Below are 144,179 nucleotides of genomic sequence, written 5' to 3'. Positions count from 1 at the left end.
TTAGTGCAGTAAAGAGAGGTAGGACACAGAAACTCCAGGCTATAACCTTTACACGTATATTACCACAGTCAGACACAGGACAAAAAACAGCAGATATTACAACACAATATGTGGCAGAAAATGAAACCTTAACTAGGATATTAATATCTCCCAGGATACTGGCTTAACAGATACTGATGCCAACACTATAATTTTAGTGCACAGGTGACCAGGGAATACAGGATTGCGGTGCGCGTGGGAGTGCGGAAGTGAGTCTCACACAGGGGGGGGGGAACGAGGGGTGACGCGCGGAGGGTCAGAACAGAGTTATAGTAATATTGGGAGGGAGGAAGTATTATTAATTCGAACTTAGTATTTTCTGATACCAAAGGGGTTTTGACAATTGATTCTATTCCTCGTCCAGGTTCTTACATACACACTAACTGCTGGGAGGAGATTCTTAAAGGGAGGGTGGAGGACACTGGGAATTCACTGTGTTTATTGTAATACAAGCAGGAGAATATTATTAACACTTTTTCTCTACTGTTTCCTGATAGCAAAGGACAATTGTATATTTTACTATAGAGAGTCTCTCGGGGTTGCAGTCTCACTGATTTTCTACAAGGGCGTCACTATTTTGTCTGATTCACCAGAACTTAGTTTCTGCACTCGTCCTTATTCATCCGCCCGTGATTCACTTGCCCCGATATTCAACATACACTAAGTCACTGTATCACTGTTACACTAATTCTGGGGCAACGTCACACTTAGCATAAGTCACTTAACTAATTCTGGGGCAACACCACACTTAACATAATTCATTCATATAGTGGGGGCGGCGGGGAGACATGCCGGCGACAACTCTGCCGGAATAGGGGCACCGCCAAGAGAGGGCGTGCCGAGAGGGCATGGGACGACTCGCAGGGGCGTCCTCTCTCGTCCAGGGCTGCAGGTGGCGAAGGGGCCTGTAGTCTCTGGGTTAGGTACAGGAGTATGGCCCTCAGGACTGGGGCCAAACAGGTCCAGGAATCTCTGGCTCAAGTCTCGGCTGGAGGTGGAGGTCTTTCGCCATCTCTGGGGCGTGGAGAGATCACGCCCGGGCGTCCTGGGGAGGGCCTGGAGTAACCGAGGGCTGCAGCCCCCAGAGTCAAGGGGCGCCATCAGGGAGGGGCTGCGGCACCGACCTGAACTAGGGTCCATCAGGTGGGTCTTCTCCAGGGCCAGGCGTAGGGAGCAGAGGCCAGGGGAAGCTATAGGGCCTCTCTGGGGTCGTTCGGTGTTGGAGGTCCGGGCTCTCGTCTCACACTGGGGCGATGACTCTTCTGACACCTCTCTCTGGCCGTGGGGCCCGGCTATCGGCCGTAGCTGCCCAAGGGCGCAACTATAGGCCACCAAGGCCCGGCTATTGGCCATGTCCTGAGTGGGGGACTTAGCGCGCCTCAGTACACCTTTGGAGCGGCAATCAGCTGTATGGCGAAGGCAGGAGCGGCTATCGGCCATCTCCTTCTGCCAGAGGAGGGAGCGGCTATCAGCTTTCTCTAGGGCAGCACCTTCGGAGCGACTATCGGCCATCTGGCTAAGGTGGGAGCGGCTATCAGCTTTCTCTAGGGCAGCACCTTCAGAGCGACTATCGGCCATCTGGCTAAGGGGGGAGCGGCTATCAGCCGTCTCCTTCTGCCGGAGGAGGGAGTGGCTATCGGCCATCTCTAGGGCAGCACCTTCGGAGTGGCTATCAGCTGTCTGACGAAGGCGGGAGCGGCGATCAGCCGTCTCCTTCTGCCAGAGGAGTGAGCGGCTATCGGCCGTTGAACACCTTCGGAGCGGCTATTGGGCATCTGCTGCAGGAGGGGGTGTTGGGCGGCTATCGGCCGTCCCAGGAAGGACACCTGCTGACGAAGGCGGGAGCGGCTATTAGCCGTCTCCTTGTTACCCTCAGGCCGGTGAGACACCGGTTCCCTTACGAGATGCGGGTGGCTATCGGACGTCCCTAAAGAGAAGGTACTTTCCTGTAGAAGGCGGGAGTGAGTATCGGCCGTCTCCTGAGGGGCGCTAGTTGGAGCTGGACAGACAGCTCCACCCTGAGCTGATCTGGCGGTCCCACTCCCTGAAGGTAGTGTCATCTTCCTGCTAGGGCTACGGTGCGGCAGCTGGGTGTTATAGGGGCTCATGGCCCGGGCTGACTTATGCCGTTGTCGCACGGCATCCCGTGGGGTCTGGATGGGGGTGTCAGTGAGTTTCTGGGGGCACTATGCTGGAAATCACGCATTTCGTTTCTGGGGGCACTATGCTGTAAATCACGCATTTCAACCACAAAATTGCCTCCTTTCATCACCTCCTACCTCCACAATGCCTCCACCTAAAAGACTGAGTATACTAGCACTGGGGAGATGAAGGACTGGAGAGTATCCTGAATTTTAATTGAAGGGGGGGAGGAATTCATTTGAGTAGGACTTGGCTAGTTAGACCTCGAGCTTTAGAGGTTAAGGAAAGGCCATTTTCAAATAATATACAGTTGTTGTAGCGAAAACTTTAGAACTTTAGAGTCCATTTGCATCAGGGTTCTCAAGCCTACTCTTAATAAAATTTATCTGGCATTCACTTTATAATTAGCAAGGGGAGTGTATAGAGCCTTTCCTTGTACTGAATTTACTTTTTTTTTAGGGGGGGTTGCAATTATGTAACATATTATGGAATTCTTTTCTTTTAGGTTTGAACCACTGTAGATGACATAAAATGTATGTCAAAACGTTTGGCAGAACGAAATTTAAACATGCGATTCATAACCTTGTTAGTTTTATTCATACTGAAGTTGAGATTCCCCAAGAACCATCTTTTTTGAAGTTATTGTTGGTATTTCAATTTAAGTATTCTCTCCATTGACAGTATCCAGGTTCTAATTCTCTTTATTAGTTCATGCTTGTCTCTTCTCACCACATGGCCGGACCATAAAATTCTCACTGTTCTGATCTGCTCTCTGATACACATCACAGCTGCTCTCTGCCTCACTTCCTCATTCCAAGTATTAAAACTTCCCCACCTGTTTAACCTCTTTCCCACTGTGTTTTTAATGTAGAAAACAAGGAACCAAAGGCGAGAAGCCCATAATATTCTTCTCTTCAGGATAAAATAAAGAATAAAATTCAAGAACAGTTCATTTCAAGATCCCTGCACGTATTGCATTTCGAAGACTGGAGGCCATAGGTAGAGGGATAAAGGAACATAGTCCCAGAATTAGCCTATAGCATACAAAAGTGACTGACAAAATCAGATTTGGACTTACAAGGAGTGAGGGTGCAATACGAGAAGAGTGCTACGTGCCTGCCATAATGGAGGGGAGATACAAGCAGACAGCTCAGAACAGCAGTGACCATTGAATGCGCAATAATAAAGAGATAAATGCAACAGTGCAGCAAAGTGAGAGACTGAAGGGAGTCATTATGAGCAGGAAAGTTGATGAGACGAAAAACCTTCGACTCCACACCATTTAGAAGAACTGTATGTGGAGAGCCCCCCCCCCCCTCAAATGCACGTGAGAGTTGTACTCAATACAGGGGTTAAAAATATTCATGTACAATGTCAGCATCCGTGTGAGGATAAAGAAATGAGTCTGCTAAGTACGCTTAATCACTTGGAGGTATATTCTGCGAGTGAGATAATGTGATAATGTGATCTTTCTTGGGAGAATGAAAATTACAAGAAACTTTGAGATGATGCAGGATTAAACTTTGCATTCTTGAATATTAACCGGTGAAGTGTGCCTTGACTCATCTGACATCTCTCCAGGGGGTTGTGGCTTAACGCATGAGTGGGAGTTTCAACGGTGCAGCATGTAGTCTCCTGTAGGAACAGTGTCAGACAGTTTTTATGAGATATTAAGGTAGCTACATCCTCTCATCTACATTGCTTAGGTTGAGCCCAGAAACAAAGGAATAGTAGCTACTATGAACAAAATTTATGCACTTTCTGATCCATTTGCCATAGCGTTAGCACCAGAAGATGGCTCAAACCTGTCTTGGAAAACCGGTTCTCGATGCTAAAGTGGAAGTTGAGGATAACAGTTGCTAAAGGAAGAAAAGAAAGATTAATCATCGAAATCAGCATGTTACAGTCAAATTATAGGTTATTGAGCTGGTACGTCACTCAGACTTTAACAGGAGGGAGGCCCACTTCAGTAGTTGCCAGTTTCCTGACAGCTGGGAAATTTTTGACCACACTATCTCCCGTTACTATTGTGAGCCGAGTAAAAATATTATATGGGTAGGTGTGCAATATCATTTTCATGATGATGACGTATGCACATTTGAAGTATTTTGTAATGGTCGTTAAATTGGTCATCTTGTCACACCACAGAGCCTGTTTTGCAACCTTTTTGCTGTAGCCCAAGGTTAAAAGGACATGTAGCTGCCGGCGAGTATGGCGGGTCAATAGATGTACAATCTGAGTTTTTGATGCATTAAAAATAACACTTCATTTACCTCAATCAGAGATATTAGCCAAGACAGAAATTAGGTATACCATAGCCTCATCCCATGAATATTCAAGCAAGTTCTGTGATGGGCAGTGTGAAAAATGAAAGGAGAGGTGAATGTTGAAGTCATCATCGTATGAGTGGATAGGGTTAGATGTACATTTCAGGTCACTGACGAAAAGGAGGAAGGAAACTGATGAAAAGATAGAGCCTTGAGCAACAACACTACTGATAACACTAGGAGAAGAATAGAGGCTGTCTACAGTAGCAGACACACAACGTCCTGAAAGGAAGGAAGAGATGAAGGCACAGACGGAAGTACAGAAGCCATAAGAGGACAATTTGGATATTCAGTTATTCGATGGATTTCGCCAAAATCCCAAGACGTGGATGAGCGGGAGTCTGAAAGGAAGATGAGATGGACACCAGTGAAGCCTACCTCGTAGAACCCATACTGACAGTCGGTAGGGTCACACGAGGAATAGATTATTTCTATTTTAAGAATTGACTAAAAAACTTTAGAAATACAGGATGATAACGCAATTGGGCGTTAGTTAGACGGATGGAAACGGTCCCCCTTCTTTTGGATAGGCTGGATGAGAGCAAACCTCCAGCAAGAACGAAAGGTACTACTCAAGTGGCAAACGCGAAAGAGTTTACCTACTCAGGGTGTCAGTGCAGAAAAACAGCTCTTAAGAAAAAAGAGGAGGGACATCATCAGGTCTGTATGACTTATGAATATCAGTCGAGAAAATCTCAGTGGCAGTCATGACGAAGTCAGATGGAGGAGAAGATGGAGAAACCGAACCGAAATCGTCCAAAACAGAATTGGAGAAGAAAGCCTGGATGATAAATTCTGCCTTTGCAGTAAAAAAAAAAAAAAAAAATGCAGAACCATCACAGTGAAGAAGAGGAGGTAAAGTTGTCAGAAAGGCTTTTGGTAAGGGGCCAAGAGGAGTATCGTGAACTTGAGGCATAGATTTCAAAGTACACAGTAGAATGAATATATTCCAGACCGAAGCATGAAAGAAGCGAGATTCAAGGGTGGATGGCTGCCGATTTGTAGGTCTCCTCCTTGTTGTGGACATTATCAGAACAAGCGCGATAAAACCTGAGCTTTCATACATTAGTCAGAAAGTAAGAGAGAGAAAAAAAAAAGCATGCTTCCATACACAAGAAAATAACCTCCATAATGCATGAAGCACACTCAGATGGCTTATTGCCATCGAAACAGTAATCATTCCATGGAAAATCAAGGAAGTACTGCCAGAGGGCCTCCCCATCTTTAGCTCCAAAGTGTCACAATGACTGCTTCCGAAGAGGAACCCTATACCCCACTGGAGCAATAGGACAAGCTTAAACAATAAGATTACGATTGTAGGAAGTTAACTGAGAGTAAAAAGAATATCCCAGTCAGCAGAAGGATTACGTCTAAGAAAAGGTCGACTGTGTCGGACCTCCCTACATTGGTATCAGGGATTGGGCTAGGGTTATGGTGTTCCATGCCATTAAGGATAGAAAAGGAATGGGTTTGTTCACCAGATAGTTCAGTGAATGTATTCCACATAACCCTTAAGTTTTGGGATATTCACCTTTAAGCTCCCCCACTTCAGTATTTCCTGCCACAGCAACTCTCTTTCATCTCTTCCCCTGATCCTACAGTTTTTACAGAAACATAATGAAACATCATCTCCCTCCGTTTCCATCACTGATGCTTTCACTTAAGACATCCATCACAGTGATAAGCAAATATACTGTAGACTAAGTGTCGATCATTGGTGCAATATGACCTCCACTTCAAATTGCTCTGTATCTCCAGTATTTGTCTTCACTTCTATAATGACTTCCCGATACAGCACTTCCACTGTCACATTCTCTAATACCCTCTTCTTCAGACACCGTCTTGAGTCTAAATGGCCAAGCGTCAGCGAGCGCCCTCTGGTCGACAGGACCACAGAATGCACTTCAGTTTTCTGCTCGTCGATTAAAGAGACCTAAAACTAGAAGTGCATCGGCCGCCTTGCTCCCATGTGTGGAAACAATGAAGATGCCACCAACTTCAACCACTTACTTGAAGTGCGCCAACTACGGGCTTTTTCTTTCCTGTGAGGAGGCAAAACTTCACCAAAGTCAAGATGGAAAGTAATTAATCAATACAGAATATGCATTAATAATATACATCGTACATATTTAGTCATTATACGTTAGAACTTGCGCCTCCACGTAATTTTGGACCCTACTCGGACTTTTTGGTCGTGCTTCTCCCACTTCACCCTATCTCTCACACTGGCTTTCTGTCTGCAGAAGAATCCACGACTACTGATAATGCATCATCCAAGATTTCCTTAGTGCATGCCCAGCAGCCAAGAGCCATTTTAAATGTTTTATTTGATTTCCGATCAGTTGATTAAACGTCAAACTGGCGAAGCAATTTATCGTCTGTTCTGCAGCATGTGATATTCCCCAAGTAGACGCCAAGCAATAAACCATTTATTTTGGGATTCAGTCACTGACGCTTTCCAATTCAGAAAACGGACCTCACATTTCCTCATTACCATCTAATCTTCTGCAATTGTCAGGTGATAAAAATGGTGTGGACATGTATTTTATTCCTTTCCCATAACGCTAATAATCAAGGCCTCCATGACTGCCACACATATTTTTCCCCCTGTACAAATGATGTACAATTCCTTCCTTATAGTCTATTGGCACTTTACCATTCTCTCAGGATAATCTGCACATTCTCCAGATCAGTTTGGTAACTATCACTCTCCGATATTTCAGTTTCCAGTGTTTTCATTATTTTGGCTTTCTTCATTGTCTCACTCTTCTGTCCTGCTGACCAATTCTTCCCTCTTGCTTCTTCTCTTTCAGCCATTCACCAACCAGTTATACTAACACTACTTTCGTTTTCTTCATTCAGGAACTCATTAAAAAGTTCCCTTCAAATGTGCAGTAGCTCGTTAGTTTCTCCTAGCTCTCTACAATATGTATATTCCAACCGTTTGCCTTTTTCCCGTGTCAGCCTCATACTTTACTGGTATATTTCAAAACACTTTCATACATTTCTTCGAGTGTAAACTCACATTTCATCCAAACACTTTATTGACCCATTTAACTTAAGTTCTAGTTTCTTCACTCATCTGTTCTTCTGTACAGCAACCTCTTTCTTTCATCTCTGCACACTCTTCTTTTATTTTAAATTCATTATTTTTCGCCCAGTACATTATACAGCGACACTACTCTTGCATTTCGTTTCTCTGGATCTTGCTGCAATATACAATTTTTTCTGCTGAAATTATTCCCAGACCCCTGTGTTAATATCTTACTGATTATATAGTTTAAAATATTAAGCTGGTGATGGAAGTCCATCCTCCCTCTCCCACCCATTGTATTTGGTCTCCACAGCAACGGGTGGAGAGCTACTCTATTTCCTCAGTTTCTCCTTTCTCCCAGTTTCATTTTAAACTTGGCACCATTCCCATATTTCTTCACCAGTTTCTTTCAGATCTGGCACATTTTTTCATTGGGCCAATTACTCTATACACATCTTTATTATCCCTTTTTTGTTCTTATTTAGCCCTGAAATGGAGTTCAGGGGTCAGAGGTTAAAGTATATAAAAAACTTTTTTGAGACCCTTTATTCTTGCAAGTTCATTAATAATAACGATAGTTTGCACACAAGCATGTCAGTGTACTGTACTTGTGTGGAGACCATCTTCCATTCCTTTGGCAATGTGATAATCTTGTATTAGTTTTTACTGCTCTGAAAATGATGGCCAACCGCAATGACACGTAATCAATTAGGTACGGTGTTGTAGACAATGTTTGGCTTTTATGAAGTTACTGTAAGATAGTTTTGTGTGATAGTGGTATATTTTAGGAAAAGATCGAGGGTATCGAGACAGCTTGAAATTGTTTTATGTTCCTTTTTCAATACCTATGTGTTTCTATCAGCGTTTGCAATGGGACAGCGAAATTTTTTTTTTGATCAGTGTGTGTGTGTGTGTGTGTGTGTGTGTGTGTGTGTGTGTGTGTGTGTGTGTGTGTGTGTGTGTGTGTGTGTGTGTGTGTGTGTGTGACTAGTAAATTTAAAAATTTTCATCCGGTATTTACCAAACTTGGTGGGAGGGTTGAGGGTTACCCATGGGGATGGACTATTAATTTTTAGAACAATAAGGTATGACCAAAGTCACAGGATAAGGTCGAAGTTGGGCTCTAGCAAAAGACACTCAAACAGTCTTTATCTGAATCTGATCAAACTTAATACAAGGGTTGAGGTTAAGGTAAGAACAATGTGAATCAGTTCTTAGAATAATTTGTCAAAGGTCAAGGTTACAGGTCAAGGTCATAGCTCAACCCATGCGATTATGTTTCAACAAAATTTCAAGATTTCTTGATTCGATCTGGACGAAACTTGTCCAAGGGTTGAAGGTTGGTCCAAAGGCTTACCTATAATTTATAAGAAAGTTAGGTCAAAGTTCAAGATAACATAAGATCAGCTTTAAGAGTTTTTATCTCAGTTAGTCAAACTTTGTGTTAGGGTTCAGGAAAAAAATGAAAAAGAAGATGAAATTCAGTTATAGAAGCATTTGGCTGAAACTGAAGGCCATAGCGCTAAGTCAAATGTTTAGCCCTTCAATCAATTGATTGACACTCGGATATTGCACTTCTTGAGAACTCCATCTTGTCTTCCACTATGTTGCCCATTTTCTATCTGTCTATCTATTGCCAGACGCCTTAATCCCGTAAGGGGTGGCCACAAACAAATCGCCTCCATTCGCCCTGTCCCCTCGCCATTTCATTGTCCTGCTCCCAGCTCACACACCCCTCTCTCATATACCTCTCCACTCCATCCTTCCATCTCATCCTTGGGCTCCTCCTCCCTCTCCTCCCCTCCACCTCACTCATATACAGTCTCCTCGTCAATCTCTCACTCTCCATCCTCTCCAAATGGCCAAACCACCTTAACGTGTTTCCTCAAACGCTTCCTATCACATCCACATCCACACCACAACACACCATCACTTCCTCATTTGTCAGTCTCTTCATGTGATTCCACGTACTTCTCTCAAAAAACTCATTTCCACTGCTGTCACTCTTGACTTCTGTCACTCCAACAAGGTCCAAGCTTCATTTCCATACGTTAGACTTGGTATCACAATACCATCATGTAGTAACTTTTTTATTTCCAATCTTACTTCTCTGTTTCTTATCATTGCCTTCAAGGAATCAGCAACCTTTCTTCCCTGTTGTACCCTTTCAAGCACTTCACCCTCTAAACTGCCATCCTTACTCATCACAGCACCTAAGTACTTAAAAGCATTCACGTTTTCCATTTCCTCCTCATCCAACCTCACTGTACATTCACTGACTTCACTTCTCTCGAAGACCATAACTTTACTCTTCCCTACATTCACCTTTAGATTCCGTTTCTTCCACTCTTCTCAAACTCATCCACCAAGCCTTGCAGCTCCCCTTCATCTCCACTTAACAACACAGTATCATCTGCACACAACAGTACAGGTAGTTTCCAAACACTGTCCTCACTCACTATGGCCGCTCCAACATCCAGTGCCCTACTTTGTATCTCTTTTATAACCCCATCCATATACAGATTGAACAGCCATGGAGACATGACATCCTTGTTTCAATCCAACCTTCAAATAGAAAAATTCACTCACTTCACTATTCACACACATTGTAGCCTTAGCAACCTCATACATACTCTTCACGGCATTCAGCAACTTCCCATGTACTCCATATATTCTTAATACTTTCCACAATCCTTGTCAATCCACCCTGCCATATGCTTTCTCCAAATTCATGAAGGCTGCATACAACTTCTTTTCCTTCTCTAGAAATTTATCCACTAAAGATCCAACAATTAATATCTGATCTACACAACCTCATCCCTTCCTAAAACATACCTGTTCTTCTCCAGCTAATTTCTCTGTTATTTCCCTACCTCTGTCAATAAGTATCCTCCTGTACACCAAGAAGGCAAATGCCCCTATGATTACCACACACTTCTTTTTCCGTTTTTCCTTTATACAGGGGAATAATTATACCTGACTTCCAATTCTCCGGAACTCAACCTTCCTCCCAGGCCAATCTGCACATCTTTCACATCCATTCTTTTACTATCTCTCCCCCATGTTTGAGCTTTTCACCACACACTCATCAATACCTGGGGCTTTCACTAATTTGACTTTCTTTATTGCTTCCACAACTTCTCTCCTACTGATTTCTTCCTATCTTCTCATCTCCCTCCTTCCCCCAGCCATTCCCCAGCCACTTATACTTGCAGTAATTTCATTCTATATTTTAACAAGTTCTTGACGTGTTCTCTCCATCTGCTCACTTTTTCTCCCTTCTCCACTAGTAATCTGCCATTATTATCTTTCACTCCCCAACTAACTTCTTTGGCACCCTGCCTAACTCTCTTTACATCTTTCCAGAACATTTTCTTACATTCCATCCTCTTTACACTCAGATTCCTTCCAAATTCCTCATCCACTCTCCTCTTACTCTGTCTTACTAATCTCTTCACCTCTCTCTTCCTCTCTCCTTATAACTCTCTCTGCCGTCTCTCAGCTTCTTAGACTCCCCTGTTTCTCATCAACTCACTATATGCTTTCTGCTTTTGCGCCACAGCCTCTCTCACCTCATCAGTCCACCATGCTGTTCCCTGCATCCCCTTTCGTCTTCTCTTCATCTCACACACCACCTCACATGCTGCACAGATTTCATCTGTGAATATGTTGCACACACCTTCCATTTCCCCCATGTGCTCCAATCTATATTTATCCAATCGCTCCTCCACTTCCCTCATATATTCTGCCTTTCTTCCATTCTCTAGTGACTTTACCACCCTCCTTGTAAGAACTACTTCCTCCTGTCCTTCCCTTCTTCTATTTCTCCATTTCGTTTGGACTTTGATTCTGACCACCACCAAATGGTGCTCCGAGAGTCCACTCCCACAACCTCTATATACTCTTGCATCCATTACACACCTTCTCATCCTATCATCCACACACACATAATCAATCATTGCCTTCCGTTCATCCAGTTCATCACCCACCCTTCTCATCACTCTCCTCGTATACCGATGGATCATTTTGTGGCTGACAAGGGTATTAGCTATCACCAACCCCCTCCCGGCACAAATGCCCACTAAAGCACTGCCATTCTCATCCATCTCTGCAGGCACACCCCACTCACCAAATGCTCCATCCACCTTCACATTCCCTTCTTTTCCATTCATATCTCCAATCAAAAACTCTCTCTCATTCCTTTCAAACATTTCCATGCACTCTTCCACATTTGTCCAGAAATCATCTCTGACTCTGCTTACACGATCTTGCGTTGGCGCATACACGCACACAATCGCCCACATTTGTAGGCCAACTTTCAGTCTTACCCACACAGTCCTAGAGCCAACTGATCCATACTCACTTATATTCTCCTTCCACCTGTCACTCACAACAATACACACTCCTTTTGCCCTCTCATTTTCACCTATTCCCGCGCATATACCCCATCCATACTCCAAGTGTAGCAGTCTTTATAACGGCTTTGTTGACTGCATCTCCATGGATATTACTATAGTTAGTCCAATAAGCTGTCGTTTGTCGCGTATCATTTATCTCTAAGCAAGAAAAGCTTATTTAAAAGGAAGGTACCATTGAGTGTCGTTCGCGGTCTTTTTTTTTTTTTTTTTTTATGTATCCAACTCTGGACTTAGGCTTCACAGTCTGCTCTAAAGTCCCAGTAGTCCTCCTACATATCATACACCTCTCTACATGTCACCACTTCGGCGCTAACACCCACCGTCCATAATGAATACATGATAGGGCTGTCTCATATACGACTGGTGTGTTGGTATTAGATCTGACTGACAAAGGCTGTATATAGAACAGAAGATATATCGATACTAATAATAATAGAGTGACAGTAGACAGATGGAATGACAGGAGAACAAGAGCGAGATATGGGTTTCGCAGATAAGCTGGAGTTGGATGGAATAGGCCAACAACCAATAGATCAAAGCAGAAAATGATGACACCGGACTTCAGCCAGCAATGGTGTGTCTCGGACTGATAATGATGATACATTTTTTGCAGATGGATATGTTTAATGAAAGGATGGGAAAATACATACTGCTTATCATCTATACGCCATGTTTGATTACAGTGTTGATAAACAATGAAATATTCATGGTTGCATGATTCTCCTTGGATTCGACACAAGAGTTAATAAATTTCTTAAAAATGAAAGTGGATTACATGTTCCTTACCATGAGGTATCTTAAATAAAAAACAATGCATAATGGAAAACTTTATTGCTCATTTCAGCCATGGACTAGAATTACAAATTGCGGATGAAACGGTAAGTCTGCTTTTGAAGTATCTGATATGTAATCACTACTTTGGTGATCCAGTTTGTCTAAAACCGCTAACTTATTTTAGTCTATCTATCTATCTATAGCCCGACGCCCTAATCCCGCAAAGGGTGGCCGCAGACAAAACGCCTCCAAGTCACTCTGTCACCCACCATTTGACTCCCCTCCCCCCAACTCACCCCCCCCCTCCCTCATATACCTCTCAACTCCATCCCTCCACCTCATCCTCGGTCTACCCCTCCCTCTCCCTCCCTCCACCTCACCTACATACACCCTCTTAGTCAGTCTTTCATTCTCCATCCTCTCCACATGTCCAAACCACCTCAGTGTATTTCTCCTAATCTTTTCAACCACATCCACATCTACCCCACAACGTTCCTTCACTTCTTCATTCGTCAACCTGTCCCTCCATGTCACTCCACATGCTCCTCTCAAGTAACTCATTTCCACTGCTCCCACTCTTGACTTGTTCCCCTCTTGCAAGGTCCACGCCTCGCTTCCATACGTCAGGGTAGGGATCAAAATACCATCATGCAGTGACTTCTTAACTTCCATACTCACCTCCCTATTTCTCATCACTGCTTTCAGTGTGCCAACAACCTTCCTTCCCTGCTGTACCCTTTCACGTACTTCATCCCCAAAGTTCCATCCTTACTCATCACACTACCCAAGTACTTGAATGCACTCACATTCTCCATATCCTCACCATCCAACCTCACTGCACACTCTGTGACTTCATTCCTCTCAAACACCATAACTTTACTTTTGTTTACATTAACTTTCAGCTTCCTCCTCCTACACACTGTCCCAAATTCATTCACCAAACCTTGCAACTCCCATTCATCTTCACTCAACAATACTGTATCATCAGCAAACAGCAACACCGGAAGCTTCCAAATCTCACCCTCATTCATTAAGGCCACCCCCACATCCACTGCCCTACCTTGTACCTCCTTTACGACCCCATCCATATATATATTAAACAGCCAAGGAGACATTACACACCCCTGTTTCAGTCCCACATTGAGATCAAAGAACTCACTCAGCTCACCATCCACTCGCACCGTAGCCCTAGCTCCCTCGTACATACTCTTCACAGCACTCAACAATTTCCCCTCCACTCCATATATTCTTAATACCTTCCACATACCTTTCCTATCTATTCTGTCATAAGCTTTCTCCAAGTCCATGAAGGCAGCGTACACTTTCCTTCCCTTCTCTAGATACTTCTCCACTAAACATCTTAGAACAAATATCTGATCTACACACCCTTTTCCCTTCCTAAATCCCCCTTGTTCTTCTCCAACTAGCTCCTCTGTCATATGCCTAACCCTATCAATGAGTATTCTACCATATATTTTACCAGTCACACTAAGAAGGCAAATACCCCTATGGTTACCACATACTTCTCTCTCCCTTTTCCTTTGTACAGAGGAACAATTATACCTGATTTCCAGTCCTCTGGAACCCTTCCCTCTTCCCAAGCCAATCTACACAACTTCCATATCCACTCCACAACAATCTCACCCCCATACCTAAGCATTTCACCACACACTCCATCAATTCCTGGGGCCTTTCCCAGCTTAATCTTCTTCATCGCTTCCACTACTTCCGACCTACTGATCTCTTCCTCCCTCCTCTCATCTCTTCTTCTCCCAGCCATTCCCCAACCACTTATACTCACACTGCTCTCACTCTCTACATTCAACAAATCCTCAAAGTGCTCCTTCCATCTCCTCAATTTCTCTCTCTTCTCCACCAACAATCTATTATTCCTATCTTTCACTCCCCTACTATTTCCCCTTTCACACTGCCTTACTTTCTTTACCTCCTTCCAAAACAATTTCTTACTCTCCACTCCATTTCACACTCAGATTCCTCCCAAACTCTTCATCCACTTTCTTCTTACTCTCCTTCACCAGTCTCTTAACCTCCCTTCTCCTGCTCATATATACCTCTCTCTTCTCTCTCTCATCTTCTCCCCTACCTCTACTCGCCAACCATTCACCATATGCCTTCTTCTTTTGTTCCACAGCTCGTTTCACCTCATCATTCCACCATGCTGTCCCTTGCACACCCTTGCATCTCCTCCTCACTCCACAAACCGCCTCACACGCTGTGCTTATCTCTTCCGTGAATATCTTACATACGTCTTCCACCCCTTCCATCTGCTCTAGCTCATACCTTCCCAATCTTTCTTCCACTATGCTCTTATACTCTGTCCTCTTCTCACTATCTTGCAATTTCTCCACTCTTCTCACAGGAGCTGCTTCCTCCTGTCTTCCCCTTCGCCTCCTCAACCACTTTCTTTGCAGCTCTACCTTGGCCATCACTAAGTGATGGTCCAGACTCCATTCCCCCACCCTCTCCACACCCTTGCATCCAACACTTGTCTTCTCATTCGCTCATCCACACACACGTAATCTATCATTGCCTTTCGTTCAACAAGTTCACCATCCATCCTCCTCATTACTCTCCATGTATACCGGTGGATCATCTTATGACGGAAAGTAGGTGTTGGCCTATTGCCAACTTGCCTTACCAGCACAGATGTCCACCAAAGCACTACCATTCCCATCTACTTCCGCTGGCACACCCCACTGACCAACCACTCCATCCACTCGTACATTCCCGACTTTGCCATTCATGTCTCCAATCAACAGCACTCTCTCGCTCCTCTCAAACTTGTCCATACATGCTTCTACTCTCGCCCAAAACTCATCTTTCACTCTTGCCACTCGATCCTCTGTTGGAGCATATACACATACAATCGCCCATGCTTGTATACCTACTTTCATCCTCACCCATACAATCCTTGCACCCACTGTTCCATACTCTCTTATATTCTCCTTCCACTTCTTGCTTATCATCAGACATACTCCCTCTCTTGCCCTCTCATTCTCACTGACTCCCGCACATATACCTACACCGTATTCCCATTCTCTCATCCTTTCACCTTTCCATTTAGTTTCAGTCAATCCACATATATCCACTTTTGCATCCTCAAGCACCTGGACAATCTCTCTCTCTTTCACTTCATCATTCACTCCTCTCACATTCCACGTTCCTACTCTCAGAATGTCCTTTGTCCGTTCCTTAGTCGTCAACGTATGGTCCGTCCGGGTCCGAGGCGCTTTATTTGCTTTTTTAGTTAGTTCTTTTTACGGGGTGGGGCACTAACCCACCACCAACCCTTTTAGTCGCCTCGTACGACAAGCAGGGATACTGGGGGAGTATTCTTGAAACCCCCCTACCCCCAGGGTATTTTTTGCGTTTTATCTTATTTTTACCACAAAAATATTCAGCCTAGTACAGGCCCCTGATAATATATGGGTCACTGAGAACCGTATGTAACACCATCTCCTTTCGAAAAGTCTAAGTTCAGTTGTATAATCATCAGATAGTAGAACTTAAATACAGATGACATTCTGGGGATGAAGAGGTTAATAATTATATGACGTAATAAATAAGCTACTCTATCATTAGCCGATATTGGTGAGGTCTGGGTTAACTGGTCGTTGTGATAGAATTTTAACTGTTATAGAGGATATTGGCATGCAAGAAATCCTTCCGAAGCTATAAAATGTCTATCCGGTAGTGAGAAAAATAAAATATAAATGCCATCAGCTCATATGGGTTTACTGCATGTATATCCTCACTTCATTTACCAAAAACGGTATTGATGATTAACAGATGAAATTATGCGTCTTATATTAAAATCAGTGCTTTTACTGTATGAAACTATTAGCCGAACAATATTTGCGGGGTTACTAAAGAGATGAAAATATCATCATACTTTCATTGTACAGTATTTCAGTCCCTGAATTGCAGAAGTAGTTAATATTATATGTTAATACTAGCATCAGTGTCATATGAAGATCAGTTATGATTATTAAATGGATGACAATAGCTTTCAGCAGTGGAAATGAAACGCCACTGGAAATTTGCCGTGTCTTGTGACAATAACCAATATGGATGTGGCTGCCAGTACTTTGACCAAAGATCACACACTCTCCCAGCATCCTGTGCAGGAGTAAGGGTTTCATTAGAGGGCCTTCCAAGACGAGGTCGATTGTTGACATTGCCGTCTTTCTTCCACCTCTTTATCCACCTGCTGACAGTGGATGCACTAACACCCGTCTCTCTGGCGATGGCTCGTGACGACTTTCCAATCACCCACAGTGACACAAACTTGGCACGCTCAGGCAGAGCTGTTGGTTGGAACGGTCGACGCTTTTCCATAATTCTGTGCAAGAACAGGAACAGCAACGTCATAAGCCCTATCAGGTAGTAAACATAATGCTTAAAATGTTCCTTCTATGATCGGCATGTTAAGCAAGCGTATTATTCGTCAACAAGTCATTAACAGAGCTCGCCTAACAAAATTTTTGAATAATCTCATGCACTGATTTGTAGCTAAGTTTGCTAAATCCATTACCAATCTTACTCAAGAAAAATTCCGTTCAACTCTCCCCTCCCCGTAAAAAAAAAAAAAAAAAAAAAATCTGAAACATTAGGAAGCCCTTCTACCCTTCCATTCTTGTCTTTGACTCATAGCCTAGTAAGGTAGTTACAGCCTATCCTATAATAAACGCTTCTAAAGGGTAGACATGTAACCTGCTGTTTGCTCTTCTTTCTTTTATACACAGAAACATCAACAGATGAAAAAAGAACAGGGAGCTAAAGCCAAGAAGTAATAAAAATCATTTTGAAGAATAATGAAGTTATAAAAATATTGCAGCATGATAAAAACGTGCAGCACATGGTGTGTGGAGTAAAGAAACGACGTAAGGGGGTGCAAGGACCAGCATGGTGGAATGAAGAGGTGAGACAAGCTGTAGCGAAAAGAAGAAAGCATGCGGGGAGCGGATGGGAAGCAGAGGCATGGCCGAAGGTAAGAGATGGAAAAGATAGTTATATGATGTGAGGAAGAGACGGGTAAAAAGAATAGTAAGAGAGAGCTAGAAAAGAATGGATGAGGAAGTTGGAAGGAATTTGAGTGTAAAGTGAAAGGAATGTAAGAAAATATCTTGGAAGGAGGTAAAGAGAGTTATACAGGGTTATACAAAAATTGGTATGGAAGTGACAGATGAAAATGGTAGATTGGTAGTGGACAAAGGAGAAAAAGTCTGTAAATGGAGAGAACACTTTAAGGAACTGTGAAACACAGAGAATGAAAGTAATGCAAGTATAAGTGGCTAGGGAATGACTGGGAGAAGGAGGGAAGCGAGAGTGGAGGAAGAGATCTGTAGGGTGGAAGCAATGAAGAAAGTCAAAATGGGGAAAGTTTCAGAAATTGATGGAATGTGTGGTGAAATGCTGAAGCATGGGGGAGAGATAGTAGTAGAATGGATATGGAAGGTGTGAAGATTGGCCTGGAAGGAAGGTAGAGTCCCAGAGGACTGGGAGTCAGGTATAATTATTAACCTGGACAAAGGAAACAAAGGAAAAAGTGTACGGTAATCATAAGGGCATTTGTCTTCTTATTGTTACTGGAAAAGTATATGGTAGGATTTGCTGACAAAGTCAGAGAAATAACAGAGGAATTAGTTGGAGTAGAAAAGGGAGGCTTTAGGATAGGAAGAGGTTGTGTAGATTAGATATTCATCCTGAGGCCATTAGTGGAAAAGTTTCTAGAGAAGGGAAAGAAGTCGTACGCGGCCTTCACGGATTTGGAGAACGCATGTAACAGAGTGGATAGACAAGGAATGTCGAAAATATTATACTTATATGGAGTATATAGGAAGATGTTTAATGCAGTGAAGAGTATGTATTAGGGTGGTACGACTGCAGTGCGTTTTGATAGTAAACTAAGTGAATTTTTCTATCTGAATCTTGGATAGAAACAGGGATATGTCATGTCTCCATGGTTGTTCAATCTGTATATGGACTGTTTTCTAAAAGAGATACAAGGCAGGGCAATGGATGTTGGAGAGTCCCTAATGAGAGAAGGCAGTGTTTGGAAATTTCCTATGCTGTTGTTTGCAGATGATACTGTACTGTTAAGTGAAGATGAAGGCGAAGTGCAAGCCATAGTGAATGAGTTCGGGAGAATGTGTAAGAAGTGGAATCTGAAGGTGAGTTTAGGTAAAAGTAAAGTTATGGTCTTCGAGAGAAATGAAGTCATTGAAAGTACAGTGAGGTTGGATGGTGAGGAAATGGTAAATGTGAATGCATTTAAATACTTGGATAGTGTGATGAGTAAGGATGGAAGTTTGGAGGATGAAGTGCTTGAAAGGGTGTAACAAGCAAGAAAGGTTGCTGGTCTTTGAAAGCAGTGATAAGAAATAGGGAAGTGAACATGGAAGTAAAAAAATTGCAGCATGATAGTTTTGTGATACCAGCTCTAACGTATGGAAGTGAAGCTTGGACCTTGTTGGAAGGACTCAAATCAAGAGTGAGAGCAATGGAAATGAGTTATCTGAGAGAAGAATGCGGAGTTACCTGGAGAGACAGACTGACAAATGAGGCAGTAAAGGAGCATTGTGGTGTGGATGTGGATGTGATAGAAAGCGGTAGGAGAAATACAGAGAGGTGGTTTGGCCATGTGGAGAGGATGGAGAGCGAGTGTATGTGAGTGAAGTGGAGGAGGGGAGGGGGGGGGGCGAGGATGAGATGGAGGGAAGAAGCGCAGATGTACATGAGAGTGGAGGGGTGAGCTGGGGGATAGGCAGGGAAATGACGGGGCACAAGGCGACAGGAGAGATTTGTTTGTGTCCACCTCTTACGGGATTGAGGCGTCTGGAAATAGATAGACAGATAGATCTCTTTTGGTGAAGGACGTTTGCTATATATGGGAGATTTATTTATTTATTTTTTATTTTTTGTACAAGTGGTGTTTCAGTGCTGAATCTATATGATGGGAAAATGTATTAATAAAAGATGCATAGAGACTGAAGATATGAATGAACTACTGAAGAGCTCATTTAAACAAATGAAGTGTCTCTCCGGATACACATGACGACGGTTTATGGAATGATATCCTTCCCACACTCACTGCAAAGCATACTATATTTTGTATGGTTTGCTTACCAGTGAGGTGGTGGAGCAAAAAATTTTCAAGCATTTGAATGAGGAAAAGAGTTATTCGTAAGGAAAAGCAGAGAGGCGCAAAGACTAGTAGGAGAAAGTAAAAAAAAAAAAGATTGGATTAGGAGTTTGGAAGAAATCTGCATGTAAAGTGCAGATACTTATTCTGAAGGAAGAAGGTATGACAGGCTGATAAGTGAAGCAGTTATGAAGCGAAAAATAAAATATGGCAGATTATTGGTGGAGACGGGAGAAAAAGTTTATAGATGGAGAGAACGCTTTAAAGAAGTGCTGAATACAGAAAATGAAAGTAGCACAAGTACAGGTTGTTGGGGAATGGCTATGGGAAGAGGAGAGGTTAGTAGGGAGGATGAGATCAGCAGAACGGAAGTAACCGAAGCAATGAGAAAAAGTCTCTAGATAAGGGAAAGAAGTTGTAAACTGCTTTCATGGATCTGGAGAAAGGATATAAGAGTCGATCGACAGGAAATGTAGAAGGTATTAGAAATATAAGGAGCAGATGGGAAGTTGTTGAATGCTGTGAAGAGTATATAATTATGAGGGCGCTAAGGCTTCCGTGTGTGTGGATAGTGAATTATGTGATATATTTGATTTGAATGTTGGTTTTAAAAGGGGGAGAGGGGTTGTCATGTTTCCGTGGTTGTTCAGTTTGTATTATGGATAGAGTAATACAAGAGATACTAGGTACGAAGATGGGTGCTTGGGTGTCTAACGAGAGAAGGTAGGGTGTAGAACCTTCTCCTGCTGTTTTTTGCTGATGAAACTGTATTTCAAGTGAGAATGAATGTCAGCTGCAAGGCTTGGTGAATGAGTTTGGGAGTGTGTGTTCTAAATGGAATCTAAAAGTTAATGTAGATAACAATAAAGTTATGGTCTTTGAAAGCAATTGAAGTCAAAGTATGCAAAATAAGACTAGATGGTGAGGAAATGGAGAATGTGAGTGCATTAAAGGTAGTTTGATGCGTAAGGCTGAATTTTTGTAGGAGGAAGTGCTTGAGAGGCACAGCAGGGTAGAAAGGTTGGCGGTTCATTGAAAGGACTGGTAAGGAATCGGGAAGTGAGAATGGATGTAAAAAATCTCTGCATGACAGTACTGTAATCCTCACTCATACGTATGGACCGGAAGCTTGGACACTGTTGTAAGGATGCATGTCGTGCAAAAGCGGTGGAAATGAGTTATCTGGGGGGAGCTTATTGAGTTGTGTGGAGAGAGACAGACATTAAGGAGGTAAAGAAGCGTTATGGTGTTGATAAGGATACGATTGAAAGTGTTACGAGAAATATTCTGAGCTAGTTTGGCCATGTGGAGGGGAAGGAAAATGAGAGACTAAGTTATTTGAATAGAGTGGAGAGGGCGAGGAGGATGGGAAGGCCAAGGATGAGGTGCAGGGACGGAGATATGTATGAGGGAGGGTGTGTATGATCTGGGCTAAATGACAGACCGACTCAGAGGAGATTTGACTGTGGTCACCCTTTATGAGAATATGGTGTCTGACAGACTGAAATACAGATACAGAAAAAAGCATGACTCATTTCACTGAGTACTTTTTTCATTATCATACTTTGCATCTTCATTTCCCTTTATCTTTTATTATCTTGACCATCAATAACTGAGAAATAGGATGATGATAATGATGATGATTTTAGAATATTTCCACAGATTCCTTTTCAAGAAGAATACTATCCACATTATGTATCACCAGAATCCTACCTCATAACGAGAATGGGTCTGTGTAAGTTCCATATGATTTGGACTAAAGTCTCATGCAATTATACTTCTTGTTAACGTGGCGGCATATTTCACATAGCTCAGTGGCATAATAAAAAAAAATAATACAGTTCTACATCCCTTCCGTAGGAAATCTTTGTGATCAGTATAATATTCCAGTGTTAATCTGTCGTTACAACTCAGTAATCATGATGGAAAGAAGGCAGTTTTAGGCCAAGTTAGAGTAAAAGGGGTATAGGTCCACATTACAGTATACATATGTTTAGCCTTAACACTTTACGCTAAATATAGCAACAACATGACTAACCTACAGTGACTTGAGTTTCCTTTAGGGACAAACTATTATTACTCCAAATTGGTATCCGCCTAAGATCTAATAAGTTCATAATTCTGAGCCCTAGAGTTATAAAAATAAAACTATTATGTTTTATAATGAAATACGAAAGTTATTCATTAGCTGGTGGGAATTCTCTTTATCCAAAGTGTTAATGAAAGGTAAACTGTGCCAAATTTTTCAGGAAAATGTTTAAGAGATCCACAGATCGTGTTATGGGAAAAGCAACACAACTATCCACTTGGAGCATGATGTGAAGGATGCTGCTCTAAGCCCACATTCATGTACTGTCTGAGCTTTCTCTGCTGATGCCGTCGTGTTAGTCTTTCTTTACCTATGTAATATTAAGGGAAGTATCTGCGTGAAATACAAAAAATGGTCGGAGAGGAATGAATAATTTACCATAAATATTACCTTTCAAGAGATATATTATGGACATGTTTTCAATTTTCTGGAATATTTTGGAGGGAAAGAAATGTTATTTGGTGATTTTTTTGGTGATTTTTGTCGATTTTCGAGAATTTTCAAAATCTATTTCTAAAATTTTCCCTCAGTTTGACTGAAATTACAGTAACATAGATTATCCCTGCACAGAACTTGACAGAAATCATCCCAGATTATCAACACACGTTTCAGTATTTACAGAAATTAAATAAACAAGTATTTTTTCAGCAGTTTGAACGTTTCCCATACCCCTTAAAATGCGATAATATAAAAAAATTGCCTTCATGTAGACAGACTAATGTTGAAGAAGCTGAAAACAAAAAAATAATGATCTTAGGTTTAATGATAAGGAAGTAGATAGCTGCTGAATGTGAAAACTTTTAATTTTTCAAAACTCGTGTCTAAAGTTACATGAACTGTAGTGCTGTTGTTATGATCTTTTTGTGGTATGTATATAGATTTTTACCTTAACAGACTCTGGTACCTTGTCCCCTGAGGATATACATACCGTATACCTTAAAGGCAATAAAGCAACAGTTATTACCTCTAAGGTATAAACTAATTTAAAATTTTAAAACCAAGATGCGGAAGTAAAGATGAAGCCTAACCACAGTTGTGGTTCAGGATTGTCCTCTTACATGCAAACCTTGTTCTTTTACCCCTCTACATCGTAATAATCATAGAAAATCAGAAAATAAAAATCGCGGCTTTTGTTTGGAAAAAATACTAATAACATACATGGTGCGCTTAACCGGTGTTCATACGCCGTGCTCCTGGGTTAATCATACAAAAATACCCATAACTCCCTCCCAAATCGACGAATTGTCGTGATGCTTGGCACAATTGCTCAGAAAGCCTATCTGAACGTACTTTTTTTTTTTTTCGATAATTTTCACATACTTCACCCACACACTCCCCTTAATTTTTAACAGCAATATTTGACAAAAATTATTGTAATTTTCACAGGTAAATCACGATCCTTTGAATTACACTGCCTTTGCAGCAAAGAATTACATTTTAAGATGTTTGTGTTATGACTGGATAAATGACCGGATGTGCCCACAAGACATGCTATAAAACAAAAGGTAGCATTCAGACTGCACCATTGGTGGTACTGAATATTGTACTTTGTCCTGCGACCTTGACCATCGATCGTTTTGAGAACCAACTTGCATCATTTTTTCATGACCCTGAACCCCTCCACCCAGTTTGGTATCAATCATAACAACGCTGAGTTGGCATTGATTGTGATCTTGATATACTCTTCTAAAGTACTACTGTCAGCCCTTTGACTAGTGCCTAGAGCGTAACATGAAACTTTCTTTTTTTGTGATATTTTTTGAACTATGGTCATGCAGTCCGTATATTTCCAGGCAGCTCAGTTACGCTGCCTTTCTACAACTTATTCAGCATTCTTTACACAAGAACTTGAATTTTACTGAAACACCTTACTGTGATAGTCTGTGTGCACATAGCTAAATCTGTTAATATATTCTGGGGAATGTTAGATTAATTTTTCAGCTAGTTTGGACCCTCGTGCCAAGGGGAGTAAAATTTCACTTACTTATTATAAGAATTAATATCTTTGTCAAGTAGAGTTTTCAGTAATTCTACAACACTGAATGTATTTCATCAGTCTCATGCCCACTTTATATTTTCCGTTACAAAATATATTAGGGTAAAACTGTGCAGATTAACAGACTTGGTAAAAACTCTACACATCATAATGCTCCTGAAGGATTAAGTCTGATCACATAAGATCAATTGCGTGTTCTACCAGTTCCAGTATCACATTTTCAGGGTCAGAGAAAACTAGTGTACGCTCCGTATAAACGACCAATTGGAGGGGGACCGAGACTAATATAGTAAGTACTCTACGACCCCCCCTGGAGTGTTAATTGATATATCAGCGTTTAGACATGTATATTAAGAGTCATGCGCAACCATGTAAGTCGGACATTACGAAGGGTAAAAGAAAAACTCTTCAATGCTAAACGGCATTACAGTAATTTTCTTACTAATGAATTACCAAGTATAGGATATGTGAATATTGGCAGGTAATAATTTTAATGTCTATGTTAAAACTAATAGCTTGAAAGAGAGAATACAGATAAACTGAGATGATTCTATCATTATATTCTTATTCCGGAAAGAATTGTTTTCTTTTCATTTTCTTCTTTCTTTCTTTCTCTCATTTATTACCGACAAGATGCATTTGGTAAGGAACATTGTCTTTTTTTGCTCTCGCAAATGAAACATTTTCGTAAAAAAGTCAGAGCCAATATTTTATTACAATTAATCTATATGAAAAGTGTTCTTTACCACAGGAATAATTTGGTTATTTACTCAAAGAGGCATTGTGCTGTTTGCGGTGAAATATTTTCTTTTCGCATGAGCCATGCATGTGAGCATAATTATAAATATGGACTGCACATCGAGTTTTGTTCTGAACATTTTACAAAAGTAAGAGTTGCATACAGGTAGTGGTAACCTCCCGCCACTCACTTGAATACTGTTGCTTATTGTATCCTATTGTGTCTGTACAGTGAGTGACAAGCCTGATGCTTTCCTGTAACACAGGAAAACCATTTGTAGGGCTGGGTAGTAACCATATAACCAAATAACGGGGTGAGGTGGAGTCTACTATGGTACCCCTGTTAACTGTGTGGAGACGCAAATGAAACGTATATGCAGGAACAGAACCTTCACAATCTACCCTGCGCCTCGATTTGGTAAGGCACTGCCCACCGTAAGGGAACATCGGTTTACTGCACGGGATGACTCTGCAAAGGCGATTGCTTGCCTGCGGTTGATGGGTTTGTTCGACCAGGCAGAATGGAGTTGCTCTACTACTACTACTACTACTACTACTACTACTACTACTATTACTACTACTACTACTACAAAAATATGTAAAAAAAAAAAAAAAAACGTATTCTACGGGTACCTCACTTCAAATGATTACACCGTATCCTGCCTTTCAGATCAAGACATTATCAGAGCTTCTGCACTGTATGAGGAGTCAGTATCGAATTTTTCTAGCTGTTTCATCAACCTCATTCAAGGTCAACATAGAAGATGAAATAATGTGACGATATCACTTTCAGTGGATCCTTCACTGTCAATCTTTCTACCACAGGCTACTGTATTAAGCTTAACAAACGCTGTCTGGTACTGGGTAGGCTAATGAAGTCCCTTAAGTAACCCTCTCCACTTCAGAAAGTCTCTCAGAAACTGAATAATACCGTGTGGAGATGGAACAAAGAAACAGACATAATAGCGATGAATGATTTAACAACGTATTTTGTGAGGTGAGATTCTACATCGTACATATAATTATTTCATTGATTTTACGACAAGGAAAATAGACCCCTAATATTTGACTAATCGTTATGGATATGTGTGTATTAGATTTGATCAGCTGAAATATCACATTACAGAGTACAGTTAGCAAAGTTACTGGGTAGTCAGAATTTTTCTAACTTTGCAACATGCTTCAGATTTCATTGTAAAAATTGCACACTTACCTTCCTCTTTGCGATTCATGGCTTAACCTTATGACTGCCTGGATTTCCTTCCCCAGAATATAATCATGTTCTTAGCATTAACAGAACTCCTAAGTATACCAGTCGCAGGCAAACAGTAATGCGAGATAGCTTTTAAGCCTTTGAATAAGTGTATTTCTCTGATCTAACTCTTCCAATGTCTGCAGCGAAATGATTTTACATACGGAACGTAGAGTCTTACCTTGATCCACGGTTACGAAGGACTGAAGTAACTCGATGCCAGTGAGGTAGTGACAAGTCCACTGGTTCGTTCCATGGCTATATATAAGCGTACCAGCTGCGCTGACTGTCACACGCAACCTTTTTCAGTCATTATTTTTCTACGCCTCCCTCCTCTGTTTTGTGGCTTGGATGCGCGCACAGTTATTGATCCGGCCTATGTTCTGCTACACGATGTTACAGTTACTGGTAGGCTACGCAACCCTTAACTCCTGAGAATTTGTTTATGTTATTTTGTCCTGCCTGTCTCCTGTTCTGTTATTTGCATAACAAATGAATACTTTCCAAAACCCTAAGACACACTGCACCTAAATTATCATTATACTCTGTTTTAGGCGTAAAATTGCCTTTCCTACATCTTGAACGTGGTACTGTAACATGAAATTAGTGCTAGAATATAGTGCTAGTTAAGAAGGTGTGCTTGGAAAGGATGTAGTCATAGTACTGACGTATTCTGATCCTGCCGGTTTGTCTGTACGTCACGGGCAGTCAAACATACTATGAATTTAACGAATCATTTTGCTGATAATTATTAAGTGTTAATCTCTGGACCCCAGTGGATGGGAAAAAAAAAAAGATACACTTACTGTATCACACTCAAAGCACTTTTACGGATATGGGCAGGTCACGCCCTTCGTAGAACAGATAATAAGATGACAACCAGGGTAGCTTTAGAGGTAAATCAGAGAGGAAGTGAGAGGATTAGGAAGGCAGTGGGAAGATGGAAAGATCGAGAGATTTTCATGGTTTGCAAGGAGCTGTTTAAAAGCCAATATGTGAGGGCAGAGAATTATCGGCGACTCTTTATCCTGCAGTGGACTGATATAGGATGATGATGATGAATGGAAAAGAGGGGCTACTGTTACTCACTTGCCTAGTTTCTGTTCATGTAGTTCATGCATTACCAGAACCGTGGGCGAGTAATGTATTGATTTAGATGAAGAATTGTACCCGTATACGGAAAGATATCATACATATGGGTGTAGCTTTTCCATCTGAATTAATCACGGCACTGTAAAAGCAGAAGACAATTGATGATATTAAATTTAACTTCGAGATAAGTGTGTTCATTTAAACTAAGCTAAATATGTCAGAAATATGAGTCAATGTGTGCTGGTACGATTATTTGGCTTAGAAATATGAAAAAATTGAATTGCAGGTGAGTAACTGGTCCGGTTTCCTTGTGAGTTATGGAGTGCTACTGTCACGATGCTCCAGGGGTTTACATAAACATTTCTTAATTATAATAGGAAAAATTATGTGAAAAATGTTATGCTATATTTCACAACAGTTATGGTGTTCCATTATTAACCACATTAATGTGCTGACGGATGTGGTTTATTTTTCTCAAAATCCAAATTACTGTAGTCACATGAAACTGAATATTGTTGTCTGAAGTTGCCAAGAATTATACATATATTAAAAAAAAAAAAAAGGTCAGTGGATTTAAGAAGATAATGGAACCTTTCAACTTAAAAGTGATAAAACGACAAGCCCTTTCTTCAGATGTTTCACTGCAACGAAAATATCAATCTCTTCATTAGGATGGCAGCTATTTAATTTATTCTTTCGCCTCACATTTCTGTTCCAAACGGGAGAGACATTTCGAATTGGCGCCGTTAAATGAGAGCCTTCATTAACGTCTTGATTACTAAGGGACTGTTCGAAGCTGAATTGAATTGTCTGATACTTGCAAGACTAAATAAAGGTGACGTTTACGGGCTGATCTGCAAACAATAGTACAGGGAGTTTCCAAACACTGCCCTTTCTCATTAGGCCACTCCAACATCCACTGACCTACCTTGTACCTCATTTATAACCCCATCCATGTACAAATTGAACAACCATGGAGAGATGACACATCCCTGTTTCCACCCAACCTGCAAATAGAAAAATTCACCCAGTTCACTAAGCACACGACCTGCCGCCTTAGCACCCTCATACATACTCTACACAGCATTCAGCAACTTCCCGTCTACTCCATATATTCCTAATACTTTCCACAATCCTTGTCTATCCACCCTGTAATATGCTTTCTCCAAATTCATGAAGGCCGCATACAATTTCTTTCCCTTCTCTAGAAACTTTTTCACTAAAGATCTAAGAATGAATATCTGATCTACACAGCCTCTTCCTTTCCTAAAACCTCCCTTTTCCTCACCAACCAGTTCCTCTGTTATTTCTCTAACTCTGTCAGTAAGTATCTTACCACACACTTTTCCTATTACGCTAAAAAGACTAATGCCCTTATGAGTACCACACTCTTCTTTTTCCCCTTTTCCTTTGTACAAGGGAATTATTATACTTTACTTCCAATCCTCCGGGACCCTACCTTCCTCCCAGGCCAATCTGCACATCTTCCATATCCATTCTACTACTATCTGTCCCCCATGCTTCAGCATTTCACCACACACTCCATCAATTCCTGGGGCTTTCCCCATTTTGACTTTCTTCATTTCTTCCACAACTTCCATCCTACTGATTTCTTCCTGTCTTCTCACCTCCCTCCTTCTCCCAGCCATTCCCCAGCCACTTATACTCGCATTACTTTCATTCTTTATGTTCAACAATTCCTTAAAGTGTTCTCTCCATCTGCTCACGTTTTCTCCCTTCTTCACTAGTAATCTACCATTTTTATCATTCACTCCCCTACTAACTTCATTGCCACCTTATCTAACTCTCTTTACCTCTTTCCAGAACATTTTTTAACAGTCCCTCCACTTAACACTCAAATTCCTTCCAAATTCATCAACCACTCTCTTCGTACTCTCTCTTACTAATCTTTTCACCTCTCTCATCCTTTCTACATATAACTCTCTTTTCTGCCTCTCAACTTCTTCCACACCCCTATTTCTCGTCCATTCATTATATGTTTTCTTCTTTTGTGCCACAACCTGCCTCACCTCTTCATTCCACTGTGCTGTTCCTTGCAACGTCTTTCGTTTTCTCTTCACCCCACACACCACCTCCCATGCTGCACGTATTTCTTCTGTGAATATCTTGCATACACCTTCCACGTCCCCCATCTGCTCTAATTCATAATTACCCAATCGTTCCTCCACTTCTCTCTTATACTCTGCCTTTTTCTCATCCTCTTGTAACCTTTCCACTCTCCTTGCATCTGCTCCTTTCTTCCGTCCTTCCCTTCTATTTTTCCATTTTACTTGGACCTTGATTCTGACCACCACCAAGTGATGATCAGAAAGTCCACTCCCCCAACCTCTATATGCTCTTGCATCCATTACACATCTTCGCATCCTTTCATGCACACACACACATAATCAATCATTGCCTTCCTTTCATTCAGTTCACCACCCACCCTTCTTATCACTCGCCATGAAAACCTATGGATCGTTTTGTACTTGAAGAGGATATTGGCTATCACCAACCCCCTCCCGGCACAAATGTCCACTGAAGCACTGCCATTCTCATCTATCTCACCAGGTACACCCCACTCACCAACTTCTCCATCTACCTTCACATTCCCTACTTTACCATTCATATCACCAAATACACTCTCTCATTCCTTTTAAACTTTTCCATGCACACATCCACATTTGTCCAGAACTCTTCTCTCACTCTGCTTGTACGATCTTGCACTGACACATACATGCACGCAATCACCCACATTTGTAGTCCAACTTTCAATCTTAACCACACAATCCTTGAGCCAACTGATCCATACTCTCATATATTCTCCTTCCATCTGTTACTCACAACAACACACACCCTTCTTTTGCCCTCTCATTCTCACATACTCCCACGCATATACCCTATCCATACTCCAACTCTCACACTCTCACCTCATCATTTAGTTTTAGTTAATTCACATACATCCACTTTCGCACCCTGAAGCACCTGGACAATCTCTGTTTCACCTCATCACTTGCACCCCTTACATTCCACATTGCCATCAGTATCATGTCCTTTGTTCGGTCCATAGTTGTCATCTTTTGGTCAGTCCTGGTCCGAGGCTTCTTGTTCGTATTTTTAGTTAGTTGTTTTCCGGGGAGGGGCATTAACCCTCCACCAACCTACTTGATGTCACGCAGGGAACACATGTCGGTTGGTTATATGATTACCACCCAGCATTGTAAATGCTTTCCTGGTTTATCGGAGATCATTTGGCTTGCCACTCGATGTAGAGCTACCCTAAAACAGAGTACCACTACACTAAGTGGGTGGATGATGGGCGCCCCCACCTACCGCTAATTACGACCCACATAGGAGTATATATATATATATATATATATATATATATATATATATATATATATATATATATAGTATTCAGAAAGGACAATCGAGCTTATGAAAAAAAGAAATGAAATGAAAGTGAAAACAAAGAAAGATGAAATAGAACGAGCGAAATTAAATAAGCTTGTAAACAAAAGGGATAGAGAAGAAAAAAGAAAGAGAAGCATGGATCAAATCAAAGAAACCATCCAAAAAGGAAAAAGTCTGAAACAGGTCCGAAGTAAAATGGCACTCGGAATGCAACAAAGTGCATCACCAAAAGACAGAAACGGTGAAGTCATTAAATGCAGAGATTAGATGTTGCAGAGAATTGAAGAATTTTACAAAGAACTGTATGCCTCAAAGACAGTAGTTCCAATAGCAAACTTTTCAGCTGACACAAGTGAAATACCTGCGATAACACCAGACGAAGTAAATAATTCTGTCAAAAATATGAAAAGAGGGAAGGCTCCGGGAGAAGATGGAATAGTAACAGATTTACTGTTGGATGCAGGAGCAGAAGTACAGAATAGGCTTGCTCACTTATTTACTCAATATAGAAAAAAGAGGAAGATTCCCAAAACATGGTGTAATGCAATAGTTATTTTACTTTACAAAAAAGGTGACTCAAAAGACATTAGTAACTATAGACCATTAGCTTGCTATCAGTCATTTACAAACTCTTTACTAAAGTCCTTACAAACAGAATAGCTACAAATCTGGAGGAAAACCAACCTCATGAACAGGCAGGATTCCGAAGCGGGTACTCGACTACCGATCATCTGCACACAATAAATCAGCTAATTGAGAAAACTACAGAATATAATAAACCACTGAGCTTAGGTTTTGTTGATTATGAAAAGGCTTTCGACTCAGTGGAGTACATAGCAATTATAAGTTCATTGCGAGAACACGGAGTGGATGAGAACATTGTAAAAATGCTCGAAAACATATATAAAGAAGGAACTGCTACAGTTTAATTACATAAGGACTCAGAGAAAATTAAGAATGAGAAGGGCGTGCGTCAGGGAGATACAATTTCACCAAAGTTATTTACAGCATGCCTAGAAAGTATTTTCAGATGGCTAGACTGGGAAAACAAAGGAGTGACCATAGATGGAGAAAAGGTAAACCATTTAAGATTTGGAGATGACATTGTCCTAATCTCAGAAACAGCAGAGACATTGCAAGAAATGTTAAATGACCTGAACAGAGAAAGTCTCACAGTAGGACTAAAGATGAACCGGAGTAAAACTAATGTTTAATCCTCAAACACCAAAGAGCGTCATCAGAATACGTGGAGAAATTCTTGAAGAAGTTGAAGAGTACAGCTACATCGGACAAGTACTAAAATTAACGAAAGATAATGATAGCGAAATGAAAAGACGCATTATAATTGGATGGAAAGCTTTCGGTAAACAAAGGGACATTATGAAAAGTAGCTTGCCAGTTTGTATGAAATGAAAAGTATATAATGAATGTATAATTCCAGCTATGAAGTATGGTTGTGAGACCTGTAAACTGACAAAATCGATGGAAAATAAACTAATTCGTTCTCAGAGAGCAATGGAAAGGTTAATGTTGGGAATATCTTTAAGAGACAGGAAAAGGTCAACTTGGGTGCGAGAGCAGACTAAAGTCAAAGATATTAGAGAAGTTATAAAAGAACAGAAATGGAGGTGGGCAGGCCACGTAGCAAGAATAAGGGATAATCGATGGAGCAAGAGGTTGACTGATTGGACAGCAAGAGACTAAGCGTAGCAAAAAACGCCAGACAGGAGGTGGAAAGATGAGATAGAGAAATTTGCGGGGAAAACGTGGGAAAGATTGGCTTAGTCAAGGAATTCGTGGAGAAGGTTGGGGGAGGCCTTTGTTCAGCAGTGGACTTGTAATGGCTGATGATGATGATGATGATATATAATAGTATATTAAGTTAACAAAGCTTCAGTTTAATATTCTGATGAAACATATTTTTGGATTTATAAGTTTGCTGTCTTTAACTCCTTTACTCGATGACGTCTTTTTTTTTTTTTCTCCTGTGAACACAGGTATAACCAGATTCAGTATGTGTCCAAGACTTTGTCGCTCACTGAGTCAGTGTACCTTTTTAAAGGATGAGGTCAAGCAAGTTGCAAATGCAGAGTTTTATCAGCGTGACTTCACTCAGTGATGGCCACACCAGCAGCGTGTCTGATGTCTATCTGAGGAGTGTTTTTAAAGACAAAGGGCACCTTTTGTCATGCGTTGCAGTGGATGATAAAGGTGATGAGGGTGCGTATATCTGAAGTAGCTTTTGTCTGGCTGGAGTTAATGAATGCTACCTCAGCGATTTTCTTCAGTTGGGGAAAGACTTTCCGAAAAATGGGGGTTAGAAAACGTCTCAAATTATATGAAAATCGTCTGAAAGTAGCAAAAATAAACTTGCTGTTTGCGAGACTGAAGCTTATTTTACAACCTATGGGAATGAATAGCCAAACATAAAGGTTAATGACTGAATAAAGAGGGTCCCATCCACTTGCAGGAGATTTATTTGACATACTAATTAATTTATTTGACATTTATTAAATATTTGACATACTTATAATTTAATGAACATATTATATTTTGAGCATCATGTTAGTCCTAATGGAGAAGGTAACACATTGCAGACTGTGTGTGTTGAACTTGTAAGTAATAATATTATGCTGTAGGTATTAATTACCATATTATTGTCTAGTCACTTCACCCAGAGAACGTCTTTTTTTTTTCTTCTTCCTTTTCTTGTTTGATTTCTTCTAGCACCAAATAACTTTATCAAACTTAGGACTATGATAGTGGTGGTAGATACACACATGTTATATCTCATCATTTTTAGTTAGCTCTTTCACACAGCTGACTTTATTATATTTCCCATTTCATTTTCATTTCTCTCTTTTTTTTTTTGTCTTTTCTTTTCTTTTTTTTTTTTTTTGTTACCACCAGACGATTATTTCAACTTAGGAAGAATAAATATTAGCGCTGGAGGTGATGTAAGATTATATCCAGTCTCTGCGAGAAGGGCATTCTATCCAAAACTTAACCCTTTCAGACCAGTGACTCGATTCTCATTACCTATAGGGTAAGCACACCCACACCCACACCCACACACACACACACACCCAAACACACACACACACACACACACACACATATATATATATATATATATATATATAGATATATTTATATATATATATATATATATTTGTGTGTGTGTGTGTGTGTGTGTGTGTGTGTGTGTGTGTGTGCGTTTGTTTGTTTGTTTCGTACTCTATATTTAAGTTTAGGAGAAATTTGTCGAACTGTAGGGGAGATAGCTTTCCTAATGAATGTCGAATAAAAACACTCGCAGGTAGTAAGAAAAAAAATGTGTCTAAGCTAGTAGTAGTAGTAGTAGTAGTAGTAGTAGTAGTAGTAGTAGTAGTAGTAGTAGTAGTAGTAGTGGTGGTGGTGGTAGTTGCAGTTGTAGCAGTGATGGTGGTAGCAGAAGCAGAAGAACAAAAACATGAACGTCATCGAATACAAGACATTAACTCTTTTAGCCCAACGGCAAAGTTTACAGTATAAACCTGTTAGATCAAGACTATTTAACTGAGCTCATGGGAGACTTTCGAACTTGAAGGGTAAATATACTCTTAACCCCTTCACTACAATAGGCTCTTCCTAGCGGGATAACTGCCTCGCGTTAAGTCTAGGAAAACACGCAAACACACACAAAAAAGGTCATCATGAGTCTTATTACAAGTGGCTTATGAAGATTTTGCAACACTTTCTCCTAGGTGATTTTCTCCGCACATTTCATTATAGTATCCCCTTGTACTTTAATAACGTAATTTGAGTTGATATCAAGACTTTATAAATAACATACAAGAGAATATTGGAACGTATTGGGCGTAATAAATCGGTAAGATAAAGGAGCTATGAAACCCACAATGAAACCAACAATACAGGACTAGATGGCTTGATATATATATATATATATATATATATATAAAGCTAAGCAATGGAATCCTTGGGTTGAGAGTTGGCAGTCAGCAGCTCCATCAAGAAGGCAATGCCAGCGATGACGTGACCACAAAGCAGCACCAAAAGCATTCCCTGTAACACAACAAAGTTACAACATAAAATATTGGTTTATGACACGAATTCTAATTGGCACTGGAGGTTTATCAGCAATTTTTTCGTGGTGGTTTATGCGGTATATTGCCCCTTTATACTCAGTTATCCTTGTTTTAGCTTATCGACTGAATTTACTTCAGTCACTTACAGAAGGATGAAAAAGGTGCTAGACGAAGTAAACCGCTATGGAAGAAGCATCGCGAAATCCCCGGAGTAATTAATATACAACGCTCATACATTCAGAACTTAATCCCCTCCAGTCCGGTGGCTTATTTTTTTAGTTTACTTTTGGTACTTTCAAGTTACTTTATTTAAACTTGGAGAAGCTTCGTGAATTGCAATGGTTTAGAAATATTCTTTATACATGTCTTTGCAATTAGATACCTTCCCAATGTTAAGTAATTGTAGTCTGGTGATAGGAATAGTAACAACTAGTAAACGGAAATTGCCATTAGCAATAATTTCAGTAACTAGCCACATGACACGGTCATCCACATTTTTCTTCAGTTCGATTACAGGGGCAGATTTATTACCCAATACCCATCGCGTGACTGGGTGATTGCAATGGGCTTCAAATAGTGTTCCATAAAAAAAATATGCACATTTTGAACTTTGATCTTGGGTCATACTTGGTAGTCATGCATAGCATATGAAGTTCTGTGAGAGTACCAAGTTTGGTGATCGTAACTTTATATATATATATATATATATATATATATATATATATATATATATATATATATATATATATATAAAGTTACGATCACCAAACTTGGTACTCTCACAGAACTTCATATGCTATGCATGACTACCAAGTATGACCCAAGGTCAAAGTTCAAAATGTGCATATTTTTTTATGGAACACTATGTGAAGCCCATTGCAATCATCCAGTCACGCGATGGGGTATTGAGTAATATATCTGCCCCTGTAATCGAACTGAAGAAAAATGTGGATGACCGTGTCATGTGGCTAGTTATATATATATATATATATATATATATATATATATATATATATATATATATATATATATATATATATATATATATATATCATCAGCAGCCGTTGAGGTCCACTGCAGGACCGGCCTATCCCTACCGAAACAGGGACGATACAGCCAGTGTATCTCTAGCCAGTGGCTTAGGCTGTCTGGTAGAGACTGTATGTAGGGTGAGAAATGCTTGTGAGTGTGATTGTAGTGGCTTTGCATGTGTGTGTAGTATGTGAACCAAGTGTAATCGGCCCGCCTTAAGCCGATTGGGTTCAAGCATACTAGTATGCGACACTGGTTCAACCACAGCACCCCCTTGTGTCCGCCAAAGTAGCAAGTGGCTTGGTGAATGCTCCCAAAGTTTTTACAACTCTGGCGTGAGGCGAACCCACGCTCACTAGCGTGTGAAACGCACAGTCTACCATATATATATATATATATATATATATATATATATATATATATATATATATATATATATATATATATATATATATATATATATATATATATATATATATATATATATTTGCACTTAATGACCCAAAACTACATTCCATTGACCCCTGGATGATCTCAGAAACTACTGGCCCAAAGGGGCCCGTGGTCATTTCAGATCTGCTCTCCGACCACTGTCTCTAAAAAACTTCATGTCTGTACCTTTAACGCTTTGTGAGAATCCGCGAATAGACTATTTTTTTTTTTTTTTTTTTTTTTTAGGTTCTTGGCTGTAACTGGAAAACCAGTACTGGGAACTGGATGATACTGGGTCACGTGAAGCCGACAGCTGGGAGACATAGATGGCCAAGTATGATGGCTGTAGCACTGTAAATGAGCGAATATGAGCAATTTACTAAGTAATAAGTAATAATATTGCCAAGAACAATGTAACTCACCACTGGTGTGGTGAGTTTTAATAATAATAATAATAATAATAATAATAATAATAAGCGGGGCTGCAAGTGGTTAGCAATAGAAGCTATTAATCAAAAATTTATTTTCCTGAAAATATCCAGGAAATTTTAAGTATATATATATATATATATATATATATATATATATATATATATATATATATATATATATATATATATATATTGGGTCATAGTTCTCTTAACTGTTAACCATTCGCCTGGCAATCTACCTGACATGCCATTTCCTCAACAATACTTGTTCAGCTATCCTGAAAAAAACTAAACACACAGCCCACTTTAACTCCTAGTATTGCGAGTGAAAAACAAAAATAAAATCTCACATATAGAAATGATGGAAGAAACGGTAAGACTGCAGCTTAATTTTATTTGACAAAACATATAAGGAAATGACGGTACTGTCACTGGCTAATATCAAGTCAGGTTCTCTTTGTTTTCATTCCATAAAATTAAGCAGCGTCAGGGTGACGATACATGTTATGCTAAGCTGAGAAATGAGCGGCCTGACACGACAGGACCAGACCGCGATAGTTTTCAGAGGCTAATAACGTTTCTACAATGTGAAATAGAGAAGAGATTCTTTCAGCATGTAGTAGATACATTCAATATTATTTTGTTTTTAGATATACATTTATTCATGAGACCAAAGAAACTCCTTGGAATCCCAGCTTTTGAAGAGGCTTTACCGAGGGCTTCAGTTGACATGCTTCATTATGAAATCGTTCTAAAGCACTATGAAAGTGACACATGGCAGGTATGAGTTGTCTTTCGAGCGCACGCGCGCGTTCGTGTGTGTGTGTGTGTGTGTGTGTGTGTGTGTGTGTGTGTGTGTGTGTGAGAGAGAGAGAGAGAGAGAGAGAGAGAGAGAGAGAGAGAGAGAAAGTAAATATTTTTGCTCGGTTATTCTTCTGCTATTGTCCAGCTGCCTCACCAAAAATGTTGGAAATTTACACCATAATGAAAATGATAGGCGCAGGTACAGTCGCCAAACTTTCCACCTGGGCCACTTAGCCGCGAGAGGTGGGTAACGGATGCTGGCAACAGTGTATCTGTTTGTTCGTGTGTACATGCTCGACGAAAGTTCGAGTCATCAACTCTCTTCGTCCGTCGTGAAGCTCCGTCAGAGTCAGAGGTCATCCTATAAATTGCTGGGTACGGAGTTGGGTGGGGAGAAAAATGTCTCAGGAGTAAGGCGGCTCTCCCATCGGCTCAGCCAGTTGCATGAAACTGGTCGCACGGAAAATTGTTGTGTGCTACAGGTCGCGCTGACCAAGGTGAAATAAATACGACTATATTAATTTTATAATAAGGTAATATATATAAGGTGATATAAATATATTCTATTATATATATTATACTAAACTCATTTGGCCTTGGTCCGTGCAACCCGTGGCAGGCAACAATTCCATGCCACCGGTTCCAGGCAACTGGTCGAGCCGGTGGGAGAGCTGTTTAAGGGGGGAGCTTGGCATAGTGAAGGCCAGGGCAGGCGCCGGACGAGGGGGGGGAGAGGTTACGTTATTCATACCGCCAGTGATAATAATTGCCGAACTATGGTCAGACTCAAATATGAAGTCCGTTTGGGTGGGGCCCGCATGGGGATTTCCCTCTCTACAGCTCTGCCAAACCTCCTCACTCTCTCTCTCTTTCTTAGTTGATAGAGAAAGTTTTTATATATTTATAAGTTTTATTTCTATATTGTTTCGACCTTTTTTCCACACCACCACTGAGGTAAAAGTCTTGGCGCATTTTTTTTATAGAGGTTTCCCCAGTAGACATAAGTCCTCTCTCTGACCTTTCTTCTAAAAAATACTTGTTCACATTGTAAATAAGTTCTTTCTCCCGACTGTGGAGCACACGAGAGCGAGTCGGAGTAGCTGCCATCGTGGGTGGGGATCAGGGAGGAAGTGACCGGTCACCTGTAGTCTGAGGTGGGTGTCCTTGACCTCTGGCAACGTCGGAAAGCGACGTTGTCACGTGGTGTGGAATTTATACAAATCATTGCTATTATCCTAAAAAGCGACACATTCATAGCACTATATAGCCTTATTTAATATATTTAATAAGTACAGAATATTTAATATACAATTTCAAATAGTAAATAGCTGACATATGACAGAGAGAGAGAAAGATAGGTACTGGGGTTGATGCGGCAGAGCTGTAGAGAGGGAAATCCCCTCTCGGGGCCCCACCCAAACGGACTTCATATTTGAGTCTGACCATAGTTTTTGAGATCCATTAGCATTGTACTATTTGCATTCATAACAATACTTAACATTTTATTTTCTATGTTGTTTTTACATTATTACCATAACATGTTAATGCACTATATTCTGGAATCGCCCCAAGCCTTTCTCTCTCTCCCCCCCCCCTCTCTCCTTATATCAGTAATTCCATTTCATAGGGTTATCACTTGATACCATTATCAGTATAGGTCGAAGAGGAATGCATTTACCTAACATCTACGTCCAGTTACAAGTAAGATTACCTGCCACTTTCACATTATGAATGACACTGGCCAATAAACATTAGGATGATGTTCTGACACTGTTAACGGTTGCTTATTTCCTCGTTGGTATTACTTCAAGTAAGTGTTTTTATATGTTCTGTGGTGCACCACGAAGAGGTAGGAGTTTAAAATACTGTCACCTCAACAGTCAAAGAGTTATTGCATATGTTGTCGAATGTGGCTATTATATGCAGCTATGATAATGACTTACCGTAAAGTATTTCATATGACTGGGGTCATTACAGCACACTTTTATAATCCATTCATCTAAAGAATGATTAACGCTTTTCAAGGAAAATTGATCGTGAGCGGTGCCGCTTATGTGTGAGGTCACACATTTACGCGCTCAAAGGTTATTCACCGAACAACATTATCTCACATTTTATAGCAAAATGAAGACACCACCTCTGCATTACAGTATGCTAAAGTTTCCAGTCATTTTAAGCACAATTGCTATTGATTCATGAATTGCAGGGACATACTACAATTGTCTGTGATATTATTTATGTGACTGGTAAATGCAACATAACGTTTATCAATATGTACTATATGTAAAGATGCGGTCTTTTAGATTATTTTAATTATTTTCGATACTAGCATTACCCAAGACTTTCAAGAAGTTCCTTTGATATTCTGTCGGCTAAAAATCGTCGAATGAATATTGGGATGAACTCTGACTGGGGTTCACTACGGACGAAGAGAGTTAATGATTCGAACCTTCGTCGAACATGTACACACGAACAAACAGACACACTGTTGCCAACACCCGTTCCCCACCTCTCGTGGCTGGGTGGCCCAGGTGGAAAGTTTGGCGACTGTACAAATGCTCGTTCGCTCGTCACGTGCTCACAAAGCCCCTTTGCTGGTATTTCATTGCGTAAGGCGCCATTGCAAAATATAACCATTCACTTCGATAAGGTTTTGGTATTTAACTGCTGCTATATCTGTACGATATCTTTTAGCGTTAGATTAGACTTTTCAGTTTGGCGAGGTCAGCTGCGGCCAAAGTAAATGTCCAAGAAAATCTAGTGGTGATACGATAAAAATGGGAACTGGGCCATCGAACTGAAGAGAAGAGGACTGAACTTGAAGTAAAAACAATTCGTTATGGATTACTGTAAGTGGCGTAGCAATATATATATATATATATATATATATATATATATATATATATATATATATATATATATATATATCGTCGGCACACAAGTGACGATTGCCAAGGAAAACTGGTTTAGTATTAGCTTCTAGTTTTTTTTTTTTTAAGTTTGTTCGATAATGGGGTGAAATTGTACAAATCAAAATAATTATGTAAGTCACAGATAGTTGCTGGGTGGCAGAAAAAAAAAAGAAAAAGAAAAAAAAAAAGGTCTCTTACCCAAAAGCTGGCCAAAGACAGCGTTGTATTTACTAACACTTTCTTTGGTGGGTTGCTGCACTGAGTTGAATTGGGTACGTTCCTCTCCCAGTAAGTGAAGAGCCCAAACTCAACTAGCCCACTCACTCTGTGGAAGAAAGTTTTAGCCATAGCTCTAATGAAATCTAATAAGGTGGTGAGGGTTCAAAGTATGTTTATGATAACTGAAGATTCAATAAAAATAAATTGTAAAAAATCACAAGTACATTATTCATTAGTAACAAGTTCCAGTACCCCATCGTTAGCTAAACCAGTAAAGTGCTCATGTTCAAATGATAAACATAAAGCAATATGGCAGTGCCGACCAGTGATGCCAAAAACAATCCAATGGGGAGTCTCATTCTGCCTAAACCTTGGACCTGGTAGAAGTCCAGCATTCTACAAAATTTCGTGTTCCAAGGTAAACTATAGCGTTGCCACTTCACCTCCTCGTGGGCCGCTTTTCTACTGGGGTGGGGATGAGCCACTCTGTCTAATTCTTGCTTGGACTGAAGATCTACCACTGTGCAAAATACTGTATTACTTTCCTATGTAAATGTGAAATATGGCCATGAATATTGGAATTATCATGGACCGTCACAGTTGCCGCCCCTATATCAGTAGCCCTCACGACTGCTTCTGCCCCTTACCTTTTATTAAATCCATGACTAAGAGGCTTGGACGTCTGGCTTAGGATTGCAAGGGTATAAGGAAGGAATTTTTCTCTCGACAGATAATAGCTGCACTCGCCTGAAACATTACATTGAGAGAGAGAGAGAGAGAGAGAGAGAGAGAGAGAGAGAGAGAGAGAGAGAGAGAGAGAGAGAGAGAGTTTATAATTATTCAAAATGTACCACTAATAATGCTGAAATGACAAAAATACGATATATGATTCATTCACAGCAATAATCGATTGGTGATATGGGAATTGAAAATACCTGTTTGGTAACAGAGAATTTTTCCACAATATAAGTGTTTCACCTCAACTGGGTATCTATTCAGTCATTACCGAAGTGTAAAAAAGGTTTATTCCCTTCCTCAGTAAATGTTGACACCGCTCACGTTATGCAGAATAGCTTAAATTTTTAGTATTTGTTTTCACTGATTATGTACGTAAATTGTGAATAATTCCAAAAGCCTTGCAGTCATATTGATTTCAGTAGCTTATTCTATGCACCAGGAGAGGAAAAAATCTTTAGTGTTTCATCTATCTCTCTATACTATATACCTAGGCTACTTCCCTCAAGGCAAGAGGGGGTAACCGAGACAGGACACCACACTCCCAATTTACTCATCCACACACACACACACATTTACTGGTATCTTAGCCCCAGTGGGAGAAGGGACAGATCCTCACCACACCACACCACATGAGGGTCAACTGCACACTGCAGTCTGTGACATCAGCAGCATGGCCCGAAAACAGAGCTGGTTTATCCCCGTCAAAATGGACCCATCCTCTTACCCGCACCTTGCCTGATCAGCTGTTCAGACCAAATGTGGAAGCATATCCCCTTGAGGTCGCGTCACCATTCATTCATTCACAGTTTCCATCCAGTCATCGCTATCAAACATAGCCTTCCTTGCTCTACAGACATCCTTCTCACATCTAACGCTCTCTTCACGCTGTTCATCCATCCTATTTGTGGTCTTCCTCTCAGCCTTACACCTCTCACATCAGATCCAATTATCGTTTCCGCCAAACACTCTTCATCCATTATCTCCATATGCCCAAACCATCACAACACTTCTGAACTCGATCAGCCATCTCCCTCAAAACTCCAGTTCTCCTTCGCACTTCATGAAATCTCACTTGATCCATACGTGTCACTCCACACGTACTCCTCAGACACCTACTCTCCATTCCGTTCAAATGCTTCCTCCCTGCTACACCCATAATCCATGTTTCAACCCCATATAATGCAGTCAGTGCCGCTGCACCCTCGTACAGCCTTCTCTTTACATCCATTCTAAGTGAACGATATCTAAGCATTTTTTTTTTCATTCCTCCCAGCACCTTGTCTACTTCATTCATTCTAAACTTCACCTCTACACTTATTCTTCCATCCAGAAAAACATGTCACCGAAATACTTAAAACATTGTACCTCTTCTAGATGAGATGTCAGAGGAGTATGTGTGGAGTGACTCGTATGGATCGAGTGCGAAATGATGAAGTGCGAAGGAGAACTGGAGTTGTTCGGGAGATGGCTGGTAGAGCTGAGCAGAGGGTGTTGCAATGGTTTGGGCATATGGAGAGAATGGATAATGAGCGATTGGTGAAAAAGATAACTAGATCTGATGTGAGAGGTGTAAGGCTGAGAGGAAGACCACGAATAGGATGGATGGACAGTGTGAAGAGAGCGCTGGATGCGAGAGGGATGTCTGTTGAGCAAGGAAGAGTGGCTGTGCGTGACAGAAATAAATGGAGAGAAATTGTGAATGAATAAGTGATGACGCAGCCCTGAGGGGATATTCTCCCGCATTTGGTCTGATCAGCTAGTCAGGTCAGGTGCAGGTAAGGGGATGGGTCTGTTATGATGTGTGGCAGGGGTAAACCAGTTCTGCTGTCGGGCCCTGCTGCGGATGTCACTGGTTGCATTGTGCAGTTGACCCTTGTGCGGTGTGATGCGGTGAGGATCTGTCCGTTCTCCCCTTTGGGATGAGTAAATGGAGAGTGTGTCGTCCTGTCTCGGCTACCTCCCTTTCCTTGGGGGAAGCAGCCTAGGTATATAGATAGATAGACCTCTTCTAGGAACTCACCATTCAAACCTACATTAATCTTCCTACCTGCTACCAACCTTGTACACTTCATCACCTTACTCTTATTGTCATTTACTCTCAATTTCTTCCTTTCATACACCATTCCAAACTCGTCTACCAATTGTCTCCATCTTTCCTGCGAATCAGCCATCAAAGCAATATCATTTGCAAACAGCAGCTGATTCCACTCTCTACCATCAGCATTCACCAGACTCAAACCTCCACCTAACACTCTCACATTTGCCTCCCTTACATCATCCATATAAGTATCAAAGAACCTAGGTGACATCACACATCCCTGTCACAGCCCCACTCACACAGGAAACCAAACACTCACAGTACTTCCAACTCTTACATACGGTCTGCTGTTTACATAAAACTTTTCACTCCTTTTAACAAGCACAAAGCCTCCCTATCAATTCTATCATAAGCTTTCTCTAAGTCCATGAACGCCCAAAACACACCCTTTTTTTCCGCCAAAAACTTTTCACACACCTGTCTCACAAAAAACACGTAATCCACGCATCCCCTCCCTCTCCCAAAGCCAAACTGCTCATCACCAATCGCTCCCTCTATACCCTCTCTCACTGTCTCAGTCAACGCCCTACCATACACCTTACCGACAACACTCAACAGACTTATAACACTAAAACTATTACATTCATACTTATCTCCCATACCTTTACACAACAGAACCCCCCACACAACTGTCCAGTCAATTAGCACCACATCGCTCACAAAAAACACCTTCAGCAATCTTACTAAACACCTAACAATAGTCGCTCCATCACCTTTCAGACAATCCATGGCACACCCATCCATACCTGCAGCTTTCCCTGCTTTCATCTCCTTTACTGCCTACTGCACCTCCTCCATCATGATCATAGAATCATTCAACTCTTCCAACACATTAACTCCTTGCACATTTCCATCTGCGACAATTTCAGCCTCCCTTTCCTCCTCTTCATTGTAAAATCTTTCAAAATACACTGCCCATCTCTTCCTTACTTCAGCCATCTCAGTTAACATCCTTCCATTCCCTGCTTTTACTCGCTTTTTCTTCCCAGACTCTCCCATTCACACCCTCTTTACCTCCTTCCAAAACATTTTCCTACTAAGTCGAAAATTCTCAGTCAACCGCCTACCCCACCTCTTATCTGCTGCCACTTTAGCATCACGCACCAGCCTTCTTGCCTTGTTCCTCTTTTCCTTATACCTCTCATATGACACCTCATCCTTCCTCTGCGCCACACTTCATATGCACGCGTCTTCTCAGCTACAGCCATACTTATTTCCTTGCACCACCATTCACCTCCTTCTTACACCATCACTCACTCGTATCACACCACACACCTCTTCCACATACCTTACCACAGCACTCTTAAACAACTACCATTCCTCATCCACACCGCAATTTTCCTGATCTTTTACTGTGTTCCACTCATCTTTCAACTTGTCCTGATACTCTATGATTTTCTCTCTTTTATCCAACTCACTCACTTTCAAAACCTCCCCACCACACCTAACTCTCCTAGCTCTCACCCAGCTTATACCTACTCTAAACTTTCCCTCCACCAGGTAGTGGTCAGACATACCTCTACCCCCCCCCAAAAAAAAAAAAAAAAAACTCACATCCAACAGTCTTCCTCTTACATTCCTGGACACAGCCACATAGTCCATCAATGCTCTGTCAACAACTCTTCCACTCTCCTGTCTCACCCATGTATACTTATACTCGTACATATCTTCCTTCTGAAACAAGGTATTTCCTCTCGCTCAACACACATTCTTATAATTCTTTCCCCATTATCATTTCTTCCAGACACACCATGCATACCAACTACACCTTCAACTGCTACATATCCTACTGTAGCATTCAGATGGCCTATCATTTACCACATTCACATTTGTTCCAAAACTCTGCAGACACTCATCATCATTCCAGAAAGACTCCCTCTCTCCTTTATCCCTTTCACAACCAGGTCCCTGTGCATTCTCAAATACCCACAATTCACGTCCAAATTTTGCTCTCACCCACATCAGTCTCGATGACACCTCCTTCCATTCAGTCACACACTGCTGCACTTCTGGGGTCAGTAACAAGGCCACTCCTTCTCTCGCTCTTCTTCCATCAACATCTGACATTCTTCCAGCCACACATCCAAACTTAGATTCAGCTTTCCCATTCATCTTTGTTTCACTCAAAGCTAACACATCCAACTTTTTTCTCATATTCTCCCAATCTCTTCCCTTTTAGCTTCAATCATGCTACATTCACACACAATCATAGAGCCAATCTTCAGGGTACTGAGATAACTCAATTCCCCCTCCCGTTCAATGCCATGTCTCAGAGGAGGGGGTTCCTAGTCCCCTCATAGTATCATGAAATACCTCACCACCTAATTGGACAGGTAAACACAGCAACTTTTAGGAAAGATCATAGCAAAGCATGGTCCTTATAATAATATATTGCTTTAAAAAATATTTTCATGACCCATTAGGCATCTTATACACATTTGCAGGTTTCATGATGCAGCATCACCTTGAGATTTGCCTGACTGTCATTTAAGACTATATGATTTTCTGTTCATGGAAATGAAGAGGCAGGAAACCGGAAAAATTTTATATTGTTCAGAGAAATACCTGTGAATGAAAATGCGTTGGCCACAAGATTCATGACAGTGGCATCGGCGTCAATGAGAACATGTGTGCCGGGACGTACTAGGGTGTCCAGACTCTTGGGGAATTGTGACTGAGTGTGAAACTCGAGGCGACCCTTAATCTCTTGTACAGCAACCTCACGGTAAATATCTGAAGTGGTGGACTAAGGAGATAAAAATATGTTAATTCCTACTTCTTCAGTTTTAGAGATTTTTCTTTACAAATTATGAACGATTTTAGTGAAAGCTATATCTAACCCCTCGAGTTCGAAAAAGACTATTAAACTGACTTAAAGGCGCAGATGCTAGGAAGAACAGAATAAGAATTATTAAATCGGATAGAACTGGTTAGTGAAATAAAAAAAATATCTACACAAGCACTGAGTCAGAAGTTAGAAGAAAGAAGCTTGGCGTCATTACTACAGCTGACAATGAACAGAATATGTTTACAAAGGAAAAGAAAGCTATATATTTCGTATGTGCGATGTGTAACCTTCCTGATATGCTTGTCTCGTTATGTTGTTGTTGTTTAATGGGGCTAAATGGCCATCACCCACTTGGTGGAGCATTATGCCAAACAAACCAATGAACAGTAAGACTGTAAGTAGAAAACCAGGGTAGGGGGAAAGACGACTGGTCTAAGGAGCCAAGGGAGCAGGTAGCGTAAAGTAGAATGCTCGAAGGTCGGCAAAGTCGAACGTCCCATCCTTGACAATAAGACTAGAAGGAATGCTCTCACCCAGGTCGTCCACCCTGAGATCAAACAGGGTCTTTATAGCATGATTCCCCAAACTGGCATATTTCCATTCTGTATGGGTATTCATCTCAATACCACAGCCAGCCACCTCAGCCAAGCAGCCCTAGTGGGATATGTTAGACTTTGTTAGGTTAGGGTAGGTTAGATTAATATAGGTAATTATGCCTAGAAAACACATTGAACATATTTTTGAGAAGAACCTACGGTTAGTTTTGAGATGATAGGGCAAGTGTCATTTCTGGCTGAGGGTTCCCAGTGGTGAGACGAATATGCATACAGAATGGAAATATGTGACTGGGTGTGTGTGCCAAGAGCCAGAAGATGTTGGTGTAGAAAGCCTTCGATCTGGAGATCACTGGCCTTGAGCACAAGGGGAAATGAGCCTCCCTCCACAGCTGAAGGGGAGGACTCAATGATATCGTCCTTGGCCAAGGAGCTTGTCGAGCATCCTCGACCATGGAGATAGTTTCGGAAAAGTCCCTCCCCTCCTCAGGTGCTAGCAACTAATGGTGGTTGCCAGTAGGATCGACTTCTATTTATATGGTCTGGTCCAGAGCCAGGTCGGTAGCCGAAGACGAGCAGTTGCACCAAATTAGTGGAGTATTCGAGCCACAGCCTCTTCCTTGGTGTCTGAAGCGAAGTGATAAGCTGCACCGGTCAGGTCTTACACTCTAGACAATGATGAGAGGCACGACATACGTCCTGGGCAAGCCACTCAGGAATTCTAAGGCGAGGCAAGCCATTCCTGTCCAAGCTGTTGGAGAGAAGAATGTGCAGTGCCCCCCTGTCACCCCACAAAAAGCCTTCGCCATCACAAAGCACATCTTGATGATGGTGCTAACTTCTCCAGGACTCGCAGGGACTCTGGCCTAGAGTCCCTGAGCCGAGTAGCGCTGTCGTGTGTGGATGTAACCCTGCATGGCTGCGTCCCCTGACCGAGTAACATCCCTGGCTTCAGGACCCTGAGGAGCCTCAAAGATAGTAGACTCCACTGCCTCGCCATCCCCGAGAGATTGTTGGAGGTGCCATGGATTTGGTGCAACCACAGCCTGGTGGTGGACCAATACCTCAGTGTCAGTGTTCAGATGCTTGATGAGCCTATACCCCACCCTACAATTGAACCAAACCATGGGTCCCAGGATTGGCACTGAAGACATAATCAAGCTGCATAACCTCCTAATGCTGGGATATTTTTAATGCAGTTGTCACCGCGCTATGGGCAACATCTTATAAATCACTGAAAATTGCTTGTTTTCAAACCTTAATATCTCAGAATGTATAGCACTTAGGGAAACTAATTATTAACCATTTTACTCAACAACTCTTCGTCTTGCAAATAAAAGTATCCTCAGGTCTGTAGGTCGTCATTTTGATAAGTAGTGATCTGAGGAAGAGAACTGATTTTCAGTGTGAGAGCAGGTCATGTTCATGTGTCTGCCTGTGGCGACGATTATGGATTTGCTCTCAACGTTATAACTTCTCCACTACTAGATAAACTAGACACTGTTGCATCCAAAGCATGCCTTATGGCACTACCACTGAGCCCTTTTCTAGTATCCATGGAAAGGGGCTTGGCAGGGGTGAATAATACGCTTGGCTACAGGCGGCACAGACAGAATCAGACAAATAGGAACCTGAAGACATCATTGTACATTGTTGGCAAAATAATGGAACAGGCGGACTCTCGCCTGTGTGCTCCCTCCCTACCCTTCGGTGGCATGATGAAATGGCGTAAGGTTAAAATGGTGGCCGGAAGACACTTGAGTGTATGGCTTTTACCCGGCGCCTGTGTGGCACCCTGAGTGTGACATGTACTGACGTAACCCGACGGTTAGGGGTTAAAGCCCCCCCTCAATGGGTTGTAGGCACAAGAAGATGAATGGAGAGCACTGGGAAATGTGTGAACGCTGCAACTGCTGGGCTCGAACTCCTCCGTCTCATTAGATGAATGCAAAAAAATATTCTTAAAAAGTCCAGTTTTTGAAGAATGAAGTTCAGTATGCAATAAAGTTTGGTAGTCATCGTCCATTCAGACATTTTCAGGTACAGTCACATACATCAGGTTCAGTGGGGTCCATTTACAGCCACATTCTAACATCTGGTCCAGCTCAGTCAGATCAGTCGAGGAACATTTCAATTGTTCAGGTTCATGTAAATTCGTTGAGCTAATTCCAGAACCATTCAGATCATGTTTATTTTGTAATTACAAGTCAGGTATTATATGAAGCACTAAGAGCTAGGTAATGAGCATGATTAGATCCCTTTAGATCTAATCATGCTCATTATGTCACGTTAGGCATGTGCATAGTCACATTGAACCAGTAAAGCCAGTTCACGACACAGGTGGGGAGTTTAGGTCCTGTTAGATCCTTTCAAGTTTGTCACATCCATTGGAACCCAGGCAAGTCATTTCAGATCCAGTCAAGTCATTCCATGTCTTTTGTGTCGTTTTCCGTCAAAATAGCTCCATTTATAAAAATTCGGACCTCAGACCCTTGCAGGTCTATTAAAGAGTTTCATTTAGCTAACATTACACTCAACCATTCCAGTCAGTTGTATCCGTTTTGTAACCGAAAGAGATCATCGTAGGCCCATTTCCGTCTGGGCTATGAGATATGACTCAGTTCTACAATAATCCCCATCCAGTCATGCTGGCATATGCTTGAACCAAATGGCAAAGCTGTTATTGTACTTTTTTTTTTTTTTACATAATATCAGTTCTGCTCTAAGTGGGCGAAAAGGAATCCAGAGGATGTTTTGGTGGGTGGAAGACATGATGAAGGAAGTATATCCACTGAAGCTGGGCTCTATTTGTCATTCTTATGCTATACATATATGAGCAGAAGTGGATGGAGAAAAGTGCTACAGTGGTGACTTAAGGTGGAGCATGTGAAGTCTGGATGGTGTAGAATAGCCAGTAATGTGAACGCTACTGATTTTATATGAAAATTTGATGTAGGAGGAAAAAAAGTTCGTGGTTGATTGAGAGGAGGGGATTGAAAAAGTTGGCAGAGATTACTGGATAAGACAGTAGGAAGAAATTCATGATGGACGATTGTTACGAATAGTTGCATACAACAGTGTGTCAACAAAGGCACAATAAAAGATTATGAGGATGTACTAAAATAAATGCAGATTACAAAAGGGGCGTGGAAGAAGTTGAGAGGCGGGAGAGAGAGTTGTACATAGAGGGGAAGATGGAGGTGAAAAGATTAGTAAGAGTAAGAAGAGAGTGGATGAGGAATATTTTTTTTTTTTTTTTTTTTTATGCGAGGAAGAAGGAACCAAAGGCCATGAGCCCGCAGTAACAGTTCCCTCCAAGAGAAAAACAAAATACAATAGAGAGCCAAATTCAAGATCCGATCATTTTGAGATGCCTGGACACACTGCGTTTGAAAGACTGGAGATCATAGGCAGGAGGAAATACAGACAGAGGGAGACAGTTCCAGAGCTGACCTGTTGGATGAATGAAAGACTGGGAGTAACGGTTAACTCTTGCATTAGAGAGTTGGACAGAAAAGGGATGAGAGTTTGCTGCCAGACGGGTGCTACGCGCCCGTCGTAGAGGTGGAGGAATGCAAGCAGACAGTTCAGAGGAGCAGTGACCATTAAAGTAGCGATAGAAAAGAGATAAAGATGCAACAGTGCGGCGAAGAGACAGAGGTTGAAGGGAGTCAGTAAGAGGAGGAGAGTTAATGAGACGAAAAGCCTTTGACTCCACCCTATTGAGAAGAGCTGTATGTGGGGAGCCTCCCCACACATGAGAGTTGTACTCCACACAGGGGCGGATAAAACCCCTGTATAGAGTCAACAATTGTGCAGGGGTAAAGAAAAAGCGGAGTCGGCTTAGCACACCCAATCTCTTGGAAGCAGATTTTACAAGAGATGTAATATGATCTTTCCAAGATAAGTCCCGAGTAAATGAAACCCCAAGCATGTTCAAGGATGATGCAGGATTAATCTGAATATTATTAAACATTAGTGGGTATACCTGTGGAAGATTTTGTCGGGTTGATAGGTGTAAGAACTGAGTCTTAGAAGCATTAAAGACAACCATATTATTTTTACCCCAGTCAGAGATATGAGCCAAGTCAGACATTAGGTGTGCCATAGCCTCATCCCTTGTTTCTTGAAGTAACTGTTGAGATGGGCGTTGCGGGAACCGAATGGAAAGGTGAAGGGTGGAGTCATCAGCGTATGAGTGGATAGGGTTAGATGTACAGCTTAGAAGATCATTGATGAATAAAAGGAAGAGAGTTGGTGATAGGACAGAGCCCTGAGGAACACCACTGTTGATAGATCTAGGAGAAGAACGATGGCCGTCTACGACAGCAGCTATAGAACGACCAGAAAGGAAGCTAGCGATGAAGGTACAGATAGAAGGATAGAAACCGTAGGAGGGCAGTTTGGAAATTAAAGATTTATGCCAGACTCGATCGAAAGCCTTTGAGATGTCAAGTGCAATGGCAAAGCTTTCGCCAAAGTCCCGAAAGGAGGATGACCAGGAGTCTGAAATGTAGGTGAGAAGATCGCCAGTGGAGCGTCCCTGACGGAACCCATACTGACGATCGGAAAGAAGGCTGTGATAGGAAAGATGCCTTAAAATTTTTTTATTAAGAATTGACTCGAAAACTTTTGAAATACAGGACGTTAAAGCAATTGGACGATAGTTGGAGGGTTGGGAGTGGTCACCCTTCTTTGGGACTGGCTGAATGAGAGCAAACTTCCAGCAAGAAGGAAAGGTACAAGTTGACAGACAAAGGCGAAATAGTTTGCCTAGGCAGGGTGTAAGCACAGAAGCACAGTTTTTGAGAACAACAGGAGGGACCCCATCAGGCCCATATGCCTTGTTAGTACTGAGGCCAGTAATGGCAGAAAATACATCAACTGAAGAAATTTTAATGTCAGCCATGAGGAAGTCAGAGGGGGGAAGTGATGGAGGAACAGCACCGGAATCGTCTAAGGTGGAATTGGAGGAGAAAGTCTGTGCGAAGAGATCTGCTTTATCAGTAGAAGAAATAGCTACAGAACCATCAGAGTAGAAAAGAGGAGGGAAGGATGATGAGGTAAAGTTGTTAGAAAGATTTTTGGCAAGGTGCCAGAAGGAGCGGGAAGAATTCGAGTTGGAGAGTTGAGAGCATTTAGTATGGAAGGAACTTGAGTGTAAAGTGGAAGGAATGTAAGAAAATGTTCTGGAAAGAGGTAAAGAGAGTTGGACAGGGTGCCAAAGAAGTTAGTTGATAAAAATGGTACATTACTAGTGGACAAGGGAGAAAAAGTGAGCAGATGGAGAGAACACATTAAGGAATTGCTCAACATAGAGAATGAAAGTAATGCAAGTATAAGTGGCTAGGGAATGGCTGGGAGAAGGAGGGATGTGAGAAGAGAGGAAGAAATCAGTAGGATGGAAGTTGTGGAAGCAATGAAGAAAGTTTAAATGGAGAAAGCCCCAGGAATAGATGGAGTGTGTGTGGTGAAATGCTGAAGCATGGAGGAGAGATAGTGGTAGAATGGATGTGGAAGATGTGCAGGCTGGCCTGGGAGGAAGGTAGAGTCCCGGAGGATTGGAAGTCAGGTATTCCTGTACAAAGGAAAAGGGGAAAAAGAAGTGTGTGATAATCATAGAGGCATTTGTCTTCTTAGTGTAATAGGTAAAGTATATAGTAGGATACTTATTGACAGAGTTAGGGAAATAACAGAGAAATAACTTAACAGTGCCCTCAGCTGGACCTCTCATGTTAGATCACTTGCCAAAACCGCCTAAAAAAAAACTTGGATTATTGTACAGAGTCCGTAACTTCTTCACTGATGAGCAGTTAGCTATGATTTATAAGAGTCATGTGCGCTCTCAGCTTGAATATTGCTCGCCCTTGTGGAATGGATGTGGAGAGGTAGCATTAAGACAACTCGACAAAAATCAGAACAAAGCTGTTAGAATTATTAACAACCTTGCCATTACAAATAAACTACTTCCCCTGCAAGTAAGAAGGAATGTTGCCTCCCTTGCATTATTTTACAGATATTTTTATGGCAAATTCTCAGACGAAGTTGCGTCCAATGTGCCACCTCTCCATGCCTTCCCTCGTGATACACTGGCATCTGATAGCGCTCATGACTGGAATGTCACTCAGCCATACTGCAGAACTTCTGCCTATCAGAATTCTTTCATTCCCCGAACTGCATCTTTCTGGAACTCGCTTCCCCAGAGTTGTTTCCCTCCAAATTTCAACCCACAGCTGTTCAAGTCTAACTATTACAGATATTTTATGAACAGAGGACACCAGTAATCTGGTGTATGGATTATTTTTTGTATTCATTTGTTTTTCTTTCCTCCGTTCTGTTATTAAAAAAAAAAAATAGTTGGAGAAGAGCAGGGAGGTTTTAGGAAGGGAAGAGGTTGTGTATATCATTTATTCACTCTTATCCTTAGTGGAAAAGTTGCTAGAGATGGGAAAGAAGTTGTATGCAGCCTTCATGGATCTAGAGAAAGCATATGGCAGGGTGGATAGACAAGGATTGTCGAAAGAATTAAAAATATATCAAGTAGATGGAAAATTGCTGAAGGCCGTGAAGAGTATTCATGAGGGTGCTAAGGCTGCAGTGCATTTGGATGGTGAACTGAGTGAATTTTTCTGTTTGAAGGTTGGACTGAAACAAGGATGTGTCATGTCTCCATGGTTGTTCAATTTGTATATGGATGGGGTTATAAAAGAGATACAAGGTAGGGCAGTGGATGGTGAAGCGGCCCTAGTGATAGAGGGCAGTGTTTGGACACTCCCTGTACTGTTGTGTACAGATGATACTGTGGTGTTAAGTGAAGATGAGAGGGAGCTGCAAAGCTTTGTGAATGAGTTTGGGAGAGTGTGTAAGAAACGTAATTTAAAGATGAATGAAGGGAAGAGCAAAGTTATGGTCTTCGAGAGACGCGAAGTCAGTGAATGTACAGTGAAGTTGATTGAGGAGGAAATGGAAAATATGTGTTTGAGTACCTGGGTAGTGTGATGAGCGAGGATGGAAGTTTAGAGAGTGAAGTTCTTGAAATGGTGCAACAGGGAAGAAAAGGTGCTGGTTCCTTGAAAACGGTGATAAGAAACAGGGAAGTGAGCATGTAAGTGAAAAAGCTACTACATGACAGAATTGTGATACCAAGAGTAGTGTATGGAAGTGAAGCTTGGACCTTGTTGGAAGGACATAAGTAAGGAGAGAGAGCTGTGGAAATGTGTTATTTGAGAGGAGCACGTGGAGTCACATGGAGAGACAGACTGACAAATGAGGAAGTGAAGGAGTGTTGTGGAGTGGATGTGGATGTGATAGGAAGCGCTAGGAAAAACACACTGAGGTGGTTTGGCCATGTGGAGAGGATGGAGAGTGAGAGACTGGCTAGGAGAGTGTATGGGAGTGATGTGGAGGGGGGGAGAGGGAGGCCGAGGATGAGATGGAGGGATGGAGTTGAGAGGTATATGAGAGAAAGGGGTGTGAGCTGGGAGCAGGGCAATGAAATGGCGGGGGACAGGGCGACATGGAGGCAATTTGTCTGTGGCCTCCCCTTACGGGATTAAGGCGTCTGGCAATAGATAGATAGATAGATCGATTTTATGTTTCCCCATACCTTGTGGAGATAACATCCTATGTACCTTGTAAAAAATGGTAATCAGTGTCAGAAATATGCATCTCCAGTAGATCTCCACTGCCTACCTTAAGATATTGTTCATGAGCGGAATTCTTCTGCCAGATCATGGTAACAGCAGGATCATCAAGCACATCCCTGAGAGTCTGGTATGGTTGAGGGATGTGTCTAACTGCCAGGAGAGACATGAGGTTGCCTTCATAACTCCGTGTCAACACCAGTGTCGTCAGCATCCACACACCCATCAACACATGTTCATTCCACCACCAACCCTCACTGCTCACTTCCGTTGCTACATCCGAGAAATAGCACATTGTATAATCCGATTAAACTTCCTTGATGAAAATATCCACGGCATTGCAACTGACTGGTTTATATCACAAGCGAGAAAGGCAATGCTCTTGCTCATCACCTTCGTAATGCTTATTCTGCAGTGCTGCGAATCATTCAGATGAATTAATTAGGCACATATACAGTTGTGATTAACCACACTTTCATGATGAGTGAAAATTCCTCCAAATTCTGGTTAATCTCATTTAGGCCTACTATTGTGACATCTTTTTTTGTAGTTTATCGTTTTTTAAGATAATATTTTACTCAGAATGGAATGGTATCCCCAAAACACAATGTGATACAGAAGAATATATCAAACCTCGCATGACAGAATGCAATAAATAACTGAAAAGAAAAACAAGTAGCAGCACTCACAGAATGCAGCACCCACAACAGACAACCACTCTAAGGGCCAATTCTCTGACTCGGCTGACCCTGACCCATATCTGATTACTCATAAATTCGAAATACTTCAATCTTGCATAAGCCTTAAGACTTCCACCAACTTTTATTGAAATCACAGCAAATCTCTTTCCGTTGGCTTTGTCCAGTAACCTTCAACTTTGACCTTTCATGATGACCTTAATCTCTGACTTTTCCCTGTGACCTTGATCTTTGACCTTCCCCTGTGACCGTCTTTGACCTTTCCCTGTGACCTTGGCCTTTAACTGATTGCTCTCAAAATCGAATCTCCGTATACTTGTTTAAATCAGAACCCCTCCACAGTTTCATTTACATAATATTAAAGCAATTTAAGTTGACCTTGACATTTGACCTTCATCTTTGACCTGTTGTTCGAAAAAGTGATAGACCAACGTTTTGTCTGATCCTCAGCTCATACACTAAGCTTCATCAAAATAAAATCAAAACTGTTTTAGCCATTCACTACAACTGTACGACTCGAAGTCTGGCCTTACCTTATGGCCTTGATTTTGAACTGGCTGTTCTCAGTATTAATTCTCCTCATTCCTGTTGACTCGTAGCCATTTCATTATGTTTGGTTCATGTCAGATTTTTTTTTTTTTTTAGTTGACCTTGTCTTGCAATCTTGGTCTTTGACCTATTTCCGCAACCTTGGTCTTTCTTCGTGTTCTGTTTTTTTACATTATTTTCAGTCACAACACAAAAGTCTTTCTAAATTGGATAGGAAATGATAACGCTGATATCCCCCTCTGACCTGGACCTTTGACGCCTTGTTCTAAAAAATATTTGGGTCACACCTTGTTTAGCCCTCGATACTTTCACCAAGTTTGGTTATAATCTGATCACTTTTGTGTGGTAATTCGATATGTCCCTGTATCCCTCACTATTAACTGTTATCAAAATTAAATAACTTCATTCTTGTCTTTCCCTCAATGATTGCCCCACATTTGTTCAGCATTATAAAAAAATAGCTTGAGTTGATTTTGTTAAGTTAATGTCTTACCTACGAGTTGCCTATAACCTTGACCTGTGACATATTGCTTCAAAAACAATAGGTTTCCACATACACTGTCCTTCATTCCTTCACCAAGTTCATTTTGAGTTTATTTTTCACACACACACACACACACACACACACACACACACACACACACACACACACACACACACACACACACACACACACACACAGCTCAAAACATGATACCCGCTACTCGTTGCGCGAGACGCAGGTGTAACGATCAAATAACTATCAAGGTCACAGGGAAAGGTTAAATGTCAGTGCCAAATGGTAAGGTCGACTTTGAGTTTCGTTTAACTTTTGACCAATTATTTTGCAAGGGTTCAGGGTAAAGCAAGGGTGAAAGAGCTAAGTTTTGAAGCTAGTCCATAAAAATTAAAGGTCACAGAGTAAAGTATAATGTTCGGCCGAATAAAGTGAAGATTTTGTTACCCAACTTTGCAAGTCTCCACAAGTCCTTGGGTTGTCCACGAAGGCTCAACACCTGTCTCTGGAGAAAGCTGAATGTAAGTACTATCTGCCATACCAAGTATAATGTTCTAGGGTTAATCTCTGATTTTTGGCTAATATTTTCCTACAGTTTCAGTTCAAATTAGACCAAACCTGCTGTAACAAATGAATGTCAGCCAAGGATGATGACACTTGATTTGGAGATCAATGGGTCAAAGATCAAGATGGTAAGACATGGTCAACTTAGTCTTGATCCAGTTTAAAGTTAAGTTGGCAATAGAATTAAGCATCAGTTCAGAGCGAAGTAATTAGATTGTGAAAATATTTGGTTGATGATCATGATTACGAGACAGAGCCACATGATCGTTTTTATACAAATGTGTGGGCGTGGTTTAAGAAATCTCTGAGTTCCCCACATACTTTTTTCCACTAGATAGCCTTAGAATATTTATTACAGTTGCAACAGCATTGTAGAAATCTCAGGAAGGAAAGTAGACCAGGCAGTAGATTACACAAGAGCTCGTGGGCCCTTAATGCCCTCTCTCACTTGCTCCTGCGGAGGGCTCTCACGCTGCGCACTCACTTTCTCGTGCTTCGCACTCGTTTACTTGCGCTTCGCGCTCGCGTTGCGATCATTTCAGGTAATCCGAGTCCCGTTTATGAGCTGTTCTAATCTAACGTTGTCATTATCGGCCGTCAAGGCGACATTGAAAGGCCCATGATGGTCCGTTTATGTGCTGTTCTAGTCTATTGTTGTCACTTGGATTTTTTGCAGCTAACCAACTGATCGTGTTATTTGCAGCCTCGGGATTGGAACCCAAGTTGTCTGCACGGAAGTCCGATATATTAACCACTCGGCAAAGGCAACCGACCGGGCGCCAGGAGCGGCGTTTTTTAGTCAAAATGTGATCGCTCATTAAATATAGTAAATGTTTTTCAAATCATGATGGGATCAAGTTTTTTTCACATCAGCGAATTTTTTGCTATTTTTGTGCCAATATTAGAGCTATTTGAATGTGTAGTTTCGGATGCCCAAAATTCACCCACCCACCCACCCACCCACCCACACACACACACACACACACACACGGCTAGTGCTATAGTATATTAGATAATGGATCATCAACATCTAAAGTCATGCTGAACATAACAATTCTTAATGGATACGGTTTCTAATTTTAATTCTAAATGTGTGAATCATTCACTCCTTTATTGCCTAGTCAGGCATCAGGCATCTACAGCAAACGTCAGATATATACGGTATATATCATAGGATCAAGTATAACTGTATGCGTCATATTCTTACATTCTTGTAATAATATGGAGACAACGTCGAGAGGCTTTGATTTCACAACATTGATGTCTGGCCGAGGATGAAGAAATGAGGAGAGTTTCATAAAGAGAAGTACCACCCCGAGTGATGACAAGATGAATACCCAGACCATGGGAGCCAGAGGGAACAGGAAGCCCCACGCATCAATCACCGGCTGCCCCAGACCACTTACGATCATCATTGTCCCTGTAGATAACGTCCAAGTGTAGCTGGCCGCACTGGCTCGAGTGGGGTTGAGGACAAACGGCACGGCACCAAAATCTGCTTCCTGGCAATGTAGGGGAAAAAACAATAATATTTATCTCAATTTAGTTTTCCATAATCTTCAAAGTTTTAGGTGAAATTATTTACTTGAGCCCATATTAAAGGAAAGAGCTTTCATTTGCCATTTGATATGGCTGAAAGAAGTAAAAATAATTGATACGTTAATCACACTGATTTGGTGTTTAGTGACACTTCAGAAATAACACAGGCGACTCATGTATGGCAATAGTGTTGCTACCATGATCTAGTTAGTTAGATTATATACTAAGTGTTTGAAGGTTTGATCTCAGCGAAGGACAAGTGATTCATTTCAGGTAGGTTGTGAAAATCCCACATGCTCAAACAAAATACTCTAAAAGGAAGCAATACCTTAGCTCCTCAAAAAGGAGAGTGTAAGGCGTAAAACTGTATTATCATTTACAAGACTATATCACGGGGTGGCCGGAACACATCGTATATGTAGCATTAAATGAACAGCTTATGGATTATTATCTTGTTATAAAGTCCTCACCAGACAGTTGTTATGCTTTATCTAGACATGTTCTATTTCTCAGTTATACAGGTGTTATGGTTAAAGATATGAATGCAACGTATAGTTAATGTAAATAGTTTAAGTACATATGTAGCATGTGTTGCGAAAACGGTCTTTTGTATATGCGTGGGTTGGTTTTCAGTTATTTTCTCTTCACCGTAATGCCTGATCACTGAAGAGAAAGGTTACTTTAAGGATGCTTGCTTGCTTCAAGGTTCACGTGCAGGGTAAATGAATGAGAGATTATCCCACAACAGATATCAGGTCATCTGGCATGAAGAGATAACTGTTTTCACCTGGCAAACTTTTTCAAGGACTCGAGCATGAATGACTCGAGAGATGAGTCAAAGGTGAGATGCCCAAAGCTGAGATGCCCAGACCTGAGATGTCTAAAACTGAAATGTCCAGACCCGAGACGTCCAAACCAGAGATGCCCAATGCAGAGATGTCCAAAGTTGAGATGTCCGAAACTAAGATGATGGAGGACAAGAAGTGAATTTCCTTCCAAGGTGTCTGATGGAATACTCCAAGATTCGCCAGGACTCTTGAGACGTGCCAGAACAAGAAGTGAATTTTCGAGTCTGAGAGGCTTTAATTCAGCAGGCTAACCGTATTCTCAAAAGGCTAAGAGACGTTGTATCACCCTTCCCTGGCAAGTTATCTTTCACAAGACTCTCACTAATATACTTTTCATATTATTTCCCCTATGTTAACACTGACAATGTTTGTTTATGCAACATTCAAGAGAATACCCTTTTAAAAATTGAAACCGATTGCTTCCATAACGCAGATGGGAATATTACCACACCGCATACAGAAGTAAGCAGACAAGAAAGTTTTTTTTTTTTTTTTAACTACCTTTGCCGATGGGAACACAAACCTAAGCATAAGTCCTGAATAATTGCTTCATTTGTGACACCTGCTGAATTCCCTTACACCAAATGAAGAAAATATATATTCTTCATGTGGACAATATACTTGGATGTTGTATCTCGTGTTTTCTTGGTGTTCAGGTCCTCGGACTTTTTGTGAGGTCTTCAGGTGCCGTGGACGAACAGCATATTAAGTTGTTGTCTTCTGAAACTGCGTTATCGAAACAGGGAACCCCAAATCACCAAGGCTGTGTGCGAGGTGCCTGGGTTTACTTCCTCAAGTGAATCTGTTATCTCCCATGTAATGAGAAGTACTGTACATGGATTTATTTCCTCACGATCAAGAGAACCCCGGGATAGTCCAAACTGAAAGAGAAAGTTGTAGGAGTGACCGGAGCCTCATGTGTATTATAATTGGGGGTTTTCTCTTAATCTTGGCCTTGTTTCATGGGTTCTGTGGGGTTTCAGTATTCGCTTTACAGTGCACCAACGAATGAAAGAGAAGCATTTGTACAGAAAAGTGTTATTAGATTTTTTCCCAACTCCATGAAGAGAAGAGACTCTCCTAAGCTCATTAAAATTTCCAAGAGGCAACATGAATACACAGTACTAAGAATTGACGCCATTGTATTCTATGGGTTAAACATCAGCGTTAGCAAGAAAGCGTCTCATATTTTAAACTTGTGCCTTCAGGTAAAAAAACAATAGTAACACTTTTAATTCCTTCAGTCCAAAGGTATATCTTTTTATTGTATCTTGCATCCTCTTCAAGATTCCATTCATTCAAGGTGAGACCTTTTGTAGTCAATGGCCAACGTAAGTTATATCTCACTTGTCCATTTTTTAAGTTTTTTTCTGAAAAAAAAAAATAATAATAACAATTGTCTGTTGGTAGCAAAATTAAAATTGAAATAAGTCGCTGGACTGAAAGAGTTGAACTGGCAATTTTTCTGTGTAGGCTTCCAGTGTGCTATACGTAATGTCATGGAAAATGACAGTGACTGCCTATAACAGTAGAGACTATTGTTACTGGAATTTGATGGGTCCAATGTATGCACAGCATAATATTATATCCATATCCGCAGCATATCCTCTGATCATATCTGCGTGTATTATAGCATTGCCTTATCAGTAAGAAGTCATATCATTAGCCACTCATCACTTACTGAGCAGCATTTCTTCTGAACCAGAACTACACAGTATCAATGCTACTCAAGGACCTTTACGGCATCTGACGACCCTTTTTAATTTGTTTAATTATTTAATCGTCTGATGTTAACAAGAATGAAAATATTTTCATTGTAATGTGAGAGTTATCTGAAATTATTTTAATCCTTTACACAAAGAGGCCCATCTTAGGCTAAATAAAATCTCCTTAAAGAGGAAGGGGTTAAATAAAACGTTGTCATCTCAATGAAGAGGTAAAGCCTTTGCCTCTTGATGAAAGATTGTGCAAAATATACCAGGTAAATTACAAAGTACACCCAGTGGATATCTGGGGCAATTACTACATTTTATAACCACGGTTTTAAAGAAATGTGCGTGATTAGAAAAAAAAATACACCGTGCAATAGGATACCTGTAAAATGTCCCAGTTGCCTCACCTCTCTAACCAGCATGCCCATCATGCCCGTCCATGTCCCGTCTGGTTTCCTGGTGCCAAAGGTTCTCTCCGCCGACAACACGTATCGGTACCTGAGCGGTGAGCAGAGCAAGGAGTGAATGAATAATACATGTTCCTTATTATTTTTAGTAATCCGTACAGACGCTCAGCTTGCGTTTTTTACCTGTGTGTGTGTGTGTGTGTGTGTGTGTGTGTGTGTGTGTGTGTGTGTGTGTGTGTGTGTGTGTGTGTGTGTGTCTTTCTATTATAATGTAATAAATGGGTGGCGTTACACAAGAGATACAAGGTGTGATTGTGGATATTAAGTTTCCTTAGTGAGAACGGGTACAGTTTGGAAACTTCTTGTGCTGTTGTTTGATGATACTGCACTACATGAAGGTGCATGGGAGTTGCAAGGCTTGGTGAATGTGTTTGGGAGTGTAAGAAACAAAATCTAAAATTGAATTAACCCTTTGATTGCTAGAAAGTTTCTTGTCTGCATACGATGGTCCATTTTTAACCCAAGTATAATTAAAAAGATAAATATATTAAAGTCATTCCCTAAATGTGCGTCAATGATAAGCTTGTGTGTATAAATTATCATTGAAAAGCCAAGTAAACTGTAGATTCTGTTGGCATATATCTTGTCATCAATTTGCTCAATATGTATCATGTGAAATTTTATTAACATCTGTTTCAGCACGCGAAAATCTTAGCAAGATAGGACCTTTTATCACCAAATAAAATCGTCTGGATGTATGAGGAAACTGAAGAAAGATGATGTCGCACTGATCGATTTAATGTTGACTGTTTCCGGCCTTCTTTATACTGTTAGTTCGTTAACGTCAATATTTCTCTGATTACGCCAGATGATTGTGTTCAACTCAAGGAAGATCTGAAGAGAACAAATTTATGAAAACTGAATTTAAACCCTACACTTTGAAAACATTTTGTATACGCTGTGTAGAATAATCTGTGGTCATGAGCACTGTAATTAAAAATACATCTCCAATCGTAAAGGTTTAATTAGGGAAACTGAAGAAAATAGTTTGGGAGTAGAAACAACATATAAAAATGACGTATACAGTATGTGATAGGTAAGCTAATTCTGAAACACATGACTACAAAGGTGTACCTGTGAGGTAAAGGCAGGATTCAGCGGCCATCAACAGTGAATAAATGATTGTGTGGGTGATTTATCTGGACCCAACCATATCACATACTTAGATAGGAAAAAAACTGTCAGAATGATGATAATGACAGTGATGATGATGATGATGATAACGAGGATAAGGAGGCGGAAGAAGATGGTGATGATATTGGTAATGATGACGTCACCATTTCAAAGAAATATTAACTTACCTGAAGTTCATGCCAGCAGCCATATACTGGACCAGCTTATGCGAGGCACCAACGAAGTGAAGACGCTGAGCTCCAGGATACTCAGGATCTTCAGTCCAGTATATTTTGTGATGGGGAATCAGTTCAAGCGTCACCACGAGAGTTGGGGCGGATATAAACCTATGACAGTGTAATGTTAGTTCACATGTTTGAACCATGCGGGACATAGTTTCTTGTAGTTTACCGTCAGTTCAAAATGTTTGTTTAATAGTGAATCTTTCGTTAATATCTGAAACTCTTGAGGCGTCCAATTTTCTCTCTCTCTCTCTCTCTCTCTCTCTCTCTCTCTCTCTCTCACACACACACACACACACACACACACACACACACACACACACACACACACACACACACACACACACAAAAGCTGATGATGCTGAAATAATCCTGTATCAGTGCTAGACGACCTGGGTGATATAGACTGATGCTTATGAAATGCAAGATGATCTTTTAATGGAAATGGTTAATTTACAATACCATATATTTTCACTCATAGCGCGACCCTCAGTGCAATAAGGATTAACATATAACTGTCACGGTGTTAGTACTGTATAGAATATTATGTTACAGTGCTAAATTTCACTTTTTAAATCATTAATTATCCATTGAAAAGTTATTTTATTTTGTTCCATGAATTTTTTGTATATCATAATGTTTTACACACACACACACACATATATATATATATATATATATATATATATATATATATATATATATATATATATATATATATATATATATATATATATATATATATATATATAGATATATAGATATATAGATATATATATATATATATATATATATACCTAGGCTGCTTCCCCCAGGGAAAGGGAGGTAGCCGAGACAGGACGACACACTCCCCATTTACTCATCCATTCAAACACATTCATGCGCATCTTAGCCCCAAAGGGGAGAAGGGACAGATCCTCACCACACCACACCGCACAAGGGTCAACTGAGTAGTGCAATCAGTGACATCCGCAGCAGGGCCCAACAGCAGAGCTGGTTTACCCCTGCCACATCATAATAGACCCATCCTCTTACCCGCACCTGACCTGACTAGCCGATCAGACCAAATGCAGGAGAATATCCCCTCAGGGCTGCGTCATCATTTATTCATTCACAATTTCTCTCCATTTATTTCTGTCATGCACAGCCACTCTTCCTTGCTCAACAGACATCCCTCTCGCATCCAGCGCTCTCTTCACGCTGTCCATCCATCCTATTCATGGTCTTCCTCTCAGCCTTACACCTCTCACATCAGATCTAGTTATCTTTTTCACCAATCGTTCATTATCCATTCTCTCCATATGCCCAAACCATCGCAACACCCTCTGCTCAACTCTACCAGCCATCTCCCGAACAACTCCAGTTCTCCTTCGCACTTCATCATTTCGCACTCGATCCATACGCGTCACTCCACACATACTCCTCAGACACCTCATCTCCATTACATTCAAACTTTTCCTCTCTGCTACACCTATATTCCATGTTTCAGCCCCATATAACGCAGTCGGTACCACAACACCCTCATACAGCCTTCTCTTTACATCCATTCTAAGCGAACGACATCCAAACACTTTTTTCATTCCTCCCAGCACCTTTCCTACATCTGTTATTCTAAACTTCACTTCTGCATCTATTTTTTCATCCACAGCAACATGTGACCCTAAATATTTAAAACACTCTACCTTCACAAGCAACTCGCCATTCAAAACTATATTCATCCCCTACCATCTACCAACCTCGTACACTTCATCACGTTACTCTTATTCTCATTTACTTTCAATTTCCTCCTTTCATACACCCTTCCAAACTCCTCTACCAACTGTCTCAATCTCTCCTCTGAATCAACCACCAGTGCAGTATCATCTGCAAACAGCAGCTGCTTCAGATTCCACTCTCCACCATCAACATTCACCAGACTCAGACCTACATCTAAAACTCTTGCATTCACCTCCCTTACAACACCATCCAAATAAATATTAAACAACCAAGGCGACACACACATTCCTGTCGCAGCCCTACTCTCGCGGGAAACCAATCACTCACAGCATATCCAACTCTTACACACGCTCTACTGTTTACATAACTTTTCACCCCTTTTCGTAACCTATCATCAAGTCCATACAATCTTAAAACAGTCCACAAAGCCTCCCTATCAATTATATCATACACTTTCTCTAAATCCATAAATGCCCAAAACACATCCATGCCTTTCGCTAAATACTTTTCACACACTTGTCTCAGAGCAAAAACCTGATCCACGCATCCCCTCCCTCTCCTAAAGCCACACTGCTCATCATCAGTCACTCCCTCTGTACCCTCTCTAACTCTCATAATTAACACTCTACCATAAACCTTGCCTACAACACTCAAGAGACTTATACCCTTAAAGCTAGTACATTCATACTTATTTCCCTTGCCTTTATACAACGGGACCACACAAGCACTTGTCCAGTCAATTGGCACCATACCTATCACAAAGCACACATTCAACAATATTACTAACCAATCAACAATTGTCACTCCACCACCCTTCAGGCATTCCACAGCACACCCATCCATACTTGCAGGTTTCCCTGTTTTCATTTCCATTACTGGCTTCTCCACTTCCTCCTTCGTGATCAAAGAGCCATTCAACTCTCCCAACACATTGTTTCCTTGCACCCTTCCATCCGTTACAATCTCAGCCACCCTTTCCTCCTCTACATTTAACAATCTTTCAAAATACTCTGCTCATCTCTTCCTTACTGCATCCATCTCAGTTAACATCCTTCCATCCTCTGCTTTTACTCGCTCTTCCTTCCCAGCCTCTCCCTTTCACACCCTTTTCACCTCCTTCCAGAATATTTTCTTATTCTGTTGAAAATTCTCATTCAGCTGCCTACCCCACCTCTCATCTGCTGCCACTTTAGCATCATGCACAGCCCTTCTCGCCCTATTCCTCTTTTCCTCATACCTCTCGTATGACACCTTATCCTTCCTCTGCAACCACACTTCATATGCACGTCTCTTCTCAGCCACAGCCATACTTACTTCCTCGCACCATCATTCACTTCCTTTTCTTACACCACCACCCACACGTCTCACACCACACACATCTTCTGCATGCCCCACCACAGCACTCTTAAACAACTGCCATTCCTCCTCCACACTGCCATCTTCCTGAACTTTTACTGTGTTCCACTCATATTTCAATTTCTCCTGATACTCTATCTTTTTCTCTCTTTTATCCAACTCACCCACTTTCAAAACCTCCCTGCCAAACCTAACTCTCCTAGTTCTCACCCATCTCTTACCTACTCTTAACTTTCCCTCCACCAGGTAGTGGTCATACATACATCCACCTTCCCCTCTCAGAACTCTCACATCCAACAATCTTCCTCTTACATTCCTAGACACAACCACATAGTCCATCAAAGCTCTATCAACAACCCTCCCACCCTCCTGTCTCACCCACGTATACTTATAAATATCTTTCTTCTCAAACAGCGTATTTCCAATCACCATTTCTCTCTCAACACACATCCCTATCACTCGTTCCCCATTTTCATTTCTTCCAGGCACACCATGCATAACAACAACACCTTCAACTGCTACATTTCCCACTCTAGCATTCAGATCTCCCTTCATTATCACATTCACATTTGCTCCAAACCTCTGCAGACACTCATCAACATCATTCCAGAAAGACTCCCTCTCTTCTTCATCCCTTTCACTACCAGGCCCATATGCACTCACAAACACCCACAAGTCACGTCCAAATTTCGCTTTCACCCACATCAGTCTCGATGACACCTCCTTCCATTCAATCACACAAGGATATATTATATATATATATATATATATATATATATATATATATATATATATATATATATATATATATATATATATATATATGTATATATATATATATATATATATATATATATATATATATATATATATATATATATATATATATATATATATATATATATATATATATATATATATATATATATATATATATATATATATATATATATATATATATATATATATATATATGCATAAAAAGTTTTTTGCACTTGTACACACAAAGGGCATCATTGGCTATAACGAAAGTATGGCGAATTTTGCAGGATACAGAAAAGATGCTGCTGTCTTTCACAGTCAGCTGAGTTTCAGTGTGGAAAAGCAATTGTCTTCCTATCAGAGACTTTTCTTTCCATGACGTGAATACTGCCTGCACGACTGGTACTAATATAATAATGATAATATATTCACAAAGATTTATGCCTCTGAGACGAAATACTGTAGAATCGGAATGAAAAGTTCGCTATTATTTCATTTCTACTTGTCTCTTACTTCTGGTGGCTAATATTCTTATACAAAGAGAGGCTTGGTATTTTCTCTGCATGTAGATTATTCTCGTTTATTTTATTCAGAAGATAGAAAAGCGGCTAACATGAATACGTGTGAAATACACGCAGTGGAACAGTAAGTGAACTTTTGTCCCATATGTTTAACTACAGATTACATAAATTAATAGTAACCCAGGGGGAATGTAAGAAAATTTTTGTCCCCTATTTACACATACAGGTTGAATAAATTAATACTAACACAGAGAACTTGTCAGGAAAGAGAGGGAGGTGTGAATGTCGTGTGAGTCCTCGTTGCGGTGTCCACGTGGCCAAGTGCAGCAAATGGTGGCCAGGCTCTAGGTAGGGCAGGCGCACATAGATACTCGCCTCGTCTTCTTTCGTCCGTCCACTTGGAAATAAACACGTCTTATAATCCCAACATCCTCTAAAAGTCTGTTTTTGTTTTTTTTTTTATGTTAATGTTTTCAAGTGGTCAGCATGTCAAATTTTTGGTCATGCATTTTAGGTAGGTTCGAATTCTCGTGAGGTGTTCAGATGATTTCAGCCATTCATTACCAATTGGGGCGTGACCTTGCCAACTGATTTGCATGTTCTAAACTACAGCAATAAAGCCAAGAGCTCCTGTACCTCACATCGGTATGTTGGATGTACCTGCTACATTTTCTTTTCTCGCCTGACATGTAAAAAAAAGCAGTCAATATGTAGTGATGGTCGCCGGTGACGAAAGATGTTTGGTTACGAATCCATCTATGGTCCCTCTCTTCCTCCATGTCACTCCAAAGGTATGTCTAAGGCAGCATATTTTAACAGCCCTCACCCTTGATTTATATCCCTCAACCATCCACACTGCCCGCTTCTGGACGCTGGTACTGAAACTATTATGTTGTTATTCATTTCTTTTCAACTCCATAATTCTGTGTTCTTGTCACTGCTACTGGCACGCAGCACATTTCCTCCTTGTTGTATCCTTTCCTTCACTTCATTCTCCGTAATTAATGTGGGATTGACAAAATTCCACTGGCTGTAACCAACAGGTATCCTGTATATTTTTTAAGGGTACTGATAACATGAAAAGTAATATTAAAGTTTATTTCTATAACAGGAATTAGTGTAAAATAAATTTGTGAACACGTAGATGATTACACAGTTATACACTGAAAAGTTCTTTTGAATATTTCATATGATTTGTGTATATTTTCGGGCACTGATTTAAAAATGAAAACCATTTTTTTTAGAATCACGTAACATGTTGTTACCAAACCCTTTTTTTAGTTTTCAGTTATAGGTTTTTTGTAAAATTTCGCATTGTATAATTATTTACATAGGCATTTTTTATTACAATGATAATTATGTTTAAATTTAGTATTTTCTGTTATTAATAACCATGTTAAAAACAACACAGTTATTTTATAAAATAATTAGCCAGAACATAGTTGGAACACAGCACAGTGATAATTCATACCAATACTGGGGAGCAGCAAACATATCGCAGTCTCAGTTAGTTCACTGGTGCGCTTGTAAATTATCTTCAGCAGTGTTCCATTTTTTTGTTATCACCGTGATAGTTATTGAAAGTTGTGGTTTATTGCACCGACCCTTGGGTCACTGCACTGACGCAAGTGGCCTAGTGCAGAGACTTAGCAGAGATTACACTGCAGAAGAATGGAGACTATTTATAGATTCATTTTAAAGAAGCCTGAAAGGGGTACTTCTTCATAACGGTAATAAGTATGCATCAACATCGGTTGCTTATTCTGTGCATTTAAACGAAAAGTACCATAATTTGGCAAATCTTCTTGAGATAATTAACAACACTGAACACCGTTGGATAATCTGTGGGAACTTGAAAGTTCTTTGTATCTTACTGGGCCAGCAGTCTGGGCATACAAAACTCCCACATTTTTCCTGTGAGTGGAACAACAGAGCCAAAGATTTACATAGGGTTCAGAAGGAATGGCCAAATAGAAAATATCTACAGCTTGGCGCCAAAAACATCATCAGACCTAGCTTGGTGAATCCAGATAAAATGCTGTTACCATCGCTTCATATTAACTTTGAATTAATGAAGCAGTTTGTCAAAGCTCTGTCAAAGGATGGAGCCTGTTTTATGTACTTGTGCCAATAGTTTTCTGTTTTTTCTTAAGCTAAATTAAATGAGGGCGTATTTACTGGACTCGATATTAGAAAACTGATTACTGATGCAGAGTTGATTGTGCGATGTACAAACTGGAACACGAGGCTTGGGTGTCTTTAAAAGTTTTTACTTATAAAATAATTAAAAATTTTTTAGGTAACAATGAGGATCCAAATTACAAAGAAATTGGGTGAAATTTGTTGTCAGTTGGGCTGCAACATGAGTCTTAAAGTTCACTTTTTGGATTCTAAATTTTAATTTTCCCCCGAAAAACTTGGAGTGATGAGCAAAGAATAGGGTGAAAGATTCCATTAGGATATCAAGAACATGGAAGGAAGGTACCAGGGACGTTGGGATGTCAGTATGATGGAATACTGCTGGATAATTCATAGGGACACACCCAAAATATTATATACAAATGACTGGACACCTAACGAAGTTTTGGAGAGAGAGAAAAAAAAAGTTACAAAGACTAGAAAACTTATGTGATTCGGAATATATACTGTTGTTTCCAATATGTATGGGGGGCGCGGTAGCACAGTGGTAGCGCGCCGGACTCGTAATCGGGGGATTGCGAGTTCGAGCCTCGCCTGGGCTGCCGTGCCGGGAGTGGTAGCTCGCTCCTGTAACCCTAGCGGGGCTACATAGTCCAATACAGGGCTTAGCTCGGGGGAACTCCATTTTTTTTTTTCCTTTATGTATATGTTAAAAAAAATTACATTGACTAAATAATTTCATTTTCATTTAATTTAGAAGAGTGTATAGCTCGATTGAAAGTTTATAATTTGCTATAGTTTAAATTTCTTCTAAATTTTGTATTAAAATGATATGATGAAAACATTTAGAATGCTTTTCTTATTGTGCCCATAAGTGCAATAAAAAAAATACTCAGCATTAAAAAAAAAAAATAATACCCGTAATTTTGCAGACCTGTGTAATGGTTTAGAGAATAAATAAATGCACTGTTGAATTGATCGGCAAAACACCTAGGGAAAAATAACGACTGTACCTTTATTATGAAAAATGTTACAAACGTCTAAAAACCGTGCCAGGTGGACTGAGCCAGGCAGGCCGGTGTAGGAGGTTCAGGTCACACCCCAGATTGAAATCATCCTAGAGTGATCTGGACCTAGGATCACAATACTCCCCCTAGTTTCACAGCACTCCCCTTTATAGATTCAAATCACTCTTCAGTTTAAAATCACACTAGTGTAGTGTTTCTCAACCTGGGTTCCCATGCACTGGATAGGAGCTGTGTGAAACAGATTCGTGCGTCAAGTGACTCACTCGAGTACAGATGCATGCACAGTCTCCATCAGTTCTATCTGTGTTTCCTGGCTTGCATGAGGTCTGTTGAACAAGCTGTTTAATTTCAGTAATTTTTTGTAATGCATTTTCAGAATGGAATTTTGTGAAATACGAGCATATTTGTGGCAAGTGAACATCCAGATTGGTGCAAAGATGATCCAGGAAAGAAGTCAAATTTCCGTTGGAAGGCATCTAAGTGTGTTGTTTACAATGGTGAACTGTTTTACATGCATAAATCATCAAGAAATGATCCCCAAAGTATGTTTTTATGTTATGAATATGAAAACAAAAATAAATCAGTGTACAAACACATTTTGAAGAGAATGACCTAATCTCTTAATGATCAAAATCTTTTCATTTCAGTTGTCCGCCTGAGAGTCATTCTAGAAGCTGAACGAAAGAGAATAGTGTCAATGTGTCATGAGGGTGCTGGTAATTCCACACAGTCAAAAGCTCTTGGAGGCCATATTGGCAGGGATAAGACGTTGGACGAAAATCACGGAGAGTAAGTACAGTGGAAAACCATGTACTCTAGTCGATCACCCCCCCCCACACACACACACACACAATCTGCAGATTCAATGATTCAGTATAGATGTTTTTCAGTTAATAATACCAAGTGAATTTTACTTATTATTAGTGATTTAATTTACAGATTTTGGTGACCTGGTGCAGCAACTGATGCGATGAATTACCTATACTCAGTTTTTTTTTTTTTATCGAGGCGAAGATGCACTTGACAGATTGGTGATTATTGGCTGAATGCAACATTACGTCATGATCTAGAATTATTAACTGACAACAAATATCTAAGGGGGAAATTTTGGTTAGTAAATATTTTGTGGACATGTTGCATTCAGCCAGTTATCATCAACCTGTGAAGTGCATGTTCGCCTCAATTAAAAAAACGGAGTATAGTAACATGCAATTGTTGTCAGAAGGCCAGTACTAGGTTCAAAAAGACTTCACCAGATCTAAACCCTGCACCTATGCCCGCAACACCATGGAAACAAGTTGGCATAGACCTGTGCTCCTTGACACCAACAGAAGAGGGTTATGTCAGCATGGTGGTTATGGCAGACTACTTCACCAAGTGGACTGGAGCAAAACTGCTAAAGAATAAGACTGCCGGAAGTGTAGCTGTCTTCATCTATGAGACCGTCTGTTGCCCTGGCGTGCCAGCTGTCCAAATTGTGAATTTGTGAGCAGTGTGTCGAGGAAGCTGCATGGTCTTGGAGCAACGAATCACCAATGAATATCACCCCCAAGCCAACGGTTTAGTAGAGAAAAACAACCTGACAATTCAGTCGTCCCTGCCGAAGGTGCGATCAGTGGCCGCAGGCTCTGCTTGGTGTGGGCTTTCCTTTCAACACAAGCAAGCAGATATCAAGGGGATTTAGTGCATTCTATTTGATGTGTGGTGTTAATGTTGTGCTCCCAGATGAAGTCTAAGTTATTCAGAGTGAAGATGCCCCACGTAAAGCTCCTGATTGTGATTTCGATGCATCATCCCTTCAAGATCACCTTCAATTTGTTCCTGACCTTAAAGAAGTGGTGTACCCGAAAGTTTAATCAAATATTTGATATTTCTCAAGCTCATCAACAAAAAGTTTTTAACAAGAGATACCACAACAAGGTTTCCTTTCAAACTGGTGATTCTTTTCAGTGGAATAACAAGTGTGTAGACAAAAAACAAGGGGAAAGTGTTGACCCTTGGTATGGTCCATATGACATCTACAAAGAAGTGGGCAAGGGACTGTATCAACTGAAGAACCCTAAAATTTCTCAAGTCCTGAAGACAAAAGCAGGGCTAGACTTGTGTGGAAGGTAACGAATATGCAGAATTGACTGGAGTGCAGGGAAATTAAGAGTTTCTCTTCATCCCAACTGATGGTGCTTAGAGAAAATCCATTGCTACCAAACTTGGTTTGCCACCTCCTAAAGGAAAGTTCCCCATACCTAAGCCTGAAGTATTGTCTAATGAACCATCATCTGTTGACACAATTCTTGGGGATGGCAACTGCTTGTTCCATGCATTATCAAAGGAGATAACAGGAACTGAGAACCAGCACAAGAATATTATTGATTGTGTGGTCGAAGTGCCCACCAATCAGCAATATGTGTCATTTTGAAAACTATTCAGGTCAGAAGGACGTGGATGAATATATGAACAACAGTTGTATAGATGCTACTGCTGTGTGGGCGACAGATATAGAGATTGTTGCAGTAGCTTCCCTGCTTAATACGCCCACTGTGATCTTTACAGAAAAACAAGCAGGTGTTAGAAGATGGTTGTCACATGAGCTACTGTGTGTGGTTCCACCAGTTACGTATCATCGGTACCAAGCGCATTTAACTACAGTATCACGAACACTTTAATCGTGTTCTTAGTGTGTGAGTGTGTCAAAAGACCCAGAAAGATAGGGATTTTTAATGTGTTTATAGGCAGTTTAATACCATGTAATCTTTCATATGTTCTTTTCCTTGCAATAAAATAGAATCAAAGTGCATCTTAATTATTCAATTAATCCTAGAGAACATTCATATACATCCACTAATTTTTCCTAATATGCATGAATTATAATATGCTCTGGTATATAATTGTTCACATAATGAAGGGAGTCAGTTCATTTTTACTATTTTATTTATAGGGAAAAATGAGGGGAGTGTTCTGAACCTGTAGGGAAGTAATTTGAGCCTGGAGGGAGTGTAGTGAACCTAATCAAGGAAGTGATGTACACCTGGGTTCAACTCACTCTAAAGTGACCACAACCTAGGTTCATACTACTCTAGGGTGATCTTAACCTAAGTTCAAATCACTATAGAGTGTATTTGACGGGAGTGGTTTGGACCTGCTACACCGGGGCCTCATTGTGACTGTCTCTACACTGAAAGTAAACTTCACTCGCTCGCTCGTGATCACACTTAGCATTCAGATGATTATTACCAACAATGACAAGCATGATATTAGTGCTAAAGAATCCATTGGTGTTTGAGGGTTCATTTTGTTGACTCTATCTCAGAGTTTTCCCTTATAGTACTTAAATATTTACCTTAAAAATATTAAATTTTACTGTACTGACTTACCTAGCGTTTGTGTTATTATTGCTGAGGATGACGAGCATGCTATTGGTATTGGAGAGAAGGTTGTAGAGGCCTGACGGAAGGGCAAGTGGGAGGCGGGTGATAACAAGCAATTTCGTTGACCATGCAAGAAGGTGGGTTTTGATGGACCAATGGGCAAACGCACTGAGCAAGGCTGGGTCGTCACTCACCACCACCATTACCACACACTGTGACAACTGCCGCAGCTGGTGATGTTAGCAATATTTGTTACAGTTTCACTTGTTCTGAAGCATTCATCATCAGATAGGACTATCCTTTGAATTATCTATACCCTTATGACTGCAGCACTTCATAAGGAATATGAGAATATTATTTCTTTATACTGCTCTATGATGTTACATTGACATATAAAACTGTTGAAAGTATAATAATTCTATTAAACAAGAAAGTGTTAGACAGATTTTAATATAGTAACTGATACTACTCTGACCACCAGTTAGTATGTAATTCTACAATCGTACAACAGTGGGTTAATGTTAACTCTGGCTTTTATTGAAAACCAGTTTTGTTAGTCTGAATAATTCGCATGTTTTATGGAAACTATAGTTGCGGCGCACGACTCTGAGGTTGTCATTATCGTACCCTGGCAACCTATCATTCAAAATGTGCGTCCGATTTCGTATCATACTATACACGAATCATATTATTGTACATGTATATATTATACACAAATATTATTATAGACGAACATATTATACAAGAATCACATGCGTCTCATATTATACACGAAATCATGACCAGACGCACTTTTGAAAGGTAGGTTGCCAGGGTACGATAACAAAAACCTCAGGGTCACGCGCTGCGACTATAGTTCTCAGTTCTCACTCTCTTATCATAAAATATATATTGTTAAACCACCATACTCAACACTGATTTCCGTTTCCCCTCAGTATTTGTCTATCAGTATACCTAGGTTGCTTCCTCCAAAAAATTTGGGTAGCTGAGACAGGACAACACACTCCCAGGTTATTCACACACACACACACACACATACACACGCACACACACACACACACACACACACACACACACACACACACGCGTGTTCTTATCTTAGCCTCAAGGGGAGAAGGGACAGATCAACACTGCAGCACACCGCACGAGGGTCAATTGCACATTGCGATCAGTGACATCTGCAGCAAGGCCTGACAGTTGAGCTGGTTTCCCCCTGCCACATTATAATGTACCCACCCCCTCACCCGCACCTAAACCTGATCGGCTAACTAGGCCAAATGTGGGAGAATATCCCCTCGTGGCCGCGTCACCATTTAATCATTCATAATTTCTCCCCAGTCATCCTTATCACACGCAATCATTCTTCCTTGCCTTACAAACATCTTTCTCACAACTAACTCTCTCTTCATACCGTCCATCCATCCTATTTGTGGTTTTCCTCTCGGCATTGAACCTCTTATATCCGATCCAGTTATCTTTTTCACCAGTTACTCTTCATCCATTCTCTCCATATGTCCAAACCACGATAACACTCTCTGTTAAACTCGATCAGCCATCTCCCATTTAATTCCAATTCTCCTTTGCACTTCATCATTTCTCGCTCAATCCATACGCATCACTCCACACATACTCCTCAGACACCTCATCTCCATTACATTCAAACTCTTCCTCTCTGCTACACCCATATTCCATGTTTTAGCCCAGTATAATGCAGAGGGCACCACTACACCCTCATACAGCCATCCCATTAAATCCAATCTAAGCAAACGACACCTAAACGCTTTTTTCATTCCTCCCAGCACCTTCCCTATTTGACTGATTCTAACCTTAACCACTGCAACTACAGGTATTATTCCACCCATAGCCAACATGTGACCCTAAATACTTAAAACATTATTGTCAAGTGACTAACCATTCAAAAATACATTCATCCTCCTTCCATCTACGAACCTAGTACACTTCATCCCTTTACTGTTATACTCATTTACCCTCAATTTCCTTCTTTCACACACCCTTCCAAATTCCTTGACCAACTGTATCAGTCTCTCCTCCGGATCAGCCACCAGTGCAGTATAACCTGCAAACAGCAGCTGATTCAGATTCCACTCTGTACCATTAGCATTTACCATATTCAAACCTCCACCTAACACTCTTGCATTCACCTCCCTTACAGCACCACCCATATAAAAATTAAACAACCAAGGCGACATCACGCATCCCTGCCGCGGCCCCACTCTGATAGGAAACCAATCACTCACAGCATTTCCTACTCTTACACACACTTTACTATTTACATAAAAACTTTTTACTCCTTTTAACAACCTACCGTCTAGTCCATACATTCTCTAGTCCATACAATTTCCTCATTTACAAGCTGAATTTAGGTTTTCGTGAAGGCGACATTCCTGTGGTGATATTTGAAAGGATAGATTTCTTTATAAGAGACATGCCATGGGACCTCGGAAAGTAAGTGTTACTCTACAATATCTGTAAAACTAAACAACTTTTTTGAAACGTACATCTTCCCTGTAAAAGAAGAACTGTGGGTTCATGTAGACTCACGAGGCATAATTGTTCAAACAATTGAGCAAGAAAACTATCAGACATGTGATCGGGCAGTACATTAAAACACAAAAATAATGTTTCATCGAAATAATCAAGGATACATCAGATCTATTCAGATCATTGGTTACCTTAAGATAAAGTAATACGCAAAACTTAAGTGATTTTTGTAACTGTCTGCGTAATATTGCTTTAAAAAAAAAAAAAAAAAAAAAAAAAAAAAACTTGCCAAACTGAACACTAAAAGTAAATATCTCCAAAATGTTAATAATAAGCAGATTTTTGCTTTGGTCATACAACTCGAAGCATTTAACTTGCCCATGATCAGAGAAATCGAATAGCTTCAATCGCCAAAATAGTCTGAACATGCACTGTATGTGCATTTTACTCGGTTCAAGCAGCATTTATTAGGACATTCATCACACACTGACAGAGGATTGAACAGCCTTTCGCTATCAACAATATGCAGGCTAGCACTTATGATGGCCGTCTATTGAACAACGTCAAGATAGGTGGTGGTCCTCCCCGCCCCCCACTATGTTGAAGCTTATAACTACATTGCATGCGGTAGAAGCTACTCATGAATACCTCGATGTCAATAAAACTGGATTGCAGATCTTCAGTAGGTGTTTTTCTTGGCTACGATTCATCTGAAGCCCGACGTAGGGTTAGAGGTTGAAATGACACTGGATCATGGGTGCACTGCTTGAGCCAATTGATAGTGACATGTGGGTGAAATGTGAGGGAGGAAGAAATCTCGTAGAGTTTATACAACCGAAATTTTTTACCTTACCGTGTGAGCTTGACTGATATTCTCAAAATCGGATCACCACATATTTTCCTGTTCCACAGTTCTGCCACCAAGTGTGGTCTAGAGTGGATTAAAGCAGTTTGAATTATGTTGCACACACACACACACACACACACACACACACACACACACACACAGTGAAATAGTATAGTACTGAATACAAAGGACTGGTTGATGTTGAAAAGTATGTATGAGGGCACTAGGGCTGTAGCACGTGTCGATTGTGAATTCAGTGAGTTCTTTGAAATGAGTGTTGGATTAAAGCTCGGTCTGTAATGTCCCCGTGGTTGTTCAGTTTATAAACCGTTGGTGTTATAAATGAAATAGTAGTTAGGGCAGTTCATGCTGGAGTGTCTTTAATGAGAAAGGGTAAGGTGTGGAGACATCCTGTACTGTTGTATGCAGACGGTGGTGTAATGTAAAGTGAAGATAAATGTGAGCTGTAAAGTTTGGTGCGTGAGTTTGGGCGTGTTTTTAGGAAACGGAATTTTAAAGTGAATATAAAAGAAAGTAAGGTTACTCGTATGGTCTTAGATACATGACTTAGCACCATGGTCAGCAAGGATGATGAAAAAATTGAGAATGTGAGTGTATTCAAGTACTTAGGTGGTGTGATTAGTAGGGATATAAATTTAGAGGATGAAGTGCTTGAAAGGACACGGCAAGGTAGAAAGGTTGCAGATTCACTGAACGCAATGATAAGGAATAAAGAAGTGAGCATGGAAACAGCAGTGCCGTTGCATGGCAGTATTGTGATCTCTGCTCCATCATACAAATGTAAACTTGGACCCTATTTGAAGTACACAAGCCAAGGGTAAGAACAGTGGAAATGGGTTATTTGAGAGAAGCATGTGGAGTTACATGGAGATGCAGGTAGACAAATGAGGAAGTAAAGGAGCGTTGTGATGTTGATGTGGGTGTAATTGAAAATATTAAGACAAATACTTTGCGATGGGTTTGCCATGTATAGAGGATAAAGAATGAGAGACAGACTAAATTAGTGTATATGAGTGAGGTGGAGGAGAGGAGGAGGGGGTGACCAAGGATGAGATGGGGTGATGAAATGGAGAGATATATGAGGCAAGGGGGTGTGAACTGGAGGAACGGCATCTAAATGGAGGAGGACAGGACAAAGTGGAGGCAATTTTTTTTGTGGCCACCCGTAACAGGATTAAGGCGTTTGGCAGTACACAGATAGTGAGAGAGATAGACATCTTTCTAACTAATACCATCGCATTAATTCATTCAGATTAGAAGAGCTCCCTGGAAGTCGAAGCGATAATGACTTGTAGATCTTATTCTTCTGATCTGAAAATCAGACCTAGCATATATTCAGTACGGACAGTGGGCGTTAGCGCCGAAGTGGTGACATGCGGAGATGTAGGAAGACTACTGGCCCTTGGGGATATGCCCTGGGGATAAGCTCTGAAGCCTTTGCCCAGAGTCGGACACATTAAAATGAATGTAGTTAGCTAGAATATTATTGAAATTACGTCATGGTAAGTAAAAGGTCATGCAGGTCAGCTGAGAGGATTGTGTTGTGTTAACCTCAGCCAGGGAGGTTATGTGTTTGGCCAGGTTTGTCCCTGTCACTCAGTCTGTCTGTTAGGAACATGTGGGATAATTATTGGATATAATAGCGCCTCGTTTGCAGTTTGAGTGTTCCTAGAGGAATAAGTTATAATTTTTTGTGTAAAAAACAGGACGCTGGGCAAGGTGAAGGTCGTAATAATATGAAAATCTAATATGCACCGGTTTTACAATAATAGTGAAGAAATTCAAACGCCAAGATCCAGGTAACAACACCTACAAAGTCATTTGACATGCCTTATGACAAAAACAAAAAAGTAAGGTGTACAAGGCCATGATGTTTCTTATAGAAGTCCTTTCACTTCATACTTTATATCACATATGACTCTGAGCTTTTAACTGTTCATCATCAAAGCTGACCCAATATGAACTTGAAAACCTGACGTAAGCTCCGTGAAAGCTCTGGCTGCTTGAATGTATCCAACTTTGGACAGTTACCCTTTAAACCGGGCTCTGAGGTCCTCTTTTTTTCTTTTTCTTTTTTTTTTCTTTTTTTTCAAGGCAATGGATTGGTTTTAGCAGTCACCTTTCCTCACTCACATGCCAACAGCTTGGATACTGCTCACCCACGCAATTTTGGAATTCTAGATTCAAGTACAGTAAAGTGTACAGGCAACATCAAAATATTCATGCAGTAGTAGCCTACCATTGTCAAAAATATACTCAACAATATTATCTACAGAAAAATTCAATGATTTTTCTCCCTCTGTGATAAATTTAAATTCTATATTCATTGGCAGTTTTATGATACATAAATGCTTGCCTATTGAATACTGCAACGACGTGAAGCCACTTCTTAACCTTGTAAAATCGTTTGCCAGTAGTATGAATTAATTATCTCGCCCAGACGGAGTCCGACGAGGTATTGGTTTTGGTGGAGTTTCTTATTTCGTTGTCTCTTTTTTTCTTTGATTCTTTGCTCGTTAGCAACATTACTGAGAAACGGCTCAATGAAATTACATGAAACTTTCAGGATATGTTGGAACTGGTCCCAAAGGAAAGTGATTACATTTTCGAGGTAATCGAGTAGCCCATAAAGGTCAAAATCTAGGTCACGGACATTCATAGGGTTATAACTTGAAACAGGTTGAAGATAGATATATTTACTATTATCAGCATACATGAACTCCCATATGGGCTTTCATTTGGGACTAAAACCTTCAACCTTATGTGACCATGAAAGGTCAAACTCAAGGTCACAGATATTCAGGGGGCTATAGCCCGAAACTGGTTGCAGATAGATATTTACTATTATACTATATACTATTTACGAAATCTCATTTGGGCTGTTAATTGGTACCAAGACCTTTGACTTAAGTGAACTTGAAGGTCAAATTAAAGTTCACGGTTATTCAGGAGGCTACAACTCGAAATTGGTTGAAGATAGATATTTACTATTATCAAGATACAGGAAGTCTCTTATGAGTTATTAATTGGTAAAATGACCTTTGACTTTATGTGGCCTTAAGTGATCTACAGGGTCACATGTATAATAGCGAACACTCGAAAATCCAAAACATAAGGGACCGAAAACGTTCAGTAGTAACATAAGAGGCATTATGCACTTTAATCTAAATGGAAACTTACCTCTTTAACGTGATTCAAAACATCAGGCAGCTGAGCCAGAGTCTTATTGCCGTATTGTATGCCAGGCACAACTGCATAGCTTCCTAAAGACCATAGTGCATGTGCATATTTTAATTCCTGCAGGGTAAAAGTTTTGTTAGTAAATGAGGTTTGAATCTTTTATGTCTAGCCTACATTAAGGATAGCAATAGAATTTATTGTTTGCAATATACATTTCATTTGCTTTGATGGGTTCTGCTGTGAACTGCATATTTCATTGTTGTGACGAAGCTTATATTTGCTAAAGACTGATCAGTATCTTCCATATAATAACCATGATTACTATGAGTATTCATCTTGATTTCTCTCCTGACTCAGCATGTTACTATGATGGTAATGCTATTGATTGTTCCCGCTTGCCTCCCACTCACTAGTACAAATAGCACATATGCCAATCTCCGGTTATATCCCAAGGTGTCATGTTCTAATCACATATTTTACCCCCATGGACAGATTTTCGTCCTGCTGATCCAATTTCCTTCGTAGACCTATTTTTCATCCGGGACCTGCTTTCCCCAGTAGGCCCATTTTTCCCATGGATGTGTTTTCCTCCATGGACCTATTTTCCTCATTATTCAGTTTTTCTCCTTTAACCTGCTTTTTCCCATGGACTTATTTCCTCATGGACCTTCTTTTTCCCTTCGAACCTATTATCACCATAGGCTTATTTTCCTCATAAGCCGTATTTCCCCCATGGACCCATTTTTCCGGTGGGCCTATTTTCCCATTGGATCTTTTTTCCCCATGGACTTATTTTACCCCCCATGAGCCTATTTTCTTGCATGGACCGATTTCTTTGATGGATCTTTTTTACCCATTATGTATTGGGACTCCCATTGTAGTTACAAATCATAATAGATAGATAGATAAATAGATAGATAGACAGCTCTATGCGAGCCTGGGAATGGGAAATGAGCTTGCAAATTACACTGAGGAAAGCTGACGACAGTGGCCAGTAAGGAGATGATGCAGTTAGTTGTCAGCAATCCACCGGTGAACAAAGCCTTAGTGACCATACACACACATACACACATACTCACACACAGGCTTCTAGAACTTTCCACCCACAAGGAACACACGTGATACGTCTCCTGTTACACCAGAATTTAGGAAAGAGAGCTCAGAAAGAAGCTAGCCTTAGAACAGACAGGTCGCAGGGAGAAGGGCTTGGCAACATGAGAGAGAGACAGAGAGAGCGAGACAGAGAGATAGCTAGCGGGACTCTACTTTATACTCCGCTCTGTGTGAGAGACTTGTTAATATTTCCAAGACAAATAAAAATAGTCCCATACTATTCTTTACCTCTCCTGTCACTACATGACAAATGGGAAAGAAGATTATCTACTTACAAGCTACTCAAATATAACAACCGCTCGCCCACAAGTCTAATATATAGAAAACTCCACTACAAGTAACTACAAAGTCTTTTATGACACAAAGTCTTTATGACAATTATACCTACTTCCACTTTTGCCCATTACCCTCCATGGACATATTCTCCCAAGGATTTTTTTTTTTTTCACTTTGGACTTGTTTTTCCTCGTGGACCTGTTTTTCGCCACATCACACATGTTCTTGATGGACCAAATTTCCCCCATGGACCTATTCTCCTCATGGTTTTATTTTCTTCAGTGATCCTTTTTTCCACTGGGTGAATTTTCTCGCCATGGGGCACACCAAATTCTTACTGAACCTGTTTCCTCCATCGACCTTTTTACTCACTGGGCTTACACTCGTATTTCCACTTGGGCTCATTTGCCATAAAGATGTATCCCCCATGGAGCATTTTTCCCGAATAGCCAACTCCAACCATGGACTTATTAGCCCCATGGAACGATTCACCAGTTGGACTATTGTCTCCCATGTACCAACCCACCTACACTCCCACCCATGTACCTACCTATTCACTTAGTGTAGAAAGCCCATCTTCTAACTTGTCTCTTGGGAAGCAATACATCCACTCACTCACTCAAAAAGCACACCCACCCATCAAGCCCAACACCACCCAACCCCCTACCCACACACCCAGCTTACCCAATCCATCCACCTACCCAGCCTACTTTGCCCATCCCACCTACCTCGCCCACCCCACCCGCCACACAAACTCACCTTACCCATTTCACCCACCCACACCATTAACTCCACCCACTCAGTCCACCGATGCCACCTATCCATCACTCTGCCCACCCATTCCGGAATACCCATCTGCCCACTAACCTACTCATCCTGCCACAAGCATGAATCGCCACAAGATGATCTGAAACTTTCTACACACACACACACACACACAGAGGCAGTTGTTTTTATAGTGTTAGCTAATGATTCGAGTATGTGATAAACATAATGGCTTAGACTGACAGAGTGACTTCCCGAGATTTGGTTAAAAATGGTCAGTGGTACTGCGTTTTTTTTGACAGCTATTTTTTTTTTTTTTTTTTTTTGAGGGGGGGGCTTGGTTTGGAAAGGTATGCACACAAGAGATACAACATTGTTTAAAGTATGTAGCAAGATGTAACTTCTTATAAGAGCGTGTCTTAGTTTTTAGTCAGTGTTGCGAGAGCCATAATAGACGTGAATGTTAACTTTGTGAATATTGCTAATATATTAATACAAGTACATAAGCCTGCTCTGGCTTCACCCCCTGAGGTTCATACCTCCATCCACCTACTAGCTTACTCTTCGTTATGGATTATAACGTCCCCTTCAACCTGTTTTCCTCTTAGGGCTTTTTACTCCCATGGACCATGTGTCACCATTGACTCAATATCCTAAAGAACCTGTTTCCCCCAAGGGCCCATTTTCTACCAGGGGTTTACTTTTATCATCCAATGACCCACTTACCCCATGGACCAGAAGCTGTTTACCCTCTCTTGACCTATTTTCTCCCGTGAGGAAACACCAAACCCTCTGTCTTTTGCACCTAGGCCTCTTTCCCCCATAAGGTTACTTTTACCAACAGAACCTTTGTTTCCACTTATTCCAATTTTTCCCGAGGACCTCTTCTCACAGGGACCTATTCCAACCATAGACTTTTTCTCCTTATCCATGTGTCCACCTAATCGCCAACCCAAATACGTACCCACTCATCCAGTGTAGTGAGCTCGTCTCCTTCCTTATCTCTAGGGAAGACCCACATCCATCCGTCTATTCACAAAGCCTACACTCACTCACCCTCCCACCCACTCTCACAACCTCCAACTCACTCTCACCACCCATTTACCCCACCTGCCCACGTTGTCCACCCACCCAACTTCCCGTATTGCCCAACCCACTCACGTACCCCACTCATTCACACAATCGCCCATCCTAACATCGCCTCCATGACCGCCCGCCTTATCAACTTAACCACTCTGTCTACCCCACCTATTCCATCACACCTAGCGTCACACACACACACACACACACACACACACACACACACACACACACACACACACATCCATCCATCCTACCGACCCCACCGTTCCTGTCCACTCAACCAGTCCATCCACTTTGCCTGTCCACCCCTCACCCAACCCACCTATCCACTCCACCTACTCCGCCTACCCTGTCTGCTCACACATCTGCCCACCAACTCACTCACCTTGCTGCCAGACTTCTTCGACAAGATAACTTACACACACACACTCACACACAGAAAGATTCATGGCTGCTTTTACATCAGAGATGACGAGGACGTGTTGTGGTAATGACTACAGCATGGCAACAGGACTCAATGGTACAGGGATGAAAGAGATTTATTGGGCTCTTTTATTTATTCATTACTATTATATGAAGTAGTTCGCTGTACCGGAAATGAAGTGAAGATGGAGTTGTCAGCTCCTGTAAGAATGACCAGCGTGCAGTGTGGTTGTTCTGGAAGTGACAGGGCAGCCAACACGGGGCCCAGAGTTCCTTCCTTGTTGTCCTCATCTTGCATGTAGGGGAAGGGATATAATTATTGATTGCAGAACCCTTTTGGCTTGGATAAGGTTTACCGTAAAATTTACCATCGGACAACATTATTCAGTAGAGGAAACGTTTAGTCAGGGCTGAAAACTGTATTGACAAACCTTTTTATGGCTCAAGCTTTCCTCATCCAAATTTGAGTTTGGATATAGCCTATCTGAAGTATTCAGTTTCATCTGTGGCAGCAAAACACTTATTTGTTCCCTCTTCTCCAGCAATAATAATATGAAGAAGCATTTCCTAACGGTATTTCTCATAATAAAGGGTGTTTCCTGCCACTACGAGGACGTCGTCTTGGTTTTATTCCAGGTATCACCAGACATGATTATATGATTCATGAGGCTTCTTGAACGGATGAGAAGCATAGAGCCTTCATAAACTCTCATGATAAGTACAGTTGTAGTATTCTGTTCAGCCGAGTAAGCCATAGGAGTCTTGGTTTTAATTCTATCACATTCTTGTTATGTTCGCAACATTTCTATTTCTTTTTCCATCAAATGCTCTAGACTTTATTAACTGACTTGTTGTTCCTGTTGCTTATCCCAGGCCTGTCTGGCTAAGCCAATGTTTCTCAAACTTTTTCTCTTCATTTCCCACTTGTGGGGATCTTAACATTCTCGTAGTCTCCCTTCAGTTCTCTCTCAAGACCCTCACAAATAACGATCAGAGAGGAATTTTTTTTTGCGCTTTCCATTTATTTTAACTCTTACATCTATCAGTCAGAATGCATATTTTGTTACATATCAGTGGGATGGATGACACTGTTTGCTTTCAGTCAGTCGACTCTTTCGAGGCTGAGTCACTGATAACACACATCACATATCTGCATCCACAACCAACAGGTTTCGGCTTTTACTTTTTATGTGTAGAAGGGAGGAGATGCCAAATTCATGTAAATATGTTGTGGACAATGGCAAGAGGACTCTAAGTGCGATTTCACTGACCCTCTGATTTACAGTACTACTACACCAGCCCATCATGGCCCACCTAATATACATCCGTACGCCCCTTCTGGGCCATGCCTTCCAATTCGAGAACCAGTAGATGAAGCTGACCCGTGAACACAGATAAGCATCTGCATGTGTGGGGCTATCCTGCGGGCATAGTATACATACACCTGGAAGGGAACCGGTGCCCCCTAATGGTAGACAGCGTCTCGGTGGGATCGAACCAGAGTATATCCCCATGGCGTGGTACAGAGATATGAGGATGTTTGATTCCTGGATGGACACCACAGCTGCTCACCTCCGTCTGGGATACACAACACCACATGTAGACTCCTTGTCAGTGCCTTAGGCTGAGAGAGTCACAGGATCCAGTCAGTGTTAATACAGTCACTACTAGCCTCCTCATGATGGGGATAACTCTCGTATTCTGTCCCGGCTCGCGTCAAACGACTTTACTGAACTGAGACATAGGCTCCAGAGATTGTTACCGGTACTACTTTCACAAAGGGTTTGATTAAGCTGAATATAAACATCCTGTCGAGGCACTAAGATATATAAAAAGACATCCCCAGACTATACTAATTAAATATAATATCCGAGAGTACTAAGCGAACAAAGAAAACTCTAACTGGACGATTCTAATCCGCTCACGGGAAACCGTGAGATACAGATTACATAAACCCTATCAATGTTAAGGGTTGTCCTGAACTGAATATAATCACCAGGAGATAACAAAGACAGACTATAAAAAGATGATACCATAATGAAAGGTTTGGTCTGCTGCTTCAGTGGTAGAAAGTTTATACCTACTCAGACTCCCACCTTAATTGGCGAATACTTTCTTCTCATCTTGATATTAGTGCGTAGCTGTCTTGAAAATACGCATAATATATTTTGACAGATTATAAATGTTTTTTTAATATAATAACTCCAGAAATAAACTACATATAAATCTGTGAACTGGCTTTACCAAATATATATATATATATATATATATATATATATATATATATTGTTACATAGCCTATGATTTCATCATCCTTTGTGTGATTTTTAACGCACAGTATGCTGCATGTTTGATCACGAGCGTGTTCTGCCTCAGTCCCCCCCTTCTACCGTTATAGTAGAGTAAGTCGTTCTCTCTGTTGTCCAGAGCGGGATTGTCAACTCTATGTCCCCATGGCTTCATTTGCGCGTCCTTATTACAAGTTGTATCAAGCTCTCCTGGATCCTATATAATGAGCTCAGTCTCTGCATCATTGCCACTTAGATCTGCTCCTCATTTTGTTCACATCTCTGTCCTCCCCTGTACAGATATTATTGTGAGTGCTCAAGAAATCTCCAACCATCTAGCAGCTGTGTGTAATTTGAGTATAACTGTTGTTGCATTTTTTCTTGTACTGTATAGCATAAGTTTAATTTGTAGGCCTAGTGAAGTTTTTGTAATTCGTGTGGGGTTCTTTGTCAGTCATTTTTAATAATAGTTTGTATCTGTAATTATTTATCTGGCATTCACTGAGTATTATCTGGTATCTCATTTTATCAGGGCTGACTTAGATAAATTTACTCTTGCTAATTTCGTGTTAATAGAGGCTATTGCAGTTAACCATATATTTAACCTGTTTATTTGCCATTACATTATCCTTATGAGTCCTGAATGTTTAGTTGTTAGTTTGTGCATTAAACTTTAACTTGTAATTTTACCTAGCTCTTTTGTTTTGAACCTGGAACTTTACGGGACAGTAGTGACTCTTCGTATTCTCACTTAAAGTGTACATTATCTTTCTCTGTTCCGTAACATAAATTTGGCGACCTCATATCAGGATATTCAGGATATTATCATAAGGATATTGTTTGATATTTTGTGACTGTGATATATTCATGATGGCTACTATTTCTACACTTGATGAAGCCAAAGATTTTTTGTCAAATGTGCAAACAGTGTGTGATATAGAAAACAGAACAAAGAATGAACTTAAGCTTGTTGCTCAACAATTGGGAATTGCAGTTCACTCTCATCATTCTAAAGATCAAATTGTTGGCATGATTAATAAAAGCTTGTTTAATGTAACTCCTCCAAATGAGCAAACGCAGATTGAATTAGCTAAGTTACAGCTAGCTCTGCAGGAGGCTAAGGCTAAGGAGGCGGAGTCTCGTGTTAAGGAAGCAAATGCTCGTATTGAAGAGGCACAGGTACAGGCTCAGGCACAAATTGAACTTGCCAGGATTCAGGCAGACCATGAGTATCGCATGAAACAAGGTGGAACTGGATCATCTAGCTCTGATGATTTTGATGTGGCTAAAAATGTTAAACTTGTCCCTCCTTTTAATGAATCTGATTTAACAAAATATTTTCAGTTGTTTGAGAGGGTAGCTACAGGTTTTAATTGGCCTAAGGAGTATTGGCCAGTACTCCTTCAAACTGTTCTCACCGGTAAAGCTCAAGTAACTTATGCATCTTTGCCTCAGGATCAGTCTGATAATTATGATGTAGTTAAGAGCTTGATTCTTAAGGCCTATGAGCTTGTTCCTGAAGCCTATAGAGTAAAATTTAGGACAACTTACAAGCAAGATAAGCAATCCCATGTTGAGTATGCAAAAATCAAAGAAGATTTGTTGGAGCAGTGGTTAAATTCTAAGAATGTGGATTCTGATTTTGGTAAATTTAAGCAGATGATTTTGCTGGAGGATTTCAAAAGGTGTATTTATAAAGATGTAAGCCTATATCTTGATGAGAAAAGAATAGATAATTTGTGTGATGCTGCAGTTTTAGCTGATGAGTATGTTCTCACTCACAAGAGATATTCTAGAGAAAAAGGGAAAGCTGAGAGTAAGTACGTTGCCTCTACTCAGAGTACAGGTAACAGGAAAGAGAATAAGGATGATGTTTCTCAGGAAGTAAATACCAGCTTCACCTCTAGATTTCAGAAAAGTAAATGTACTTATTGTAGTAAGCTTGGTCATACTATGGAGAGATGTTTCAGGAGACAGCGTGATGTGAACAAAAAGGAGTCTTTAAATATTCAGTCAATTGGTCTAGTGTCCACTCTTGAGAGTTCCCAGAATTCTTTAACTGAGTTAACTGAACCTGCTTTGAGGGGTAACTTAAATTCTCATGATGGAGCTCCTCTTTTGAGCAGTAACGTGGGTGACACTCTCAAGAGTTCATGTGCTAATTTCCTGTCTGATGGTTTTGTCAGTCCTCTGGACAGTAATGACAGGAAATCAGTTCAAATATATCGTGATACAGGTGCTTGCCAATCCCTTATGCTGACCAGTGTTCTAGGCTCTAATTTTAATTCCTCTGATGAAACTGTAATCTTACAAGGTGTAGGGAATAATTACTTCTCTGTTCCTCTGTGCAGAGTGCATTTAGAGTCTGGTTTTGTTAATGGTTCTGTTATGGTTGGGTTGGTTGAGACACTCCCAATGTCAGGTGTAACTTTCTTACTTGGAAATGATATTGGTGGAAGTCAAGTGTGTGCAGCTCCTCAGTTGTCTGGTGAGCCAGTGGCTGTGTCCCGGGATTGTGATGTCCCTGATGTGTTCCCTGCATGTGCTGTCACTAGGGCTAAGTCTAAAGTTACTGGTGATTTAGAGGATAATGATGATGATGATGATGTTATCCTAGCTGACACTTTTCTTGCTAATTTGGACCACTCACCAGATGAGGCAGTACCCCGTAGTGTTGATAATTTGTCTCGTCAAGAGTTGGTTGAGTTGCAGGTTGCTGACCCTGAGTTGAAAGGTCTAGCTAACTCTGCTTACAGTGAAGAAGAGTCAGCCGGTGCTTCTACTTGTTATTATGTAAAGTCAGGAGTACTTATGAGGAAGTGGAGACCCCCACAGCATCAGCCGACTGTGAATGGGAGGTTGTACATCAAGTTGTCATCCCTCGTGTTTGTAGGCAGGATATCATTCGAGTGGCTCATGATTCCAGTTTGGCAGGACACCTTGGAGTGAGGAAGACTGTGGCACGCATTTTGAAACACTTCTACTGGCCAGGTATCTTCAGGGATGTTTCCTGGTATTGTAAGTCTTGTCACACCTGTCAAGTTGTGGGAAAGTGTAATCAGACCGAAAAGGTTGCACCTCTAGTTCCCATTCCTCCTTTTGAGGCGCCTTTCACCCGTGTGTTGGTGGATATTGTGGGCCCTCTTCCTAAGACTTCTTCAGGATTTTCTTATGTGTTGACCATGATTGATATGGCTACTCGTTATCCTGAAGCCATTCCACTTAGAAACATCTCAGCAAAGAACGTGGTTAAGGAAATGCTAGGGTTCTTCACAAAGTTTGGTCTGCCCAAGGAGGTACAGTCCGACCGGGGAAGTAATTTCATGTCAAATGTTTTCAAGCAGTCTCTGAAAGAGTTGGGCATCTCCCAGATCACGTCTTCAGCTTACCATCCCCAGACCCAAGGAGCGTTGGAGAGATACCATCAAACACTCAAATCGATGCTCAAGAAATACTGTTTGGAACATCAGAAAGACTGGGATAAAGGTCTTCCATTCGTTGTGTTTGCTGCAAGAGAATCTCCAAATGAATCACTAGGCTTCTCACCTTTTGAACTACTGCTTGGCCATGAAGTAAGAGGACCCCTTAAGCTACTCAAGGAATGCTGGCTGTCGGAGGAAGATGACGTCAACCTGCTGGAGTTTGTGATGAATTTCAAAGAACGGCTGTCCACTGCTTTACAGCTGGCGAGAGAGAATTTAGGAGCTGCTCAGGAGAAGATGAAGACTTGGTATGATAAGAAGTCCAGGTTACGCCACTTTCAGCCAGGAGATCAGGTTTTGATTCTGCTACCAGTTCATGGGCAACCTCTTCAAGCCAAGTTTAGTGGCCCTTATTTCGTGGAGAAGAAACTCAGTGATGTCAGCTATGTCATCGCCACACCAGATCGTAGAAAGAGCAAGCAACTATGTCACATCAACATGCTAAAGTTATATCACAGGCGGGACGAAAATAATCCAGTCTGCACTGTAGCTGTTCCACCCGAGTCTGCAAGTGAAGCTCTCCCATGCAGTATGAGCCTGAGTGATAGTTTGGGGAAGAATCCTGATATCATGAATGATCTCCAGACTAAGCTTTCTCATCTACCACCCAAGGAAAGGCAGGAGTTTTCGGCATTACTGCAGGAGTACCCGCAAGTGTTCCGTGCCACTCCAGGAAGAACTACTGTGTTGATGCATGATGTCGATGTTGGAGACGCAAAGCCAATTAAATTGCCTCCTTACCGTGTGAACCCAGTGAAAGTTCCTCTCATCCAGAAGGAGCTTGGCTACCTGTTGGACCACAAGATGATTGAGCCCTGTCAGAGCGAGTGGAGTTCTCCTGTCACTCTGGTCCCTAAGCCAGGTGGGTCACAGAGGCTTTGCATCGACTACAGACGTGTTAATCAGATAACCAAAACAGACACTTACCCTCTCCCTCGTGTGGAAGATTGCATAGACAAGATCGGAAAGGCTAGGTACATAAGTAAGTTTGATTTGTTAAAGGGATACTGGCAAGTACCTATGACTGAACGTGCTAGGGAGATCTCATTTTTTGTAACATTAGGAAAGACCTTTGCATGGTCTGTAATGCCATATACAGATTGTTTTAGAGTAATAAGAAATTTCCTTTGTAAATTTCTTTTTTCTTTGTGGGGAGGTGTTACATAGCCTATGATTTCATCATCCTTTGTGTGATTTTTAACGCACAGTATGCTGCATGTTTGATCACGAGCGTGTTCTGCCTCAGTCCCCCCCTTCTACCGTTATAGTAGAGTAAGTCGTTCTCTCTGTTGTCCAGAGCGGGATTGTCAACTCTATGTCCCCATGGCTTCATTTGCGCGTCCTTATTACAAGTTGTATCAAGCTCTCCTGGATCCTATATAATGAGCTCAGTCTCTGCATCATTGCCACTTAGATCTGCTCCTCATTTTGTTCACATCTCTGTCCTCACCTTTTCAGATATTATTGTGAGTGCTCAAGAAATCTCCTTCCATCTAGCAGCTGTGTGTAATTTGAGTATAACTGTTGTTGCATTTTTCTTGTACTGTATAGCATAAGTTTAATTTGTAGGCCTAGTGAAGTTTTTGTAATTCGTGTGGGGTTCTTTGTCAGTCATTTTTAATAATAGTTTGTATCTGTAATTATTTATCTGGCATTCACTGAGTATTATCTGGTATCTCATTTTATCAGGGCTGACTTAGATAAATTTACTCTTGCTAATTTCGTGTTAATAGAGGCTATTGCAGTTAACCATATATTTAACCTGTTTATTTGCCATTACATTATCCTTATGAGTCCTGAATGTTTAGTTGTTAGTTTGTGCATTAAACTTTAACTTGTAATTTTACCTAGCTCTTTTGTTTTGAACCTGGAACTTTACGGGACAGTAGTGACTCTTCGTATTCTCACTTAAAGTGTACATTATCTTTCTCTGTTCCGTAACATAAATTTGGCGACCTCATATCAGGATATTCAGGATATTATCATAAGGATATTGTTTGATATTTTGTGACTGTGATATATTCATGATGGCTACTATTTCTACACTTGATGAAGCCAAAGATTTTTTGTCAAATGTGCAAACAGTGTGTGATATAGAAAACAGAACAAAGAATGAACTTAAGCTTGTTGCTCAACAATTGGGAATTGCAGTTCACTCTCATCATTCTAAAGATCAAATTGTTGGCATGATTAATAAAAGCTTGTTTAATGTAACTCCTCCAAATGAGCAAACGCAGATTGAATTAGCTAAGTTACAGCTAGCTCTGCAGGAGGCTAAGGCTAAGGAGGCGGAGTCTCGTGTTAAGGAAGCAAATGCTCGTATTGAAGAGGCACAGGTACAGGCTCAGGCACAAATTGAACTTGCCAGGATTCAGGCAGACCATGAGTATCGCATGAAACAAGGTGGAACTGGATCATCTAGCTCTGATGATTTTGATGTGGCTAAAAATGTTAAACTTGTCCCTCCTTTTAATGAATCTGATTTAACAAAATATTTTCAGTTGTTTGAGAGGGTAGCTACAGGTTTTAATTGGCCTAAGGAGTATTGGCCAGTACTCCTTCAAACTGTTCTCACCGGTAAAGCTCAAGTAACTTATGCATCTTTGCCTCAGGATCAGTCTGATAATTATGATGTAGTTAAGAGCTTGATTCTTAAGGCCTATGAGCTTGTTCCTGAAGCCTATAGAGTAAAATTTAGGACAACTTACAAGCAAGATAAGCAATCCCATGTTGAGTATGCAAAAATCAAAGAAGATTTGTTGGAGCAGTGGTTAAATTCTAAGAATGTGGATTCTGATTTTGGTAAATTTAAGCAGATGATTTTGCTGGAGGATTTCAAAAGGTGTATTTATAAAGATGTAAGCCTATATCTTGATGAGAAAAGAATAGATAATTTGTGTGATGCTGCAGTTTTAGCTGATGAGTATGTTCTCACTCACAAGAGATATTCTAGAGAAAAAGGGAAAGCTGAGAGTAAGTACGTTGCCTCTACTCAGAGTACAGGTAACAGGAAAGAGAATAAGGATGATGTTTCTCAGGAAGTAAATACCAGCTTCACCTCTAGATTTCAGAAAAGTAAATGTACTTATTGTAGTAAGCTTGGTCATACTACGGAGAGATGTTTCAGGAGACAGCGTGATGTGAACAAAAAGGAGTCTTTAAATATTCAGTCAATTGGTCTAGTGTCCACTCTTGAGAGTTCCCAGAATTCTTTAACTGAGTTAACTGAACCTGCTTTGAGGGGTAACTTAAATTCTCATGATGGAGCTCCTCTTTTGAGCAGTAACGTGGGTGACACTCTCAAGAGTTCATGTGCTAATTTCCTGTCTGATGGTTTTGTCAGTCCTCTGGACAGTAATGACAGGAAATCAGTTCAAATATATCGTGATACAGGTGCTTGCCAATCCCTTATGCTGACCAGTGTTCTAGGCTCTAATTTTAATTCCTCTGATGAAACTGTAATCTTACAAGGTGTAGGGAATAATTACTTCTCTGTTCCTCTGTGCAGAGTGCATTTAGAGTCTGGTTTTGTTAATGGTTCTGTTATGGTTGGGTTGGTTGAGACACTCCCAATGTCAGGTGTAACTTTCTTACTTGGAAATGATATTGGTGGAAGTCAAGTGTGTGCAGCTCCTCAGTTGTCTGGTGAGCCAGTGGCTGTGTCCCGGGATTGTGATGTCCCTGATGTGTTCCCTGCATGTGCTGTCACTAGGGCTAAGTCTAAAGTTACTGGTGATTTAGAGGATAATGATGATGATGATGATGTTATCCTAGCTGACACTTTTCTTGCTAATTTGGACCACTCACCAGATGAGGCAGTACCCCGTAGTGTTGATAATTTGTCTCGTCAAGAGTTGGTTGAGTTGCAGGTTGCTGACCCTGAGTTGAAAGGTCTAGCTAACTCTGCTTACAGTGAAGAAGAGTCAGCCGGTGCTTCTACTTGTTATTATGTAAAGTCAGGAGTACTTATGAGGAAGTGGAGACCCCCAACAGCATCAGCCGACTGTGAATGGGAGGTTGTACATCAAGTTGTCATCCCTCGTGTTTGTAGGCAGGATATCATTCGAGTGGCTCATGATTCCAGTTTGGCAGGACACCTTGGAGTGAGGAAGACTGTGGCACGCATTTTGAAACACTTCTACTGGCCAGGTATCTTCAGGGATGTTTCCTGGTATTGTAAGTCTTGTCACACCTGTCAAGTTGTGGGAAAGTGTAATCAGACCGAAAAGGTTGCACCTCTAGTTCCCATTCCTCCTTTTGAGGCGCCTTTCACCCGTGTGTTGGTGGATATTGTGGGCCCTCTTCCTAAGACTTCTTCAGGATTTTCTTATGTGTTGACCATGATTGATATGGCTACTCGTTATCCTGAAGCCATTCCACTTAGAAACATCTCAGCAAAGAACGTGGTTAAGGAAATGCTAGGGTTCTTCACAAAGTTTGGTCTGCCCAAGGAGGTACAGTCCGACCGGGGAAGTAATTTCATGTCAAATGTTTTCAAGCAGTCTCTGAAAGAGTTGGGCATCTCCCAGATCACGTCTTCAGCTTACCATCCCCAGACCCAAGGAGCGTTGGAGAGATACCATCAAACACTCAAATCGATGCTCAAGAAATACTGTTTGGAACATCAGAAAGACTGGGATAAAGGTCTTCCATTCGTTGTGTTTGCTGCAAGAGAATCTCCAAATGAATCACTGGGCTTCTCACCTTTTGAACTACTGTTTGGCCATGAAGTAAGAGGACCCCTTAAGCTACTCAAGGAATGCTGGCTGTCGGAGGAAGATGACGTCAACCTGCTGGAGTTTGTGATGAATTTCAAAGAACGGCTGTCCACTGCTTTACAGCTGGCGAGAGAGAATTTAGGAGCTGCTCAGGAGAAGATGAAGACTTGGTATGATAAGAAGTCCAGGTTACGCCACTTTCAGCCAGGAGATCAGGTTTTGATTCTGCTACCAGTTCATGGGCAACCTCTTCAAGCCAAGTTTAGTGGCCCTTATTTCGTGGAGAAGAAACTCAGTGATGTCAGCTATGTCATCGCCACACCAGATCGTAGAAAGAGCAAGCAACTATGTCACATCAACATGCTAAAGTTATATCACAGGCGGGACGAAAATAATCCAGTCTGCACTGTAGTTGTTCCACCCGAGTCTGCAAGTGAAGCTCTCCCATGCAGTATGAGCCTGAGTGATAGTTTGGGGAAGAATCCTGATATCATGAATGATCTCCAGACTAAGCTTTCTCATCTACCACCCAAGGAAAGGCAGGAGTTTTCGGCATTACTGCAGGAGTACCCGCAAGTGTTCCGTGCCACTCCAGGAAGAACTACTGTGTTGATGCATGATGTCGATGTTGGAGACGCAAAGCCAATTAAATTGCCTCCTTACCGTGTGAACCCAGTGAAAGTTCCTCTCATCCAGAAGGAGCTTGGCTACCTGTTGGACCACAAGATGATTGAGCCCTGTCAGAGCGAGTGGAGTTCTCCTGTCACTCTGGTCCCTAAGCCAGGTGGGTCACAGAGGCTTTGCATCGACTACAGACGTGTTAATCAGATAACCAAAACAGACACTTACCCTCTCCCTCGTGTGGAAGATTGCATAGACAAGATCGGAAAGGCTAGGTACATAAGTAAGTTTGATTTGTTAAAGGGATACTGGCAAGTACCTATGACTGAACGTGCTAGGGAAATCTCATTTTTTGTAACATTAGGAAAGACCTTTGCATGGTCTGTAATGCCATATACAGATTGTTTTAGAGTAATAAGAAATTTCCTTTGTAAATTTCTTTTTTCTTTGTAGGGAGGTGTTACATAGCCTATGATTTCATCATCCTTTGTGTGATTTTTAACGCACAGTATGCTGCATGTTTGATCACGAGCGTGTTCTGCCTCAGTCCCCCCCTTCTACCGTTATAGTAAAGTCGTTCTCTCTGTTGTCCAGAGCGGGATTGTCAACTCTATGTCCCCATGGCTTCATTTGCGCGTCCTTATTACAAGTTGTATCAAGCTCTCCTGGCTCCTATATAATGAGCTCAGTCTCTGCATCATTGCCACTTAGATCTGCTCCTCATTTTGTTCACATCTCTGTCCTCCCCTGTACAGATATTATTGTGAGTGCTCAAGAAATCTCCAACCATCTAGCAGCTGTGTGTAATTTGAGTATAACTGTTGTTGCATTTTTTCTTGTACTGTATAGCATAAGTTTAATTTGTAGGCCTAGTGAAGTTTTTGTAATTCGTGTGGGGTTCTTTGTCAGTCATTTTTAATAATAGTTTGTATCTGTAATTATTTATCTGGCATTCACTGAGTATTATCTGGTATCTCATTTTATCAGGGCTGACTTAGATAAATTTACTCTTGCTAATTTCGTGTTAATAGAGGCTATTGCAGTTAACCATATATTTAACCTGTTTATTTGCCATTACATTATCCTTATGAGTCCTTAATGTTTAGTTGTTAGTTTGTGCATTAAACTTTAACTTGTAATTTTACCTAGCTCTTTTGTTTTGAACCTGGAACTTTACGGGACAGTAGTGACTCTTCGTATTCTCACTTAAAGTGTACATTATCTTTCTCTGTTCCGTAACAATATATATAAATAAATGTGTATATATATATATATATATATATATATATATATATATATATATATATATATATATATATATATATACACACACACAAAATAACCACAGGAGAAATGAAAGGAGCGACAGTGAGTACTTTCGTATATTACATCTTCAGACAGAGTGAAACAGGAATGTAAAGGGTAGAGGTCTTTTATGCACACCCGCAGCAGGGAGTGGCACAGAGAACATATGTTTGTGTGTGTGTGTGTGTGTGTGTGTGTGTGTGTGTGAGTAGATTCAGTAGCCACAGCAGTGGATGACATATAGGGCGAAAATGGTTTCCCACTTACTTCACTTATAATGACCTCAGAAAACTGTTGTTCCAAGATAACTGACAATTATACCCATGTTATTATAATATTTTCTTCTCAAAATTATTCCAAGAATCACCTCCAATAGCTAGTGTACCAAGTCTTGAGACAGCCTGTATTTTACATCTTTTCTCGTCAACGTTATCACGCTGATGGGTACTGTGGATGAATGTTCAGTACACTGAAGGAGTAATGTTCTTCCTTGTTTTAACAAGTAAACATGATTTTCAGAACACAGTCTAAATATTAAAAAACACTGTGCACCATTTCATAGTACATAAGATAATATTTACCTTTAAAGTTGTTTAGTATGTACTCACAAGGCATCCTTATGGTGGTGTGGAGAGTTGCTGTAGTGGTAGTTATCCATGCCAGTAGAAAGCGCACAACAATCAGCATCTGCCAATATAACGGTGACTACCAGGGGTGCCCTTTTTGACCCAAAAAAAAAAAAAAAATCTATGGCCTTGCATCCAGGCAATGCCTAGGACCTTAGGAGGCCACTCCCTTGTGGGAGACGACCCCCAGGTCCCATTATTCCCTCGTGTCCTGAGCTTCCTTTGACCCATCTATCAAGGATTCCCATTGTTCTATTTCTACTGTGAACCTATTTTCCCACTACCCACCCAACCTACCCTCCCACCTATCATGCTCACGCTTGCCATCCATTCGTTTACACTCACCCACACATCCTGTCCACCCACTTACGCACCCACACTGTGTCACCGTGCTCATCCACACCAATTTACGCTCCCTACCCTGCCCACACAACCCTTCCTACCTTCTTCATCCACCCACCTCCTTTTCCTGTCCATCCATCCACCCAACCACCAGACCTTTTGTAACAAATATTGATATGGTTGCAGGAGAGAGTTAAAACTTTGTGGTAATTGGACAGCAAGTTTCCACCATGCTGGCGATTAATTCTAGTTACCCGTCCCCGCCCAGGAGGGGCCCGGGACAATACTGTATATTGATCAAGGCAGAGCAAATAATGGTACTGTATAGGATCTTTACAATGCTTCTGTTTGCAAATAAGCAGTATACTGTATGCGCTTTGACCAGGACATATTAATTGCCGTCGAAAGAAAAATTATCAATGGACACTTAGCCCTGAACAGTCTGATACCATTCACGATGGCTATTGCAGATCCCTCATAATTATACTCCACACTAATAAATTTTGTTTCAGGAGGATGCCATACATTTAACTTACCTGATCTTTCTTAGTCAGTGTTATCATCTGCTCATTCAGATAATAATAGATTATATATAACAGGAACTAGTTATCATTATGGATATCATCGGTTCACTCCTACAAAATGCTTGTTTAATTTTTTTCTGTATAAACAAATATGCAAGTATCAGATTTTATTACAAAGAGATGTGATTTTATATGAATCTAAAGACACCATACTGTAGGCAGTGAGAGTTGTTCGTACTTACTGTCATGCTCTTACCAGGAAAAAGCCTTACTCACATCTTACCGGATGTACTGACTCATCCGGCCTTAGCATTCAACACCATTCAAACCTGTTCTATCAACTCACCTCTGACCAGTCTCCCTTCGAGTTTTCTTTGATACCTGTTCTACTCTCCCTCAGACTTCTGCCATATGGGACAAAGGAGGGGAAATGGAAAGCAGCTTGAGACCAACCCCTTAATCTAATGACGCCTCTCTCTATTTCTTTCTTGCCGTTTCCAGATTATATTTTTTTCCTGAGTAGAGCCCGTGAGTAGAGAAAAGATAATTCAATGCTATAGCTAGTCCCCCAGTTCGAAAAGACACCCTTAACTCGCAAAAAATTGTCTGAAGGTAACATGAATACACTGAAGAGTACGTCATTGGATTAAAGACAATAATGACTATCGACTACATGGTAATTGTTAAGGCAAACAGATTTTGATGTGACACAGTCTTCCCCTAAAGCACAATCCACAACAGTCGATGCTATTTCTAGATCCCTAATTGTACCACTGGGGAAGGAGGGACGAGGGGAAAAAAACCTTATCCAAGAGTCTATCCAACTTCAGAATCGTACTTTTTTATTGAATTTGCTTTATTTTAATGTTAATTATTTATTTTCTTTTTGCTGCCACCTGAATTCGCTAACCCTCGTCCCAGCGAATTGACCAAGATGACGGGATTAAGAAAGACCCCGTGAGTGGTGGAGACTAGACTCCTTTTACCATTATTTTGCCCAGATTTGTATATAGTTACAGCATATTTCATGTCAGTAAAACAACAAGTTAACACTGTAGCTTTACTTACTTGCTATGGCATGTTATCATGATTGGCATCTTATACTTGTGTACTGTTACAAATCAGCATGCAGGATGAAGGGATGGCAATTTTAGACCATCTCTCCCTCTTAAATGCTGAGTTATTACAATAGAAACACACTAATAGAATATTATGCTAGTCACGAAGGAGAACTGTGAAAATAATGCAAGGCTTTAGCAGTATCGTTTTCTGCCACTGAGTTACGTGAAAGAAGCTGCCAAAGGACAAGAATTTATGCTTAACTAAGGTGGAAGAATATAATTACTATGTAGTGTAATAATTCTTTCAATACCAAGAATGATTCTCGTTCGACGCAGGCAGTTTCTATAAAATAATTACATGTACGAATAATGCTCATATATATCGTATTCTCTCTCTCTCTCTCTCTCTCTCTCTCTCTCTCTCTCGAGAGAGAGAGAGAGAGAGAGAGAGAGAGAGAGAGAGAGAGGGAACAAAGAATCAATGGCTGGGAGACATTATTCTCTCACATCAAGGGGGGAAAAAGCAGAGAGCCGAATTCAGGATCACAGCATTTTCAGATGCCTGGACACACTGAGTTTAAAAGACTGAAGATCATACATAAATGACAGAATATTGGTTAACTCTTACATAGGTAATATATAACGTCTGCTAGTTTTACTTATTGATGTAATAGATTGTGCTCAAGAGTCGGTGAAGTATCAGCTTACGCAAATGATTATATTCATTCGAACCTCAAGATTTGCTGGGTTATGTGTCCTTGTGCACAGTGCGTTTCCACACTAAGCTGTTGTGCAGGAACACCCTTGGATTAATCTCGCATTTTGACAAGGGAGGGCTAGATATAAATTCTCACAAGAATATGCACTGTTACTTTAATACTGCGTTGTACTCTAAAATATTACTTGCTCTAGACTTGGACAGCCTTTATACCCGTCTCTGTCTTATATAGAACAAAATTTTGTTTCGGTAATATTACATATATACTGTAATTATGTACCTCAATTAGCTTCATTTCCCTAAAATGAGGGTAAAGTGACTCCAGGCTTGTCTTGTTTCATGCTTTAACTGAGAAGATAAAATTGGAATATCTGGCATAATGATACTGGCCTTCGCACTACTAGTCAAGAGCTAAAAGACAACAACCTAGTTCGTAGAGATGTGTTGTGCTTATATAATGGACGCGAGTCCAATTCACGGCTGGGACATAGACCTGTTTTAGATTTATTATTTTGTTAAACCAGACTTTTCTATTCTACCATAAGGCCCACCGGCATGTTGTAATAACATCTCCGCTAATACCAACAGTCCTATATGAGACAGCTCTAGCATATACTCGAATTGGGTGGTGGTTGTAAGCATCGATGTGGTGATATGGAAGCGTATAGTGCGTCGGAGGTCTGCTGGATCTAATGGAATGGTCTGTTAGAAGCTTATGCCCAGAGCAGGACCCCTCTAAAGAAAAATTAAAAGTTGTTACAGTGATGGTGAAATATTGCTCATGATTAGGTACTAGCTCAAAGAAATGAATAATTTAGTGTCAATAATGCTTCATTTCTTTCATATTGGTCAGCTCACAGCCAGACATGCATATCCGTTTTAATTTCATTGCAGTTTTAGTCGCTGTGTCCATACTGGATTATGAATCTGTAAAATAATCCTCCATAATTATTATAATCGTATTTTTATGATACTTTTAATCTAGATCCTGACATACTACTGGACTTCCTGACCTTCCAACGTTGTACTGTATAATTTATGATAGTTTGGTCTACAGTTAGTATGCTTTCTCTGGGACTAAGAACAAAATCAGGGACACACACACACACACACACACACACACACACACACGATTATGCTTCGCTGGAGGTGGGGTCAGGTGTTGACGATGGTTACATACTACAGCTCTCAATATTTTTTTTTCTCTGTAAGTAGATGGATGTCTGTTTTAATTATCTCTTTGTGCTGGAGAGGGACGCCTTCATGTGGTGGCGCCGATGTATCAGTTCAAATGATTGGTTATACAAGCGACCTTCAACTACTTCCGTATCGCTAGGATGATGGACTGTAGGACAACTTGAGCCTGCACTCCACTAGGTTCACATTTCAGGTGAACGTGCATCATCAACAACAGCGATAACAAGAACAAAACACCAGTAACATCTAAATCTTGCCACCATCCCCCGTTTTTCACCAGCCTAGGGAGGCCTCTCGTTCTCACTAGATTACTTGTAATTGCTTGTAACTCCTTCAGTACAGTGGCCCCCTCGTACGCTGGTTACAGTCGACTGGTAGCAGCAAGAAAAACATTTGAGTGACATCTGTAGCCTATCTGGCAGCACCTTTAGAAACTTAATGTTATAGTACGAGTAGACAGAGACACAAGTATCTTCCCAAAGTTTGACGAATACATAGAGGGAAAATCGAACCACCTGAAACACGCAGTAGCAGAGAAATGGTTTTCATTGCATTTCGCCAGTTGTAAGTGTTTTTTCAGGCGGAACTGCGGAGATAGCTGTTTCTTTGACTGTACATCCATATAACTGATTTTTTTTATGCAAGGAAGAAGAAACCAAAGATTAGGTGCCTGCGAACTGCTCCCCCCCAGAGGAAAAAACAAAAAAAACAGGACAACAGAGTGCCAAATTCATGATCCATTTATTTCATTGATACTAAACATGATACGTTATTCACAACGGTGAGTCTAATGCCCGTGTTCCCGTTGGTTAAGGAGGCTTCCCAAAATCCAGTTCTTAGATATTTATATTTGGATATTTGGATATGGCTGGTTAATAACATTTTCTAGTTATTTATGCAGAGTGTGGTGATCCTTGAAGGAATTGTGAAACACAGTAGGAGAGTGAAGTGTAAGAAACAAAATAAATCGCTTAGGGTAAAATGTTGGGGAACTTCGTTAGCTGACTAGAATACGGACCACATTATTAATATGTATGAAGTGCTCATGATCTTTAATTAAATGCAAGAGTATCTATAGGAACGGCACGGTCAGTCAGTCAGAATGTTATTTTCCCACACAAGGTGCTTAACTCTAGCAGAGGCCCATGTGGTGCTTCAGCTTGATCAGACCCAATATTACCCCGCTTCTATGTGGTACATCTATAGTTGTTGTTTCTGTTATTTGATGCCATAGCTTAATTGTGTGCATCAGTGCCGTTTCATACCTTGTCATTTTTTTTATTACAAATGCTGAGCCTAGACTTGAATGTTTGTTAACCACGTCCTTGCAGTCCTTCTGCATGCCACAAAACTTCGCATGGCACCTCTTCGGCGCTAATCCCTACCGTCGATACTATATACATATTAAGGCTATTTCATTCAGGATTGGTGTAATGGTACTCTCGGGGATGTATTTTTTTTTATTTTAATACCGCTCGGTTTAGTGAAAATTATCATTTTATTTTTTTGTTTTACTTTTACAGTGCTCAATAATCAGACTTCACTGTATCAGCCTTTGATCTCAACTGCATCCATTCAAACAACTGGATAGCTAAAGTTGATATTCGGGTCGAATGAATCACACTATATCGGAAGGTCAAACTATTTAAGGGAAACAGATTACTTAATATCACATGTGTTTTCATCACAGGAATTTGTAATTACACATACCAGGAGGAATTCGGGTGATCTGAATGAACTCGTCTGGAGGTATTAGGAATAAACCAGTAAATTATCAAACGTTATCCTAATATATGAATTAAGTCCTCGATAGAATAAATAATCCCGAGGTTGAAGTGGTTCTTGGGGGTCGCTTATAACAAAGTCAAATTCTGTCTACAGAGTGTAATTACTAGTGTCTTGAAAACGACAGCAGTTTTCGATAATACTTAGTTGTCTAAAACACAAGGCAACACAACACGACTCAGCATACAGTATATAAATTTTAAGATATTAAATGGTCATGCTTCGCCACAGTGGATAGTGCAATTTAATATATACTTCATTACCATTACAGCAAGATATTAAAATATGTATTATAATTATTTTTTGCTGAAGCGGATTTCTTACAGGACATAACTATGCTCTGTGGTCTGATTAAGATTAAACCTTAGCAGAAACTTCAACATGAACTGGATGTTTGACAACTTCTTTATTTGTAATACAATTGTAACTTCGATACTGACTTAAGAAGCAGCTACATTACCACTGCCGGTCACTGCACACACACACACACACACACACACACACACACACACACACACTCTCTCTCTCTCTCTCTCTCTCTCTCTGATGAAAAAAACAAAACCATTTCAGTGTTTCGTGTGCCACAGTGACACTTAGCAGCAGTAGAGTAACGTATCCCTTTTACACTCCTGTCTCATCAGTTAATTTACAGCCGCCGTCATGTACTAATGCAAGCACTGTAGAATACTAGATCATACGGTGTGACTGAATCGCTGGGTATTCCTGGCGCCTCTGTAAGAATTGTTGTAATGCGGTCATTAGATTCAGAGTTTGCTCCTTTGAAAAGATAAACTGTTTTCTTCTGAACACTCTGGTTCGATCGTTGACGTTGCCCTCCGTCCTCCATCGCCTAATCCATCTGCTGACAGTGGATGTGCTCACGCCAGTCTCCTCAGCGATAGCGTGAGAGGATTTCCCGTTGAGCCACATTGTTACAAATTTGGCTCGATCGCGAAGGGCTGTTGGCTGAGCGGGGCAGCGAGACTTCATTTCCTGCAAGTACAGTTATCGAGAGTTATATTGCTGCACTTTATGTTCGAACTGCTTAAAACACTTCCTTCATATTCTGAGGATTTTATAAGTCCCAAAGATTGCACCACTGGGTTTCGAATATCACTGCTCGCCGCCTCTCTGTAAAGATGAAAGGAACTGTACTGTCAAGGATAAATTATCTTCTAATACTCCACTGTGTCTTCATAGGCTCTGCCTCCCGGCACAGACTTATTAGCTTGTGTCCTGAGGCCCAGCCGTTCTCCTGTGTGCCGCATATATGCACGTCGCTACTCAAGGCCCCGTCACACGATCAGTGGGTAAGTGTGGTGGCTAAGCATGGTGCCGAAGAGCGTGGCTCAGCTGGAGTTATGTGACGTTGACGAACCTGCTCGAGCAATGATGGTGCTTCAGTTCCGCACGTCTACACGATCATTTTCCATGCATTCTCCGCTCCTATGCTGAATCACCACACTTGCCCACTGATCGTGCGACGGGGCCTTCAGGCGCTAGAACCAACAGTTCATGTTACGTATATACCCAGGGCCGGATTCCCACGTATACAGTAGGCGAAATGGGCAACTGCCTACCAGGCCGCGGCCTGCCACAGGCCATCCAGACATCCAGAACGGAATAAATATACGCTCTGGGCATCCAAACAAGGGCCACCATCCATCAGGTCATCAAAAAGGGCCATTATAGGTCATGCTAGAATTTCACTGGAAATAACGGAAAGAAAGAGATCTATATTTTGCAGCTAACCATCTGCTTTGCCTACCAGGCCACACCAGAGTTAATCCGGCCCTGTACAGTATATACCAGGGTTAGCGTGATGGTATTAGCAGTGGTTTTATGACATGTCTTTGGATCTTCAGTGAGATAACTAAAATGTTTTTTTTGCAAAATTTAGATTATCAGTCTACTTTTGTTTTAGTGTGGACTCTAACTTACATCTACTGTATTCTGACATCAGATCACTTATCCAACCACTTGATTAGGTACTCTCCTTCCTGGACCACGAAATCAATGCTTCATAAGTACATAATAAAACATATGAAGACAATTTCAGCCAAGAATAGTTAAACAACAGAGAGCAAGGAGAAATGGAAATGATGGAATATGTAACTAACAACTACAATATAGAGTGTTATCATGCCAGTTTTTTCTTTCTTTCTTGTTATATCCATAGTTCACTTACGGAAAAAGCCTATAACCCTCTGTATTGCCACGACAACTCTAGTATTCCATTCCAGACAACCCAAGATGGCTTTTTTCGACTGAAGGGTTTATAAAACTGAACTTAATAATTCTGCCATCATTTACCCTCAAATCTTCGAGATCAATATAGCATTATACTCCAGCCAAATACAGACGACCTTTTTCCGACAAAGTGATTCATTGGAGGATGATCATTTTAAAATAATTGCCAGTAACACACAAATGATCAAGAAAGATCTAATACATCCATCCAGCTAATGACAAGTTGTATAGTGCTGCAAGTGATGCTTTGAAGCATTGTAGTGTTAACCATCCAGTGATACCTGCTAAATGATTTACAAGTTTCCCTCAGTTTACAGTACTACATGTATGAAAAAAAAAAAAAGTGGTATTTTGTAAAGCATTTGACGTGACAATTATCTGTACGAGAACGCTTACTTTTACCTCTTCAGTCCGACGGCGCATTCGTACATTTCATTTCAACAACCAGTTACCTTTAGACAACTCAATAGTAAATCACAGGTTCAAGAGGAAAATATTTAACGCCTCCAGTCCCAAAAATCTCTTTAGCTGAACAAAATCGTCCGGAGGCAGCAGATATGACACGAAGAATAAATCACCGGTAAAGAGCAAGAATAGCAGCGGACAGGGCCAGATTTACTAATAGGCCAAATAGGCCATTGGCCTAGGGCCCACCGGTATTTAGGGACCCACTGAAACTAATTTGTTGCTCAGTGTGCCAGCGTATAACCTTGTTTCAAGTGTACACCGAGTATTTCATTATATAATTACTCACAACCATAAGGGCCCCGGTACAATAAATAAGGGCCCGGAGTATGGGGCCCCTGTATAAATTTGGGGGCCCACTGATGAGTTTGGCCTGGGGCCCACAAGTACGTAAATCCGGCCCCAGCAGAGGAACCTAAAATATGACATAAAAATTACCTATCCAGTGGGCATTCCCTTCACCTCCACCTACCCATCTTAAACTGTCAACCCACTAATGTATTTTTTATTATAAAAGCAATAAACGGGAACGCTCACAATCCTCTTATTCGATATATCGACCCTTTGGCATATTTTGATTGAGGTAACTACAATGGTGATGCCCGCCATCCGCTTACTCAATATAGTGCTAAATTTAGGTGACACTACACTATGTGAAAAACATAATGGTTTCCAGTAACAGATGAAGTCATTTACTACCCCGAGTGGTAACTAAGTAACCAAATAGCACCTTTTGGTCTAAAGAGTTAAGGTTTTGCAATCGGATGGGTCTCGTCAGTGTATCCATCAGAGGGGTGACTGTGGTATATTACTCGCCTAATGCCTTCGAGGGATAGGTGAGGCTGGACGAACCTGCTTTAAATTAATATCGGACTGAGTAGCCTAGTCCTGGATTCTAACACTCTCGTTGGGGCAAAAGGGGATTACCCGATAGATACATCTACAGCATATCACTAGGCGCTTGCTCAGGATAGAGTTATTGATCTAGCTAAAAAATATATATGTGGACATTATTACCATTCGGATGGCAGGGGTTTAATTCATGTGACTAAAATCAGTTAGTGGTAGCCAGGCTGTGAAGCCTATGCCCAAAGTCAGGCACACTGTATCTCTCTCTCTCTCTCTCTCTCTCTCTCTCTCTCTCTCTCTCTCTCTATATATATATATATATATATATATATATATATATATATATATATATATATATACAAAATAAGTAAATACACCGGGGCCGGAATGGGATAATGTATGAACCGACTCATTCTCCCTTAAATGCCAGTTACAAACACAGCGCAAATGTTTCACACTGTTTGCACTATACAGGACACATTTTTTCGCCAATAGTTGTGAAAGAAAAATCAGAAGGTAGATATCCATAATCCCTGAAAGCCTATTGTTTTTCATCAAAATCACTCAAAGGCCCTGACCTGGATGGGGGGGCAGTGGGTCCGACAATCGACGGGACTCAGTGGCCAGCCCCGGCACCATTTTTATCAAATTTCGAAAATTGATTTGTTCTTACCAAACTGAAGAGAAATGTCTGGCACGCTTGGCAATGCAATTTTTAGCCTCTGAAACTCATGCTGTGCATCGCAATGAAGCACGAAAAATTTCACTAAATGACTGCCTACTGCACACGCCGGTGAAAACTAAGCCATAGGCAGAGCATTTGCTGGTCGGATCTGCTTAGCTTTCACAGGAGTGTAGGCAATCACCAGGAGTAATATATACTGTTTTTCTTCTGCCCGGCGTGTAGGCAGTCGCTAAGAGTACTCTGTATTGTTTTGCATCTGTTTTTATACCTGATTTGTGTTAATGCTTAGAACAAAATGTTTCGGTATTAACAGAGAATGAGAGAAGAAAATTTAAGAAAAGGGAAGAAAATTCATCAGAAACTTAAATAAAAAACAAAAGCAACTTGAAAATGAGCGTAAGCAATGTGAAGAATCTAGAAAATCTGAAAGTCTTGTCCGTCTGTCTGTTTGTTTGTCTGCACTGTACAGATCACAATTTTGCACCTGCCGTTCTGGAAAAAAAAAATAAAAAGTTAGATATCCATTAACCCTGGAAGCCAATTGCATTTCATGTAAATCTGATAAAGGCCCTGAGCTGGGTAGGGAGCTGAAATCCAGTGGCCGGCATTTGCACCATTTTTTCAAATATCGAAAATCAATTTTTATTTCTACCAAATTTAAGAGAAACGTCTCGTAAACTTAGCAATGCAATTTTTAGATTTCTATATCCATCCTGTGATTAGCACTGACGCATGAAAATTTTCGTGAAATGACTGCCTACACGCTGGCGAAAACTAAGCAGAAAAGTGAAAGAAAAAACATTGCACTAAGAAATATCCATATTCCCCCCCACCAAAAAAAAAAAAAAAAAATCGTTGGTGCCGAAATAGTTTATGGACTTCATATTTGGGAAGCAGATTCAAATCCAGTCCATCTGTCAAGGACTCTGTCTACATTTTCATTTGTTAGTTTGTTTCTTTGTGTTAACAGGACTACTCAAAAACTAAAAAAGGAAATTTGGACCAAATTTGGTGTGTAGATAGCCCATATCCCAGGGAACAATCGATAAACTTTTGGGACCAATTTTTGTTTGTCTGTTAGCAGGAGTACTCAGAAATTAAAAGAGAGATTTGGATCAAATTTGGAGAGTAGATAGCCAGTGTCCCAGGGAACAATATATTAACTTTTGTGACTGATCTGGATCACACTACAGATTCTGGATCCAGAAAACCCTTATTGCATAACCCTAATCAATGGTAAGTAAACCTAACCCATTATGAAGAGTGGTTTGGAATTTATGTTTCCCTTGTCAGAGAGATGCACTCCACTGAGCACCCCTCTAGTTTGTTGCTTGCCACATTCTATCTATTCAGCAAATATATAGGTCTGTTCTGTTTGTTGCTTGTTGGAATCGAAAGATTTGGCAAGCATGTTGGTCAGTTCCATATGTTTATTTGTCTGTCTGTCTGTCTGCTCTCTACATGTCACAATTTTTCTCTAATCGTTCTGAATAAAAAGACCAGAAGGTAGATATCCATAAAACCTGCAAGCCTATTGTTTTTCATCAAAATCGGTCAGAGACCCTGGGCTGGGTGGGGAGTTGAAACCCCTCAATGGCCATGGGTCCGAAAATCGTCAGGACTCAGTGGCCGGCCCCAACTTTTTTTTTTTTTTACCAAATTGAAGAAAAATATCTGGCACACCCGGCAATGCAATTTTTAGCTTCCTTAACACATCCCGTGGTTCGCAATGAAACGCAAATAATTTTACCAAATCACCGTTTGCACGCTGGTGAAAACTAAGCAGACACAATCTGATCCATTCAGCAAGCGCTCTACTGCCCACACTCCGGTGTATACTAAGCAGACACAATCAGGGGGAGGGAAGAAGGGGGGAAAGCAGGGGAGAAGAGGGGGGAATCCATCTGGCAAGTGCTCTGCTTATGGCAGTTTCATATGTTTGTCTGTCTGTTCACTACATGTCACAATTTTGTGCCAATTGTTCAGAAAAATATTCAAATGGTAGATATCCAAAAACGCTGGAAACCTATTGTTTTTCATCAAAATTGGTCCAGAAACCGTCGGGCCCAGTGGCCGGCCTCTGCACCATTTTTATTTATTTTTTATTTTTTTAACAAATTGAAGAGAAACATCTGGAACACCAGGCAATGCAAGTTTTAGCTTTCTAATCCCATCATATGGTTTGCAATGAAGAGAAAAAAAAGTCGCAAAATTACTACCTACACGCTGGTGAAAACTAAGCAGAGGAGTGAAGGAACATCACACAAAGAAATATCCATATTTTCACCCCCCTCAAATATATCAGTGGTGCTGAAAATGTTTGAAATAATCCAAAGTTCAATCCAATCCATCCGGCAAGTGCTCTGCCTATGACAGTTTCATTTGTTTGTTTGTCTGTTAGCAGGATTACTCAAAATCTCAAATAGAGATTTGGACCAGATTTGGTGGATAGATGGCACCCATCCTAAGGAGCAGTCGCTTAACTTTTGGGACCGATCTGGATCGTTTTACAGATTCTGGATCCAGAAATCATTTTTTGCAAAACCCTAATCAGTGATGAGAAAACCTCACCAATTATGAAGGGGGTTTTGGAAATTATGTTGCCTTTGTCGGTGAGATGTGCTCCACTGACTGCCGCTGTAGCTACATCAGAAATTATTTTATGTTGTTTTATTTTTCATATTAAATTAGTATTTGACGTTTCCATGCCATTCTGCATAGGATGATAAAATAAAACATAACTCTGGCAAGAAAAGTTTTTCGCTAGCGCTCCCCGAAAAAAAAAAAAAAAAAAAAGTCTGTCGGACATGGGTTTTACTTTTTCGCTTATTACTCGAACAACATACTTCGTGTCGAACTGGGACCTCCGGCATTCAATAGCTAATAAAATTTCCTTTCCGATGATGGTATAAGTAGGGATTGATTTGTAAACATTCGACTTAAGATGTTGAGAAGTAGGATGTATGCTCTTGAATCTTTATTCACACCACCCTAACGTACATGTCGTGTGTTTTTTTGTGTGTGTTTCTTGCTTATCGTGTAGAATAAACATCAACGAATAGGAATATGTGGGTTTTGTGGTAAAATAAATATGCTTGGGTGCTGAAAACAAGCCGAAAATACACGTTTTTGGAGTGCGCGGCAGGCAGGGGGGGAAGGGAGAAAAGCCAGCGCGTCATGTCCCGCAAAACTTATTAATTTACCCGGACGCGAAAGGCTTAATAATATATATTATTGTCACTGGTCCATCTTGGATACTGAGTAGTTCCATTAAAATGACACTAGAGGAGGTTCTAATCACGAAGAAATGCATTGGAAAGGAGGTATAGCCGTAGCATTGTCTGGCTGTCCCCAAATGCTTCGCGAAATAAGCTGCAGAAAAAAAAAAAGAAAGAGAGAACAAGAAGCGGTGCCAAAGCACCGCAAACCCGTTCCCAGCAGTAATTTTAGTGCTGACTTAAAAAAAAAAGATTATCTAGTCAAAGATGTCACATATCAGATATGGAGTAAATCGGGTAGAAATTGAATATTTTATGCCCATTTCAAATTTTAGGCCTGACCCAACACCCCATACCGCTAACTGGGGGGGTAACCCCCCTGAAGTAATGAGGTATATTATAGGATGCAGATTTGAAAGTTGGACCTTTAGGTTTTGATTTCATGTCGATGTGACAGATTCGAAAGGAGTTATGGCAAAAAAAAATATATATTTTTTAATTTCCATCTTTGTTTTACATTTTTTGGACCTAGTGACTGGGCCTTGGCCCAATTAGGGCCAAAGTTTCATCATGTGATCAGAGGGTCATAGCCCATCATACCTGTAATTTTAATCAGGTTCGCACCAGTAGTTTTCGCATAAAGTTGTTAAGAAACAGACAGCCGAACAAACAGACAGACAAACTGACTGAAAACAATACCCGTTCCCGAGCCCCTCCGTGGGGAGGACGGGTTACTAGGCCACGTTATGGTGAAAAAAGTCTAGTGTTGGGGTTATTAGTTAGTCACTGAGTTAAGGAATTTAATGAGGGTCATAGTAGAATGTAGCACCAGTCGAACAGGGCAGTACTCCCAAGATGGATGGAAAGCTGGTGAGAGGGAGAGCTGGAGCTCCCGCTTCATGAGCCCTTGGAACTAGTTCCCGACCATCCCCCTTTGCTGAACTTTTTCAGTGTCTCAGTAACATAGAGAGTAGGCCAGCATGCTCTCAAATACAAGTTTCTCTATCAACACCAAACTACATGCACACTACACACTACACTTCCTTTTGAAAAATTTAAAAAATCATTTTTTTTTTTCACAACACATAGCCTCGGAGTCCCCCAGGGGGGGAACCATAAATGGCCCCACCCTCCTCCCCTATCCCGGTGATGACTCGAGCTGCCTGGAAACATTGTCTGACTCACTTCTTCATTTCTGCAATATTCGTGGCCTTTCCTCCAACTTCGCTCTGTTGAGCACCACCTTTCCTCCTCTAAACCTCACCTTCTTTTCCTAACTGAGACTCAGCTATCTGAGGCAACTGACAGCAAACCCTTCTCTGTATCCTCCTATTTTCTCTATACTCATTTCAAATCCAAAGGTGGCTGTTGTGTATATATACGCAATGACTTATCTTGCTCTTGTGTTCCTGAACTCGATTCTTCTGAATTCTCTACATTCTGGCGTCGGCTTTCCTGTCATTCTCTGACAAAATATATCTGCGCTGTTTATTTATCTCCTAATTCTACTGAGTATCAAAAATTCTTCGACCATCTTACTTCTACGATGGAACACATCCTATCCTTTTCTCCTTTTCAGAAATCTTCATTCTAGATTTCAGTGTTCACCACCACCTTTGGCTCTCCTCTGCTTTCAGTGATCTACCTGGTGAACAAGCCTACACCTTTTCTATCATTAATGACCTAGAGCAGCTTGTACAGCCCTCTAACCGTACACCTGACCGCCTTGGAGAGAGCTCCAACAACTAATCCTTCTGCTTACAGTTAATCTTTTCTCTCCGTTGGGCTCCTCCGATCACATCCTTATCACCTTAACCTGTCCTATTGCTCCGTTACAGCCTGTGGACCCTCCAAAGAAACATCGTCTGTGACACTTTGGAGCTGTGGATTGGGAGGCCCTCAGGCAGTACTTCTTTGACTTTGCCAGGAATGATTATTGCTTCCATGGCCGGGAGCTATCTGAGTGTGCTTTGGGCATTACGGAGGTTATTCTCTCGGGCATGGAAGCATACATTCCTTTCTCATATCCTTTGACTAATGCAAGAAAGCCTTGGTTTAATCATGCTTGTTCTAATGCTGTCCACAACAAGGAGAGGGCCTATAAAAGGTACCAGAGCCAACCCACCCCTGAATCACATCTTCTATACGTTTCTGCCCGGAATCCTGCAAAGTCTGTTCTTCTCTGCTAAAAATAATTTCATTTCAACTCTCCAACTTGAATTCTTCCCACACCTTCTGGCATCTTGCCAAAAACATTTCTAACAACTTTACCTCATCATCCCTCCCTCCTCTTTTCTACTCTGATGCCTCTGTAGCTATTTCTTCTACTGATCAAGTAGATCTCTTTGCTCAGACTTTCTCCTCCAATTCCACCTTAGACGATTCTGGTGCTGTTCATCCATCATTTCCCCCCTCTGACTTCCTCTTGTTTCATCATTCATTCATTGCCAGACGCCATGTATCCTCTTGTCTGACATTAAAATGTCTTCAGCTGATGTATTTTCTGACATCACAGGCCTCAACACTAACAAGGCATATGGCCCTGATGGAGTCCCTCCTGTTTTTCTCAAGAACCGTGCTTCTGTGCTTACATCCTGCCTAGGTAAACTCTTTCCCCTTCGTCTTTCAACTTGTACCTTTCCTTCTTGCTGGAAGTTTGCTCTCATTCAGCCAGTCCCAAAGAAGGGTGACCATTACCAGCCCTCTAACTATCGCCCAATTGCTTTAACATCCTGTATCTCAAAAGTTTTTGAGTCAATTCTTAATAGAAAAATTTTAAAGTATATTTACTATCTCAACCTTCTTTCTGATCGTCAGTATGGGTTTCGTCAGGGATGCTCCACCGGCGATCTTCTCACCTACCTTTCAGACTCCTGGTCATCCTCCTTTCGGGAATTTGGCGAAAGCTTTGCCATTGCACTTGACATCTCAAAGGCTTTCGATCGAGTCTGGCATAAATCTTTAATTTCCAAACTGCCCTCTTACGGTTTCTATCCTTCTATCTGTGCCTTGATCTCTAGTTTCCTTTCTGGTCGTTCTATAGCCGCTGTTGTAGACGACCATTGTTCTAGATCTATCAACAGTTGTGTTCCTCAGGGCTCTGTCCTATCACCAACTCTCTTCCTTTTATTCATCAATGACCTTCTAAGCTGTACATATAATCCTATCCACTCATATGCTGATGACTCCATCCTTCACCTTTCCATTCGGTTCCCGTAACGCCCATCTCAGCAGTTACTTCAACAAACAAGGGATGAGGTTATGGCACACCTAATGTCTAACTTGACTCGTATCTGACTGAGGTAAAAATAATCTGGTTACTTTTAATGCATCAAAGACTCAGTTCTTACATCTATCAACCCAACAAAATCTTCCACAGGTGTGCCCACTAATGTTTGATAATATTCAGGTTAATCCTGCATCATCCTTGGGGTTTCATTTACTCGTGACTCGTCTTGGAAAGATCATATTACATCTCTTGTAGAATCTGCTTCCAAGAGATTTGGTGTGCTAAACCGACTCCGTTCCTTCTTTACTCCTGCACAATTGTTGACTATATACACGGGTTTTATCCACCCCTGTGTGGTGTACAACTCTCATGTGTGATGAGGTTCCTCACATACAGCTCTTCTCAATAGAGTGGAGCCAAAGGGTTTTCGTCTCATTAACTCTCCTCTTACTGAATCCCTTCAACCTCTGTCTCTTCACCCCACTGTTGCACCTTTATCTCTTTTCGATCGCTACTTCAATTGTCACTGCTCCTCTGAACTGTCTGCATGCATCCCTCCACCTCTACGGCAGGAACGTAGCACCCGTCTAGTAGCAAACTCTCATCCCTTTACTGTTCAGCTCTCTACTGCAAGAGCTGACCGTTACTCCCAGTCCTTCATTTATGCAACAGGTCAGCTCTGGAGCTGTCTCCCTCTATATGTATTTCCTGCTTCCTATGATCTCTAGTCTTTCTAATGCAGTGTGTCCAGGCATCTCGAAATGATCGGATCTTGAATTTGGCTCTCTTGTATTTTGTTTTTCTCTTGGAAGGAACAGTTATTGCGGGCTCGTGGCCTTTGGTTCCTTCTTTCTTGAATAAAAAAATGAGTGCTTGTATTTAAGGATTTTTTAAAACTTTCATTCTGAGTGATTTTGTATTTGGATATTTACTAGAGGTATATTAGTAATAGCAGTAACCTGTATTAAAGGACTGATTAGGGCTGCTACTTAGTACTTGCCATTAAGTGATTTACCATACTGAGAGTTATTTATTAACGCGTTAGTAACACTGATTGTTCTTTGGGTTTTATTGAAGGCAATTAATTAAGGGCTATTAGTTGCAGAGATTTGTTTTAAGAAATTCATTGAGGGCTATTAGTTGGAGTAATATGCGTTATGGGACTTATAAAGAGGAATTAGAGTGATTTACCTCAAAGATCTTTCTGAAGATCGGTGAAAATGATATTAAGTAACTTCAAATCTCCAAACTTTCCTACACAATTCCATCAGTTATTTTTGCGCTAATATGACCCAGATTTTTGTCCATTTTTAGCTTATATCACGGATCTCAGTGGCAGAGAACGACACTACTATGGCTCTACATTCTTACCATAGTATTTCTTCGTGACACACATCATAGTCAACTGCTTATTTACTCCTATAATTCATCACTCAAGATGGAAAGATGCGAATTTTGGGCCGGGCATGTTAGTAAAAAAAAAAGAGTATACTGTATATTGTTGGAACATTTGTATTAACCCGTCACGTCCCGAGCCTTTCCGCACCTATGACATCCCCCAGTCCCGAGCCTTTTTGGAAAAAAAAAAATTCTTCTAAAATTTCCGCTTAGGCCGAGAAACGATGGAAAATCATGAAGAAAGTGGTCTCTGCGGTCTATAAGTGGTCTGTACAGGTGCGGTTTCCCCCCGCAGGTATCGTATTCTGTAATGGGCTGGATATGCGTTTACGTTTTCTATGGTAAGGAATAATGGGACAAACAACACACAACACCTCTACATTTATTGAATTTGAACTAATAAACAATAACAGTAACAATATAATGGATTTCAGACACATATATATGAAAAATAAGCATTGTACCATCGCGCGAGCATAGCGAGTTAGGTTCGAGTCGTAACATGCTATATGCTAAGTGTCTGGTATGAGTCAACCTATCATTTTTTCTACTTGTATACTTCTGTTTCAATGACAATTTACCAATTACAACTGTTTGTAAGTGTTTTCAGATGTTTTCATTCATTATGATGACATGCAGCATAAGTATAGCGCACATCAGCTTAGTAAGCGCACTCGCTATGACTCGTATTTCAACATACCAAATTGTTTTATCACTTTCCAATTATTTTCCCATTTACATAGAACCTTTCCTCCACCACTGTGAAGGTTTTCAATTATTTTCATTCATTACGAGGGCATTTAGCGATATGCTAGCGCCTATTCACGTAGCAACCACGATCTCAAACACTCGTGTTTCATCATCTACTTTATTTATTCACTCCAATTATATTTTCCCACTTACATTACACACGTTTACACCCCTAGAATGCACTGTACATACTTACTGCCATTATTTATTCAAGTGAGCGTGAGAATATCGCCTGAAAATACCCTCGCAAGGAATGTTTCGTCATACATAATACTCACACACTTATATACTAATTCACTCACACACTTATATACTAATTATTCACTTTATCACTTGCTGACTTTTATTTTGACTAATACGTGCCTTATTCATTCGACTAAGCGTCAGGAAATCTTATCTTTATAGACACGCTATGAATATTTGACTTAGAATATACATCATCATATTCAATAATTTGAACTTATATTATACCCGTAAGAATATCACATAATAAGATATATATAATAAGGGGCAGTATTTATTGCACTGAGCGACAGAATATCGCATCAAACAACCCTCTCTATGTAAGTTTCAACTTAGGGCAGATTTATATACTTACACCCAATGTTTTCACTTATGTTCTACTCGTAGGCACTTTATAATAATATTTGGCGATCCACATGACTGATCTTTTCACAGAGCGTCTGTCTGTCGCATTTACCTCATAATTTCAGCGTCCTTTCGCATTCACACCATGCTAAAATTGCAGCAACGTGTGATATTCACTAAAACATGGGTGAATACACAGACCCACGTCACACTGCACGCACTCATAGCGGGTGTCCTTCCTCTGTGTCGTGAGTCTCACCTGGGAATTACTGCACACGTGACACCTGCGCTGGGGCCTAGGTCTGTTGGGCTGGGGAGGGATAGGAGTGGGGAAATGGCGGCCGGATATTCTCTGGGGAGTCTGGGTAATAGGGGCAGAGCGGGGACGCTGTTGGGGCCTTTCAACAGCATATTTAGCAAAGATTTCTCGTGTGAGCTCCCTCACAAACCCTTCAAAGGTTTCCTGAACTCCTGCGGTCATGGCGTGAAGGTGGTGGCAATTCAGAGCAGTGATATCTAGCAAGTGAAAGAACAGTTTTTTATACCACTTCATCGTGGTCCTGGCACACTCTACCGTCGATATCATGGAGTCAGACTGGTTCACGAGGCGCATGTTTATATTGTAATCCATTACACACTCAGGTTTCCAAACACGACGCCTGCTCTCGCTATGGTAATCAACAGAATCAGTACGGTGCATCAAGGGGCGGTGAACCGTGGACAAGAGGCTTACTTCTCTGTTGTGGTTCCACACAGTTGCAAGGATGTTGTTTGCTTTGAAGAAGACAACCTCACTCCTTGCAAGTTTCCGCCCTACCTTGACCATGTGACGCCGGTTCACCTTTACTGTTCCACAGACTCCCGTTTCATGTCTGTGAAGATAACGAGCGAGAAGAGGGCTAGTGTACCAGTTGTCGAGGTAGAGAACGTGACCACGATGAAGGTAGTCTTGTATCATCGTCTTTACCACTGCTCCCGAAAGTCCTATACTTCGATCTTCTATTATGTCTGTCTGTGCACTGGTGTACAAGACTATGTCTTGCACGTATCCAGTCCTACAGTCACACATAACAAAGATCTTGAACCCAAAACGGTGCCTTTTGCTGGGTATATACTGTCTGAATGAAATATTGCCACTCCACAACACGAGACTCTCGTCTATGACGAGATCTCTATAGGGATAGAATGAGGATCGAAAGGTTTGCCTGAGGTGATCAAAGACCAGCCTAATTCGCCTCATTTTGTCAGTGTTGTTTGCATTTGCAGGGTCATTAGCATCATAAAAATGGAGGCGACTTAGAATTTGTTGAAACCGATTACGGCTCATCACTTGACCAAATATGGGGGTAAACATAACAGGGTCCCTAGTCCAGTAAGCAGGAATTCTATTTTTGCTTATTATACCCATCAAAAGGACAAGGGCAAAAAATAAGAACATTTCTGGAATGGAGACAGGGTAATCATAAATCATAGAATGCCTACTCCTTGTTCCCAATCTTTCACTTTCTAGGCGCTGGGCGCTTGCAAACAGGTTTGTTTGAAAAACGATCTGATCTACGAAGGCCTCACTGAAAAACAGGTGGAAAAAATCCAACCTGCTTGAATTACAGTGAATACCTGGTGCAATGCTGCCAGATCGCCCTTGCTCAGTGAAGGGGTGAATGAGGGGAGAAAAATCACTCCCATCCTCCCAATCCCACGACACAAATCCCTCGTCCCCATCACCGCCTTCGTCTAGGTGGGGAGGAGATCCTGGTTGGGGAGGTTGGGGAGAAGGAGTACGGAGGGCTTCCCCACTGTCACTCCTCTTCCCTCTGCCTTTACCCTTTCCCTTTCCCTTACCCTTACGGCCTTGAGGAACATTAGGGGGCTGTGGGGATGAAATTGTTGAATATTGGGGAGCAGAAGACGTGCTGGGGAATGGTTCCTCCCCACCTTCCCCCTCCATTACCACACCACGTGCTCTTTCACGCAACCTTGGTCGACCACGTGTTAGGGGATATTGGGGAGCATAAGACGTGCTTTGGAGTGGTTCCTCCCCACTTTCCCCCTCCCTCACAACCCCACGTGATAATGAATGCACCCGCACTGGCCCACGTGATCCACTCTGCCGCCTCACACTGCGTAGGGAGAGCAATGACTCACCCACGTCACTCTCACTTTCCCTAATCCCAGGACTTTCCATTTCACTCCCCACTCCCTCCACTTCACTTCCTAGCTCCCCAAACAGAATGCTAGGCCCATACCTGCTTAGACGACGTGGTGTGCGCTCTGGGCCATGATGTGTAATCACCTCCCGTCCATACCACGTGGCAGCACGTCCCACGGCTCCGTCCTCGTCCTCGTCCTCGTCCTCGTCTTCGACCTCGAATTCTGCTTCCAAGGCACGCTGGGGATAGGGATATGATATACCACGTGCCTTCTTTGCCTCCTGCCCCTCTCTAGCAGCACGGTAAGTCACATACTGCCGCTTCCTGGGTGACGGAACTTCCTCGTCACTGCTGGTGGTTTCTTCCTCCTCTGGCTGCACATAATCCTTGTCCATCTCCTCGTCATCCAGTGGGGAATCACTGTCGCCGGTAAAGGTGTCCAGGGCGACTTGAATTTCGCACTCTGAGAAACCTCTCTTAGCCATGTCTGAGCAGGACCGTGGCTACCAGGTGAGTGGACGAGTGGCGGGCTAGCCTCGCGCGGGGTCGCCGAGTGTCCCCGCCTGATGGCAGGTAGGGGAAGGTCAGGCGAGGGTACGTACAGCAAATCAAGCGCGAAATTTGAAAATTTTCGAAATTATGCACATTGCAATTGCACGACGTACTGGTACGTCGCCGGGACTGGCAAATGCAAATCATTGCAACGTACCCATACGTTGTCGGGACGGGGCGGGTTAAGAGCTTTTCTAAAGATTACTGAGTAACTTATAATTCTAACTCTCTTTCACTTGTCGGGGTAGAATCGTGGTCCACATACATTAGCTCCAATAGTTATTTTACACCAAAGTGGCCCAAGTTTTCGTCTTATTTCAGCTTGTTTAATATAACCCAGTGGTAGAAAAATACAATAGTGAGGGTCTTCATCCATTCTACAGGTATAGCACTTCTTTGTGACTAGTACCATATTCAAGTATTAATCTATTGCTGCAACTCAGCATTCAAGAGCGAGAGAGAAAAATGTTAGGAAAGGTATGATTAACCCACGGCGTCCCATCAACGTTCTTTAACGTCCACACGTTTTGTCATTGCCAATCCCGTCGACGTACATAAACGCGAAATAATTGCAAGGTCCCTAATTTGCACAATTTTCAATTTTCGCTAGTGATTTTTGGTACGTATACACGTGACACCTTCCTCTACAAGATGCCAGGCAGGGACAGTGCCTTACCCAGCATGACCTCCTTCCCCCCCTGCATGCCATTGTCTCAGCAATTCACCTGTTATCAGTGACCTGGCCAGTATAGCCATGACATGCCACGGTACGAAATTCAGGACCAGAGTGATTCCCCAATCAATGACAATGTGGAGGACAAACTTTACATAGCATTAGAGGAAGAAACAGTTAGAAATGATGATCAGGTGATGTGGCAAAAAAAGGTCAGGTATTAGTGAGTGAAACAATGCTTATAATGCCTATATTACTGCTTGAAACCAATATACTCTCGTACTACATATAAATTCGTACCAAGTTAATAAATAAATACCGTTTATGAGTGGTGTGAAATAGTTATCCTCCCATAGAACTCGTTTTCTTTGGTGCCAGCCTGATAGAAAACCCAGTAAGGTAAGGAGGTACTCCTACCTGTATCGAGTATTTTAAACCTCAGATGAGCGATTTCTCTATGAATTTTCGATGTTTCTCACCAAAAGTGAAGGTTTGAGCCAAAAAAAAATTTTCCTAAAATGGTCGGGATTGGGGGGAGTCAGTGGTGGAAAAGTGGTCGGGATGGGGCAGGTTAAAATAAGAAAAGTGCATTGCATTGTACAGGTGCGAACAATATAAGAGAGACACTGCCTTACCCAGGGTGTACAAATCTAGGTAATATCTGGCTGATGAGGTAAATGGTATCATGTGGTGGTATGTGGGGGGAGGTACTGCCACTCTCCCACCTACACCATTGTATTATCAGGCAGAAATGACGCAGTTCTTGTGCACCTAGGCAAAGGCAGTATATTTATTTTGTCCGCACCTCTAAAATCCATATGATCACCTCATAGTGTTGGTGGTGAGACTGCTGATTTCCTAATGCATTACTTACGATTTAATTCTTATGGATAATTCAACCATAGAGTGGCTTAAAATGTCAGTCGGGTTGAACTAGTGCACACACACACACACACACACACACACACTGTAAAGAAGCAGCTGGGTGTTTTTCTGTTTTTATATTGTTATTAGGTGCTTAGGCCGGTGAACAGCCTAATACAGTAGTAGCATTGTAGTGAAGGGTGAGGTCAATTCAACCACTCACTCAAAAAAGAAAGGACAAATGGTCGGGGTGCATAGCCTCTCTCACCCTCTAACTCCACTCATGCAAGTCCCTTTGTGTAACCTTACAGGCAGCGACTCTTCCTCCTCTAAGTTTCTCCCAAAAGAAGTGATCGACCTGCTCCAGCTATGAGTTACGTGGCCCTCATCATGGCCTCATCCACCCTGGGTTGACTCGTTCAGAGATCACGCTGTGAACAGGATCAGCCTCAGGAAGGCAGGCCACGTGCCCATATAGCTGGTGTTCGCATTAACGTGGGTAATAGGCCTGGATTCAGTCTCAAAGAGTTGTCGCTCATTATTCATCCATTTGTACCAGCGATATCCTTTGATCATGCACTGACACTTATTACCAAGGAGTCAATTAGCTGCTTCAAGTCACTGTTTAGTGTCCATGTCTCACGGCCAGAAAGTAAAACATGGAGCACCAGTGCCTTGAAGATTCGAACTTTAGTCTTTCTACACAAATAACGACAGCACCAAATACCTGAACTGAGTGAAGCCATAACCTCGTAGGCCAGCCCTATGCGATTAGAGAGCTCATTGTCTGATCTACCGTTGTTAACCCTTACACCGCGGGCTTGTTTTGCTTTTTCTTGCGGCTCCCGCGGGCATATTCATGCTTCGATGGACTCTCTAAAAATATTTGCCAAAAATCAGTTATTAGTCCTAGAATATTAAAATCATATATGCTTATGGCACGTACCTTCAGCTTTCTCCTGGGGTGTTTGTTGAGCCTTCGTCGAGTACCATAGGACTTGTGGAGACCTCTGAAGTTGGGTAACAAAGTCTCCACTTTACACTTCCCGACAACCCGTAATATGATTACCAGAGTCTGATATTATCACTAGAAACACTATTCTATGATTCTCAAATAGTTTGGAATCAATACTCCAAAAAAAAACACTGTGTAAGCAATGGAAATTACAAGGGCGTGTGACCTTCCCACTTGCGCTAGTTCGCCGCTGGTGTTCTGTCATTTATTATTCATAAAAACACTCACAGTTTATATTTATATTACTATATAACACTTATATATATCTACAGTCTTTATCCATAAGTTTCCTTCAGTAATAGTAGTTTATTGTCACTGTAGGCATTCAATTTCTTTCAGTTAAATAAGTAGCATTCACTTTCTCATCCTGTATTCTAGCATTGAGAGCGAATGTCACTTTCACCTTCACTCTCATAACTCATAGTATTCATACATGCTAGAGTGAAGCTTTCACTTTCATTACTCCTAGGGTATATATTCGTATTCTTATAATACTACTCATTTACATTTCTATTTACGTTCTCTATTTTATTTACGTTATTTACATTTCTATTTTATTTACACTGTGTTATGCACTGTCACTTGAAGTAACTTATAAAACTATTTTCCACTGTTCACGTCTATGTACATTCATTGCTTTCACTTGCTGTTTACACATTATTTACGCATTATTTACAATTCCTCTTGCACTGTTTTACTCAATAGAAAGATCGTAGTCACTCTTTTATCAATTGTCAGCCCTTTACCTCTTTCCACACGAGGTTTAGTAGGGGGTAAAGATCACAGGGCCCTTTGCATGGGACTGAAAAACGGCGGTAGTTAGCAGGAGCAAACAGACGTACCTTCACTTTGAAAGATGACAGTGAACTGATAGTGGTGGCCTCCTGCCGCCTGGCTTGGGTGAGTGCAATACTACCAACTTTAACCTTGTGAGACCTGCTAATATGTAGCAATGAAATGATTGGCAGGAAACCAAGACACTACATAATAAATTAGGTACTTCCAGGTGAATGTAAATATCACTTAGGCTTCTCCCTTCCCTCCTTATATGTATATTTATTACGAAAATAGATTATACGGCATATTTCAAGGGGAAATAAACAGCAAAAATTAGTGAACAAGTGCACGTGAGGTGTTGTCAGGTGATAATTAGCCAATTCCAGGTGTATGGCACTATCACTTACCTTATTTCTTTTTTGTATATATTATTTGGTATAAGAATAGGGCATAGGGCTTATTTCAATGGATGAAATCAGTGGAAAATTCCAGAGAAGATTTACTTAGCGTAGAATACAGCGTGGTGGCCTGCAATAATTAGGTAGTTCCAGGTGAATGTAAATATCACTTAGGCTTCTCCCTTCCTTTCTTATATATATATTTTTATTACGAAAATAGATTATACAGCATATTTCAAGGGGAAATAAACAGCGAAAATTAGCAAACGAGTGCATGTGAGGTGTTGTCAGGTGATAATTAGCCAATTCTAGGTGTATGGCACTCTCACTTACCTTATTTCTTTCTTGTATATATTATTTGGTATAAGAATAGGGTATAGGGCTTATTTCAATGGATGAAATCAGTGAAAAATTCCAGGGAAGATTTACTAAGTGTAGCATGGCCGGGCAGGCGAGAGGATAGGGTAATGGAGGGGAGGTAGGGAGGGGAGTCAAGAACGGGGAGAAATGGCTAAATTGTCAACAATGGATGGGAGTACAGATGAGATTAGGAGTGCTGACTAGTGTTGGACACAGGCAGTACCGATATATGATACAAGCCACCACTTGAAAGCCCGGGTGAATTCAAAATAACACAGAATCACAAAAGTGACGCCCCGCAGTATGAACCCTTGCTCCCAAGCGTCACAAAAGTGACGCCCCGCAGTTAAGGGGTTAAGGACCACACTACCAAGATAACTGAATCTTTCCAAGACTTCACCACATGCTTTGATGAACTGAACTGCTTCTTTCAACAAGCTACCAAATGCCTGGACCTTGGTCTTGGCCCAAGAGACTTTTAAGTCTAATGGCTTCATATTCTCATGAAAATCCTCGAGGGCATTCAGTAGCTTCTCCAGCGACTCCACTATGATAACTACATCATCAGCAAAGACAAAGTTGGTGACCTTGAAATTGCCAGTTGATACCCCACAGTGATGACTCACAGCCCAGTCCAGTACCCATTACATACATGCTTTGAAAAGTGTGGGGGCAAGGATACATCCTTGTCTTACACCAGAACTTACTGGGAAGAGGTCGGATGTCCCCCCCCTCCCACACACACACGTGACAGCACTCTCAGTGTTTGAGTATGAACCAACAATCAATCGAATTATCCCAGCAGGGATCCTACGAAGCCTTAGAAGTTCCCATAGTACCTCCCGGTTTACTGAGTCAAATGCCTTCTTCAGATCCACATAGGCTGCTAGCAGACCTTGTCGTACCTCAAGATGGTGTTCCAAGGATACAGTCAACAATAGACTTCTTGGCCGTGAATCCGGATTGCTCAGGCCTCTAGAACTTTAGCAAATGGTCTGGAACATGCGTCAGGAGAATGTGGGCAATAACCTTGCCCGGCTCATTGAGCACTGTAATACCACGGTAGTTACTACAGTCACTCTGGTCTCCTTTTCCTTTCCAAATACTAGAGACCAAATACAAATACAGATACAAATGCACTATTTCGTTAAGAGGCAAGTGTAAATGCAAATACAAATATTTATTTTACTGTATTTGCAAGTACTGTACAAGTACAAATACGTGACTATTGTACTTGACTGTATTTGAAGCAAATATGGGAAACTGTGGGATCAAATACAAGCACAAATACAAAAATTTAACTTTTGACATTTTTTATATACAATTACAAATATTGATTTTGCCATATCTTCAAGTACAAGTCCAAATACAAATATGTTCTTGTCCCATCCCTGATCCTATAGTTGCAACCCCAGGCACACATGGATGTGAAGCCAATGGACTGTAGGCTTAAGCGGCCTTTTGTTCTGCGGATTCCATCTTCCTTTTGGAGGATAGAGGAACTAGTTGAAGGTGGCTTATATAATCAGGCAGTCAAGTCGGAAGATTTTTATCAGTGTCAGCACACGGAGGCGTCCCTCTCCAGCACCTCAGGCTGGTGACCTGACCATAAGTCATTCAATATTAACGATGATAGCTAAGCCTCCAGTCACTCCACTGGCCAAACGGAAAAATAATACTGACTCGTACATTTGTTTTTCCTGCAGAAAACCATAATAATTCCTTTTTGACAATGGTTCATGAATATTTTGGGCGTGGCGGATAGCAGATATGCCAAGATGAAAGAAAATGAGAAAGAGAGTTGAAGATTGTTAATATGGAGGAAAGCCTTTATAGAGAATCATATAATTTTTTTAAAGCGTGAGATATTCTTGCCCTCCTTGACCATCCTGGGAATGAGCCATAGGCATGAGTTGTATTTGTATTTCAAAGGTAATATGTATTGGACGCGTTTACATTGCTTATAAAGCGTCATAACCGGTCATTCTCACTCCTAGAAAGAAATGAGTGTTTTAAGATGTTAGAATCCATTGAAATCTTTTTCATTTTACTCTTGACTATATAATTCAACTTTGGAAAGACCTCTAGTATGTGGAGGGACTATTGAAGGCTACATCTTGCCCCTCATTTTCGAACACTATATGTTAACGTGAATAAAATCGTTTGTAGATTTCAAGAATGAGATGAAATGTATGTCTAAGGATTGAGAGGATCATTCATGAGGTTGTTTAAAAGTCTAAACCAAGTATCTTTTCGACTGCGAGTTGACAGGCATAAATATGCTGAATATCCTTCAGGCTAAATCTCACACACAGTTAACCATTGGCAGTATTTCTTAAAAGAGAATGATTAATGAAATTTTAAATGTGAAGACAATTTAAGCAAATCGTACTTGTCTCTCTTTAAAATACAGAAATGGGATGCTATAAGTTCTGCACATACAGGGTGTCCAGGGACCTTACCCTCTAACTTGAGGAGGTGAACGTAGAACTGATTCTGATTTTTAAAAAATACTGTATCAACATGAGTCCAATTCTCAGCCGTTATGGAACTGCAGTTAATGATGACCTTACGAGTAAATTTTGATGGAGGCCATTTTCACTCCAATGACTGTCAGTAACTATGATTCCGAAAATGTTGAGTATTTGACACTTATTGATATAACATTTTTTTTTACTCAAAATCAACCTTTGAATACCCTGCTAAAGTTAGTACGTCAGGTCACAGGTCACTCTATATATGAGAGCTTGTTCCTTGAAATTCAATGGGAGCTGAATGGTTCCAAGGTTAGGTTACCTTAATTCACAGATCTGTCGGGAAATCGAAACCATTCAGATGCCTTGACCTTCACTCCGACTAGGGCACTGGTTCTTAAACTGGGAGCTATTGCCGCCAAGGGGGCCAAAGAAAGATATTAGGGGGGCCATGGCTGGCTAGCGTAAATAGTAAATCAGAGTGCGTATGTGAAATAGCACTTTAAGTCCTCTTGCCATTTTCCGCAACATATTTACTCGTATGTGAATCTTGTTTCTCCACCCATCTACCAATAAAATGTAAAAGCCGAAGGCAGTTGGATGTGGATCCAGATATGAGATGTGCATTATCATTGACTCAACTTTGAATCAGTCGACTGACTGAAAGCAAATAGTGGCATCCATCCAGCTGATATTTAACTAAATATGCATTTTGACTGATAGCTGTAATCATCAAAATAAATGGAGAGGACCAAAACATTTTTTTTTCATCATTATTTGCGAGGGGTTTGAGAGAACTGAAGGGGGGCAACGAGGACATTAAGATACACACGAGTGGGGAATGACGGGAAAAAGCTTAAGGAACACTGGACTAGGGTATTCTAACCACTGCATCGCCAGGCACATAAAGCAGACCACTAGGCATGCAATTCAAACAACCATCAGTAAAGTATGTTATATAACCTAGTAATCTCGGAGATATTTTTTCACTTCATTCTCGCCATCTCCTAGTAGTAGTAGTAGTAGTAGTAGTAGTAGTTGAAGTAGCAGTAGTAATAGTAACAGTTGTAATAGTAGTAGTAGTAGACCTAGATTCGTCTGAAACATGAACTCAGTGGACGACACACTAAGTTGTCCCCAACCAGTAGCCCACAATCGCACTTTCAGAGGATAAGGATGGAGTTGAGGAACGATTGTATGACCGTACAGTGAAGTCGCCCTGCTATATCGGTGCCACCACAAGAAGGCGTTCCATACCAGCACCTGCCATCTCCTGAAGACTGGATTCAGGCTTTGGACAGGTTTATCGGGCAAGAGGTGTAAGATATACACTTGATAAGACCTTTCAAAACAAGAGACCTTTGCTAAGAATACTAAAACTGGTACCAACAAAGCCGAACTAGAAAGGACGCCTCCCGGATTCTGAGAGATCAAGTACAGTTATTGTTACCTTCAGTGCGTAGTGGATTCCTAGCACCAGTCAGTGTTAGAAGCAGCGGACGTAGTGGCACGATACCTTAAGATCCCATGTTTATATAAGGTACTACACCTGCGCATGTATGGATTTCATCGGTGCCATGCGAAGATCTCGGTGATGCTAAAGTTCATGCAGTCTCTCTCTCTCTCTCTCTCTCTCTCTCTCTCTCTCACACACACACACACACACACACACACACACACACACACACAAACACAACATCCCAATCATTTTACTCATCCTTATATATGCTATAGAAGACGTATTTAATATAGTAACACTCTAGTGGACTGGGAACTCTAGATTTTTATTAGAGATAATGCCAGAAGATTTAATTTTGCAGTGGATGTGTAATGTGTAGAGAAGCCTTAGCATTTATAGTGTCACCATCAACACTCAAACTCTATCCTTTTAGTTCATTTAACCGCTTGATTATGTTTTCTGACTGACTAATAGCTATGATCCGTATTTTCGTAGGTTCAGGAATCTCCCTAACACCTTCTCATATGTGATTTATTGTTTTTTATGACACATTTTGCACTCTTTTGTACTGTATAAATCCTTCCAATATTGCCAAACTCTGCAAAATTACCTTCTAAGGAGTATTAACCAGCCGTATCCAAAAATAAATCGCTAAGGAAGAGGTCTGAGGGAGCTTCCTTACCAGACGAGAATACGGAGCATCATCACATGCAAAATATGGGACGTAATAAGACTGTTGGTGGCAATTTTTCATCCCGTAACTGTATTATGTGCTGCCAATGTTTAAAAACGAGGGATGATGATGATGATGATGATGATGATGATGATGATGATGAGGAGGAGGAGGAGGAGGAGGAGGAGGGGGGAGAGGGGGAAGGGGAGGTAGAGGGGTAGCAGGGAGAGGGAGAGGGGGAAGGGGAGGAGGAGGGGGAGGAGGAGAATGACTAAAAGGAGCTGTGACCCACTGTCCTCAAAAACTGTTAGTCATTCCCTTGAAGTATCCTCAACCATTCCACAAGCTAGGGTCTAAATTAGGTAAAAACCACCGGAACTAGTTTATTTTCTTTTTTTTACAGAGACACGCTGGTCGAACTCTGCGCTTTGACCGTTTAACTGATTGTCCTCGAAGTTAAATCCTTTCGTCCTTTCCTTCGACCATGCTTAGTTCAGAGCTGAGTTATTTTACAGAGTCTACCATTTGACCCTTGCCTGTGGCAATAAGCTGTGAATGATTATATTCTCAAATATAAGGCCTTTGCATTTGCCTTGTTCTCTACTCTTACGCCATGTTTTGTCTCAGTTGCATGAAAACTGAGCAAGATTACCTTGTTGTGCAACCTTACTGTTTGGTTTAATGTTATTATTATTTTTTTTAGCTGACTCAAACTTTCCATCAAGTTTAGATCAGTTCAGATCAAAACTGAGTTAGTTGTCGTGTTCGCACACAAACACGCACGGATCAAAATTTTGATTTGACAATTTACTTCGACGTTTGACGAATTCTTGTCAAAAGTCAATTCCTTCTCCTTCCCTAACCTTCAAGCTTTTTCACCAAGTCAAGTCACAAACGGATCAAGACTTTCCTAGCTGAACATGCTATATAACCTTGACTACTGAGCTATTGTTATAAAGGAGAGAAGGAAAGAAAAACTAAAGAACAAATAGGACAAAACCTTGGCTAACCCTCGACTCTCACCAAATTTATGGTCAGAACTCTTGAGTTCTACTCCTAACACACACACACACACACACACACACACACACACACACACACAAAATCTCATTTACTTATTATTTTTTTTTAATACAGATTCACTTTTTGCTCACTATTAATCATCTTGCTGATATCAGCTTCATCATTCCTAGCGTTCAATTTCCTATAATTTTGTCGTGCTTGACATACGGTCATATTTCTCGCCTGCATCCTCAGTGGTTTGTATGTTTTTGCTCTGGCAAATGCAATTGAAGAACGTTCGCTGAAATTTTATTATGCAGTAGATATGCCAAATATACTGTACTAGCACTCTTGTTTTAACCATTATTTGAACACTTTTGCACTTAGCTTTCCAAATCATTTAGTTGCTTTTCAGTAAGCAAGTAACTTATTCATCTCCATTACCGTCATGTTATCACATCTGTGCTTCCCTATGTATTTCTTTAAATCACGGGTACGTAACAATATATATATATATATATATATATATATATATATATATATATATATATATATATATATATATATATTTTTGATCTGCGTTGGAGACTTTAATGCAGTAATGGGCTGTTCAAATGAGAGATTTGAGGCATGTATGGGTAAGATGGGAGTTGGTAGTAGGATGAGTGAAAACGGAGTGAGGTTTGGAAGCTTCTGTCTAGCAAATGACTTAGTCATCGGGGGCACCTCTTTCAGCATTGCAATATACACAAGACAACTTGGGTGTCGCCGTGTGGAAAATATAAAAATCAGATTGATCACATCGCTATCAGTAGGAGGCATAGAAGTTCTCTGCTAGATGTTCATGTTAAACGGGAGCGGATATTGGTAGTGACCATCAACTCAGCATTGCAAAAATAAGGTTTAAACTTAAAAATCAGAAGAAGGAAAAATCTGGTGTTGGTAGATACGATATTGTTAAGCTTAGAAGGGAAGGAGAAGAAAAGGAGGAATTCAGATTAGAATGCAGAAATAGGTTTTTGGTGTTGGAAACGTTGGAAGAGGGGAGAGAAGTGTAGATGAGATGTGGGAGGATGTGAACAAAGTTTTGCATGAGACTGCTGAATGTACGATTGGAAGGAGACATAGATTCAGGAGAAAGAAATGGATATCAGAGGAAACGTGGGAGATGATAAAAAAGAGAGGTGAGGCTAAATTGAGGAGTGAGATGCAATGCGTTGATGAACAAGAGATTGAATTAGCAAGAGCTGCGTACTGGAGTTTGAATTCAGAAGTAAGAAGGTTAGCTAGGAGAGATAAAAGATGTGTGGATGAAAAGGTTGCAGAGACTGAAATCTTAATAAACAAAAATGATGGACAGAGTCAAAGAATAGCATATGAATCGATTAGAGAACTGAGTGGTAATGCAGATAACGCAAGGAAATACCAGTTAGAGACAGGGAAGGAAATTTATTGACCAAAGATGGAGATATTAAAAATAGATGGAAAGAGCATTTTGAGACAGTTCTTAATAGACTAATACCACCAGAAGAGGATATACCGTCTGCTCAGGAAGATTTAAATATAGAAACAGGAGAGTTGAGGCTTGCAGAAGTGGAGAAAGCAGTAAAACAGTTAAAGAATAATAAGGCACCAGGGGAGGATGGTTTATTTCCGGAAATGTTTAAAGTGGAGGGGGATAAATTAATAATGATCTTGACCAAGCTATTCAATAAGATATGGGTGACGGGGTTACTACCATCAGTTTGGAAGAATGGTGTAATTGTTAAAGTTCCGAAGAAGGGAGACCTGAGTGAATGTGGTAATTGGAGGGGAATCTCTTTGTCACCGATAGCTTTGAAAGTTTTCAGTAGAGTGTTGTTAAATAGGTTGGAGCCAGTGGTTGAGGGTAATCTGAGGGATGAACAGGCTGGTTTTAGAAAGGGACGTGGTTGCAATGATCAGATCTTTATAGTTAGGCATTTGATGCAGCAAGTTAATGAAATGAGAGTGCCGTTAAGTCTTTGTTTTGTTGATTTTGAAAAGGCTTTTGATAGTGTTTCGAGAGAGACTATGGGGAAGATCATGAGACATTATGGAATACCAGAGGAGTTTGTGAGGGTCATTATGAACATGCATGAGGACACATTTTGTAAAGTGATGGTTGATGGTTGCCTGAGTGATTCGTTTGAAGTCAAGTCCGGAGTAATTCAAGGTGGTGTTCTATCGCCTTTACTATTTATATTGGTCATTGATTACATTATGAAACGCGTTGGAACAGAAACCGGTGCGGGTATACTTTGAGGAGAGAACAGGAAACTTTTGGATTTAGATTATGCAGATGATATAGTTTTGATTTGTGATGGGCCAGAAGAGATGCAGAGAGTGTTGGACTGTTTGGTGAGTGAAGGTCGCAAGGTGGGTTTGGTTATTAATTGTGGAAAAACTGAAATAATCAATATGAATATGGAAAATGCTCAGGAATGTGTAATTGGAGGTATGGTTGTAAAGCAAGTTGATAGGTTTAAATATTTAGGTACTTATTTAGCCAAGGATGGTTCTTTGAACTTTGAATTCGAGGAAAGGTTAAAAAAGGCTAATCAGGCAATGGGAATGCTTAAAAATATTTGGAATAATAACAATTTCTCTGTGCATACAAAAATCAAACTTTATAAGGTAATGGTTAGGAGTATCATAATTTATGGACACGAGTCTTGGTACAGCACAGTGACTATGGAAAATAAATTCTTGGTGTTTGAAAATAAAGCACTTAGAAGAATATTAGGAGTTAAGTGGTGGGAAAGGATACCAAATAGTAGAATTAGAGAAATAACGGGAGTGCAGCCGATCGATGAATATGTTAGATTCTCACGATGGAAGTGGCTAGGACATGTGTATAGGAGACAGGGAATAGTACGAGGTACACCAGGGTGGGTGGCACTTGGTAGGAGAGGTAGAGGAAGGCCAAAGAGACGTGGGTGAGGACAATGAGACGGGAAGCTGGAGATGAGTGTTGGGGAGATCTTGAGGAGTTAGCACAAGATAGGATGTGGTGGTGTGAGTTCATCGAGGCCCTATGCATCCCCGAGGGTGCCACAGGAAATGATTGATATATATATATATATATATATTTTATTTATATATATATTTTATATTTATATATATATATATATATATATATATATATATATATATAAATATATATATATATATATATATATATATATATATATATATATATTTTATATTTATATATATATATATATATATATATATATATATATATTCTCCATTTGTTGACCTATGACCCCTGACCTGGCTGATATAGGCTATGCATGTACGAAGCACACATGTAATACTCATTATCATCTGAAAACATGCAGAGCTTCATTCGATTCCATCCACCCACGGTGGAGTTAAGGAACTTGAAATTCGCAGAATGGCCCGCCAGATGTACAACTTCTAGGTGGCGCTGCCAGTGACTGGAAGTGAATTTCAACACTAGACGTCAGTTTTGTATGGAGGTATTCCAGTGCAACATTCCACCCAAGAATCATGACCCTGGCTTAATAATCTTCGGAGCTTTAACATTTCACGTGAGCATATTCATAATTAAGGCTATTTTCACCGTTTTTGCATTTGATGAACTTTGACCCCTGACCTTGCCAATGTAGCTCATATGTGTACACAAGAAAGTTGTTGTACTAGTCAATGTCTATAATCACACAAAATTTTATTCAGTTCCATCAAGCCACTGGGGACCTTGAGGGGGGTTGGGCATTTTTGAAAACTGGTACTGGTTGCTGTGAATGCTGAGGCCTATCTTCACTAGGTTGCCCCTCAAAAACTAGAGGAAAGAGAGGAACATGATGGCACACTTCCGATAGGATATGAAGCCAAGATTACACCTAAAGTGAGATTTCTATACCCATTAGTAATGCTTTTACATCTCAAAACGTGAAAAGTATGAAAAAATCGGTTTTTCGGCCGTTGCTAAGCAATGAGTAGTTGCCTAGCAAACAAAACCTTGCGGACACAACTAGGTCATAGGCTGATCATTGTATCCAAATTTGGTTGGAATCAGTTGGTTCAGAGAGGTAGAAGTGTCTGCCACAATTAAACAAGAAAGAGCACAAAAAAAAAAAACAACAACAAGAAAATGCAGCTATCAACAAGGGCAGCATGAGCTGGCCAATAGATAGATTTAGGCTGATAGACAGATAGTTTACAAAGAAGCCTGACATCGAGTCATAACACAATGATGTAAAAAAAGCCTAATCCTCCCGAATTCTATTAAAAATTAAACAAAATCATTTGGTTGCCGAATGCTTAACGCATGCCAAAATATGGTATTGGATAAGGTACAAGTTACCTATAGACCAAAATTGAAGAAAATTTTAAATACTTTACGGAATTCAGTCGCTTTGTCTGACAAAAATCAAATCCATATCAAAAAACATATGGTGGCAGGCCTTCCATCGTCTTTTACCAGATCCTTACCAAAAGTAAGAGTCTTCTGCACAATCACATAGTTGCTGTTTCCTCAAAACTTTTTGAGATATGTTGGAAACACCCCCCCCCCCACAAACCCACATACCCCCTCACAAACAGACACTGACAAAAACTATATCGCCTCGCCTTGCTAAAGGCGGGTGATAATCAAATACATCCATTATGGGAGGATATGTTTCATCCTGAACCCAGTTGATGACGCATATTCCAGTCATTTGGATTTTTGCTTAGCCACACGGTACTCATTAAGTAACATATCAGTTTTAATCTATCAGTCTAGCACACGCGCCCACCTGTATGTTGGAGAACACACATTACATGTGTGCATACATTCTCCTATGGAAAATTTTATAACTCAATAATGGGGACTGAATCCTGGGACTCCTAAACAGGAGCAAGGCACTGATATCATTAGGCCATGGAGTGATGAAAGCTAAGCCACCCAAATTCTATGAAGAGCCAGTTAAATCCATTGTAGGAGTTGCATGGAGCTAACCAAAAATCCACATGACTGAAATAATGTCTTCATACAGATGCAGATAGAAACACATGCTCCCATATTTTTTTTCCATGTTTTTTCGTAGTAATCGGGTGGCTTGGCTTTATCACGCCAAGCTGTACTGATAATGGTGCCTAGCTTCTGTCTCTATGTCCCGGGTTTGATTCCTGGATAGATCATAAACGACTATATATATATATATATATATATATATATATATATATATATATATATATATATATATATATATATATATATATATATATATATATATATTACGGAACAGAGAGAGATAATGAACACTTCAAGTTAGAATACTAAAATCACTACTGTCCCGCAAAGTTCCAGGTTCAAAACAAAAGAGTTAGGTAAAATTACAAGTTAAAGTTTAATGCTCAAACTAACAACTAAAAATTCAGGACTCATAAGGATAATGTAATGCCAAAAAACAGGTTAAATATATGGTTAACTGTAATAGCCTCTATTAACACGAAATCAGCAAGAGTAAATTTATCTAAGCCAGCCCTGATAAAATGAGAAAACGGATAATGCTCAGTTAAAGCAAGATATATTATTGCAGATACAAAATATTATTAATAATGGCTGACATCAAAAACTCTACACGAACCACAAAAACCCCACCAGGCCCACGAACCAACGCCCCAGGCCACACAGTACAAGAAAAATGGTAACAACACCCACAATCAAATTACACACCAGCTAGATGGTTGGAGACTTCCTGAGCACTCACAAAGATAATACACTATACAGGGGAGGACAGAGATGTGAACCAAATGAGGAGTAGATCTAAATGGCAATTAATGCAGAGACTGAGCTCATTATATAGGGGCCGGCAGAGCTTGATACAACTTGTAAGAAGGACGAGCAAATGAAGCCATAGGGGACAAAGAGTTGACAATCCTGCTCTGAACAACAGAAAGAACGACTTACTCTACTATAAGGGGGAGAAGGGGGAGTGAGGTAGAACACGCAAGCCTGGTCACTATGGAAGCCACGAGGCGAATCGTGATTAAACATGCAGCATACTGTACATTAGAATTATACAAAGGATGATGAAATCATAGGCTATGTAACAATATATAAATAAATAAATATATATATATATATATATATATATATATATATATATATATATATATATATATATATATATATATTGAAATCATAGGCTATGTAACAATATATGTATATCTATCTATCTATCTATCTATCTATATATATATATATATATATATATATATATATATATATATATATATATCATCGGCTATATAACAATATATATATATATATATATGATTCTCTATTCTTGCAATAGGTGAGTCTTGAGTTTTTATTATTTTGATAATTGAATAGCAGTAGGAGTTAAAGATGAATACAGAGAGTTGATCTTGATTTATTATCTTCAGAGAAAGTCTAAAGTTGAGCAGTGTATGTATTACAGAGACTTCATATACTAAGTCTAGTTGGACCCCTCTTCTTGTTCACTCTCTCCACTACCTGTCAGTTCTATAGCTAACCTCCTTCTGAGCTCTGCTTCCTAAATTCTGGTGTAGCAGGGGTCGTGTCACGTGTGTTACACTGTTGTTGAAATGTTCTAGAAGCCTGTGTGTGTGTATGTGTGTATGTGTGTGTATGGTCACGAGGCACTGTCATGTGCCTATCAAGCATTAGAGTGTGTAAGCATATTTAGCATTGTTCGATTCTCACAGACATAATACCTGTCTCATCCTCTGACTTGCTGCTTCTATCTGTCTGTTTATCTATCTATCTATCTATCTATCTATCTATGTAGTATGATTTGCAATTATAATATGGAGTCCTGACACGCTCGGTCACCCGCTGGAGGTCCTCTGACAGTAATTATCATTGACATATGCTAATCTATTAGTACATAATATTGATTATAATATTGTATACATATAATATTCATGTTAAATTGCAATGATCTAGTAATATTACCTTTTTAACAAGTTGTATACGTATTTGAATAAATGAACTATAGTTAAACTATTTAACTGTAGTACGGTTTGTAAATTGGTTATTGTAGTAAAATGCATACATGTAAGAACAAAAAAATAGTTTAAAGTTAAGATTATGGTAAGAGCTATTAATATTTCATTTAAAGATAATGCTACTGGTATAGCATACTTGTATATCATGGGTCATTCTTCTTTGTATTATATATATATATATATATATATATATATATATATATATATATATATATATATATATATATAGTTAATACTATATACAAAATATGTACAATTCGTTCAGGGGGGTTAACTAGGATGTTAACTCTACCCCCACTAAATACTGACTCCAAATTTGCAATTCTTGCATGAATTCTGTGCATTGCAAACAGCACTACTGCAAATACAATGCAGAAGATTATAAAGACAGTAGATACTGGGCTATACACATAGTATGGGTTGAACATACTCAAACTCAAATCTTCCCAGGGCTTCATTGTTTCATTGATCAGTTGCATAGTTTCAAACTTAGGTGAAGTCAACTTAATACTTGTGCTCATGTTTAAGTCCATATCAGGCAGTGGGTGGAAATGTTTGTGTGTGTGATTGAGGATGGCGTAGTGATTGATGGTGGATAAAGTAGACATGGATGGTGTAAATACTGCACAGGAGTCTGGTGCTATGTATAATCCTGAGGCTGAAGTATGAGATCGTGGTATATCTGGACAGACTATGTAAACTGATGTGTTATGAGTGAAATAAAAAAACTGTGAGTGTCCAATGCATTGATTGTGTACAAGCTTATCTGGAGCAAAAGTGAAGTTACAGTGATGATGCATATTGTTATTTCTTATGATAGCCATTTCACAAGGGACTGTATCAGTAGGCTGAAATGTGAAAATGTACGCAGGACAAAGATAAACAGCATGTAAGGATGTGTGGCACTTTCGTTCAGTCGCTGATTCACTTGCGAAAGTGACAGTGTTCCGTCTCTTGGAGACCATGATGAGTTCGGTATCTGTGTTGATGTTGATGATGACGAAAGTGTTATTATACTTAGAAGGGAAGGGGTGTATTTGGTATACTGTGAACAGGTCTTCAGTTATGAATGGTACATGAACTACTACTGATGTTGGTGTTAGTGTTGCTTCTAAATATGGATAATATTGAATGTATTCCCTACTTCGGAACAAAGGCTTCAATTTATGTTTATGTATAACTTGACTAATAATCTGACATAGCTCATGAACTGGGAGTCAGTCAATTGTGGTCTTGTCATTACCAGCATTCGAAATTCCTTGCATAAGTGCCCTGTAACGAACTCTAGTGTTGTCTAATTGTAGTAGAATTGTTTCAATATGTTCTGTGATGATGGAGAAGTGTTGGAAAAGTGTTATGTTACCTTCCATTTCATTTATATTATATACACTTTCGAGAGCTCTGTTTTCTGCCTTTTTCAGATTTTTCACGATTGTCTTCATTGCTGAGTTATGTCCTGTGATGAAATTATCTTGGTATGTTAGTACCTGATCTATTTTATTAAATTTGTTGTTTATTTCTTTAAGTTCTTCCTCTGCAGCCAATCCAAAGATGTTCCCAAGAACTGTGCCATCCAGGTCGAACAAACCGCGCTTTTGGCGAGTACGTGTGATGTTGTTCTTGTTGCTCAATACCTCCGTTCCAGAAGATGGGAGATCTTGGATCATGATGAGCATAGTTGACTTAGCCTGTTCTATTTTCCATTTCGCTAATTTCACTATTTCATTCACTTCCTTAGTGTTATGTGCTTGTGAAACATAGCCTCCTATCATGAAGTCCAGGGTTCGCATTGGTCTTGCGATATTTTCTAGATAAGAAGGTAATTCATACAAGTAGTGGTGTATGATATGTAGGAGGACTACTGGGCCTTAAGAGTAGGCTGTGATGCCTATGCCCAGAGTCGAGCACATTAAAAAAAAAAGTAATCCAGACTTATTTCAGTACTCATGACGTCTTTTACGATTGAAGTCGTGGCCGTTGGAGCTATGAGGCATCCTTGCCGTACTATGTGTTGGGGGTCTAAGTGCACATATCCTCTTGCTACGTAGAGGAGAATCCGTAGCATAAGTCCCTTCATCGCTACCTATCGACAAAAAAAATCTATTAATTTCCATATATGGTCATGCTGTGGTCGATGATAGTGATGATGTGCGTTACGGTTGATTGTTATTTCATTTATAGAAGGAGTTTAAATCGATATTTAAATCTCGTAAATGATGTAGTGTAGATTTTATTGGAACAGTTGCTCATATGTTTGATTGTTTGATATATGACCTTAATTTATTTTTGTAATTATTGTTGTTTTCTTGATTGGTTTCCTGAGTTACGTTCGCTTGTTCAGTTGTATCCGATGCTGAATAATTATCGGATAGTTCCCTTGAAACTCGTTTTAAATGGTCAATATGAACTTGTTTCTCTTCGCCAGTTGACAGTGACTTAATTAAAACTTTGTTTGCTTTTATGTTAATTACTCTGTATGGGCCCTCAAATTTTGGGGATAATTTATTGTCGCGTTTGAATGAGGCCATAAACAATGTCTCCTAAGCTGATAGGTGAATCTCTTGCCTTCTTGTTACATGCTTCCGTCATTTCTTCCTTGGACATCGTTAATTGTTTTTTTACTCTTTTGTGTGTGTCGTGGAATTCACGTAAACTGAGTTTAGAGTAATCATCGTAATTGTATATGGGCAGACTGTCACTTTGTAGGAGCTCATATGGTAGTTTTTAATCTGTCCCATATATAATGAAATGTGGTGTGTCACCTATGGATTTATTTATAGATCCATTAATTGAGGTTTCTACTCGGGGAATCCAATCATTCCAGCTTGCATAATTCTCACTGAGAATGTGTCGTAGCACATCTAATACTTTTTTGTTTTGTCTCTCTACTAACCCATTAGATGCTGGGTGATAGGCTAAAACATTAACCTTTTTGATGTTGTATTGTTTACATATTTCTTGTAAGATATCAGAATTAAATTCTCCTCCAGTATCACTTATTAGTACCTTTGGGGTAGTAAAGCGACATAATACATTATCTGTTATTGCCTTTGCTACTGTCTCTGCTGTTTTATCTTTAATTGGAGCTAAAATGACATAACGGGAAAAATGATCCGTTGCTACGAATAGGTATTGGTTATTATTGTATGATAATGGCATCTTGAGTAAACCAACAGCGACAACGTCCCATGGTTATGTGGTACAGGGTAATTATCCAATGTTGCAGGTGTGATTGAGTATCCTTTGTGTTTTGCACATGATTCGCATCTGTCTATATGTGTTAGGACTCCATAATATAAATACAATTAATTATAGAAAACATGATAGAGCTATCTATCTATATACCTAGGCTGCTTCCCCCAAGGAAAGGGAGGTAGCCAAGACAGGACGACACACTCCCCATTTACTCATCCATTCAAACACATTCATTCGCATCTTAGCCCCAAAGGGGAGAACGGACAGATCTTCAACGCACCACACCGCACAAGGGTCAACTGCGCAATGCAATCAGTGACATCCGCAGCAGGCCCCGACAGCAGAACTGGTTTACCCCTGCCACATCATAACAGACCCATCCCCTTACCCGCACCTGACCTGACTGGCTGATCAGACCAAATGCGGGAGAATATCCCCTCAGGGCGGCGTCATCACGTATTCATTCACAATTTCTCTCCATTTATTTCTGTCACGCACAGCCACTCTTCCTTGCTCAACAGACATCCCTCTCGCATCCAGCGCTCTCTTCACACTGTCCATCCATCCTATTCGTGGTCTTCCTCTCAGCCTTACACCTCTAACATCAGATCTAGTTATCTTTTTCATCAATCGCTCATTATCCATTCTCTCCATATGCCCAAACCATCGCAACACCCTCTGCTCAACTCTACCAGCCATCTCCCGAACAACTCCAGTTCTCCTTCGCACTTCATCATTTCGCACCCGATCCATACGCGTCACTCCACACATACTCCTCAGACACCTCATCTCCATTACATTCAAACTTTTCCTCTCTGCTACACCCATATTCCATGTTTCAGCCCCATATAACGCAGTCGGTACCACAACACCCTCATACAGCCTTCTCTTTACATCCATTCTAAGTGAACGACATTTAAACACTTTTTTCATTCCTCCCAGCACCTTTCCTACTTCATTTATTCTAAACTTCACTTCTGCATCTATTCTTCCATCCACAGCAACATGTGACCCTAGATATTTAAAACAATCTACCTCCTCAAGCAACTCACCATTCAAAACTATATTCATCCCCCTACCATCTATCAAGCTCATACACTTCATCACTTTACTCTTATTCTCATTTACTTTCAATTTCCTCCTTTCACACACCCTTCCAAACTCCTCTACCAACTGTCTCAATCTCTCCTCTGAATCAGTCACTAATGCAGTATCATCTGCAAACAGCAGCTGCTTCAGATTCCACTCTCCACCATCAACATTCACCAGACTCAGACCTCCACCTAAAACTCTTGCATTCACCTCCCTTACAACACCATCCATGTAAATATTAAACAACCAAGGTGACATCAGACATCCCTGTCGCAGCCCCACTCTCACGGGAAACCAATCACTCACAGCATTTCCCACTCTTACACACGCTCTACTATTTACATAAAAACTTTTCACCCGTTTTAGTAACCTACCATCAAGTCCATACAATCTTAAAACAGTCCACAAAGCCTCCCTATCAATTCTATCATACGCTTTCTCTAAATCCATAAATGTCGTAAAAGGCGACTAAAAGGGGCGGGGTGAGGGGATTAGGGACCCCCTCCTGTTTTTTAGTTCCTAAAAAGAGACAACATGATACATAGATAGATAGACAGAGCTCCAGGCAAGCCTGGGACGGGAAATGATCTTGCAAGTGTAACTGAGGAAATGTTGACAATACAGTACACAGGAAGTAGCAAGTCAGGGGATGATATAGGTAGTGTGTCAGCGAGATAGCATACGAACAATGCCTAGTGACCATACACACATACTCACACACAGGTTTCTAGAACATTCCAACAACAGTGTAACACACGTGACACGACCCCTGCTACACCAGAATTTAGTAAGCAGAGCTCAGAAGGAGGCAAGCTATAGAACCGACAGGTAGTGGAGAGAGTGAACAAGAAGAGGGGTTCAACTAGACTTACTTAGTGTATTCAGTCACTGTAATACATACACTGCTCAACTTAAGATTTTCTCTGAAGATAATAAATCAAAATAAACTCCCTGTATTCATCTTTAATTCCTACTACAAGAATCGAAAGCCACATTTGGTTGGCAGCGAAAGTAAGGACCTCATCTACGAATCAACGGTGAATTTCTACAAAAACAGGCGAGACTCTACAAGATTAGCTTCAGTTCTAAAGTGAATTCCTACAAAATACAGCCTACAAGCCTATGAGCCTAAAAGTCTACAAAACAACTCTATAATCTTCACGTAACTTCAAGCAGCAGCAAGAAGAATAAAAAACAAAGCAAGTAAAGAAAAAGAAAGACCAAAGCAACAGGCACACAAAACCCCAACACTCTCTCCCGCCTACCTCCATCACTGACGCAGAGGTCAAGACACAGCAAAACGTCAGAGCCAAATTTATAACGCATCTTACTTACCTTTCTTCACCCAGGTTACGCATCGCTACACAGTTACTCACCACAGCAACCAGTGTGGAAAGCCGACGTCACCATGTGTATCTGCTGAGACGTCACCACGCGAGTTTGCTGACATAAGGCCACGCCAATCAACGTGTGACTGACACCAGGCACTTCTCACCCACTACTCATTACTCATTATTCACATAGCTCCTACTCATACTCATTTATTTCCACAGTATTGAGTTGGAAATTCGACGTTCTATGCTGAGGTTTGCCTCTGACTACAGCTGTTAATCACCACAAGCACCAGGCCATGGAATTTCCTGAGTAATATCGTCCATCAACACAGCACTAGAATTATCAAGAGATCTTCAATCAACCCTGCATTTTTCTTCCGAGATCGACAGTTGCATTGACACGCCTCTCCGATCTGCATCAAGTGGGTGAAATTATACTTACTCATTTCTTCTCAGTGCTAAAATTAGGTATATGCAACTCCTTTACTTACTTCTATATATACACTTATACACTCACTATCTATCATTTATTACAACTCATTTACTAATCTATTTAGTTAAGACATAAACAAGGGCGTATTTCATAACACCAGACCTTAATGACAGGGATATTTTCGCCACCACGCACGTTAATACCAGATGAAAAACAATTAGCTCGAACAACAGATTCACAATTAGGAAAGCACGAAGGCAACACACCCATTGTACAAAACTCAACACAAACTAAAGATCAAGAAACAAATACGTCAGTTCCAAATGATGAGTGGGAAACCCCCTCTGACGTAGCAAGTGAGGACTTTGTCGCTGACTTGCACACGTATGCCAATACACTTAACAGAGTTCACCGTTCTGGCCGAACCTATTCCACCATTCCCTCACACAACGATAAACAAGTCCAAGTTGAATTAACAGAGGAAACAGTGAAAATGAATAACGAAACAAATACCGCGGATCAAACTTCCCCACCTCATGTTTATGTTTACCATGAAGATAAAACTGCCCCAAAATTCTCTGGCACAGAAAAAGATTGTATTTTTAGACGTCATTTCATTGGTCAGTCAGTGTGAACAAATGTTCATCAAGCGCCATGTCCTCGATGAACAAGAGAAAATTGCCATTTTTTCATCTTGCATAAGCCAGGAAAGATGTCCAGCAAGCAATTTATTGAGATCAGATAAGCTCCTCAAGGCTAGATCATATGATGAATTTAAAACTGAATTTTTGAAGAAATTTTCTGGGGGTATGAACTTCTTGCCAGGTATAATTCTAGAATTACATAAGATTGTAGATCTTGTAAGGGAGCACACTACAAACCATGTGCTCAGTGAAATAACTGCTAATGTCTCTACAATCAAAAGAACATTGTTAGTTACAGTGGAAAACTCAAATTGGATAACAGATGATGGAAAGATGTCCCCTGACCTCGTTGTGGACATCATTGGTTATGTAGCTGCCTTGTGTAAATCACCTGACAGGACCCTTAAGATCACCAAGATGATCGCGTACACCCCAGGCATGTGCTTAGTATACTTAATGAACGAGGTAGAGATACAGTGCAGTAAAGTAGGTATGGTCAACACACCCCCACATTCTAGTAGAATGAGAGTACCTGAGAAAGTATCAGCTGTAAAAACATCTACACTAACCCTAAACAGAGAACAAAATCGATCGCGACCCGAAAGCAGGCAGAGCAAATACCAGGCTACAGGCAGTTTCATAAGTTTACGCGCAGCCCGAGCAGATCTCGCGCCATAAACAACACTACGTATGGGAAGTCACCTCTTAGGTCACAGTCAAGAGATAGGTCCATTCTATGTCATTATTGTGCAAAACCAGGCCACACAAGGAATGAATGCTTTATCAAAACAAAAGAGGATAGACAAAAGACACAAGAATTTGGTCCTTACTGTAGGCATCATAGATGCCAAGGGCACTGGACCAGTACCTACAAAACAGTAGAAAATATTGTGTCTATGTTCAAATCGGGGTAAGACCAAGTCATGACAAAAAAGGAACAAACGTAAAGAAAAGCAAGTCTAAAATTCACATAGGAAGCATGTTGGGAAATGAGTGTATCTTGATACCAGCTGTATGTAAGGATCAAAACATTTCCTTATTTTTAGACACAGGCTCTCCAGTAAACTTAATAACACATGAAGAAAAAATAGATTTCTTAAAAATAAGAAGAAAGTAACTTTTCTGGAAGCAGCTGATTTAGATTTATATACGGTAGATGGAAAAAAAATTACAGTAAAAGGTATGATAAGGTTAAATATCAGTTTCACAGAGACTACAAGACCAATCTCTGCATTTTTCTATATCGTTGAAAACTTAGCAATTAAAGTTCATATGTTACTGGGCTTAAGATGCATGAGAGCAGAGAACATAGCTTTACTCCTACAAATCAATGGAATAAACTTTGACAATGAATTCATAGAGGAAATACCATCAGAGCCCTCACCGATTAGTAAAAGAGAACCAAAAAAAATTGGTAATATTTAAAGCTTAAACAAACATACACAAACAGATGAGTGTATAGATCCACTCCCACCATCAGCCCTAGCCTCCAGAATTAGTGACCCAGATAACAGTACTGATTTCTCAGTTTTTCCAGCCCATCTCACCAATGATTTAGTTATACCACCTAATTCCTACATGAAAGTTACCATAAAGAGCAAATTACGGAATAGTACTGTTCTTGTCTTAGAAGAATTATGTAAAGGGATAGTCAGTAGAAAACGCATTATGTCAGATGAACGACGAAGGGCAAACTCAGATATTCATAATTAATCACATGAATGGGAAAGTACAGTTGAAAAAGGGGACTTGCATAGTTAATACTGAAAAATGTCCCGCCCCTGTGAAGGAATAGTTATAGCTGGAGTTACAAGTGAGATAAAATCTACGGATAGAGAAAGCATAATAGAGAATTTAATTCACTCAGGTGAATTTGATGAAGAAAATGATTTGTTAACCCTGCTGGAAACACACAGGGACACCGTAGCATTACCTGGAGAACAATTAGGGTGTACTAACCTGATTAATCACAAGATTAATGTGCATCCAGAAATACCACCAATTTTTGTACCAGCCTACCGCATCCCACAATCTCAATGTACACTTGCAAATCAGTATGTCGATGAAATGTTAAAACTTGGAATTATTGAACCTTCAGTCTCCCCGTGGAATGCCCCATTGTTCTTCATGCCCAAACGAAGTGGAGGAATGCATGCGGTAGTAGATTACCGTAAACTAAACAATCACACAATCCTAGACCGATTTCCCATGTCATTGCTAAGCGACGTTCTATAGAATATTGGACCGGAGAATAATATATTCTCAACAATCTATCTCCTAAATGGCTATTATCAAATACCGGTTGCAGAGGAGTCACTTAAATACACTGACTTTTCCACAAACAGGGGCCAGTACCAATATACAAGGATGCTGATGGGACTGAGGACAGCCCCAGGCACATTCCAGCTTCTTATG

The 144,179-nt window shown here is 40.7% G+C and overlaps 1 protein-coding gene across 1 annotated transcript; it reads right to left on the bottom strand.

The window, feature by feature from the left end:
* Positions 1 to 34,443: 34,443 nt before the first annotated feature.
* Positions 34,444 to 103,898, bottom strand: LOC145397270 (glutamate receptor ionotropic, delta-2-like). The gene is made up of 13 exons (XM_080270468.1): positions 103,845 to 103,898; positions 103,094 to 103,204; positions 79,885 to 80,001; positions 73,341 to 73,564; positions 67,050 to 67,199; positions 62,394 to 62,552; positions 61,033 to 61,123; positions 57,734 to 58,028; positions 54,269 to 54,492; positions 45,800 to 45,980; positions 41,046 to 41,145; positions 40,378 to 40,504; positions 34,444 to 34,545 (listed from the first exon to the last, which is right to left on the bottom strand). The coding sequence occupies exons 1-13, from the start codon at positions 103,896 to 103,898 to the stop codon at positions 34,444 to 34,446; spliced, it is 1,935 nt and encodes a 644-aa protein (XP_080126594.1).
* Positions 103,899 to 144,179: the final 40,281 nt, after the last annotated feature.

Source organism: Coenobita brevimanus, chromosome 40 (genome assembly GCF_032717465.1).
Source record: "Coenobita brevimanus isolate Jiangsu-jjx chromosome 40, ASM3271746v2, whole genome shotgun sequence".
NCBI classification, from domain to species: domain Eukaryota; kingdom Metazoa; phylum Arthropoda; class Malacostraca; order Decapoda; family Coenobitidae; genus Coenobita; species Coenobita brevimanus.
Note: the sequence above shows the minus strand (reverse complement) of the source record. Positions and strands in the feature narration are given on the sequence as shown.

Excerpts from the sequence above, each read along its gene's own strand:
- LOC145397270 (XM_080270468.1), bottom strand. The coding sequence starts at position 103,898 with ATGGCCCTTTTTGATGACCTGATGGATGGTGGCCCTTGTTTGGATGCC. Across the intron at positions 54,493-57,733 it reads CTCCATATTATTACAAGAAT|CAACGGAAGTGAGCAGTGAG; the intron begins GTAAGAATATGA and ends TCTCGGATGTAG. Across the intron at positions 45,981-54,268 it reads CTCATGAACAATATCTTAAG|TCCACCACTTCAGATATTTA; the intron begins GTAGGCAGTGGA and ends TTATCTCCTTAG.